The following is a 144,179-nucleotide window of genomic DNA, read 5'->3' on the forward strand; positions in this document are numbered from 1 at the left end:
CCTTCTAACTAACTCTAATGTCACAATAATTACATACATAGAGACTGGATTTTAGATTCTACAAGCATATTTATACTTTCCACTACATTACACTAAAGCATATAGAGACTATTATATCTATTCTAATAGTTCTTTATCCTAACATACATGGACATGTATTATAATACTTAGTATATTGAGATAAATCACCTTGACAATGACTTGGAAGATTGATAGCTATCTCTAAAATTCTACTGGTGATCCAACTCGCAGATAGTGCATCGAATAAGTATTAGCATATAATATTTTAACCTATTAAATTCTATAGCGATTTGGTAATGAAAACAAGATCATTTCGACATATAGTCTTTCTGAAATCCAACAACCAAGCCAACGTGACCATCCTAAATGTAACGTCTGTAGATCAGGGCTAGTCAATTTAGAGACGATAAGCGTCAAAAATGACTTTTTTTTATAGAAGATTATTTAGGATGAATAATCTTAACTAAGTTGTAGTATATGTTACAAGGATTACGTACATATAAAGAACGCCGAAATCTGAGTTATAACGAAGAAGTTATGACCTGTCGAAGTTTCGCGACAGAACCGGCACGACACAGCGCGACGTAAAAAGGTGAATTTACGTTAGAGCGATATTTAGCCTTAGCGATCTAAACGAAAGTCGTAGAGTTCGTTAAACCATGAGCGTGCATCAAAAGAACGTCCAAATCTGACTTCGTATGTGGAAGTTATGTTTTTTCTAAGTTTCGACTTAGCGATGTGTAGCCCGGATACTCGATTTGAGACCGAGTGGTTTTTAGCCGAAACAATCTAAATGAGAATCGAAGATCTCATTAATTGTAGTAAAACGATAAAAAGATAGGCAAAAACGGACGTCGGATGAAGAAGTTATGATTTCATAACAAAGTTTTCATGTACCGGCCTACTAAAAATAAATAATAAAAATAAATTCAAAATTATCCGACAGAGTTTAAACGAAAGTTGTAGAGTGTAGTCTCACCTACGCGAGGATATAAAGAACGTAAAAAACGGAGTTCGAATGAGGAAGATATGAATTTTTGAATTTTATTAAATATTTTCGATATTTAATTTAATTATAAAATAACCGATATTATCCATGGGGGGAGTCAGCGAGCTCATCCACATTACGCCCAGCGTAATGTAAATTTACGCCCAGCATAATTGGGTTTCCAGCCCCCTATAAAAGGGTGTCGAGGGCAACCAAGTTCTTTGCTCATTTCTTCCCTTTCTCTCGCGTTTTTGCATCGTTTTTCGTGCAAGAATTATCCCGAAGCCTCGGTATCATTCCCAAGCTCCGAAGCAAGTCCCGAGGCCCCGAAGATCCCGAGAAGTGCAATTCCCGATCCGAAGCTCTGCCCGCGAGGAATCCGGTTTTTGTGAAGATCTCCCAGATCTACCGAAGAATACTACTTCTACAAGCCGTAGTGCTGTCCGATCATCTTCTGGTCAACTGAGTGTGTAGTTACTTTCTTCTAACGTATAAATATTAAGTATTTACTATGAAATACGAGATATGTGTATAATATAAAGTTGTTTATATGTGTGGGTGTATAGTCCCTTTCATAAACACGTGTGTAATACAAGTATTGTTTGAATGTATTAAGTATATGTTTGGGTGAGTGTGTGGTTACTTTCTTCTAACACATAAATATGAAGTATTTGTTATAAAATACGTGTTATGTGTTTATATATTGTTGTTTATTTGAGATGAGTGTGGAATGGATGTTTTATATAGTTTTTAAATGAGTTTAACTGTATATGTATTTTATATCTACAAATATGTTGGGTAGAACATGGGTAAATGAGATAGATGGTATGTGATAATATGATGAGGTATGAAAGATGATTAAGAATGATATTGGAAGATGCACCAATTAGAGAATGTCATAATACTAGCAGATGCGCTTAAGAATAATATCGGTAGATGCACCAAGCAGTGAATGTCGTAATCCTGACAGATGCGCTTATAGGATAATCCTGGCAGATGCGCTTATAGGATAATGTCGGCAGATGCGCCTAAAAGAGAATGTCATAAACATGGCAGTCGCGCCTCATAGTGTATGGAGTAATCCTGGCAGAGACGCTTAAAGGATGATGTTGGTAGATGCGCCTTATGTAGCAATAGATTTTGTGCTAATTCCTTAGGTCAATCCTTAGGAATGAATGAATGGCGGGTAGTTGAATTCTTAGGGTAAAATCCTAAGAAATAAAGAAGATAATAGGGATGGGTAATTGGGTTGATTGTTTGATGGTTGAATATAATAATTATATTATTGTGGGTTGAAAACCCTATATGCTCACCAGGCTCCCAAACCTGACCCACTCAGTTTTCTTTGTATCACAGGTATCGATACGAAGATATATTTCATGGAGAGATTAAAGGAGATGTAAAATCTTTAGTGTAAATAAAGTAAGTTCTGTTTATGCTTATGTGTCTGTATCGGAACATGACATCCCAAGATTTTGTTATATAATGAAAATACATTTCTTTAAAGAAGTGCTTTGATAAATCTTTATCATATTTTGGGAACAAATTCCGCAACTGTTTTCTTTAAAAGATAACTCTGATTTTATAAAACAAAGCATAAACAAATCGGTCTTTTCTGGCCGTGAAATTGGGGATGTCACAGTTGATATCAGAGCATTAGTTTAAGCGAACTAGGAATTTTGTAGGAAATTTCTAGACTTAAATTTAGAATGCTAAGTAATGATCATGGGGAGTGTGTCAAAAATATGTTAGGTAGTAAACCTAAATTGACACAAGCACTAGTTTATTTTAGGAAATTTGCCTAAAATGCTTTTATGTGCTAAATGTTATTTGTTGTCATATATGATATTATTTGTTCGGATCTATGGTATGTTGCCGACCGGATCTAGAAACCTTATGTGTGTAGGATTCTAAGCGTACGTCTTTGAATTTAGAACTAGCATGTAAACGTTTCGGAGTGATAAGGATGACTTGAATATCTATCGTGAATAAGGATCTAATTTCACCTTATTCGGTATATAGATCAAAAATGGTGAGAACAAGAAGTGGAGTTAGAAATGCTGATGAAAACAGGAATCAACCACTAGTGATTGAGCAAATACCTGTCGTAGCAGCAGCATCTGAGCCGATAACAATGGCTGGTGTACAATTGATGATTCAGACGATGTTGGATCGTCAGATGGATGAAACGAGACGTCTGCTTCAATAGAATCGTGAAGAACTATCAATTCAAGTGGAAGAGCCTGAATTAAATGAAGGGCACTCGGAAGGAGGAAACTTCAGTGGATCTGTTGGTTAAGCCAACCCACCGATAATTAGGCAAAACAACCAGAATGGAAGGAATGATGGAATGGGATGCAAGTATAAGGATTTTCTGACTTGCAAACCATCGACCTTTACTGGAAAGGAGGATCTGATCGGAGTTATGGATTGGGTATCGGAAATGGAGCTAGCCTTCATGACGTGTGGTTGCAGAGACAAGTTGCAGACCACTTTCGCAGTACGTCAGTTCAGAGGTGGGGCTGTTCGTTGGTCGAACACTCTGGGGAAGATCCTAAGCCCTAATGAGCCACTGCAACTGACCTGGGCAGAGTTCTTGGTGCAATTCAAGAGCAAGTTCTGCTCGGCCCAAAACCTGCTAGAGTTGGAGAACAAATTTCTGATATTGAAGAAAGGCAGCATGTCAATGGATGAATACACTAATGCCTTCATAGACAAGATGGAGTTTTCTTTGCGCATCGTCCTAGACGAACTAACAAAAGTCGACCGGTACGCAAAGGGACTCCCTTGGGAGTATGCGGTGCCAGTGCGTCAGGCACCTACTCTAGAGGCAGCTATTTAGGTTGCCAAGTCTGTTGAGAATATGATCAAGGGGAGGAATGACAATATGGTTGAAGTTGGCAATAAGAGAAAGTTAGAAGGAACTTCAACTTCTAATGAGAAAAGAAAATTCTCGAAGTCTGGAGGAGGAGGAAGGGATGAGGCAAGGTGGTGCGATAAGTGCAAGAAGAAGCACTCAGGATAATGTGGCGCGGAGGTGACATGTTTCCAGTGTGGAAAGCATGGTCACTACGCCGATGAATGTATTTTCAACAAAAAGGTGTGTTACAAATGTAACGAAGAGGGGCACTTCAAGCAAGACTGCCCAAGGAAAAATCAAGCAGCAAGGCTAGAGGCGCCGCCAAAGCTAAAGGCAAGAGCATTTCAGATGATCCTTCATGAAGCAGATGGCAATTTTGTTGGATTAGTGTCTAAGTTCATAACTATTTTGGTATGTACTTGACCCGATGGTGCATGGTCCTTTTGGGTTGCCTTCACCAAAGCAACTTGATAGGATGAATTATGGAGAGAGAGGATTAAATATGATTTATTAATATATTATGAGAATAATATATTAAAGGAGAAATCATATTATTTAATTAATATTAGTCAAGAATTAATAAGAATTAAGTATGTGGCTAAAAGACATTAATTAAACTTAAGGGACTAGAACTATCACTTGTGTGATAGTTGAATATTGAGCTAATGGACTCCATATTAAAGGGGTGGACGAATTCTATGGGGAAACCCATTAGAAATCATCCAAAGGCCTTTAAGAAAGGGGTTCATGGGTTGCTTAGGGCCCAAGCATCCAAATTAGGGTTTCCTTGTTAGATAACCCTAATAGCCTCACTATTTAAGGAACCCTTAAGCCCTAAAACCGTGGTGAACTTGTTCTCTAGGGTTTTCACATATTTTGGGCAGCCTCCTTCTCTTCTCTTCTTCATCCTCTTGCTCTTGGTGTTTGTGAACCATTAGAGGAGTGACATTTGTGACTCTAAGCTTTCTAAAGTCAATACAAGAAGCATTTGAGATTGTTATTGCTACATAACAATCAAGGTACGATCTAAACCCTAATTCATATGTTATATTGATTATCATATATTAGATCTAGGGTTTGAAGTCTTGGATGAATTGCATGTACAATAGAGAAACCTAGATCCAAGCATTAGGGTTTGTATGAGCACATAGGATGTTCTTATGGCTAAAACCCATCAGTGGTATCAGAGCCTTGATTAGTTTCTATTGTATTGATGCCTTAGTTATTTGTTTAAGCTTCAAAAATTGATTTTTTGGCTCCTATCTGAAGAACTCACCGAGTTCCAATGTGGACTCGACGAGTAGCTCCAACTTGGCGAGTCCATAGAGGAACTCGGCGAGTTCGAGCGTCAGAAGGAGTCTGTTTCAGGATTTTTGCCTATTTTGACTTAGGATAATTACCATAAGTGTTTAAAATTAATAAAATTCGAATTTTATTGATTCCTTATGATTATCCTTGTCAAAATAAAAGATTTTGGTCATCTAATTAGATAATTGTTACCTTATTTGATAAATGTTAAGTTATGGAAGTTATTTGATCATTATCTTGCAAGAATTTGAACTAGATCTAATTAGATAAGCACCAATTATAGTTAATTGCCTTATTTGAATTATGTGATCTAGAATATTCTTGACAAAGTTTGGAAAAGTTTAAAATTTATCCCTTTAGGTTTTATAGTTTAATTTAGAACTCAAAAGTTTTGTTTTGAAATTTAAATAGTTGAAACCCTAATGTTTTGAAAAGGTTTCAAAACTTGCCCTCAAGTTTTGGAATTTAAATTTTGATTAAAAGTTTAATTTTGATGTATATTTAAATTCTAAACCCTAATGTTTTGAAATGTTTCAAAACTTGCCCTCAAGTTTTGGAATTTAAAAGTTGATTAAAAGTTTAATTTAGGAATGTTAAATTCTAAAACCCTAGTATTGTTTTTGAAAAGTTCATATCACACCCTTATGGTTTTATTAATTAATTAAAGTGTATAATTAAAAAAGGTTTAATAAATCCATAAAATTTTGGTTTACAATTTAATTGAATTAAAGGTATGATTATTAAATTTGACCACCTAGTATTTTAAAAGTATAAAATACACCCTATTCTATATATAACATTAAAAGTCTAACATTATATATATGTATACGTAAAAGTCAGTCTTACCGTTAGTAGGCATCATTCACGAAGCTGGTCAATAAGGGATGTTTAAGGAAATTGCCTATAAAATGGCTATTGAATGGGTATCCACTCTTACCCACCGCACTCTTGACTAGTGGAGGGTCGTTAGCTGAACGGGTTGGATAGGACAAAACCTTCCATTATCTGTATAATGAAGTATAAAAGTAACTAAATGTTTTCATAAAATTCCCAATCTTAGTTACTTTAGGCGAAAGTGAATTGATGCAATTCCATGAAATTACACTTTGTGCCCTTGCGAAGATGTTAGTAAAGCGCGTGTGTTTAACCGGAACACTAAATGGTTCTAAGCAAAGGTAGCAACGGGTGACTCAATGTTTGTCATAGTTCGGTGGAGCGTGTGTGGTTTACCGGCACATCGAATAGGTGACTGTAAAATGTGGGGGCACCATGTAATTTGCATGGTTATTCACACCCGCTTTGTGATCCTCGACATCCCAGTCACAAACTAAAGGGGCATATAGAGATTTAAACATGCCATTGAAATGTTCAATTAATCTCAAAGGATCTAGGAGTTTTCAATGCATTTAAGACTTAATCTGTTTTTCGTTTTTCATGGTAGAAAATTAGTGAATCGTCATTCACTTACCTTCAAATGTTCTGCAATTACGGTTACGGCATCCCTCTCCCGAGTTGTGGAATATTATGTTGGGTCCTAGCCTTAATATCTCATTTGGGTGATTTATTAAGGACTCAATCGATCAACTAACTTGAATTTGTTTTCTCCCGTTTTGTAGATGTCAAAGTACGACAACTATGGTCTTCCCAAATCCCGTGGAACAAGCATTCCACATGAAGTTGATATTCCATGGTTCGATAGAGGAACAAGAGATCATGCTTCACTTCCTCCTCCTCCTCCCGTTGTTCTCCCTAACCCACAAGATCGAAGAATTGAAAGGTTCAATGTCACTAAAGCCCTATTGGAAATGAAACATGAAGATGGTAAACCCGTGTGTGCCCACGTTCTAGGAATGAAATCACACATTGATAGGTTGATAATGTTGGGTGCGTCATTCCCGGATAAGTTGGCTGTGAACTGGGTTTTGCAGTCACTTCCCGAATAATATAATGAGTTCAAAAGAAAGTATTATATGATGGATCATGACGAAAACCTCATTGAACTAACTTAGATGCTCATTGCTGTTGAATCAGAAATGATTTGGCAAAGCAATGGAGCATATTTGTTAGGAAAGTCAACCAACCATGCTTTCGAGGATGTTCTAGGAGAACCGACCTGCGTTTGCTGCCAAGAGAAAGGGCGTTGGATACAAGTCTGCCCTAAGAGCCTGAAGAGTCCAGAAGATGGGAGAGTCAAAAAGTATGGCTGTGCTTCAGGTAAAATCTGTCACACCCCCAAACCAGAATGGCGGAAACATTCGGGGTGGATGACTTCACGTAGTATCACAACAATTGAATATTGTAAAGAAAGTAACACAACCATCATATATATTATGAAAACGTATATTGTTACGTTATACATATTAGCAAAAGAATATTACAATATGATGATAAATGTTCAATAATAAAACATCCTTAGTGTTCCTCCTCCAAAAGTTGGTAGTTACCTGTATTACTGATTCCCTGAGAAATACAAGTGGTTTTGAAAAAGTATCAACAATTAAGTTGGTGAGTTCATAAGTGTTTCGCATTGAAAAGTATGTCCTTTTTGGTAGTAAATCGATGAACGAGGTTTTTAGAAAATCCAATATTTTCTATAAATGGTTTGAAAAGTTTCCAGAGTTGGTGTGTGTGTTAGTGCGTTCCATACTTGAATAATAATGATAACTTTGTGCCAAAATGATGTAGAAAACTGAATACATATATGAATCTCGTAAATCAAACTTGTTTTTATACTTTTATGTGAGTTTTATAACCATACTATTGACACTGACGGCCTGTAACAACATTCTTCAGGTGTTGTAGTGTTATGACATTTGTCACCCCAGACCTGCCGGTCTAACTATAGCTAATAGTTTAGGTGCGGGGTTGTCAATCCCGTATAGATCTATACACAAGTATCACGCTCTCTCTCCAAGAGATTTTGGTATATAATACAGGACTTGAAATGCATACATACGAGTACGTTGAAGTTTGAATGTCTCACATTACTTGGTATAAACAGATTTACGATAATAAAGACTTTACTTCTTTTGAAAGTATTTCATTTGTCAAGATGTATATGTAAAATGTATGAATAACTTGATAACTATACTCATTATAGTTTCTCAAAAAGTATGTTTCCATTTAGTAAAAATAACTTGGTGATATAATAGCCCTTTAAACATAAAGATGTTTGTATCAATACCCTATAAAATAGATATTATAATTTATGTTTATAAAACGATACTTTGACTTGTAATGTACTTGTATTCCCCCCTAAAACGTGAAAAGAATTGAAAAGTAGGGGTATGAACTAACTCGTTAAGTTTGAAGAGAGAGGCTAGAGTCGAGCAGAGTTTCGACCGCGGAAAGTTGCGTCTTCGGGCTCTCGAGAATCTCTGCAGCGTAGATCTTTCGTCGGGGGCTCGGGTGCGGAAATCGAGGTCGTCGGGACAGCTTCTGGTGCTTGGAAGTGTGTGGGAGTAAATGGAGTTTTGAGAAAGTGTGCCTAAAACTCGCAGCTTATGCCATCTATTTATAGTGCTGGAGTGGTGAGTACGCGGGGCGTACTCACGTACGCAGCGCGTACCTCGTTACGCTGGGCATAAGAATGCGTCATGACTTACGACTCCGGGCTAGCTAAGCGTAGAGGGGAAAGCCGATGGGACTCGACTCTGGGTCTTGTACGCGGGGCGTACTCCCAGAGAACGCGGGGCGTAATCTGGTCTGTCCTCTTCTAAATTTCGTAACTTTAGCATACGAGCTCCGTTTTTCGTGTTCTTTATATCCACGCGAAGGTGAGATTATGCTCTACAATTTTCATTTAGACTCCGTCGGCTAGTTTTGACTTCATTTTAATGATATAATTTTAATAGGCCGGGCCTCCTAAAGTTCGTTAAAAATTCATAGTTTCTTTATTCGACGTCGGTTTTCATTTGTCTTGTTATCAATTTGCTCCTATTGTGGAGATCTTCAACTCTCATTTAGGTTGCGTTAGCTAATTAACACTCGATCTTCAATTCGAGTTTTTAGCCCTCTACTACTGTTACGAAACTTTGAAAATTCGTAACTTCTTCATACGAGGTCCAATTTGGGCGATCTTTTTATGCACGCTCACCTTTCAACGAGATCTACGACTTTTGTTTAGATACTTAAGGCTAAAATGCATTTTATTGAGATTTTACTTTTTACGTCAAATAATGTTTTAACGGCGTGTCGGAAATATACGAGTGGTTATAATTTCTTCAATATAACCCGGTTTTGAGCGTTCTTTAGGTTTTTGGAAACCTTGACACGTTATTTAATATTTGATGCATCCCAAATTAGATATTTGAACACTTTATTTTCAAGGTTAATTTAGTTGTATTTGACTTTTGAGCGTTACAATGCTTTTGGAAAATATAGGGTTGTCACAAAATCCACTATCTAACTTCATTAAGTTCCTATTCGTTGATTCTTAATACATGATGGGATAAGATTGCATTTGAATGTTTTGCAGGATCAGTGAAAAGAGAGGAAGCTTGATGAAAAGCAAGATGAGTCTAATCACAAAGAAATGGATCTCGATCGCATGGATTTGAAGATTAGAGCTTAGAAAGTTATGATAGAGTTGTTAGGAATATTTGATTACATAGTTTTTTAGTTGATTTTGCATTGTAAGGACAAATGTTTTCCGCTGCTTTTATGAATAAAATAAATTTTGTTTGACGTATTTATTTATTCATTTATTTATTTCCTTGCAATGAAATCATTATGAAAAATTGATGTTTGCATATTTCTACAACGAATGGATGTGATTCTTAATTATGATAATTACGGAAATGTCGAGAATTTACCAAATAGGGAGAGTTTCTCATCACCCAAGTTTCAATTAGACAGAAACTTGGAATCATGCAACTTGGTTGCACGATGAATGAGAAATTTCATATTTGGAAATTAGACTAATTCGTTGACAAGGGTCAAGTGAAGGACTAGGAGATCAAGTACACAAAGTTGTGTGTTGATCAAGTCTACCACAAGAGTAACAAAGATATTCGTCATGATTTACTAAAGGTTTAGTAAATATGATTATACTTATAAGATTAATTGTAATTCTAAATTGATTGAAAAGGTTTAAATCAATAACAGTACGAATAAGAAGAATCAAGTAGGCAGAAAGATAAAAGGTTCTCTATTCTTAGAAGAAGGGAGAGTACCTTTTATACTTTGTGATATGTCTTAATGATTAAGAACCATATTTCAATTGATTCTCTAAGTAAGTCTTAGTACAATTGTATGTATAAGAAAAGGAATCAAGAATTGAAGAAATGGTTAAATCAAGAAGTCAATCATACTTCATTCCAAAACAAGTCTTAGAGTTAACATTGTGATATTGAGTGACAAGTCTTAATAAGGTTTATAACATTCATCAAATGTAGAATTTGGAAAAGGATTTTCTTATTTTCGTACATTTGAAATTGGAAAGTTGTGATGTCTTGGATAAGACAAAGACCAACTAGGACCAATTTTATATGGTGTTTTGTCTTGATAAAAGCTACATTAACTCTTGAATATTTGTTTGTCAAGAGATGCTTATTGACAAGAGAACCTCATATGTCAAGGAGTTAGTGGGACTTGAAAGGTTTCAAGAATAAATCAAAATAAACCTTATCGATCATCACTAGCACATGAGTAGAACCTATCGTGTTGACATTATCTTGTTTATGTGTCGTTCCAATCGAGTTAATTATGCATATGAGTCCTATGAGTTCTCTTTGAATGCATAAAAGGCAAGGACCTTGATCAATGAAAAGTACATTGATAGGAAAGGGTGATCTGCTTAACTACTTGGAAGACATGGTGGGCAGCCGTGTTACCATAAGGCAAGAAATCAAGATTCAGAAAGTTCGGTCCATAAGAGTTTCGATTTTTTGCAAACTTTGGTTTTGGACAAATTCGCATGGATAGGAACACATACACCATTAAAATCTAAGTGACATACGTTTCCCTCCTTCATGAAAATGACTGTCAGGAAATGCTTTCACTAAGAAAGATTTTAAGAAGATAGTGATTGTGAAAATTGCATTCTCGAATTCGATTATGGTTACGGTATCCCTTTCCATCATTCGAATTGTGAGATCTGGCAATTAGTCTGAATTGTTTAAGACACACACATGAACTATCTAAGGCAAAGGTGTATAAGTTCATAAAGCCTTGATAAAAGATTATCAAAGCATTCGGTATTAGAAATATGAACTTAAAGAAATTCAATAGGCATTGTTTTTCTGAAAGGTAAGCTGTTTCTGAATACATGTCAAAGCCAGTGGGAGCATAAGTGTTATGTTTATAATAATCATCATGATAGTGGGAGCATAAATGTTATGATTGTATGATTATTAAGACACGTATTGCAAGTTATCAATATTAATTATAGAAAAACAAGAGCTATACCTTGCAAAGTCGTAAGCGTTGTAAAGTTGTTTTGCTATAATTAAGGGAGATAATATTGTACTTCATTTCAAAACTAAAGGCTTAGGTTATGGAATGTTAATAAACTTAGTCTAGGATACATAGTAAGTTCTTAAATTTCAATTATGATTATGACATTCCTCTTCATAATCGAATCATAGGAACGTAACACATAAGATATTATGGCAGAAGATTGATAAAGTATCAAATCTTTATGTAAGACATTATGCATCGTGTCCCATACGCTTCGGGTATAGGATTGATTGCAAATGCTATAATATTTGACCATTCTAAAATTTTCCAAATGTTTAGCGCATTTAGAGGGAAAAGGAGAAGAATAGGTTTTGACTAAGATAATTAAACAGCTATCAAAGGACAATCCAAAGTTCGCCGAGGATTGGTCACTTGTGAGTAGTTGGAAGTATAGTATCGGATGGACCATATCGACATTATTATGAATAGAAAATATTCTATTAAGAATGAGTTGTCATATGGAAAGTATGGAAAGGTTTCCATATTGGGAGTTAGATATTGAGAGTTTATGTCTAGATTAGAAACTTTTATGCAAAAGGATGTTCAAAGGAATGTACTTTGAGTGAGAGACATCACATCTATGGAATTGTCTTGTAACAATCTCCGATAGAGGACTTTGTAACTTCATTGGCAATAGTCCTTGTGACTTTAGTGTAGTGATATTACGAAAGGATCATTGCATAAAATGTTAGAATCTAGCATATTCTATAAGTGGCAAGAATTTGATATTCTTTCACTTGTAGAAAGGATTGGGAGTTGTGAAATGAGTATGATTGGTAATGTGTTCATTTGATATATTTCACAAAGTAAGAACCATAGGTTAAACATTGTGTGCATGCTAAGAGCATGGGACAAGTGTGGTAATAATTCAAATAAGAAGTTGATTACCCGAAACAACAAATAATGAGTAATCGATATGGTGATAAATAAAAGGTGTTTTATTTATACTCAAAGGTTTGAGGCCATATGGGATTAGTATTATGGTTGTGTTTCACTTTGCATGTTTTGACTTCCTGAATAATTTAATTAGTTAAGAACAGTCAAATTATTCGAACGGGCCACAATCGTTCATATGTTGGAAGTAGGTATGAATGAAGACTGTCGTGAATTGGTGTGTGGATTGTCTAAAGAGTATTAGACATAAGCAAATGTTTGCTGCAACGTTCATGAATGCTTATGAATATGATTTGAGCATTGGATTAAACCCACGCTCACATGGATCACTTCATGGATTTTATCACGAGTGATTAGTGAGACGATAACATCTTATATTCTTGAAACCGAGATGTGTGAGTTGTATCCTGCGATTCGGTTACACATTGATAATATGTAAACGCACCAGTAACTTGGTGTTATAAAATATATTGTTGTGTGTAATTTGGTGAGTGAGTGCAACCAAGCATTGAGTCAAAGTTTATCCGTTCCTTTTATCTAAAGTAGGATAAAAGCGATATCTGTGGGCCCCTCGATGATTTAGTGATGGCACCTAAGCGCTTGGCCAAGCCGGGACTAAATTGATGTGTTCACTTGTAGTCTGTTGTCAGTCGTCATAAATTTGAATTCGGGAAACAGCACATAGACAGAGAGAATGATTTAGATCCATGTCTCAGTCTATACGATATCTAGAATGGAGGAATATATGATCCATTATCTAAAGGACATGCGTATCTGATAAGATCAGAGTTGACAGCGGCTTTGGAAAGCTACAATTGCAGATCAGGATCTGAAGTCATACGCGGAATAGTTATTAGACTTATCCAAGTGGGAGACTGTTGGATTAGTGTCTAAGTTCATAACTATTTTGGTATGTACTTGACCCGATGGTGCATGGTCCTTTTGGGTTGCCTTCACCAAAGCAACTTGATAGGATGAATTATGGAGAGAGAGAGGATTCAATATGATTTATTAATATATTATGAGAATAATATATTAAAGGAGAAATCATATTGTTTAATTAATATTAGTCAAGAATTAATAAGAATTAAGTTTGTGGCTAAAATACATTAATGAAACTTAAGGGACTAGAACTGTCAATTGTGTGATAGTTGAATATTGAGCTTATGGACTCCATATTAAAGGGGTGGATGAATTCTATGGGGAAACCCATTAGAAATCGTCCAAAGGCATTTAAGAAAGGGGTTCATGGGTTGCTTAGGGACTAAGCATCCAAATTAGGGTTTCCTTGTTAGATAACCCTAATAGCCTCACTATTTAAGGAACCCTTAAGCCCCAAAAACGTGGTGAACTTGTTCTCTAGGGTTTTCACACGTTTTGGGCAGCCTCCTTCTCTTCTCTTCTTCATCCTCTTGCCCTTGGTGTTTGTGAACCATTAGAGGAGTGACATTTGTGACTCTAAGCTTTCTAAAGTCGATACAAGAAGGATTTGAGATTGTTATTGCTACATAACAATCAAGGTATGATCTAAACCCTAATTCATATGTTATATTGATTATCATATATTAGGTGTCGGGTTTGAAGTCTTGGATGAATTGCATGTACAATAGAGAAACCTAGATCCAAGCATTAGGGTTTGTATGAGCACATAGGATGTTCTTATGGCTAAAACCCATCAAATGCAAGGAATCAGGAATGAAGATTTTATATCCAAAGATCAAGTTATGAAGTAGCAATGTGAACAATAACTTATGGTGTAGCCTATTAGAGGCATAGTATAGGGTGAACTTGAACTTTTGTGTAATAGTTTCAAGAAAGTAATATAAACACTAGTTTTGTTATCTGGTGTGTTGAATGATTGTATGGTTTTCATTTATGGTGAGTTGGTCGACTACGAGATGATACTTGGGCCGAGTATGAGTAGGTGTGAAAGGTAGTAGATGCATATACTACCGGAAGCACAGGACTCGCAATTGGATCAGGGAAAGTCACAAGGTTACCAAGAAGCTAGTGATTGATTCCGTTTTATTCTGGTATGTCATTACCATTGTTTCGGTAATGACTAGTAAGATGGTTGTTGTTCCGACCCTAGTGGTCATATCGAATTGGAGTCCGACTACGGTGAGTATGTTACGTGGTTTAGAGAACCTAGTTCGAAGTAACATCGGACATAAGTCAGAAGATTGAAGTCAATGCGATCATTGGTATCACACTCGTTGTTCATAAAGTTTGTAGCTTGAAATGCTACATCCTGAAATATGATTATATCACATTAGAATATGAAGGAAGGTATATTCCATTTTGGAATTTAACTTTAAAAATACCGAGTCTAAGCGTCGCATCGTGCGATGAGAGGTCAGTAGAGCACGACCCATCGGTTTGTTACAATAGAAAAGGAAAATATTTATCCTAAAAAGAAGAAGGAGTCTACAATAAGGACTTATTTAGTAACTCGAAGGTTACGATTGAAAGTACAACATAGTACGATAAGCAGAGACAAAATTGAGCATCGTTTGCGATCAAGAAATCCATAGAGTTAAATACTCTTTTGAGGAAACATAGAAGTTACGGTTATTACCTAGGATGAAGAGATAGCGTACGGAATCATTATACAAGCTCTATTTTCGTTGATGATTCAGGGACGTAATCATCCTAAGTAGGAGATAATTGTAACGCCCGTAGATCAGGGCAAATCAATTTAGAGACGATAAGCGTCAATAATGACTTTTTTTTATAGAAGATAATTTAGGATAAATAATCTTAACTAAGTTTTAGTATATGTTACAAGGATTCCGTACATATAAAGAACGCCGAAATCCGAGTTATAACGAAGAAGTTATGACATGTCGAAGTTTCGCGACAGAATCGTCACGACATAGCGCGACGTAAAAAGGTGAATTTACGTTAGAACAATATTTAGCCTTAGTGATCTAAATGAAAGTCGTAGAATTCGTTAAACCATGAGCGTGCATAAAAAGAACGTCCAGATCTGACTTCGTATGTGGAAGTTATGATTTTTCTAAGTTTCGCTTTAGCGGTGTGCAGCCCGAATACTCGATTTGAGACCGAACGGTTTTTAGCCGAAACAATCTAAATGAGAATCGAAGATCTCATTAATTGTAGTAAAAAGATAAAAAGATAGGCGAAAACGGACGTCGGATGAAGAAGTTATGATTTTATAACGGAGTTTTCATGTACCGGCCTACTAAAAATAAATAATAAAAGTAAAGTCAAAGTTATTCGACAGAGTCTAAACGAAAGTTGTAGAGTGTAGTCTTACCTACGCGGGGATATAAAGAACGTCAAAAACGGAGTTCGTATGAGGAAGATATGAATTTTTGAAGTTTATTAAATATTTTCTATATTTAATTTAATTATAAAATAACCGATATTATCCATGGGGGGAGTCAGCGAGCTGATCCACATTACGCCCAACGTAATGTAAATTTACGCCCAGCGTAATTGGGTTTCCAGCCCCCTATAAAAGGGTGTCGAGGGCAGCCAAGTCTTTGCTCATTTCTTCCCTTTCTCTGGCGTTTTTGCATCATTTTTCATGCAAGAATTATCCCGAAGCCCCGGTATCATTTCCGAGCTCCGAAGCAAGTCCTGAGGCCCCGAAGATCCCGAGAAGTGCAATTCCCGAGCCGAAGGTTCGCCCGCGATGAATCCGGTTTTTGTGAAGATCTCCCAGATCTACCGAAGAATACTACTTCTACAAGCCGTAGTGTTGTCTGATCATCTTCTGATCAAGTGAATGTGTAGTCACTTTCTTCTAACGCATAAATATTAAGTATTTGCTATGAAATACGAGCTATGTGTATCATATAAAGTTGTTTATATGTGTGGGTGTATAGTCCCTTTCATAAACACGGATGTAATACAAGTATTGTTTGAATGTATTAAGTATATGTTTGGGTGAGTGTGTGGTTACTTTCTTCTAACACATAAATATGAAGTATTTGTTATAAAATACGTGTTATGTGTTTATATATTGTTGTTTATTTGAGATGAGTGTGGAATGGATGTTTTATATAGTTTTTAAATGAGTTAAACTGTATATGTATTTTAAATCTACAAATATGTTGGGTAGAACATGGGTAGATGAGATAGATGGTATGTGATAATATGATGAGGTATGAAAGATGATTAAGAATGATATTGGCAGATGCACCAATTAGAGAATGTCATAATACTAGCAGACGCCCTTAAGAATAATATCGGTAGATGCACCAAGCAGTGAATGTCGTAATCTTGGCAGATGCGCTTATAGGATAATCCTGGCAGATGCGCTTATAGGATAATGTCGGCAGATGCGTCTAAAAGAGAATGTCATAAAGTTGGCAGTCGCGCCTCATAGTGTATGACGTAATCCTGGCAGAGGCGCTTAAAGGATGATGTTGGTAGATGCGCCTTATGTAGCAATAGATTTTGTGCTAATTCCTTAGGTCAATTCTTAAGAATGAATGAATGGCGGGTAGTTGAATTCTTAGGGTAAAATCCTAAGAAATAAAGAAGATAATAGGGATGGGTAATTGGGTTGATTGTTTGATGGTTGAATATAATAATTATATTATTGTGGGTTGAAAACCCTATATGCTTACAAGGCTCCCAAGCCTGACCCACTCAGTTTTCTTTGTATCACAGGTATCAATACGAAGATATATTTCATGGAGAGATTAAAGGAGATGTAAAATCTTTAGTGTAAATAAAGTAAGTTCTGTTTATGTTTATGTGTCTGTATCGGAACATAACATCCCAAGATTTTGTTATATAATGAAAATACATTTCTTTAAAGAAGTGCTTTGATAAATCTTTATCATATTTTGGGAACAAATTCCGCAACTGTTTTCTTTAAAAGATTACTCTGATTTTATAAAACAAAGCATAAACAAATCGGTCTTTTCTGGCCGTGAAATTGGGGATGTCACACTAAATGCCTCTCACGTAAGTGGATCAATCAATATTTGTGACAACCTGATACTTTTTAGTTAACAAAAGTCAATTTCGTTAAATAAAATTTCGATTTTTATTAGTGGGCTAGAAAATAATCTAAATTCTATAATTAGAAGTTATATAAATTTTCAAAACCAAGAACACTAAAAAAATCAAGACTTCCCTCGAAAAATCAACGAAACTCATCCAGCCACGCCTTTACGGCCGTAAACCCTCGGGCCATAAGCCTTTGGGCCGTAAACCATTCACAGTCGCGAACCCATTTCCGACTGCAAACCCAATCGGTATAAAGGTTTTTCCCAGATAGATTCTTCATTGCTCACATTTTACACCCGAAAACCTTCTCAACTTGCTCCTAAGAATCCCCTAAGAACATTCACATCTTCAAGCACAAACCTTCAAATCTTCATATTTTCACCAAGAACACCAAGAACATCTTCAAATCTTCAAGCAACCGCAAACTCGTTTACATCCGCAAACTCGTTTACAGCTGCAAACCTAGTTTACAGCCGCAAACCTAGTACACGGCCGCAAACCTAGTTCATGTCCGCAAACAGCCTTGAGCCGAGAACCTTGGCTGAAAACCCTCTTTTTCCACTTCAAAAAAGTCTCGGTAACATTGCTAACCCAGAAGCAAGTGTTTTCTAACAATTTAATTAATGCTTTTGCTAATTAAAATACAATTATGTGTTTAATTATCATTAGGATACCGTTAATTCTGCGTACTCCAAGTCGAGGACCATCTTTCCGGTTTTGCTTTCGAGCACGTGCACATAACCAACGGTCAGTTCGTACCCCTACACTTTTACTATTTTTAATGTGTTCGTGGGGAATACAAGCAAAACACAAGGAAATTATGTGTTCTTATATAAAGGATTTCAACTGAATTAAAACTTATGCAATTGATACAACAAAGAGATCACTACATTTTATAAAATATATAGATATTTTATCTCTTTTGTAACATGTTGAGCATAAGGAAAGTTTTCAACATATGATCATAATTGCAAAGTTTTGAGTACAATACGTGAATCAAATACATAAAATACATGCAAACTATAATATGTATAGTTTGGGATTCAACACATGGTTTTATCAATTCCAATGCCTACACATTAACAAACATATAAACTATGATATATATAGTTTATGGCATACAATACTATATTCTGAACACAAGAGTACAATACTACATAATTATTTAAGTATAATTCTTTTACTCTACAAGTATACATACAGTTTCTAGTACAAGAGAACACTACTACACTACACATAAACTAGTTAATACATGGTTGTGAGGCACTACTTCAATTGTTCCCTTCGGGGGTATGAAACCAAATCCTACTACAGTATAACCAGAGTCTCCTAGAGGGAGAGCGTGAGATTTGTGTATAGATCTATAAGGGACTAACAATCCCACACATGCACTGCTAGCTACAGTTAGGCAGGCATCCCTAGGGTGACGAATGTCATAACATCCGATGCCTGAAGAACGTCGTAGAGGTCACTAGGTCACATCAAGCATGGTTATACCAAACTCACAACAATATAACTAACCATTTGTTTACAGGATTTCATTCTTCAAATAGTTTTCTTTTAATTAATATAACTATCATACACTACAACTAGAGCATTCCAGGGATTACAACTCGTGGTTTTATTTTATGTACTAAAACTACTATACATACTAGGGTTAGCTAGGGGTTTTCATACAGAACATACAATGTATATTGGAGGTAGTCATGGTTTTCATACAAAACAATTCAATACAATACAGTTGGTGGTAACCAGGCTTGCAAACTAATAATTTCATATACTACTACATGATACAATAATGAACATACATTTCGGGTCTTAGGGTTTAAGACTACTTTACACTACTAAAGAAAATATTGGATTTTCTTGAGAAAACATTAAAAAAAATTCACAGATTCAAAGACAGGTTTTCATTACAAAAACATTCTTATGAACTCACCAACTTAAATGTTGATACACTTTCAAAATTGTTTGTATTCTCAGGGAACTAGTAGACAGGTACACCCACAGGTGTTTGAGAAGACGGAGCATATATAGTCACATCTTTTATACTTTTGTTATACTTTTGCTGTATACAAATTATGTATCAAACAGATATAAATATATTATATATTCAGTGTAATGGTTGTGTTTGCTTTGATTACTATAATGCAATTGTTGTGATACTGTACATGACATCCTCCACCCCCGAACGTTTCCGCCGTCTCGGTTTGGGGGTGTGACAGATTGGTATCAGAGCTATTGTTTAAAGAGAACTAAGTATATAAAACCTTACATGGTATACAAATATAAACACTAAGGGGCTGAAGCGCTCTGAACTAAAAGTATACTTTTAAAAATATAAGTATTTTATAAGAAGTATACAAGTATACCTACATATCAGAAACAGTATCACAAGAGGAACAAAACAAAAGTATTTAGATGTTGGACACTGTTGTTAAACCTGGACAGTTATGTAATCATATCTGGAATAAATATAGCCTGATCAACTATATTTATTTGAGATACGACCAAGATGTGTTTGGGAGTGATAGTGGTGTGCAACAAGTCTAAAACTTACCAAACTCCATACAAAAAAGGGAACAACAGAACAGAACATAAGACCTAAAATACTATAGGAGTATTTTATCTAGAGCCAAACACATTGTAGATAATTCATCCCAAGTGTTGCTATTTATTTTTATAGCGATTGCTTACTTGTATTAGTAGACTTCCTCTATAAAATCGCTTAATAGAACACTTTATCTATCAAAGAAAGATGCCTTCGAAGAAGAAGTCCAACAGAAAAAACAACAATCCTCCAACAAATCCACTGCCACCACTTCCTCAGTACGATCTTGCTGTGTTCCAGGCAGCAGTAATAGCTGTTGTGGCTACTGCCATGTCGCAGATTAATGCGAGTGGCAATAGGGGGTTAGGTAATGGTGCCAACCCCTCTAAACTTGGTGACAGTCATGGACACACGAAGGAGTGTTCATACAAGGACTTCACGAACCCCAAACCTCGATCCTTCGACGGCACTGGAGGAGTCACCACACTAACTCGTTGGTTCAAGAAGACCGAATCAATCTTCGAGATCTGTGATTGCTCCGAGACAAGCAAAGTGAAGTTTGCAGCCTACACCTTCACCGACAGAGCGCTAACTTGGTGGAAAGGTCAAGTCAAATCCCTGACTCTTCCAGTGGCTAATTCCATGAGTTAGGACGATTTTAAGGAGTTGATGCTGGCTCAATACTGCCCGTGGGGCGAGATGTAAAAGTTGGAGCAAGAGCTGTGGAATCTGAAGATGAAAGGTTGTGACATAGTTGAATACACCGCTGGGTTCAGCGACCTGGCTCTTCTGTGTCCTGGGATGGTTATCTCGGAGAGAGAGAAAGTTGAGAGATACATATGGGGATTGACACCCCCAACACAAGGGAACGTTTTGGCTGCTAAAACCCTCACATTCGATAGCGCCATGCTTTTGGCGTAAACTTTGATAGATCATGGGGATAGCAATGGACCCATAGTAGCCGCTCTCGAACCACCTAAAGACAGTGGTGGAAAGAAAAAGTTTTGGAAAACAAGCGCAAGGGCCATCCTTTGCATTAACCCTCCAAGAAATAACGGATAGTGGCAGTTCACGCTGCTACCACTCATGCTATTGTTTCCACAACTCAAGAACCTGCCAGTAGATATGTTGGAACCCTCCCAGGGTGTGATAAGTGTAATTTCCATCATCACGGACCCTATCATGATATGCAATGCAACAATTGTGGCAAAAGGGGCATACAACCCGTTTTTGCAAAGCACAAGTCCAACCAACCAATCAGGCTCCTAGAGCTGGAGTAAGCCAAGCCTGCTATGGATGTGGTGAAACCGGGCACTTCAAGACGAATTTCCCTAAAGCAACGACAGCTGGCAACACATGGAGATTGCTAACCATAGGCCAGGAGGAGGCAGTCTCTGATCCCACCGTAATTACGGGTACGTTCCTCCTCGACAACTCTTATGCATGCATTCTTTTTGATAGTGGTGCTGAGAGGAGTTTTGTTAGTCATGTATTTAAACACCTTCTCAAACACAAATCCCAACCTCTAACTGAAGCGTTCACCATCGAGATGGCTAACGGAAAGAAAGAGAGCACTAGCGACGTATTCATAGACTATACTCTTACCCTAAACGATTATTCCTTTCCAATCGATCTTATGCTGGTCTCCATTAAGAGATTCGTTGTCATCATAGGCATGGACTGGTTAAGTCTTCATCATGCGGATATTCTTTGTTTTGAAAAAGCCATTTGCCTCAATCTACCAAATGGTGAAGCCCTCATCATCTATGGCGATAAACTCAGTACAAACCCTCATATCATATCATGCATCAAAGCCCAAAAATATATACGAAAGGAGTGCCATGCATTCCTAGACCATGTCGTAAATGAAAAGAAGGAAGTTAAAGACCTTGAGAGCATCGCCAAAGTTTGAAACTTCCCTGATGTCTTCCCCGAAGATCTTCCAGGAGTTCCACCTGAACGCCAAGTCGAGTTCCGAATCGACTTAATCCCTGGAGCTACCCCCGTAAACAAATCCCCCTACCGTCTAGTCCCGGTAGAAATGCAGGAATTATCCAACCAATTTAATGAGCTGCTCAACAAGGGATTCATCAGAGCAAGCTTCTCACCCTGGGGAGCCCCAGTTTTATTTGTGAAAAAGTAGGATGGGTCCTTCCGGATGTGCATAGATTATCACGAACTAAACAAAATCACAATTAAAAATCGCTATCCTCTACCCTAAATCGACGACTTCTTCGATCAACTCCAAGGAGCCAGCTACTTCTCAAAAACAGACCTGAGATCTGGGTACCATCAATTATGAGTCCATGAGGGTGATGTTCCTAAGATAACATTTAGGACTCGATATGGTCACTATGAGTTTTTACTGATGCCATTTGGTCTAACCAACGCACCCGTGATATTCATGGATCTGATGAACCGGGTGTGCTGCCCCTTCCTAGATAAGTTTGTGATAGTATTCATAGATGATATACTTGTCTATTCGCGTAGTGAGGAAGATCATAGACAATAGTTAAGGCAAGTGTTAGGAACTTTAAGGGCAGAGAAACTATACGCAAAATTTTCGAAGTGCGAATTTTGGATCAGAAAGGTAACCTTCCTCGGTCACGTGGTTAGCAAAGAAGGCATACATGTGGACCCTTCCAAAATTAAAGCACTCGAGAATTGGTCAGCACTGAAGACACCCACAGAAATCCGTCAATTCTTGGGTCTTGCTGGTTACTATGTGACAACCCGAAACTTCTAACCTATGTAATTGATCCGCATATCAGCACTAAAACTTGAGTTCATTATCTTTTATTAAATCTTGTGGTTCCATATGGGTGCTCTAGACGTAGTATAATCTAGATATGAGTCTTAGGAAGGGTTGGAGAGTGTTTAGCATCACAAAATCGGACGAAAGTCACCAAATAAGGTGTGCGCGGCCACACATCCATGTGTGCAGCCACACACCCAACCGCAAACACCCTCAACCTCACACCCAACTCAATATATGGATGGATATGTAAGGTCCAAAATCGGATCTCTCCAGTGATCAAAAGCACACAACAATCACAAAAAACGAAATAATAAGCAAAGATGTAACAAACCAAGCTTGCATACTTTTTATAACCTTAAACGTCTGATACAACTTGGTGGAACCGCAAAATACTTAAGGCATCAACAACCAATACGTCTGACACAACCCTATATATGTAGACACCCAAGACCATGAGGAGTTTATGGCCATAAGGTGTTTACGGCCGTAAACTCAGTTACAACCGTACACTAACAAAAAAGCTAATTACAAACGTACCCCTATCACTAACTGCAAAACCTAGACCAAACCATTATTCTAAGCCCTTCAATCTCCCCCTTGGTTTGGACTAGTCCAAGGTCATCCTTTGTTGACAATCATAACATCCATTTGCCCCATAGCTCCGTTCCACATGTGTTTGCTCAAAATTTTTTCAACCATTGTCGTATACACTTTTGCACGGTCTTCATAGATATCTTCAACAACCTTGATTTGAAAGTTGCTGAGATAATGAATATCCCACTTCCGAAACTGCAATAAGTCTCTTCGATCATAAAGTCTGATGCACCCATTTTTGAGCTTGAGGACTGCACCAAGTGATCTCATCAATGACCCAGCACTCCAATGAACCAAGAGACCTATCCTAATAAACTTGAAGCACCGGAAACTGTTTAACCTGTTGTGTCGCGGGCCACATTACCACTTGCAATGGTTTGTCGGTAGAGTGATCAATAACATCTGGATGTTCAAAAATCACAGATTCTGCAGTTGGCATGGAAGGAAACCCCTTTTTGACATGCTCATCAAGGAAATGCTTGAATTGAGTGACTTGTGGATTGTTCATTAGATTGATGAAGGGAGCTCGAGACAGCTCTGTAAAATCAATCCTCGTGAATGAGCTAAAATCATGGCTATTCTTGTACAACTCAGAATTACCACTTTTTCGTATCACAATCCACATCTTAAGGGGATCGTGGAACCCCCACGAAGCAACTCCCGATCGATCTCCAAAAGTATCTTGGAACCGAACCACTTCAAGATCTGTCATTGTGATTAATGGTTCGTCCCAAGAAGCATTTAGGTTAGAGTTCATCTTGAACAGTAATTGCCCTTTCTTTACTTCTTCATCTTGATCACGACGTATGGTTTCAGTTATATGTGGAGCTAGAGGAGGTGCATCATCACCACGTCTAGCAGTATCAGATGATTGAACGACAAGAAAATCAACTGGGAAAGCTTGCACATGAAGATTGATCCTTTGTTCTTCAACATATGTTTGATACTTGTCTCCAAAGTCTTCCTCGAGTTTCTTTTTCAGTTCAAAATAACTTGAAGTTAGCAGATTGAAGTGATCTTGTAAGTCAGAGATCTGCTTAGTCTTCAACTTTTTATCCTTTTTAAGCTCAGCCACTTGTACCCCAAGACAAGACTTATCAGATTGCAACTCGGAGACTTGAATACTAAGCTTAGCATTCTCAGCGCGAAGTTCCATCACTTGAATATCTAGCTCAATATTCTTTTGGCTTAGAACCAAAATTTCCTTTTGCAAACCAGAAAGGGTTAGATTATCACCCCTAGAACCACCTTCTTCAATAGAAACACCCTTTCCTCGAGGATTTGGCGTTAGAAGTTGTTCATCAGCCATGTGCAAAGCCAGCCTTTTGGATGCATCATCACGATTATATCTTGGAATTGAGAAACCAGGTGGTGCAGAAGAATCACCGACATTAAACACTGAGCTTGGACCTGCTGGAAACATCTTTATTGTTGTGAGTCTGGTGGTAGCAGTAGTAACAGGTGGTACTGGAAGGCGACTGACAAGTCTTGCAATTACTTAGTCCTGCCTCAAATCTCTTCTTTGCCTTTTTGACGGGGCTGGTCAGACTGTGGAGTAAGAACACTCGCAAACGGTTCAGTAGTAGGAGAAGCAGATACAGAAGGGGAACATCCTATAACTGTCTCCATAGGAATTGAAGCAGACACCATTTGCCCAGATGTTGGAGTTTCGGTTTCAAAAATCTCACTTGACTTCCTTGTCTCAGTTGTTGAAGGAACAACGTCATCGACATTGTTGAAAATGGAATCAACGTTCTCGTGGGACGCCACATTTGCACTGCTAGCTAAGGAAGCAGCAATTCATCATGATTGAACCCTGTGAGGTCAAGATCATCGAAAGAATCATTCCTATCTTACCCCGTATTTTCTCTCATCTCAACATTCATTTTCACATCATCTTGAATATGATCAAACTCCTTTTCATGTTCTGAAACTATTTGAGCGTCAGGAGTTAGTGTGTCTTCTTCCTCAGTACTCTCATCCTCAGAAACATCAATAACCAGATTGTTAGAAGTCGACCTTTCAGCAGAAGCTGCTTCAGAAGGGGTTTGCACAGAAGAACCATAGGACTCTGTGGGTTCATCTAGCTCCGTGAACTTTCCGAATTTGCCTAGTGGATATAACCCCTGAAACACAACTTTGCCTTTGCGATTTTGCTTAATAAGTCCCACGGTGTGAGGACCCAAAGACTTCATATCGAGAGTTTCTGCTTCCTTTCTCACATCTGGCAACTGAATATTGATAAACATCTGAATAAAACGAGGATATAAGAGAAAGGTGTCCCGGGTAAAGGCTCTAATGTTGATGACGAACTCATCCAAGATTAATTTGGAAAAATTGAACCTCACTCCAGCAGCGAGAGAGACGAGAGCACCAGTTGTGCGTTGAGAAATCTCATCTGCTCCCGACCTCCTACCCGAGACGCAACTAACAAATACGTGCGCCAGGAACCTCCAATACGGATGCAGTAACTTCTTCAGTGTTGGTGGAGATGTTCCTTCATAGCTCATTCTTCGAAGAATTTGTTGAGCATCTTCAATCCCAATTTCGGTCGGGAAATTTGGTTGATCATCAATAAGCAGAGCCTCCCGAATAAAACCTTCATTGATCACGATCTCATGTCCTTGGACCCTAGCTTTCACCGTGAAGTTACCATCATCATCCATGTTTGTGCTGGCGGTCGCCCAAAATTTTCTTATCAGGTTCTGATACACGACTGGGTTAACAGTGATGGCAGTCGCTAAATAGGAATCCTGCAATCGATGAATCATTGAGCGCATGTCTGAGTGAATCGCCGGAGGATCTGTAAGTATGATGGCGAGATTTTGCATGTCTGCAAACTTCAAATTTTTCATTGTCTGCACTCAACCACAAACTGTAAGAGAAATGATTTTAAAAATAAAATTTTATTTTGACCAAAAAAAACTTTAGTTAAAAAAATATGATCAAAACGAATTTTTCTTAAAAAATAATTTAAAAATGAGTTTACTGCCAAAAAGAAGCAACAATTTTTCGAATTAATTCAATTTTAATCAGCAGTAAATTATTTGTTCTTGGGCCGTAAACTCAAAGTTTACGGCCTAAGAATCACAAGGAACACATTTCACCGAAAATAACACATGTATTTAAAATAATTTTCGAAGGCAATAAACTCCCAGTTCTTGGGCCGTAAACTCCCAGTTCACGGCCTAAGAGGAGTTTACGGCCTATGAACTATTATTCGAAAAAATCACAAAAATCACACAATTACGTCGAATTGACAAACAATACCCCAAAAGATGCATAGGAATGAACTACTCGCAATAAAATAACAACGATTGAAGGCCAAAAAGGAGTTTACGGCCCAAGCTTACGGCCGTAAGCTCCGTCGGAGTTGTTTTCGCGATTTCTGACCAAATTACACGGTGAAAATCGTAATATAATACATATCTGTGATCTAGAAGTTATTACCTACGTGATGGTTGAAGCAGTTTTCCAAAAATCAAACAAATTTTTTTTGAAGGTTTGAAAGGATTTGGATAGGGTTTGTGGCCGGATTCTCGTGAATGAGGAGATTCCGGCAGTGAACTCCTTATTTACCATTTTACCATCAATTACCCTCTTACCTGATAACTACACAATATTTTTCAACTTCCAACACAATTAAAAAAAAACTTTGAGGATTATTTAGAAATAATTTCGAAAAATAAAATTAAAAATAAAATTAAAACTAATAAAAACTAAAAATTTAACTTTTGAAAACTAATAAAAACTAAAAATTTAACTTTTGAAAAATTAAAATGAAGTAAGAACTAAGACAGTCAAAATAGAAGCAAAAATAAAAAATAAAAAATAAAAATAAAAAATAAAAAATAAAGTTTAAAAAAAATAAAATTAAAATTAAAATTATAAAAGTAAAAATAAAATTTAAATTAAAATAATTTGACAAAACAAAACTTAACCTCTATAAATCCTTTTTTGATGCTGGGATCAAAGTTGTTGGACATCCTTATTCCACTTGTCGGTACTCTTATCTTCACATCTTCGTCTGACCGATTGCCAGTATTGTGGTCCACTTAAACACGAAAAATATGTGACAGTTTTGGACATTTTACCAATGACATGATTCAGGCATATATCTAATTGTAAATTTATTATCACGATTGGCCCTAATCCTTAAATAAATTTTTCTTAAGACCATTTAACTGACTACAACCAGGGATATTGTTGTCCACCTAAATCGAGTAGCGAGATCTACAGACAATCTATATGAGTTCAATTTTAAGTGTACTGGAACGTGTTTCCCGCTTCCTGATATGCCCCAACCATCAAGAACTTCCAGAGTACTCCTTACGCCGGGTGAGTAGACAACCATTCAGAGAGAGGATAGATTCAGAATTCTATTACTTACTACTTTAGAGGGGTTGAGAAGAAGAAGGTTGCATATGCTGTGTACCAGGTCGGATTAGAAGTCACGCAAAGGAGACAACATATGGCTAATAGATAAGAAGTATTTCACATATATAGCCTGCAGAGAAATAGAGTTGCATATGTTGTGTACCAGGTCGGATTGGAAGTCACGCAAAGGAGACAACATATGGCTAATAGACGGAAAGAAAGAAAATGATATTCTACAGACCTAATTTATCGGAATTTACCAGTCACCCCATCCAACCGGAATTAAAGACAGAATCCGCACATCGAGGAAAAGTTAAGCCACGGTTCCAAGTACGGGTTCAATTAATGTGACGGGTAGATTCCCATGTATATCTCCCTGCTCAACCTATCCAAGCATCATGACATCAGGTTAAACGGATCTAACTAGGTCAAGGTTTTTCATGTCCTTAAAATTAATTAGGTTCAACTTTTCCTAGTCAAGTCCATTTAAAATCTTTCGTGCCTACCAGCATATCGAACACAGAGCGTAGACGATTCAACTTAGGTACGTTACGCCGATTCAGATTGCCCGTTATCACTTGTTAATTTCATTTCCCATCATAATACCCACAAGCGAAATTGTTTTTGGATTTTCTGATTTTTGTTGTTTTTGGATTTTTGATTTTTGTTGTTTTTGGATTTTTATATGTCTCCCCCTAAATTTGTGCATAGATGAGAATAAAAGTAAAATGAAAAACGATGCGCAAATTTAATCTAACCTAAAAAAACAAAAAATTTATTTAGTCCTAAAAACAGGAAACCAAAAGAAAATAAAAAAAATTCTTAACGAAATTAAAAAAATTGAAAACAAATTTGAGAAAAGAAAAAAATAAAATAAATAAATAGTAATTAAAAAACTTAATCCTCAAAATGTATCATTTTTAGAAATCCGACAAGCACATCGAAGCGAGCTTTGTTAAATGGCTTTGTGAACAAGTCCGCCACATAATTATCAGTGTGGACTTGTTCTAGCCGAATTAATAATTGTTCAAAACAGTCTCTGATAAAGTGAATTTTAATGTCGATATGCTTGGTTTTAGAGTGTTTGATTGGGTTTTTAGCAATTGGAATTGCCGCTTCATTATCAAAATAGATGGGGCTTTCAAAATAATTCAAACTGTAGTCCAACAGCTGATTTTGGATCCAGATAACTTGAGAGAAGCAAGCTGAGGCAGCAACGTATTCCGCCTCTGCTGTGGAAGTCGAGACAGTGTGTTGCTTCTTGCATTGCCACGAAACTAGCCGGTCACCTAAGTACTGACATCCTCCTGAGGTTGATTTCCTATCAAGCTCACAACGTCCATAATTACTGTTAGTAAAAGCATAAAGATCAAATTCAGAATTTTTCGGATACCAAAGACCCATTTTAGGGCTTCCTTTGATATACCGAAAAATTCTTTTGACAGCAATAAGGTGAGAGCATTTAGGATTAGCCTGATAGCACGCGCATTGACAAACCGCAAATATAATGTCAAGTCGAATTGCAATAAAATACATTAGCGATGCGATCATTGATGGATAATGAGTTTGATCTACGAATTCGCCTTCAGGATCTGGAGTCAAAAGAGGTCGTTCAGCCATCGGTGTTGACGTAGGTTTAGCATCGTGAAACTCGAACTTCTCAAGAATATCTTCCACATACTTGGCTTGATGTAGCAAGATCCTGTTTGAATTCTGTTTAACTTGAAGACCCAAAAACATGGTCATTTCTCCCAACGAACTCATTTCGAATCGTTTCTTCATTACACCCTCGAACTCCTTGCAAAGTTGCTGACTGGTTGATCCAAATATAATATCATCGACATATATTTGTACGAGTATCTGGTCCTTGTCGACGAGCTTAATGAACAAGGTTTGATCGATAGTGCCGTGAGAGTAACCATGTTCGAGCAAATGCTTTGTTAGTGTCGCATACCACGCTCTAGGAGCTTGATGTAATCCATACAATGCCTTGTCCAATTTGTAGACATGATTAGGATAATTCAAGTCAACAAACCCAGGGGGTGATCAACGTGGATTTCTTCCTTCACCTTGCCATACAAAAAGGTGGTCTTGACGTCCATTTGATAAACAGTAAAGTTCATGTAACAGGCATACGCTAGGAAGATACGGATAGCCTCTAGGTGAGCTACTGGAGCATAAACTTCAGTGTAATCAAGACCGTCGACTTGTCGAAACCCACGAACTACCAATCGAGCTTTGTTTCGCACAATGACCGCTGAATCATCCTGTTTGTTGTGATAAACCCATCGGGTGTCAAGAGACTTCTTGCCCTTCGGTAATTCAACTAACTTCCAAACACCGAGTTTTTCAAATTGGTGAAATTCCTCATGCATTGCATCCACCCAGCTAGGTTCTTTTAGAGCTATTTCTACATTCTTGGGCTCGATTTGAGAAATAAAGCAGGAGTACAGACATGTATTCACGTCTCTACCCCGACTTCTGGTTTTAACGCCATCACCTAGCTGACCAATGACATTTTCGATCGGATGATCGCGTTGTACCCTTGAAGGTATTTCTTGGCTAATGTCATTTAGAGAGACAGGAATAGTGTGAATATTGATACCTCCTTCATTTGCTGGTTGAGCAGTGCCAGATGGTTCTGCAACAAACACATCTGCGATAGGATCAGGAAAGAGTACCTCCATAAAAGTTGTAGAGACAGCGGAAGCATCAGTAGGAATTGACTCTTTCTCCATTGACATATGAGGTGTAGTATCAGCATCAAGAGAATCACACTGGACTGAAGATTAAGGACTATCATATTGCATGGTCGACCTCTTTTTAGGTGAGGCAGAGGACTCTCCCGAAGATGTTGCAGAAGACTCCCCTTCTAGTGCAGCGGAGGACTCCCCCTCAGACATAGCATGGGATCCTTCCTTCTGTGAGCTAGAGGACTCCCCCTCAAGTGAAATTTTAGATTTCCCCTTCGATGAAGTAGAGGTTGTGGATAGAGGCTTGTACACAACTTCTTCGTCTTCATCTTCAGAAATACTCTTCCAAGACGAATCAGATCTAGATAGATCACTTGAAGACACATTTAAGGATTTGAAAAGCGACGTGTAATCAAACAACCAATCCGGACCCACTCTAGCGTCTGTCTCATTTTCTTCCAACCAACACACGTCATTGGATTCCACAATCTGTTTGGTTTTCTTATTATAGACTCTATAGGCAGTGCGAGCAGCATACCCTACAAAATAGCAGTCATCGGCCTTGGCATTAAGCTTCGGGTTGGCATCTAAGTGAAGGAGGGTGCAAGGACAGCCAAATACATGGATATGACTGACTGATGGATTGTGTCCTTAGTAGATTTCATACGGAGTATTCATCTGAGCTTTGTTGATAAGTACTTGATTCTGAACATAACATGCAGTGTTTATCGCCTCAGCCCAGAAGAAAACTGGCAGCTTTGAAAGACACAACGTTGTTCTTGCAGCGTCTTTTAGCGTTTTGTTCTGTCTTTCAGCAACACCATTTTGTTGAGGTGTATGAGCCGAACTAAATTGACGCAAAATACCCTTTTCCGCACAGAAATGATCGAGAATAGAATTCTGAAACTCTGTTCCGTTATCCGTACGAAGCTCCTTCAACCGATTGTTGGTCTGGTTCTCAACTAATACTATGAACTTCTTCATCAATTCAGAAACGCCAGCTCTGTTGGATAGAAAGAAGACCCACGTAAATCGAGAGAAATCATCAATCACAACCAGACAGTAAGAGCTTCTGCTTATGCTGAGAACATTTACTGGACCAAACAAATCCATATGAAGTAATTGAAGAACCTGGCTAATTGAATTGACCTGTTTTGGCAAGTGCGGCTTTCTATGATGCTTTCCTTGAGCACACGACACACATTTCTCAAACGTAATGAAGTCCTTGACAGGCAGCCCACGGACCATCTCATTCTTCACAAGACGATTTAGATTCTTGGCGTTAGCATGACCTAATCTTCGGTGCCCCAGCATGACAGTTTGCTCGGAGATCTTGGAGAAAAGACACGTAACTTGTTCTGGAAGATTGTTATTCATATCAATGATATAGGATTTCCCATCCCTTTTTGATTTTACGAGAATCCATTCTTCTAGGATGACAAATCCTGGCTTTAGAATCATGCATTCCTTGTCAGTGAAATGCATAGAATAGCCCTTGTCACAGATCTGAGAAACGCTTAACAGACTATGTTTCAACTCGGGAGCAAAATTCACATTTTCGAAACTTAAAACTCCATTTGAGACGGTTCCTCTTTGAGTGATCTTGCCACCATCTCCACCCACAAAAGAGACATATCCCCCATTAAATGATTGAATGTTGTGCAGTTGGGCGATATCTCCCGTCATATGTCGGGAACAGCCGCTATCGACGAACCAGGGTCTGACGAGATTTCCCCACAAATGTCCCTGCAAAATTTGTGGGATTAATTAGATTTGGGCACCCAGGTCATGACCTTCCTGGGTGATCCCAATGCCTTTTCAGATTTGTCACATTCAGATTCTTCTGAGGACACGAATGATGTATTGAGAGCAGTTTTGGGCAGCCATTTATAATTAGGTTGTCTAAATGTTTCAGTTGATTTAGTCATGGTGTGTTTGTCAGTCTCCTTAAAGCATGTGTGACTTCTACTAGAGTTGGTTGAAGATCCACTATTGCTTCGTGAGGAGCTTGACCTTGGCTTGGTTGTGCTCGTTTTTGACAGACTGCCTGGGACATGGTGATTAAAAACCCTTTTATGTCTTTGAAAAACAACTCGTTTTCTATTTCGTTCATCTGCCCAATCATCATTTCGAGAATGACTTCTAGAGGAGTTTCTATTTAAAGACGTTCCTCTGAACTCGTTCTCTCCTCTTGGAAGATTATAACTCACAAACATACGATTTTGACAATTTCTAGCAATATGACCACTAGTACCGCAATTAAAACCAATCTGCTTATTATTGTTATAGCTTGTACTACATTGATTAGATTTGTTTTCCCTACCTGCACCCTTGCTTTTCTCACAAGAACAAGCAACATTATTAGATTGTGAGGAAAGTGAGGGTTCGTTGGATGGGGAGGGTTGTGAGACTAGTGGTGTTTCAACATCTTTATCACAAACATTAAAATTGTCAACCACAATGTTCAAACCATACTTTTTCAAAACATTCAAACTAGTATCAGAAGTCATAAAAACACCATCACAAAAAACGTTGTCTTTAGAAATATCAGAAAACATATTGTCTTTATTAAAAAGTAAAGCTTCAGGTTTAGACCCGATTTTATTTTCATAAACACATCCTTCAACTTCATGTTTTGACTGATTCAAGGATTGATCTGCAGGAGAAGTAGAAATGTTAGTACTTTCAACATTAATAAATCCTCCCGAAATAAAACCAGAGGGCTTGCCATAAACCATAAATGATTCATTGGCAATCTCTTCTTTTGACAAACGCTTGGGCACATATGGATGATTGAAGGGAGGGGGTACATGATTATACCCTAGACCTTTTGATTGATTCCTTTTAAACTTCATGCTTTGGTATATCATATTTGCAACCACCTCACTTGAGAAGTCATATTTTCTAATATCAAGTTTGGCGGTTTCAAATTTTCCTTTCAAAGATTCAACTTCGGCCACTAGCTCAACATTTTGTATGACTACATAATCATAGTTTTCACATTTGTTACTGTAGTCTTCCTAGAGTCTCCTAAAGTCCTTAATTTTCGATTTCAATTGAGCTTTGAGTGGTTTTTGTCCTTTTCGAAGTTGGTACCCTTCATATCTAAGGTCTTCTACGTCTCTTATCAATTTTTCATTAAGTTCACGAAGAATCCTAAGATTTTCTACTTCAATGCCTAATGTCTCAATTTTGTCATGTAAAGTTTTGACATAATCAATACAAGCCTGAGAGAATGATGGGAGACTTACCTTGGATGAATTAGGTTCATGAGAAGAGGATACCATCAAAGCAAACTGTAGCTCCATCATAATGTCTTTAGCTGCTACAATCCCTGCTGGTGCATCATCCCTTACCTGTGCCAAATGAGCATTTTCTGGTGCAGATAAGTTGAGAGCTTGTATCTTATCATTCCAATTGAAAGATTGCGCAACCATAGCCTTCTCATTGTTTGCTTGACCACTGCTTCGGCTGTTCCCAACTGCAACCATTGTCCTGTCATTATTAACTCTTCTATCAGGATGTGGGCAATCACGAGCAAAATGCGCTGGTTCGTGGCAATTGAAACACCAAAGCTTTCCCTTGTTAAATCCAACTTTCTTATCAGCACTCATTCCCCAGTTATTCTTCCCTGTCTTTTTGGCAAATTGCTTTTCCCTAAAGACTGCCTTGGCAATTTGCCACGTGATATCTATCTCCTCAACGTCCTCAGGATGAATTTGATCAAGATCTGCAAATGATAATTGAGGTGGAAGCTCCCCGGCTACAAGTGCATTGTAGCAATTAACTAGCCCTGCTGCAAAAACAAGGTTTTCATCACCGTATTTTCCTTTTGAAGAAGAAGCCATATTTGAAGATGAAGCAGTTTGAGTAGACACGAATGATTGATTTTGTGGGTAGGGCATGACTGATGCAGAGGAAGCCGATGGATGGGAGAGTGTCTAAGCTTGAGGAGAAGCATTGAGAGATAAACCTGCAGAAGAATAAGAGAAGAAGGAAAGAGCATTGTTAGTTGAAATGCCAAGATTGGAAGCTGAGTAAGAGTTCACATGATTGATCTCTCACTGCTTGTCATCAATATCACATGCTTTGATGACAGCCATCACTTCATCTAGAGAAAGGCGATTGAGATCCTTAGTCTTCTTAATGACCGCTACATTCATGTCCCAAGATTTTGGGAGGGCATTTAGCAGCTTCTTATTTATTTCCGACTTTGTATAGAAGATCCCTGCCACAGTCATTTCCGTATTAAGAGTTATGAACCGCTGTAGTTGAGCCTCAAGAGTCTCTCCAGGCACATAGTTAAACATGTTGAATCATTGCCTCAGCATAACTTGACGACTTTCTCACATGTCTTCATTTCCCTCATACACCTTAATAAGGGCTTCCCACAGTGCTTTGGCAGAAGTATACTCATGTCCCAAGATTTTGGGAGGGCATTTAGCAGCTTCTTATTTATTTCCGACTTTGTATAGAAGATCCCTGCCACAGTCTTCTTAATGACAGCTACATTCATGTCCAAAGATTTTGGGAGGGCATTTAGCAGCTTCTTATTTATTTCCGACTTTGTATAGAAGATCCCTGCCATATCATATCTTGACGATTAAGATCCTTAGTCTTCTTAATGATCGCTACATTCATGTCCCAAGATTTTGGGAGGGCATTTAGCAGCTTCTTATTTATTTCCGACTTTGTATAAAAGATCCCTGCCACAGTCATTTCCGTATTAAGAGTTGTGAACCGCTGCAGTTGAGCCTCAAGAGTCTCTCCAGGCACATAGTTAAACATGTTGAATCGTTGCTTCAGGATATCTTGACGACTTTCTCGCTTGTCTTCATTTCCCTCATATACCTAATAAGGGCTTCCCACAGTGCATTGGCAGAAGTATACTCTCTGAACCCTTGAGCAATGTCTGATGATAGGGCCATAGTCAAAATGGCCAATGCCTTTTCCTGTTCTTCTACACTCTCAAAATCTTCATCAATGTAGTTTTCAATTTTCTTGTCAACCACCTGCCCCCCAAATTTAGTGGTGATTCTGACTGGATCCTTTATGACACATTTCCAAATCTTGAAGTCCTTCATCCTTATGTATTTTTCAATTCTATATTTCCACTCAGGGAACACATCAGCAGACATAGCCTTGGAATTCGCGTGGTGGTGCCCATGACAGCATCGAGCTCTTGAAAATGGTTTTGATTTTTTGATTCCATTTTTTTATTTAAGTTAAAATTAAATAAGATTTAAAGGTGAATTAAAATTAACTGTTAAAGTAAATTAATTTACTACCGAAAAATGGTTTACTGCCGGAAATCGTTTGTGGCCGTGAACTCAGTGTTTACGGCCATAAGCTTCATGATTTTTCGTTTCAAAAACTTTAACAGTAATTCAAGAAATTAATTTATTTTACTTTCACTTAATTTATTTTACTTTCAGTAATTCAATGTGGTTAAAATACGGTCTTCAAGATTAAACGACTTGCACCAAAATAAGGTTTACGTCCCAATAATCTAGTCTTCACGGTTGATGAATTTGACTGGTTTGCGGCCGTGAACTCAGTGTTTACGGCCGTAAGCTTGGACCGAGAACACAGAATCTTTGATTTTTAGATGAAACAATAAATCCCCTTTTCTGAAACACGTGAACTAGCACCAAATAAATGACTGTAGAATGCCTTTGATGCCGGTCTTGGTCTGATACCAATTGTAACGTCCAAAATCGGATCTTTCTAGTGATCAAAAGCACACAACAATCACAAAAAACGGAATAATAAGCAAAGATGTAACAAACCAAGCTTGCATACGTTTTATAACCTTAAACGTCTGATACAACTTGGTGGAACCGCAAAATACTTTAGGCATCAACAACTAATACGTCTGACACAACCCTATATATATAGACACCCAAGACCGTGAGGAGTTTGCGGTCGTAAGGTGTTTATGGCTGTAAATTCAGTTACAACTGTAAACTGACAAAAAAGCTAATTACAAATGTACTCCTATCACTAACTGCAACACCTAGACCAAACCATTATTCTAAGCCCTTCAGGATACCCCTTCATTCATTCATTTAGATGTTCTTTTTCCCTCTCTCTACTTTCACTCTCTAAATCATCAACCAAGAACACTTTAAGGCTTCATATTCGTGATCTACTCCATCTTCAAGCTGATTATAGTGGTAAACACTTGAATCCCAAGCTTTAAACTCATCATGTTCATCATATGCATCGTCCCTTGAAGGTGTACGGCCGCACACCTTCATATGGGGGCAGGATACATTCAAAACTCCCAAGTATGAAGATCATACACTTCAAAAATCATCATATGGAATCAAAAGAGGAGTGTACGACCGCACACACCCTCTGTATGGCCGCAAACTCTTGTGTGCAGCCTCACACACACTCCTGGCCGCACTCCCCAACCACACACTCATTTTCAAGACCATACACCCACTCTAATGCCCATATTTGGCCCTAAACTTGCATAAATCATTAAGTTTGGATCATAAGACACTTATTCTTAGTAATTTGAATCCCTAAGGATGTTTTCCCATCATGTTTAGTCATGAAACACCTTAGTTCTAACTCATTTATGTGTCATCACATGAATAATAGGGGCCATTGGCGTTTAGGGCATCCGTTGACACTCGAACCCTACGTTAAACTGTGAGTTCATAACTCTTTTTCAATGTCTTTCACTGTTTTCAGGGGGGAATACAAGCAAAGTACAAGGAATACTTGTACTCAAAACTTGTTTTACATGTGTTGCGTTCCATATTACATATGCTTTTAACACTGATAATCTTAAAAGATAACAGTTAGAACTTGCAGAACACACTATCGTATTATTTGTGAAAAACGTTATAAAATGTTGTACTTTATATTTTCACAAATGGTTTTCCACATTATAACAGTTAAAAGCATAACCTTTGAACTTTGAACATGAAAACTAGTACATTGTTTTCTCCTCGGTAACACTCCACAGAGATACGCGAGTGGAGGATCATTGTTTGTGACAGTATCTTTCTGTATTATTACTAGTAAATTTGTTATTCCTATAAATTGGAGACACCTCCTCAGAAACACTCCACAGAGATACGCGAGTGGAGTCTCATGGAGGTAGAACGTGACTTGAGTGTATAGATCTATACGGGGATGACTACCCCACACGTGGCTGCTAGCTACAGCCGAACCGAAAGGTTCAAGGGTGACGAAAGTCATAAGGTGATGTGGACTACTTATTTCCATATCAAGTCTATCATATGGTTATAGAAATCACAATTTGGATAACAGATATTTACTTGTTAGTAATAATGGGTTAGTAACTAGTTTACTTTACACTTATTAGTTTTATGTACATGATAAAACTAATACATTCCACGAGGATAACCAGGTTTTCAGTATACATCTTTTACATTACATCTCAGCTCGGTAACCAACTTTTAGGAAAATATGAGATTTTCCTGGGACATCAGTTGTACATAACCAGAATCGTGTAACAAACCAGATGACTAAACTTTACAATTAAGAAAATATGGGATTTTCTTGGGTGTGTAACATTTTCAGAAAACAAAAGGAAACTTGTATATTTTCAGAAAACAAAACCACTTATGAACTCACCAGCTTTATGCTGATTTTCAAACTGCTTGTATTCTCAGGTCCACATTAGAAAGGTACCCAGTGATCCTTTTTGGTGAAGACGGAGTGTGTAGAAGATGCGTCTTTACTTTTGTTCTTATATACATATGTATAACAACTGTAACACTTGGTTTTCAAACAAATGTAAATTCTAATATGTGATGTAATGTTTGTTTACTTCGCTTACTTTGTACATTGGTTGTGATACTCAACATGAAGTCACCTCCACCCCGGAACGTTTCCGCCCTGGGTTTCGGGGTGTGACAGATTGGTATCAGAGCCCATGTTTATAGTGAACTAAGTATACCAAACCTTACATGGTATAAGACTATAAACACTCAGGGGCCTAAGTGCTCTGAAGTAAAAGTATACTTTAAAATTTAAGTATTTTCAAAAAGTATATAAGTATACCTAACCGTCGAGATCCGTAATTACAAGTAGAACAAAACATAAGTAAATGGGTGTTGTATGCTACGGTTAAACCTGGGCAGTTATGTACTCGTGTCTAGGATCAATATAGCCTGGGCAACTATATACATTCGAGACATGGCCAACATGTGCTTGGGAGTGACTGTAGTATGCGGCATACCTAAAACTTACCCAATACGCAAACAATGAGCTGTCATCGTAGCGAATCATGAAATACTATGGGAGTATTTCTCGAGTCAATCCTTTGTAGAAATATTCATTCAAACGTTGCTCCTCGATCATTCTTTTAGAGATAATTTATCTACTTTGATAATTCATTCCTGCTTTATCGCTTATTCGGAATATATATCTGTCATATCTCTTGATTAAATTCAGAGGAGTTACCATCCTCTCTTTCCTGATCTTTATAGATCAAGATGCCTCCAAGAAACAGACCCAGCTCAAAGAACAACAATCCTCCTCCGCCACCACCTCCTCCTCAATTTGACCCTGTGATGTTCCAAGCAGCCGTTACTGTCGTAGTGGCAGCTACCATGTCTCAAATGAACCCCGGTGGTTCAGGAGGAGGTCCCTAGCCCCAAAGCCAAGAAGATAGCCAGGGACACCGAAAAGAGGGATCCTATAAAGATTTCATGAACGCGAAACCCACGTCCTTTGAAGGCACTGGAGGTGTCATTTCCCTCACCCGATGGTTCGAGAAAATCAACTCTATCTTTGAGATCTGTGCCTGTTCAGAATCTGATAAAGTGAAGTTCGCATCCTATACCTTTATCGATAAAGCCCTGATTTGGTGGAATGGCCGAGTCATATCCCTAACTCTACCTGTAGCCAATGCTATGGGTTGGGAGGCCATGAAAGAACTTCTTCTACAGAAGTTAGAGCACGAGCTCTGGAACCTAAAGATGAAGGGTTTCGATATTGCCGCATACACTTCAAGATTTGATGACCTGGCGCTACTCTGTCCGGGATTGGTTACCCTGGAGAGTAAGAAGATAGAGAGATTTATTTGGGGGCTGACTCAACCGACAAAAGGAAATGTCTTAGCTGCAAGGACGGATACATATGACAGCGCCAAAAACCTAGCCTAAACCCTGATTGACCACGGTGATGATGTTGAGGAAACAACCGCCACCTCTGAACCGACCAAGAGTAGTGGTGAGAAGAGGAAGTTTTGGAAAAAGAAGAAAGGTCAACCTTCTCAAGGATCTTTAAAGAAACAGCAGACAGTAGCAGTCCATGCTGCTACTACCCCTGTTGCTGCTGCTTCTGTTGTGGGATCCACAACTCAAACATCTACTAGTAGGTATGCTGATAGTCTTCCCCAATGTGAAAAATGTAAATATCACCATAACCCCGGCCCCTGCCGTGAACCTACATGTACAAACTGTGGTAAAAAGGGGCACACGATCTGATCATGCAAAGCACCAGCCCAATTAGCCAATCAATCTTCTGGAATAGGTGTTGGTCAAGCCTGCTACAATTGTGGAGAAGTCGTCCATTTCAAGAGAAACTATCCCAAGAAGGCGACAGCTGATAACACTGGGGGAGTCCTAGCCATGGGACGAGAGGAGGCAGTTGCCGATCCCACCGTTGTCTCGGGTACGTTCCTTCTTGATAAATCTTATGCTAGTTTTCTTTTCGATTCGGGTGCCGAAAGAAGCTTTGTTAGTCATTCATTCAAGCATAACCTTAAACATAATCCCCAATCATTAACCAAAACATTTATCGTCGAGATGGCTAATGGTGAGAAAGAAAACGCTAGCGATATCTTCATAGGTTGTACCCTTACCGTGAATGACCATTCTTTTCCCATCGATCTTATGCCAGTTTCCATAAACAGCTTTGATGTCATCATTGGCATGGCTTGGTTGAGTCCCAATCATGCTGATATCCTTTGTTACGAAAAAGCCATCCGTCTCAACCTTCCTTCTGGTCAGACTCTCATGATCTATGGAGATAAGCTTAGCTCCAATCTTCGTATCATTTCCTTCATCAAAGCTTAAAAGCTTCTGCGGAAGGAGTGCCAAGCATTCCTAGCCCATGTCATTAACGAGAAACAGGAAGTTAAAGACCTCGCGAGCATCCCCGAAGTCTGTAACTTTCCTGATGTCTTTCCCGCAGAGCTTCCAGGAATTCCTCCCGAACGTCAAGTTGAGTTTCACATTGACCTAATTCCTGGAGCTACCCCCGTAGCCAAGTCTCCATATCGCTTAGCCCCAGTGGAAATGCAGGATTTATACAACCAACTCAACGAGTTACTCAGCAAAGGATTCATCAGACCGAGTTCCTCACCCTGGGGAGCTCCGGTTTTGTTTGTTAAGAAGAAAGATGGATCCTTCCGAATGTGCATCGACTACCGCACACTTAATAAGTTGACCGTTAAGAACTGATATCCTCTTCCTCGAATCGATGACCTCTTCGATCAACTTCAGGGAGCTAGCTAATTCTCAAAGATAGACCTTAGGTCAGGGTACCATCATCTACGAGTTCATGAAAGTGATGTTTCCAAAATAGCTTCCAGGACTCGTTATGGACACTACGAGTTCGTAGTGATGCCCTTTGGTCTAACCAATGCACCGGCTGTGTTCATGGACCTGATGAACTGGGTGTGTCATCCCTTCTTAGACAAGTTCGTCATCGTGTTCATTGACAACATACTCGTCTACTCCAGAAGTGAAGAAGATCACAAGCAACACTTGAATTCCGTATTGGAAACCCTTAGATCCGAAAAGCTGTGCGCGAAATTTTGCAATTGTGAATTCTGGATTCGGAAGGCAACTTCCTCGGTCACGTGGTAAGCGAAGAGGGTATTCACGTGGATCCATCCAAGATCAAAGCGATAGAGAATTGGTCGGCACCGAAGACACCCACATAAATTCGTCAATTCTTGGGTCTCGCCGGCTATTATCGGAGATTTATCCAAAAAATTTCGAGAATCGCCAAACCTCTAACCACTCTGACACAGAAAGGTGTACCCTTTTGTTGGAGTGAAAAGCAAGAAAACGCATTCCAAACGTTAAAGCGAGCCTTGTGTAGCGCACCGGTCATGTCCCTGCCCGAAGGAAAAGACAACTTCATTGTTTATTGTGATGCGTCTAACCAGGGCTTGGGCTGTATGCTTATGCAAAGGGGAAAAGTGATTGCATATGCCTCGAGACAGCTGAAGGCACACGAGGTCAACTATACCACTCATGACCTGGAGTTAGGAGCCGTAGTCTTTGCACTGAAAATTTAAAGACATTATCTTTATGGAACCAAGTGTACGATCTTCACTGACCATAAGAGCTTGCAGCACATCTTCGATCAGAAAGATTTAAACATGAGGCAATGGCGATGGGTAGAGCTACTCAGTGACTATGAGTGCGAGATTCACTACCATCTCGGCAAGGCCAATGTGGTGGAAGATGCCCTTAGCCGAAAGCAAAATTCGAGTCGCAAGGCGAAGACACTGACGATGACTATCCATTCCCAATTATCCATGCAAATTCGAGAAGCCCAGTTAGAAGCCCTTAAACCTGAGAACGTGTCAAGCGAAGACTTGAGGGGAATGGATAAGAAACTTGAGATCAGAGGTGACAGAGTCTACTGTTTCATGGACCGAATCTGGACTCCAAAATTCGGAGGATTCAGGGATGTTTTCATGGAGGAAGCACACAAGACCAGATACTCTGTTCACCCGAGTTCGGATAAGATGTACCTGGATCTCAAGACACAATATTGGTGGCCAAACATGAAAGCTGATATTTCTACATTTGTGGGCAAGTGCTTGACTTGCACCAAGGTAAAAGTTGAGTACCAAACACCCTCGGGTTTGCTCCAGCAGCCCGAAATATCCGAGTGGAAATGGAAGATGATTACCATGGATTTCATCACCAAGTTACCCAAATCTCCGAGTGGGCACGCTACCATTTGGGTAATTGTTGATCATTTGACAAAATCCCGTCACTTCATTCCGATCAAAGAATCATTCAAGATGGAAAGACTTACGCGAATCTACATCCAGGAGGTAATTCGATTGCACGGTGTACCTGCGTCCATTATCTCCGATCGAGATAGCAGGTTTACATCGAGATTTTGGCAATCTCTCCAGAAGGCTCTTGGAACTAAAGTAGACATGATCACGACTTACCATCCTCAGACAGATGGACAGAGTGAGAGAATTATCCAAACTCTGGAAGACATGCTGAGAGCATGTGTCATTGATTTCGGAAAGTCGTGGGATACTCATCTACTCTTGATCGAGTTCTCGTATAATAATAGTTACCACACCAGCATCAAGGCTACCCCATTCGAAGCCCTCTACGGTCGCAAGTGCAGATCCCCTCTGTGCTGGGCTGAGGTAGGGGACACGCAACTAGCCAAGAGTCGATTCCCCGACAGTGCTCTCACTGGTCCTAAAATCATTCGCGAAACCACCGAAAAGATCATCCAAATCCGGGAACGATTGAAAGGTTCATGAGATCGCCAAAAGAGTTACGTTGATAACCGACGGAAACCTCTGGAGTTCCAGGTTGGAGACCGTGTGCTGTTGAAGGTCTCGCCCTGGAAAGGCATGGTACGCTTTGGAAAGCGTGGGAAACTTAATCCGAGGTACATTGGACCCTTTGAGATCCACGCCAGGATTGGTCCGGTAGCCTATAAACTCCGATTACCCCATGAGCTTAGTAACATCCATCATGTTTTCCACGTCTCTAATCTTAAGAAGTGTTTATTGTTGGATAAGGTGTCTAAGTCCATAACTATTTCGGGTCAGTACTTGACCCGACCCGGCATGGTCCATTTGGGTTGCATGGCACCATGCAATTGGATACACTAAATGAGAGGAATAACACTTGGAGATTATTAATATATTATAAGTTCTAATATATTAATAATATTATTTGATTAGTTTGATCAAAGAATTAATTTGGAATTAATTAAGTGATCAAAAGTTAACTAATTAAATATATGGGTTGATTATGTAAATCATTCATATCTTGTATAGTGGGCTAAGAGGCTCCATGGATTATCAAGTTGGGTTCTACCCATTGGATGCTCCATGGATGCTCCATAGGAGTTACAAACCCATGGGTCATGGAAATGAAGAGTCATGACACATTAGGGTTTACATCGTGTAACCCTAGATGTGTAAACACTATATAAGAATCCCATTCTCCACAAAATCGGCTACACATAAGAAACTAGAGGGCTAGGCCGATTTCAAGAAGTGTGTATTCTCTCAAAGTCTTTCCAGGAGCATTTGGTGTTGTGTGAAGCATTTGAGGCATCACACTTGGGGTGCTAGGCTCACAAGGCTTCAAGGAACATAAGCAACAACAAGGTAAGTTATTCTATCTTTCATTCAAGTTAGAAATTGTTCCCCATGTATGCTAGATAAGAATATAACATTGGAATTCAACTTTACATGATAATTAGACAAACATAGATCCAAGGTTATTAGGGTTGCATGTACACTTAGGAAGTGTTAGAATGCTCAAAACCCATCAGTGGTATCAGAGCCTAGGCTTGTTTGTTTGTTATTTGTGCTTAAATGTTGAAAAAAGTCGAAAAACTTGTTGTCTGCCTGATGAACTCGCGGAGTCCATGGGGAGACTCGCCGAGTTCACTTGTATCTTCAACCTACTCGCCAAGTAGGTTCATGCACTCGGCGAGTAGGAGCCACAAAGTGCAGATTTTCAACTTTAGTTGCTGGAAATGGACTAGAAACATTACCCTAAACTGTTTTGGTGTAATGTGTTTGCTAATCCATTTACAACAACTAGTTATCAAAATTACAAAGTTTTAAGTGTAGTTTTGATTCATGAAAGTGTTCATATTCATGTTCTTGATCTTATGATGTTCAGATGATCATAGGAATTATTTGTAACCTATGTGGTAGTTTAATTCTTGATCATAATGTGTTTTAATGGAGTCCATAACTTGTCCTCAAGTTATGGAAAACCAAAAGTCACTTGAATTAAAACCATTAAAAGAACACAAGAGTTAGAAAAAATGAAGAGTCTTCATTTTATTACTCTAATAAACTCATAAGTTACAAGAAATGAAAAGTTTTGAAAGTTTACAAAACTTGCCCTCAAGTTTTGGAACAAGTAAAGTCATGTTAAAAACTTTAGTTCCAACCCTTAGAATTTTAAAAGTTAAAATTCAACCCTTATACTTATATTATTATGATTTAATAATTATATATATGTATAAGAACAAAGTCGTCTTACTGCTAGTACGCCTCATTCACGAAGCCGGTCTATAAGGTGGGTATAAGGTTGTTGCCTATAAAATGACAACTTAATGAGTGTCCACTCTCACCCACCGCTTGCTTGACCGGTGGAGGGTCGTTAGCCGAACGGGTAAGACAAGGACTTATAAATTCTCATTAAAAGTATGATGAATATTATAAAGTAACTAAATGTTTTATTAAATTACCAATCTTAGTTACTTTAGGAAAAATGTGAATAAGATGCTAATCCATGAAATTACACTTTACACTTTGTTTAAGTCGTTGGTGGAGTGTGTGTGGTTAACCGGCACATTAACTTGGACTTAACAAGGTAGGTAAAGGGTGACTTAAGGTTTATTATAGTATCGGTGGAGCGTGTGTGGTTTACCGGCACATCTATTGAGTGATAAAATTTAAGGGTACCAAGTGATTTGCATGGTTACTTCACACCTCGTTTTGTGATCCTCGGTATCCCAGTCACAAAACTTGGAGGGCACACTCGAGACTGAAACATGCCTTTGAAAAAGTTCATTGAATGTCAAAGAATCTAGGAATTTCTAAGAGCCAATCAAAAACCTAATATTTAGTATTTCGGTTTTCGTGGTGGAAATTGGTGAATCGTCATTCACCTACCTTTCAAATATGTTATAGCTTGGATTACGGCATACCGCTTCTAAGTTATAATATATTGTGATTGGGTCCTAGCCTTAATATTAAATTTGGGTGTTTTATTAAGTACTCTCTTAATATCTAAACTAATCTTGTCCTCGTCCTTCAGATGTCTTCAAACAATGCTGGTTCTGGCTCTAATCCTAATGGCTCCTTTACCCTTATGAACTTGTGTGGGAAAGTCACTTTTGATGGATCCAACCTCAATGAATGGATCAGAAACATCAGGATGATTACCCGCTGCGAGGACATATTACATGTCCTTGACAAGGAGCTTAAGGAGATTGATGAGACCACTACAACTCCCCAGGAGATCGCTGACTTTCAGGCACATGAAAGGGATGCTACGAAAGTGGCATGCATCATGATGGCCACGATGACAGCGGAACTCCAAAAGTCTTATGAGGATTTCTACCCTTATGAAATGCACAAAGATCTGATGGAAAGATACCATCAAAGTGCACGACAAGAGAGGTATGAAATCATCTGCTCCATGATAACAACCATGATGAAGGACGGGGAATCCGTCACGAGCCACATGCAGAAAATGCAAAGGTATGTGGATCGATTGCTGAAGCTTAATGTGAACTTCCCTGAGGAGCTTGCAATAGGTATCATTTTGCACTCCTTACCATCGTGCTATGATCAATTCCGCATGACATATCACATGAATAAGGAAGAGGTCACACTCAGCAAACTTCAGGGACTTCTCAAGACCGCAGAAACAGGTCTTAAGGGGAAGTTGGTTGTTAACACTCCTACTCCAAACTCTACTCCGGTTTTGGTAATCAGGAAAAGTCGAGGGAAGAAGAGAAAGAGCTCTTCTAAGGGTACCAAGGCTCGGACCCTTGATGGCTCTTCTTCAAGTGGAACCAAGAAAGGTTCGTCACTCCTTCTTCTGACCCAAAAGAGGTTGAATGCTTCTATTGCCATGAAAAATCACATTGGAAGCGGAACTGCCCAAAATACCAGCAAGATGTGAAGGATGGGAAAGTTAAACCCAACCATGCAGGTATTTACACTATCATTTCTAATAACTCACCCCATTCTAAATCTTGGGTCCTTGATACCGGTTGTGGTATTCATATTTGTTGTGACTTGCAGGGACTAAGAAGAAGTGAGAATGTGGAGCAAGGAAGAATAAACTTAATCATGGGGAATAGGAAAGCTTTACCTATTACCAAGATTGGAGTTTATACTTTATCGCTAAGTAGTGGGTTTAGTTTAGATTTGAATAAGTGTTGTTATTTTCCAGAAATGGCAAGAAATATTATTTCCTTTCATGCATTGTATAAACAAGGTTTCACCTTTTCATTTGATAATGAAGTTGGTTCGATTAATGCTTTCTTTAATAATGTTCTTTATTTTAAAGCATTACCTTGTGATGGCGTGTATGAAACAGTATCTGTGGTTGATAACTTAGGAAATAATGTATTGTGTATTGATTTTGTTAATAATAATAACTTGGATAAAGCATCATTATGGCATTGTCGTCTTGGACATATAAGCAAGAAACGCATAGGCCAACTCCAAAAGGATGGAGTCTTGGAGTCATTTGACCTAAAGTCAGATGATAGTTGCGAATCATGCCTACTTGGAAAAATGACAAAGTCGCCCTTCACAGGCTCGTGTGAGAGGGGTGAAGGTTTGTTGGACCTTGTACACACGGATGTGTGTGGACCATTCAAACATGCCACAGGGGATGCTAATCGTTATTATTTGACTTTTACTGATGATTACAGTAGATATGGATATGTCTACTTCATCAAGCATAAGTCAGAGACTTTCGAAAGGTTTAAGGAATTTAAACAAGAAGTCGAGAACAATTAGGCAGGAACATTAAGATGCTTCGATCCGATCGTGGTGGTGAGTATCTTAGTTCAGAGTTCCTTGATTATCTAAGGGAATGTGGGATAGTCTCACAATTGACACCTCCCAGGACACCACAGTTGAATGGTGTGGCTGAGAGGCGAAATCGAACCTTGTTGGATATGGTTCGTTCCATGATGAGTCGAGCTTCGCTACCAATCTCATTCTGGGGGTATGTCTTAGAGACTGCCGCCCATATCCTTAATCTAGTCCCTACAAAGAAAGTTGCCAAAACTCCTCAGGAGATGTGGACTGGTAAAGTACCCAAACTAGACTACATCAAGATTTGGGGTTGCGAGGCTTTCGTGAGATGCGAGACTCATGATAAGCTCGAACCCCGAAGCGAGAGGTGTATTTTCATCGGCTACCCACAACAATCCTTTGGTTACCTCTTCTACATACCTAGTGAAAATGTGGTCTTTGTAGCTAGGAGGGTTTTCTTTAGAGAGAGAGAGAGAGAGAGAGAGAGTTCATAAGCCAAGGAAACAGTGGGGGGCAAGTTGATCTTGAAGAAATTCAAGAGTCAAACGGTGAAGGAACTTCAAACTCTAGCACTCAACTTGAGGAGGAAACTCCTGTTGAGCCAATTAACAAGTCTGTACCTCTGAGGCGATCCACAAGGATTAGGAATGATCCTGAGCATTACTATGGATTCCACATTACTTCAGAAGGTGATACACTTATCAGTGATGAGACACTGATAGGTCTGGATGAACCTAACAGTTACACAGAAGCCATGGCAGGCCCTGAGTCAGCCAAGTGGAAAGAGGCAATGGACAGCAAAATACAGTCCATGTATGACAATCAAGTTTGGAACTTGGGTGAGCATGTACCAGGTCGTAAGACAGTAGGGTGCAAATGGGTCTTCAAGAAGAAGACCGACATGGATGGTAAAGTACACACTTATAAGGCTAGACTGGTTGCAAAGGGCTTCTCTCAAATTCCTGGAGTGGACTATGATGAGACTTTTTCTCCAGTAGCCAAGATTAAGTCTATTAGGGTTCTGTTAGCCATAGTTGCATTTCATGACTATGGAATATGGCAAATGGATGTCAAAACCGCTTTCCATAATGGAAAGTTGGCTGAAGATGTTTACATGAGTCAGCCAGAGGGTTTTGTCAGCAACGAGTAGCCTAATAGAGTGTGTCAGCTTGAGAAATCCATTTATGGATTGAAGCGAGCACCTCACAGATGGAATCTTTGCTTTGATGAAAAGGTCAAGGAATTTGGCTTTTCTAGGAGTGAAGATGAGTCTTGCGTGTATGTCAAGGCTAGTGGGAGTATAGTTAGCTTTTTGGTGTTGTATGTGGATGACATACTACTCACAAGAAATGACATCCCAACCCTGCAGGAAGTTAAGTCCTGGCTTGGGAGGTGTTTCTCTATGAAGGACCTAGGAGAAGCTACCTATATTCTATCGATAAGGATCTTGAGAGATCGGAGTAAAAGACTAATTGGACTTAGTCAGAGTACCTACTTGGATAAGGTGCTGAAGAGATTCAGCATGCAGGACTCCAAGAAAGGAGAGTTACCCATCCAGAGTAACACCAGATTGAGTAAGACACAAAGCCCTAGCACTGAGGCTGAGATAGCATAAATGAGTCGAATACCTTATGCTTCGGCTGTAGGATCAATCATGTATGCTATGACGTGTACTTGACCTGATGTAGTCTTTACCCTGAGCATGGTTAGCAGGTATCAGGCGAACCCTGGCAAGGCACACTGGACTGCGGTAAAGAATATCCTCAAGTACCTACGGAGGACTAAGGACTAGGTCCTTACCCTCGGTGGGAGTGATGACTTGAGAGTTGTAGGGTATAGTGATGCTAGCTTCCAGACTGATAGGGATAATTTCCGCTCTCAGTCGGGATGGGTCTTTACCCTAAATGGAGGAGCAATTTCTTGGAAGAGTTCGAAGCAAGAGACAGTGGCTGATTCAACTTGTTAATCAGAGTATATTGCAGCTAGCGAGGCGGCAAAGGAGGCGATATGGCTGAAGAACTTCATTGGAGATCTTGGAGTTGTACCAGCTATTAAAGAGCCAATGGAAATTTTCTGTGATAGTGAAAGTGTTGTTGCCTTAGCCAAGGAACCAAGGAATCACGGGAGATCCAGACACATCGACAGAAAATACCATTTTATCAGACATCGAATAGAAAAAGGACTCCTCATGGCAAAGAGGGTATCATCAGATGAGAACCCAGCAGAACCCCTCACGAAGGGACTGAATCGGGTTAAGCATATACAGCATGCTCAGAGCATAGGGCTGAAGGATGATATTAGATTTAGTAGTTAGATAACCTAAAAATTTGTAAAGTTTAATTGACGTTAGATGATGAATAAAAGGTGTTTTATTTATGAGTAAAGTGTTGCTATCTCTTGTCGATCGTTTACTATATTTCTTTTGCATGTTTTGACTTCCAGAATAATTTTGTTTGGTATAACATATTACTCAAACCTCCACAGTCGGTCATATGTCAGAAGTAGGTATGAATCAAGACTGTCATGATTGGTTGCAGAGGTCTAAGGTGTTGGACAAGGCTACAACAATCATGAGTGCTTATAAGTTCTGAGCATTGGACTCAACCCACGCTCACTGAAATCACTTCATGGAATTCTATCTCGAGTGATCGTGAGACGGTAATATCATATAAGTCTTCAAACCTAGAGATATGATTTGTTACTTACAAGTTGGTTATGCATTGATTGTACGAAAACGCATTGGTAACTCGATGTTATAAAACGTGCTTTTGTGTATAATTCAATGAGTGGTAGAACAAACATATGAGTCGAAGTTTATCTGTTCCTTCTTGGATTAGAAGCTGATATCTGGGCCCCTCGATGATTTTGTTTTGACCTATGTACCGGGCCTGATCAGAACTAAGTTGATGTGTTCAATTAAGTTCTTTGTCAAACAAATCCGAAATCGGGAAACAAACTGCTGGACAATAAGTAAGACATTGTTCCATGTATTTGTTCGGCTGATATCTAGAACAGAGGATTATATGATCACTTATCTTAAATGGCGTATCAACATCTTCTCAGTTCCGAGAGACATTGAAAGAGCTACGATTGCCGGTCAGTTCCTGAAGTACTGGAGTTATAGTTATTAGACTTATCCAAGTGGGAGACTGTTGGATAAGGTGTCTAAGTCCATAACTATTTCGGGTCAGTACTTGACCCGACCCGGCATGGTCCATTTGGGTTGCATGGCACCATGCAATTGGATAGACTATATGAGAGGAATAACACTTGGAGATTATTAATATATTATAAGTTCTAATATATTAATAATATTATTTGATTAGTTTGATCAAAGAATTAATTTGGAATTAATTAAGTGATCAAAAGTTAACTAATTAAATATATGGGTTGATTATGTAAATCATTCATATCTTGTATAGTGGGCTAAGAGGCTCCATGGATTATCAAGTTGGGTTCTACCCATAGGATGCTCCATGGATGCTCCATGGGAGTTACAAACCCATGGGTCATGGAAATGAAGAGTCATGACACATTAGGGTTTACATCGTGTAACCCTAGATGTGTAAACCCTATATAAGAATCCCATTCTCCACAAAATCGGCTACACATAAGAAACTAGAGGGCTAGGCCGATTTCAAGAAGTGTGTATTCTCTCAAAGTCTTTCCAGGAGCATTTGGTGTTGTGTGAAGCATTTGAGGCATCACACTTGGGGTGCTAGGCTCACAAGGTTTCAAGGAACATAAGCAACAACAAGGTAAGTTATTCTATCTTTCATTCAAGTTAGAAATTGTTCCCCATGTATGCTAGATAAGAATATAACCTTGGAATTCAACTTTGCATGATAATTAGACAAACATAGATCCAAGTTTATTAGGGTTGCATGTACACTTAGGAAGTGTTAGAATGCTCAAAACCCATCATTTATCCGATGAAACCCTTGGGATCCCTCTTGATGAAATCGAGATCAACGAGAACCTAAGCTTCGTGGAAGAACCAATCGAAATCTTGGATCGAGAGATCAAACGTATGAAACAAAGTCGCATCTGAATAGTGAAGGTTCGCTGGAATGCCAAGCGGGGACTTGGGAGCGCGAAGACTCGATGAGACAGAAGTATCCGCATCTCTTTCCAAATCCATGATTTGTATGTTAATTCTAAATTTCGGAACGAAATTCCCTCTAACGGGGGGATAATGTGACAACCCGAAACTTCTAACCTATGTAATTGATCCGCATATCAGCACTAAAACTTGACTTCATTATCTTTTATTAATTCTTGTGGTTCCATATGGGTGCTCTAGACTTAGTATAATCTAGATATGAGTCTTAGGAAGGGTTGGAGAGTGTTTAGCATCACAAAATCGGGCCAAACTCACCAAATAAGGTGTGTGCAGCCACACACCTGTGTGTACTGCCACACATATATGGACGGATACCCCTTCATTCATTCATTTAGATGTTCCTTTTCCCTCTCTCTACTTTCTCTCTCTATATCATAAACCAAGAACACTTTGAAGGCTTCATATTCGTGATCTACTCCATCTTCAAGCTGATTATAGTAGTAAAAACTTGAATCCCAACCGCAAACACCCTCAACCTCACACCCAACTCAATATATGGATGGATACACCTTTATTCATTCATTTAGATGTTCCTTTTCCCTCTCTCTACTTTCTCTCTCTAAGTCATCAACCAAGAACACTTTGAAGGCTTCATATTCGTGATCTACTCCATCTTCAAGCTGATTATAGTGGTAAAAACTTGAATCCCAAGCTTAAAACTCATCATGCCCATCATATGCATCGTTCCTTGAAGGTGTACGGCCGCACACTGTCACACCCCCGAACCAGACGGCGGAAACGTCCGGGGGCTGTCGTGACTCAATTGAATACCATAACATTGAATATATATGAAACATAACAACATTCGTCACCATTCATCAACATAGTACAACCAGTAGTGTTTACATATCATACATTGTTTAAACATTACATTTCCCAAAAATTAATTTGTTCAATTCGTACGAAAATAAACTGCAACCGTCACTGAATATGATTTCCCTTGATTCACTGGTTCCCTGAGAATACAAGTATTTTGAAAAACGTCAACATATGAAATGTTGGTGAGTTCATAAGTAGTGTTTGAAATCGAATGTTTGTATTGTTTGAGAAACCACCAGAAAATCCGATATTTTCTGAAAAGATAAGCTTTTGAAAACATTTGTGAAGATCCATAGGTATGCTTGTTTGTTTCTATACTTGTAAAAAAAATGTTCATTGAAAATGTATGCATTTCAAATTTGTTCGTATTGAAAACCCTAGGAAAACCCGATGTTCTCCTAGTTCCTTGAATTACGTGATGTTACATTGAAACCATTGCATAGCGTATAGTGTCAGTCCCAGGCGACGTTGGAAGGTTCTCGAGCAGGATTATTTACTACAAACCCGCGTTACACAAACGCCCAGTTTATAGTTATACTAACGACTCCGAAGGCTTCGTCAGTACTAATCGCGTTATCCAATCGCCCTGACTAGGTGTAGTCCCACATCCGAAGAGAAAGAGGTCACGAAGACCCCGGTAACTCCATTAGCCGGTTGGGGATAAAATGTACGAGGGGTCCCCGACCCGCCTCGCATGAAATGTAGACTTTACTAGCAATACCAAAGGACCCTTGGGGACCGGTGGTATACAAGCCATTGAAAGTCCATTTACGTTGTGTCGGATCGGTAAAACCCAACACTCCGTAAAAAAAATGTCTTCGGGCCTTAAGATCAGGTCATTGGGCTAGCTAGGCTCAACGAACAAGATTTTACACTTGTGGGGCCCAAAGATGGTGCGTAGACGTCTGTGCACACTCGCATGTATATGTATTACCAAACGTTACTTGTATGAATCGTAGTGTCGTAGTGTTAGTAGTTGTAGATTTCTATTGGCTCGAGACCGAGCCAATTCGTTTAACAACGACTTTTGGTATTGTAATGTATTGTAATTCGTCGATAGTCGCGGTGCCATTATTTAATCAAATTGTGTATATTGAACTAGCCTTGAAATATTCCTGTTTTCAGCCCCTCATTATTTGTAAAATTTACATTTTCAACCCTTTTTATTAAATACTTCCCGGTTTGGTCCTTAAACTATTTTTCTTGACATTTTAACACCAAAAATTATTGAAATTAATATTTTTCAGCACATTTTTCATAGAAAACAGTTTAAGTCCCTAAAAATGCAATTTTCTCGGTTTTACTCCCTTCTTTTCGCAACTTTGACAATTTTGGCCCAAATTGGAAAAATTTTGCAACTTTGGTCCTTTTTAAATTTAAAAAGCATTTTAAACCTTTGAAAAGGATTTGGAACACTTATAGTCCACTGTTTTACAGAAAGTTACAGTTTTGGCCCTCCAAAACAGAAAAATTCGCATAATGGGCCTTATTGGGCCGAAATTTTCATTTTTAGCCCATTTAGCTTGGAATTTATGTTTTTAATCCCCTAAATGAGTATATTTCCAGAAATTTATTTATGGAAACTGATTTGGCACACTTCATCCATCAGAATCTGTGAAATGTCAATTTGGGCCCTTATTTTTGCATTTTTCACATTTTAGGCCCAAAATTTGTGTTTTTAACCCAAAGGAAATTATTACTAAACCACTTAGCCATTTTTCTTGAAGCACTTTGTGTTTAGAAATATATTTGAAGCTAAAATCATTTAACACAAGATATATCTCGGTTTTGATGAGTTTTAAGGCTAGATCCAACATAAAAACACATAAAAGCATACATATAAGCATGGAAATCATACAAGGCATACAAAACACATATAGATCTACACTTTCACTTGTATTCCCCCCCCCCCCCACAAAACTCATAAAAACAGAAAATAGGGGGTATGAAGCTCACCTTGGGGTGTTGACTCGGTTTTTGGAAGAAAAGATGGAAGAAAAATGAAGTGTTTTTGGCCTTGGCTCCCTTTGATGAAGATCTTGAGTTTTGAGATGATTCTAGGGTGTAAGATCACGATTTTTGTATAGATTAGGGAAGGATTTTGATAACAAAAGAATTTAAACCATAGATCTATGCATAATCTTACCTTAGATGAAGAATATTGTAGAGATTTCCTCTTGAAAGCTTCCTAGAACTCGAGATTTTGGAGAGGGAAGAGGAAGAAGTCTTGAGTGAATTTTAGAGAGAGTTTGTGAGTGTTTTGTGTGTGTGTGGTGATGCTCTCGGCCAAAACAAGAATGGGGAGGGAGAGGGAAGAATGGAAGTGATCTTTGAAGTGAAATGCATGGAGAAATGAGAAAAATGCATGGATATCCTATGGGTAAAGATGAGGTGTCACTTGAAAGTCAACTCCTTCTTGGGTTTGGGCCTTGGGCCGAGAATGGGAAGGAAAAAAAAGATTTTTGGGCTTTTTGCTCCTAAGCCCAATATTAGTGTTAATTAGGGTGTGTTTTAAGCTTAAGAGAATGTAGTAGGATTTTTATGTTTTTCTTGAACTAGTTTTAGGTTTCTCATGTACCAAAGCTCTTAATCCATTTCATTCTAGGCCCAACATGACCTAAAATGTTAAAATAAATAAGTGTGGGTCCAATTAGAGTCCAATTAGGGCTCTAAGCCCATGATAGTCTAATTGGAAGCTTATTGGCCCATTTGGATCCAATAAGGAAGTTCTAGCCTAAATTAGACTTAATAAGAACTTCTAGGGTCTCCAATTGTTTGATGACTATTTGTAGTTCTAGCATGTTGTATTTGATTGAAGTTTTTGGATTCACATTAACTTGAATGTATAGATTACATGGCTCAAAATTTACAGTTGTGACATCATCCCCCCGTTAGAGGGAATTTCGTCCCGAAATTCTGTTTGAAAGCTAGATTTGAGAATTATTAGAATAGGTGCGGGTACTTCTGCTTCATTTGATCCTCGCGTTCCCACGTGAATTCTGGCCCACGCTTTGCGTTCCACCGTACCTTCACGATCGGGATGCGTCTTTGTTTAGTACGCTTCACCTCCCTGTCCATGATTTCGATTGGCTCTTCGACGAACAGGAGATTCTCATTGATTTCGATTTCGTCAAGAGGGATGACAAGAGTTTCATCTGATAGGCACTTTTTCAGATTAGAAACATGAAACACGGGGTGTACACCGTTTAGCTCCGTGGGTAGTTGTAGTCTGTAGGCTACCGGACCTATTCGAGCGACGATTTCGAAAGGTCCAATGTACCGTGGGTTTAGCTTTCCTCGTTTTCCGAAACGTATAACCCCTTTCCAGGGTGAGACCTTCAACAATACTCGATCACCGACCTGGAACTCTAAGGGCTTTCGCCGTTTATCAGCGTAGCTCTTTTGTCGGTCACGCGATGCCTGTAATCGAGCTTTGATCTGGACAATCTTTTCTGTGGTCTCGCGAATGATTTCCGGTCCTGTCAATGCCCTGCTTGACGTATGTGTTCTTGCTAGCTGGGTGTCACCTACTTCAGCCCAACATAACGGTGATCTACATTTACGCCCGTACAGTGCTTCGAAAGGGGCCACCTTAATGCTCGAATGATAACTATTGTTATATGAAAACTCGATCAACGGTAGGTGGGTATCCCAAGACTTTCCGAAGTCTATCACACATGCACGAAGCATGTCTTCAAGCGTCTGAATGGTTCGTTCGCTTTGACCGTCCGTTTGTGGGTGATACGCGGTGCTCATATCAAGATGAGTTCCCATTGCCTTGTGGAGCGACTGCCAAAAGCGTGACGTGAACCTACTGTCCCTATCCGAGATGATAGATTTTGGCACTCCATGAAGTCTTACAATCTCTCGTAGGTACAATCGCGTCAGCCTCTCCATCTTGTAGGACTCTTTGATGGGCAGGAAATGGGCAGATTTCGTCAGTCGGTCGATTATTACCCATATGGTGTCCAATCCGTCCGACGTCTTGGGCAGCTTGGTCACGAAGTCCATAGAAATCCCCTCCCATTTCCACTTAGGGATTGCCGGTTGCTGTAACAATCCGGAAGGTTTCTGGTATTCCACTTTCACTTTGGCACACGTAAGGCACTTACTAACATAAGTTGCGATTTCCGCCTTCATGTTAGGCCACCAATAGTGCTGCTTAATGTCCAAATACATCTTGTCCGAACCAGGATGAATGGAGTATCGTGTCTTGTGGGCTTCCTTCATAACGATCTCCCTGAATCCTCCGATTTTTGGAACCCAAATACGGTTCATGAAGTAGTATACCCCATTCTCTTTGACTTCCAGGTTCTTCTCCATTCCGCGTAATGCCTCGCTAGTTCTATTTTCCGCTTTCATAGCCTCTGCCTGGACTGATGCAATTTGAACGGTCAGATGAGACTGAATGGTTATCGAGTGCGTTTTCGTACGGCGATTTGTGTATTCCTTCCGACTTAATGCGTCAGCTACCACGTTGGCCTTGCCTGGATGGTACTTGATCTCGCATTCGTAGTCGTTTAACAACTCCACCCATCTTCGTTTTCTCATGTTCAGCTCCTTCTGATTCAAGATGTGCTGGAGGCTCTTGTGGTCTGTGAAGATGGTGCACTTAGTACCGTACAGGTAGTGCCTCCAAATTTTTAGGGCGTAGACCACGGCTCCCAGTTCTAGGTCATGGGTTGTGTAATTTACTTCGTGCGTCTTTAGTTGACGGGACGCATATGCTATCACTCTTCCACGTTGCATGAGAACGCAACCTAAGCCTTGATTTGACGCGTCACAGTAAACTACAAAATCTTCCGTTCCTTCGGGTAGAGATAGTACAGGAGCGCTACCAAGAGCTTGCTTCAAGGCTCGAAACGCAATCTCTTGTCGGTCTGTCCACTTGAATGGCACACTCTTTTGCGTAAGTAAGGTAAGTGGCTTGGCGATTTTAGAGAAGTTTTGGATGAATCTCCTATAGTAGCCTGCTAGGCCTAAGAACTGACGAATTTCTGTGGGCGTAGTCGGAGTTGCCCATCCTTCCACAGCTTTGACCTTAGAAGGATCCACATGAATTCCATCTTGGCTAACTACGTGGCCTAAGAAATTCACACTCCGAAGCCAGAACTCGCACTTGGAGAGTTTGGCGTAAAGCTTTTCCGTGCGCAGAGTCTCTAAAATTTGTCGGAGATGACGGCCATGCTCCTCCTTGCTTCGAGAATAGACGAGGATGTCATCGATAAACACAATGACGAAGTTGTCCAAGAACGGTCGACAGATTCGGTTCATTAGGTCCATAAATGCAGCGGGTGCATTTGTTAGACCGAAGGGCATTACGACGAATTCATAATGTCCATAGCGGGTTCGGAAAGCGGTTTTTGGAATATCCTCTTCTCGGACTTTGAGTTGGTGGTATCCGGACCGTAAGTCTATTTTAGAGAAATAGCTAGCTCCTTGGAGCTGGTCGAATAGATCATCGATTCGTGGGAGTGGGTAGCGGTTTTTGACAGTGAGTTTGTTTAACTCTCTGTAATCGATGCACATCCTGAAAGATCCATCCTTCTTTTTGACAAAGAGCACCGGAGCTCCCCATGGCGAGTAGCTAGGTCGGATAAACCCCTTGTCCAGAAGCTCACTGAGTTGGCTGGATAATTCCTGCATTTCAGCAGGTGCCAACCGATATGGTGATTTAGCGAGGGGAGTTGCTCCTGGAACGAGGTCGATTCGGAACTCAACCTGTCTCTCTGGGGGTACTCCTGGAAGATCTTCGGGAAACACGTCCGGAAATTCACACGCAACCGGAATGTCTTGGATGTTAGTTTCTTCTTTGGTCTTGTCCACTATGTGAGCCAAGAATGCCAAATTGTTCTTTCGCAAGTGTTTTTGCGCTTTAATGCACGAGATGAGGCGGAGATTCGTACTGGGTTTGTCTCCGTAAATTACTAGGGTTTCGTGATTTGGGAGATGAAGGCGAACGGCCTTCTCGTGGCACATAATCTCAGCATGGTGGGGGCTTAACCAATCCATGCCGATAATCACATCGAAACTCCTAATTGATACTGGCATTAGGTCTATTCGAAAGGCGTGCTGGTTAAGGGTTAGGGTACATCCGATGTAGATCTCCCTAATGGATTCGGTTTTCCCATTGGCCATTTCCACCGTATAGGTTTCATTTAGCTTCTGGGGTTGTTGTTTTAGTAAATGTTTAAACTTCTCGCTTACGAAACTTCGCTCCGCTCCGGTATCAAATAAGATGCATGCATAAGTGTGGTTTAGGAGAAACGTACCGGTCACAACTGCGGGATCTTGAACTGCATCACTCTGACCCATAGTCAACATTCTTCCTGCTCCTCTGTTTCCTGATTTGTTGTTGTTAGGGCAATCTCGGCGGAAATGCCCCGTCCTTCCACACCCGAAACAGGTGTGGCTAGGCCCTGCGTTGTTGCCGCCGGCATTGGTGTTGTTGATGTTGTGGTGGTTGTTGTTGTTGTTGTTCTGGTTGTTCCCCTGACTCTGGTTCTGAGAAGGATAAGTCCTGCAGAACCTCGCAGTGTGTCCCCTTCGGTTGCAACTGGTGCAATGGAGTTCCCGGCATTCTCCTTGGTGATGGAAACTGCACTTGTTGCATTTGGGAAGACTACCGGAATAGGGTCTTGAAGCATTTGAAGCAGCTGAGGCTGGAGCATGTGGGGTGACTGGAACCGGCGCAGTGACAGCGTGAACTGCCACCGTTTGCTGCCTTTTAGAGGTCTCGGGGCCCTGACGCCCCTTCCTCTTGTTGTTCCATCCTTTCCTACCATCACTCTCCTTCTTCTTCTCCGTCTCTACCGGTTTCTCGCCCTTTTTGTGGTTATGATCATATAGCCTCTTCGCCAATCTCTTTGCACTGTCAAACGTTTCAGGGTTCGCAGCTATCACATTCCCTTGAATGGGGGATGTTAGTCCCCAGATGAATCGTTCGATCTTCTTTCCCTCTGATGTGATCATTCCCGGGCACAATAGAGATAGTTCACTGAATCTCGATATGTAAGCATCGATGTTCCCGTTCTGCACCGTGAGATTCCACAGTTCCTGCTCCATCTTCTGTATTTCACCTCGGGGGCAGTACTCAGCCGTCAACATCTCTTTCATTTCCGTCCAGGGTATAGAGTTGGCAACAGGGAGTGTCATAGCTTCTATGTGACCATTCCACCAAGTGAGTGCTTGGTCCACAAAAGTGCAGGCCGCGAACTTCACCTTCATCTGCTCGGGGCACTCGCATATCTCGAACACCGACTCTACCTTCTCGATCCATCGCTTTAGGGCGATCACTCCCCCAGTGCCGTTGAAAGTTCGGGGTTTAGCGTTCGCAAAATCCTTGTAGGTGCACGTTTTAGTGAGCCCTTGGTTCGTCCCGTTGTTCGAACTTCCGGAGCCTTGACCATTGCCTCCTCCATTGTTTCCTCGGTGAAGTTGTGCCATAGCTGCCGTGACCGCAGCAGACACGGCTGCCTGGAAAGCAGTAGAGTCAACTTCCGGCGGGGTTGGTTCGGGATTTCCGCGAGTAGCTGGGCGAGGCATCTTTCTGTCATGAAACGGAAAGATGTTGAGTGTACGTGGTTTCCGTGAGGTGGCGACTCTACTAACTAGGTGTATGGTGCGAACCTAAACATTACTAACATCAAGCATGCAATCATAATGTCTCAACACATAGCAACTGAGAATAATTTAGCAAAACACACAAAAGTTTATTAATATTATCCGCATTTAGTACAAGAAAATTTGCTCGTAGGAGCATACATAAGTAACACTATTCCGACAGCATAACGGCTCCATGAGTAGTGTAGTCACTTAAACATAGAGCCGGAGTACATAACATAGTTCCTAGTAACCTACTATGATAAGTCTATCCCTAACCGCGATGAGCTGCGTCAGGAGGTGGTGCCGAAGATGTGGATGCTCCCTGAAGACGAGCCACTAGGCGTTCTGCATCCTGGAGTCGAGATTCCCACCTTACCTGCCTCATGTGAAACTCCCGGAGGACGTCACGCGTCTCCTGTTCCGCACGCTCGACCCTAGTCCACAGCTGCCGTACTTGATCAGCAGTGTCCTGAGCAAGGTCGCCGGTGTCCCGTAACCGTCTCACCATGACCGGTAGGGCTCGGTCGGCCGGTCCTCCGTCCCTCAAGTCAAAGAACTCGCGTGACATGCCAAACGGGGGTCGCTGTCCCTGATGTCTGCTCCATCTCCAAAGATCAATGCCCCAAGGAGGGGTAGGTCCAGTGGGTCCCACACGATAAGCAGGCACCCTGATCGGGTAAGGGGGATCGATGACCTCGGACTCTGCGTCCGAATCACCCCCTTCGCTGTCATCAAGCTCCTCTCCGAAAGGTTCTTCGTCTTCCTCGGGTTCGGCAGGCTCGCCCTCGACTTCTGCCTCCGGTTCCCCATCTGATTCCTCTTCGGGGTCCTCCTCAGGTTCTTCTTCAGGCTCTTCCTCAGGCTCCTCCTCCTCTAGCCACCCGTTGTTTCCCTGATTAGGGAAGTAGGGGTCTCCCGGGTGATGAAAGCCAGCCATGTTGTCTGCGCGAGTACGTAATTATGCTACATTATTCCTAGGGTACTATGACTATTACACAGACTAAGCAAATATTCTCTTTTTGAGTGATAGAGGGTAAAATTTTTTTTTTTTTTTTTTTTTTTTTTAGGTTCCCTGGCTATTCCGATCTCATCAAGACATGTGTTAGTTTTACCTTGGAGAGAATGTAGTTGATCAGGCTACATTCACTCCTTGGTATCACTAAGAACAGTCCCGAGTTAACCGAGATACCAGCATTATGGTGTTTGATTCAGCGTTGGATCCTTATTCCTAATACAAGCAAGTGTATTTTATTTATTTGTTTTGTTCAGAGTTATGTTAGTCCCTCTTTTTGGTTTATAGTTGCATATCAATGTATGGCTCGACATGCTAGTTCACTATAAACAAAGCTCTGATACCAACCTGTCACACCCCCGAACCAGACGGCGGAAACGTCCGGGGGCTGTCGTGACTCAATTGAATACCATAACATTGAATATATATGAAACATAACAACATTCGTCACCATTCATCAACATAGTACAACCAGTAGTGTTTACATATCATACATTGTTTAAACATTACATTTCCCAAAAATTAATTTGTTCAATTCGTACGAAAATAAACTGCAACCGTCACTGAATATGATTTCCCTTGATTCACTGGTTCCCTGAGAATACAAGTATTTTGAAAAACGTCAACATATGAAATGTTGGTGAGTTCATAAGTAGTGTTTGAAATCGAATGTTTGTATTGTTTGAGAAACCACCAGAAAATCCGATATTTTCTGAAAAGATAAGCTTTTGAAAACATTTGTGAAGATCCATAGGTATGCTTGTTTGTTTCTATACTTGTAAAAAAAATGTTCATTGAAAATGTATGCATTTCAAATTTGTTCGTATTGAAAACCCTAGGAAAACCCGATGTTCTCCTAGTTCCTTGAATTACGTGATGTTACATTGAAACCATTGCATAGCGTATAGTGTCAGTCCCAGGCGACGTTGGAAGGTTCTCGAGCAGGATTATTTACTACAAACCCGCGTTACACAAACGCCCAGTTTATAGTTATACTAACGACTCCGAAGGCTTCGTCAGTACTAATCGCGTTATCCAATCGCCCTGACTAGGTGTAGTCCCACATCCGAAGAGAAAGAGGTCACGAAGACCCCGGTAACTCCATTAGCCGGTTGGGGATAAAATGTACGAGGGGTCCCCGACCCGCCTCGCATGAAATGTAGACTTTACTAGCAATACCAAAGGACCCTTGGGGACCGGTGGTATACAAGCCATTGAAAGTCCATTTACGTTGTGTCGGATCGGTAAAACCCAACACTCCGTAAAAAAAAATGTCTTCGGGCCTTAAGATCAGGTCATTGGGCTAGCTAGGCTCAACGAACAAGATTTTACACTTGTGGGGCCCAAAGATGGTGCGTAGACGTCTGTGCACACTCGCATGTATATGTATTACCAAACGTTACTTGTATGAATCGTAGTGTCGTAGTGTTAGTAGTTGTAGATTTCTATTGGCTCGAGACCGAGCCAATTCGTTTAACAACGACTTTTGGTATTGTAATGTATTGTAATTCGTCGATAGTCGCGGTGCCATTATTTAATCAAATTGTGTATATTGAACTAGCCTTGAAATATTCCTGTTTTCAGCCCCTCATTATTTGTAAAATTTACATTTTCAACCCTTTTTATTAAATACTTCCCGGTTTGGTCCTTAAACTATTTTTCTTGACATTTTAACACCAAAAATTATTGAAATTAATATTTTTCAGCACATTTTTCATAGAAAACAGTTTAAGTCCCTAAAAATGCAATTTTCTCGGTTTTAATCCCTTCTTTTCGCAACTTTGACAATTTTGGCCCAAATTGGAAAAATTTTGCAACTTTGGTCCTTTTTAAATTTAAAAAGCATTTTAAACCTTTGAAAAGGATTTGGAACACTTATAGTCCACTGTTTTACAGAAAGTTACAGTTTTGGCCCTCCAAAACAGAAAAATTCGCATAATGGGCCTTATTGGGCCGAAATTTTCATTTTTAGCCCATTACACTTGGAATTTATGTTTTTTATCCCCTAATTGAGTATATTTCCAGAAATTTATTTATGGAAACTGATTTGGCACACTTCATCCATCAGAATCTGTGAAATGTCAATTTGGGCCCTTATTTTTGCATTTTTCACATTTTAGGCCCAAAATTTGTGTTTTTAACCCAAAGGAAATTATTACTAAACCACTTAGCCATTTTTCTTGAAGCACTTTGTGTTTAGAAATATATTTGAAGCTAAAATCATTTAACACAAGATATATCTCGGTTTTGATGAGTTTTAAGGCTAGATCCAACATAAAAACACATAAAAGCATACATATAAGCATGGAAATCATACAAGGCATACAAAACACATATAGATCTACACTTTCACTTGTATTCCCCCCCCCCACAAAACTCATAAAAACAGAAAATAGGGGGTATGAAGCTCACCTTGGGGTGTTGACTCGGTTTTTGGAAGAAAAGATGGAAGAAAAATGAAGTGTTTTTGGCCTTGGCTCCCTTTGATGAAGATCTTGAGTTTTGAGATGATTCTAGGGTGTAAGATCACGATTTTTGTATAGATTAGGGAAGGATTTTGATAACAAAAGAATTTAAACCATAGATCTATGCATAATCTTACCTTAGATGAAGAATATTGTAGAGATTTCCTCTTGAAAGCTTCCTAGAACTCGAGATTTTGGAGAGGGAAGAGGAAGAAGTCTTGAGTGAATTTTAGAGAGAGTTTGTGAGTGTTTTGTGTGTGTGTGGTGATGCTCTCGGCCAAAACAAGAATGGGGAGGGAGAGGGAAGAATGGAAGTGATCTTTGAAGTGAAATGCATGGAGAAATGAGAAAAATGCATGGATATCCTATGGGTAAAGATGAGGTGTCACTTGAAAGTCAACTCCTTCTTGGGTTTGGGCCTTGGGCCGAGAATGGGAAGGAAAAAAAAGATTTTTGGGCTTTTTGCTCCTAAGCCCAATATTAGTGTTAATTAGGGTGTGTTTTAAGCTTAAGAGAATGTAGTAGGATTTTTATGTTTTTCTTGAACTAGTTTTAGGTTTCTCATGTACCAAAGCTCTTAATCCATTTCATTCTAGGCCCAACATGACCTAAAATGTTAAAATAAATAAGTGTGGGTCCAATTAGAGTCCAATTAGGGCTCTAAGCCCATGATAGTCTAATTGGAAGCTTATTGGCCCATTTGGATCCAATAAGGAAGTTCTAGCCTAAATTAGACTTAATAAGAACTTCTAGGGTCTCCAATTGTTTGATGACTATTTGTAGTTCTAGCATGTTGTATTTGATTGAAGTTTTTGGATTCACATTAACTTGAATGTATAGATTACATGGCTCAAAATTTACAGTTGTGACATCATCCCCCCGTTAGAGGGAATTTCGTCCCGAAATTCTGTTTGAAAGCTAGATTTGAGAATTATTAGAATAGGTGCGGGTACTTCTGCTTCATTTGATCCTCGCGTTCCCACGTGAATTCTGGCCCACGCTTTGCGTTCCACCGTACCTTCACGATCGGGATGCGACTTTGTTTAGTACGCTTCACCTCCCTGTCCATGATTTCGATTGGCTCTTCGACGAACAGGAGATTCTCATTGATTTCGATTTCGTCAAGAGGGATGACAAGAGTTTCATCTGATAGGCACTTTTTCAGATTAGAAACATGAAACACGGGGTGTACACCGTTTAGCTCCGTGGGTAGTTGTAGTCTGTAGGCTACCGGACCTATTCGAGCGACGATTTCGAAAGGTCCAATGTACCGTGGGTTTAGCTTTCCTCGTTTTCCGAAACGTATAACCCCTTTCCAGGGTGAGACCTTCAACAATACTCGATCACCGACCTGGAACTCTAAGGGCTTTCGCCGTTTATCAGCGTAGCTCTTTTGTCGGTCACGCGATGCCTGTAATCGAGCTTTGATCTGGACAATCTTTTCTGTGGTCTCGCGAATGATTTCCGGTCCTGTCAATGCCCTGCTTGACGTATGTGTTCTTGCTAGCTGGGTGTCACCTACTTCAGCCCAACATAACGGTGATCTACATTTACGCCCGTACAGTGCTTCGAAAGGGGCCACCTTAATGCTCGAATGATAACTATTGTTATATGAAAACTCGATCAACGGTAGGTGGGTATCCCAAGACTTTCCGAAGTCTATCACACATGCACGAAGCATGTCTTCAAGCGTCTGAATGGTTCGTTCGCTTTAACCGTCCGTTTGTGGGTGATACGCGGTGCTCATATCAAGATGAGTTCCCATTGCCTTGTGGAGCGACTGCCAAAAGCGTGACGTGAACCTACTGTCCCTATCCGAGATGATAGATTTTGGCACTCCATGAAGTCTTACAATCTCTCGTAGGTACAATCGCGTCAGCCTCTCCATCTTGTAGGACTCTTTGATGGGCAGGAAATGGGCAGATTTCGTCAGTCGGTCGATTATTACCCATATGGTGTCCAATCCGTCCGACGTCTTGGGCAGCTTGGTCACGAAGTCCATAGAAATCCCCTCCCATTTCCACTTAGGGATTGCCGGTTGCTGTAACAATCCGGAAGGTTTCTGGTATTCCACTTTCACTTTGGCACACGTAAGGCACTTACTAACATAAGTTGCGATTTCCGCCTTCATGTTAGGCCACCAATAGTGCTGCTTAATGTCCAAATACATCTTGTCCGAACCAGGATGAATGGAGTATCGTGTCTTGTGGGCTTCCTTCATAACGATCTCCCTGAATCCTCCGATTTTTGGAACCCAAATACGGTTCATGAAGTAGTATACCCCATTCTCTTTGACTTCCAGGTTCTTCTCCATTCCGCGTAATGCCTCGCTAGTTCTATTTTCCGCTTTCATAGCCTCTGCCTGGACTGATGCAATTTGAACGGTCAGATGAGACTGAATGGTTATCGAGTGCGTTTTCGTACGGCGATTTGTGTATTCCTTCCGACTTAATGCGTCAGCTACCACGTTGGCCTTGCCTGGATGGTACTTGATCTCGCATTCGTAGTCGTTTAACAACTCCACCCATCTTCGTTTTCTCATGTTCAGCTCCTTCTGATTCAAGATGTGCTGGAGGCTCTTGTGGTCTGTGAAGATGGTGCACTTAGTACCGTACAGGTAGTGCCTCCAAATTTTTAGGGCGTAGACCACGGCTCCCAGTTCTAGGTCATGGGTTGTGTAATTTACTTCGTGCGTCTTTAGTTGACGGGACGCATATGCTATCACTCTTCCACGTTGCATGAGAACGCAACCTAAGCCTTGATTTGACGCGTCACAGTAAACTACAAAATCTTCCGTTCCTTCGGGTAGAGATAGTACAGGAGCGCTACCAAGAGCTTGCTTCAAGGCTCGAAACGCAATCTCTTGTCGGTCTGTCCACTTGAATGGCACACTCTTTTGCGTAAGTAAGGTAAGTGGCTTGGCGATTTTAGAGAAGTTTTGGATGAATCTCCTATAGTAGCCTGCTAGGCCTAAGAACTGACGAATTTCTGTGGGCGTAGTCGGAGTTGCCCATCCTTCCACAGCTTTGACCTTAGAAGGATCCACATGAATTCCATCTTGGCTAACTACGTGGCCTAAGAAATTCACACTCCGAAGCCAGAACTCGCACTTGGAGAGTTTGGCGTAAAGCTTTTCCGTGCGCAGAGTCTCTAAAATTTGTCGGAGATGACGGCCATGCTCCTCCTTGCTTCGAGAATAGACGAGGATGTCATCGATAAACACAATGACGAAGTTGTCCAAGAACGGTCGACAGATTCGGTTCATTAGGTCCATAAATGCAGCGGGTGCATTTGTTAGACCGAAGGGCATTACGACGAATTCATAATGTCCATAGCGGGTTCGGAAAGCGGTTTTTGGAATATCCTCTTCTCGGACTTTGAGTTGGTGGTATCCGGACCGTAAGTCTATTTTAGAGAAATAGCTAGCTCCTTGGAGCTGGTCGAATAGATCATCGATTCGTGGGAGTGGGTAGCGGTTTTTGACAGTGAGTTTGTTTAACTCTCTGTAATCGATGCACATCCTGAAAGATCCATCCTTCTTTTTGACAAAGAGCACCGGAGCTCCCCATGGCGAGTAGCTAGGTCGGATAAACCCCTTGTCCAGAAGCTCACTGAGTTGGCTGGATAATTCCTGCATTTCAGCAGGTGCCAACCGATATGGTGATTTAGCGAGGGGAGTTGCTCCTGGAACGAGGTCGATTCGGAACTTAACCTGTCTCTCTTGGGGTACTCCTGGAAGATCTTCGGGAAACACGTCCGGAAATTCACACGCAACCGGAATGTCTTGGATGTTAGTTTCTTCTTTGGTCTTGTCCACTATGTGAGCCAAGAATGCCAAATTGTTCTTTCGCAAGTGTTTTTGCGCTTTAATGCACGAGATGAGGCGGAGATTCGTACTGGGTTTGTCTCCGTAAATTACTAGGGTTTCGTGATTTGGGAGATGAAGGCGAACGGCCTTCTCGTGGCACATAATCTCAGCATGGTGGGGGCTTAACCAATCCATGCCGATAATCACATCGAAACTCCTAATTGATACTGGCATTAGGTCTATTCGAAAGACGTGCTGGTTAAGGGTTAGGGTACATCCGATGTAGATCTCCCTAATGGATTCGGTTTTCCCATTGGCCATTTCCACCGTATAGGTTTCATTTAGCTTCTGGGGTTGTTGTTTTAGTAAATGTTTAAACTTCTCGCTTACGAAACTTCGCTCCGCTCCGGTATCAAATAAGATGCATGCATAAGTGTGGTTTAGGAGAAACGTACCGGTCACAACTGCGGGATCTTGAACTGCATCACTCTGACCCATAGTCAACATTCTTCCTGCTCCTCTGTTTCCTGAGTTGTTGTTGTTAGGGCAATCTCGGCGGAAATGCCCCGTCCTTCCACACCCGAAACAGGTGTGGCTAGGCCCTGCGTTGTTGCCGCCGGCATTGGTGTTGTTGATGTTGTGGTGGTTGTTGTTGTTGTTGTTCTGGTTGTTCCCCTGACTCTGGTTCTGAGAAGGATAAGTCCTGCAGAACCTCGCAGTGTGTCCCCTTCGGTTGCAACTGGTGCAATGGAGTTCCCGGCATTCTCCTTGGTGATGGAAACTGCACTTGTTGCATTTGGGAAGACTACCGGAATAGGGTCTTGAAGCATTTGAAGCAGCTGAGGCTGGAGCATGTGGGGTGACTGGAACCGGCGCAGTGACAGCGTGAACTGCCACCGTTTGCTGCCTTTTAGAGGTCTCGGGGCCCTGACGCCCCTTCCTCTTGTTGTTCCATCCTTTCCTACCATCACTCTCCTTCTTCTTCTCCGTCTCTACCGGTTTCTCGCCCTTTTTGTGGTTATGATCATATAGCCTCTTCGCCAATCTCTTTGCACTGTCAAACGTTTCAGGGTTCGCAGCTATCACATTCCCTTGAATGGGGGATGTTAGTCCCCAGATGAATCGTTCGATCTTCTTTCCCTCTGATGTGATCATTCCCGGGCACAATAGAGATAGTTCACTGAATCTCGATATGTAAGCATCGATGTTCCCGTTCTGCACCGTGAGATTCCACAGTTCCTGCTCCATCTTCTGTATTTCACCTCGGGGGCAGTACTCAGCCGTCAACATCTCTTTCATTTCCGTCCAGGGTATAGAGTTGGCAACAGGGAGTGTCATAGCTTCTATGTGACCATTCCACCAAGTGAGTGCTTGGTCCACAAAAGTGCAGGCCGCGAACTTCACCTTCATCTGCTCGGGGCACTCGCATATCTCGAACACCGACTCTACCTTCTCGATCCATCGCTTTAGGGCGATCACTCCCCCAGTGCCGTTGAAAGTTCGGGGTTTAGCGTTCGCAAAATCCTTGTAGGTGCACGTTTTAGTGAGCCCTTGGTTCGTCCCGTTGTTCGAACTTCCGGAGCCTTGACCATTGCCTCCTCCATTGTTTCCTCGGTGAAGTTGTGCCATAGCTGCCGTGACCGCAGCAGACACGACTGCCTGGAAAGCAGTAGAGTCAACTTCCGGCGGGGTTGGTTCGGGATTTCCGCGAGTAGCTGGGCGAGGCATCTTTCTGTCATGAAACGGAAAGATGTTGAGTGTACGTGGTTTCCGTGAGGTGGCGACTCTACTAACTAGGTGTATGGTGCGAACCTAAACATTACTATCATCAAGCATGCAATCATAATGTCTCAACACATAGCAACTGAGAATAATTTAGCAAAACACACAAAAGTTTATTAATATTATCCGCATTTAGTACAAGAAAATTTGCTCGTAGGAGCATACATAAGTAACACTATTCCGACAGCATAACGGCTCCATGAGTAGTGTAGTCACTTAAACATAGAGCCGGAGTACATAACATAGTTCCTAGTAACCTACTATGATAAGTCTATCCCTAACCGCGATGAGCTGCGTCAGGAGGTGGTGCCGAAGATGTGGATGCTCCCTGAAGACGAGCCACTAGGCGTTCTGCATCCTGGAGTCGAGATTCCCACCTTACCTGCCTCATGTGAAACTCCCGGAGGACGTCACGCGTCTCCTGTTCCGCACGCTCGACCCTAGTCCACAGCTGCCGTACTTGATCAGCAGTGTCCTGAGCAAGGTCGCCGGTGTCCCGTAACCGTCTCACCATGACCGGTAGGGCTCGGTCGGCCGGTCCTCCGTCCCTCAAGTCAAAGAACTCGCGTGACATGCCAAACGGGGGTCGCTGTCCCTGATGTCTGCTCCATCTCCAAAGATCAATGCCCCAAGGAGGGGTAGGTCCAGTGGGTCCCACACGATAAGCAGGCACCCTGATCGGGTAAGGGGGATCGATGACCTCGGACTCTGCGTCCGAATCACCCCCTTCGCTGTCATCAAGCTCCTCTCCGAAAGGTTCTTCGTCTTCCTCGGGTTCGGCAGGCTCGCCCTCGACTTCTGCCTCCGGTTCCCCATCTGATTCCTCTTCGGGGTCCTCCTCAGGTTCTTCTTCAGGCTCTTCCTCAGGCTCCTCCTCCTCTAGCCACCCGTTGTTTCCCTGATTAGGGAAGTAGGGGTCTCCCGGGTGATGAAAGCCAGCCATGTTGTCTGCGCGAGTACGTAATTATGCTACATTATTCCTAGGGTACTATGACTATTACACAGACTAAGCAAATATTCTCTTTTTGAGTGATAGAGGGTAAAATTTTTTTTTTTTTTTTTTTTTTTAGGTTCCCTGGCTATTCCGATCTCATCAAGACATGTGTTAGTTTTACCTTGGAGAGAATGTAGTTGATCAGGCTACATTCACTCCTTGGTATCACTAAGAACAGTCCCGAGTTAACCGAGATACCAGCATTATGGTGTTTGATTCAGCGTTGGATCCTTATTCCTAATACAAGCAAGTGTATTTTATTTATTTGTTTTGTTCAGAGTTATGTTAGTCCCTCTTTTTGGTTTATAGTTGCATATCAATGTATGGCTCGACATGCTAGTTCACTATAAACAAAGCTCTGATACCAACCTGTCACACCCCCGAACCAGACGGCGGAAACGTCCGGGGGCTGTCGTGACTCAATTGAATACCATAACATTGAATATATATGAAACATAACAACATTCGTCACCATTCATCAACATAGTACAACCAGTAGTGTTTACATATCATACATTGTTTAAACATTACATTTCCCAAAAATTAATTTGTTCAATTCGTACGAAAATAAACTGCAACCGTCACTGAATATGATTTCCCTTGATTCACTGGTTCCCTGAGAATACAAGTATTTTGAAAAACGTCAACATATGAAATGTTGGTGAGTTCATAAGTAGTGTTTGAAATCGAATGTTTGTATTGTTTGAGAAACCACCAGAAAATCCGATATTTTCTGAAAAGATAAGCTTTTGAAAACATTTGTGAAGATCCATAGGTATGCTTGTTTGTTTCTATACTTGTAAAAAAAATGTTCATTGAAAATGTATGCATTTCAAATTTGTTCGTATTGAAAACCCTAGGAAAACCCGATGTTCTCCTAGTTCCTTGAATTACGTGATGTTACATTGAAACCATTGCATAGCGTATAGTGTCAGTCCCAGGCGACGTTGGAAGGTTCTCGAGCAGGATTATTTACTACAAACCCGCGTTACACAAACGCCCAGTTTATAGTTATACTAACGACTCCGAAGGCTTCGTCAGTACTAATCGCGTTATCCAATCGCCCTGACTAGGTGTAGTCCCACATCCGAAGAGAAAGAGGTCACGAAGACCCCGGTAACTCCATTAGCCGGTTGGGGATAAAATGTACGAGGGGTCCCCGACCCGCCTCGCATGAAATGTAGACTTTACTAGCAATACCAAAGGACCCTTGGGGACCGGTGGTATACAAGCCATTGAAAGTCCATTTACGTTGTGTCGGATCGGTAAAACCCAACACTCCGTAAAAAAAATGTCTTCGGGCCTTAAGATCAGGTCATTGGGCTAGCTAGGCTCAACGAACAAGATTTTACACTTGTGGGGCCCAAAGATGGTGCGTAGACGTCTGTGCACACTCGCATGTATATGTATTACCAAACGTTACTTGTATGAATCGTAGTGTCGTAGTGTTAGTAGTTGTAGATTTCTATTGGCTCGAGACCGAGCCAATTCGTTTAACAACGACTTTTGGTATTGTAATGTATTGTAATTCGTCGATAGTCGCGGTGCCATTATTTAATCAAATTGTGTATATTGAACTAGCCTTGAAATATTCCTGTTTTCAGCCCCTCATTATTTGTAAAATTTACATTTTCAACCCTTTTTATTAAATACTTCCCGGTTTGGTCCTTAAACTATTTTTCTTGACATTTTAACACCAAAAATTATTGAAATTAATATTTTTCAGCACATTTTTCATAGAAAACAGTTTAAGTCCCTAAAAATGCAATTTTCTCGGTTTTAATCCCTTCTTTTCGCAACTTTGACAATTTTGGCCCAAATTGGAAAATTTTTGCAACTTTGGTCCTTTTTAAATTTAAAAAGCATTTTAAACCTTTGAAAAGGATTTGGAACACTTATAGTCCACTGTTTTACAGAAAGTTACAGTTTTGGCCCTCCAAAACAGAAAAATTCGCATAATGGGCCTTATTGGGCCGAAATTTTCATTTTTAGCCCATTAAGCTTGGAATTTATGTTTTTAATCCCCTAATTGAGTATATTTCCAGAAATTTATTTATGGAAACTGATTTGGCACACTTCATCCATCAGAATCTGTGAAATGTCAATTTGGGCCCTTATTTTTGCATTTTTCACATTTTAGGCCCAAAATTTGTGTTTTTAACCCAAAGGAAATTATTACTAAACCACTTAGCCATTTTTCTTGAAGCACTTTGTGTTTAGAAATATATTTGAAGCTAAAATCATTTAACACAAGATATATCTCGGTTTTGATGAGTTTTAAGGCTAGATCCAACATAAAAACACATAAAAGCATACATATAAGCATGGAAATCATACAAGGCATACAAAACACATATAGATCTACACTTTCACTTGTATTCCCCCCCCCCCCCACAAAACTCATAAAAACAGAAAATAGGGGGTATGAAGCTCACCTTGGGGTGTTGACTCGGTTTTTGGAAGAAAAGATGGAAGAAAAATGAAGTGTTTTTGGCCTTGGCTCCCTTTGATGAAGATCTTGAGTTTTGAGATGATTCTAGGGTGTAAGATCACGATTTTTGTATAGATTAGGGAAGGATTTTGATAACAAAAGAATTTAAACCATAGATCTATGCATAATCTTACCTTAGATGAAGAATATTGTAGAGATTTCCTCTTGAAAGCTTCCTAGAACTCGAGATTTTGGAGAGGGAAGAGGAAGAAGTCTTGAGTGAATTTTAGAGAGAGTTTGTGAGTGTTTTGTGTGTGTGTGGTGATGCTCTCGGCCAAAACAAGAATGGGGAGGGAGAGGGAAGAATGGAAGTGATCTTTGAAGTGAAATGCATGGAGAAATGAGAAAAATGCATGGATATCCTATGGGTAAAGATGAGGTGTCACTTGAAAGTCAACTCCTTCTTGGGTTTGGGCCTTGGGCCGAGAATGGGAAGGAAAAAAAAGATTTTTGGGCTTTTTGCTCCTAAGCCCAATATTAGTGTTAATTAGGGTGTGTTTTAAGCTTAAGAGAATGTAGTAGGATTTTTATGTTTTTCTTGAACTAGTTTTAGGTTTCTCATGTACCAAAGCTCTTAATCCATTTCATTCTAGGCCCAACATGACCTAAAATGTTAAAATAAATAAGTGTGGGTCCAATTAGAGTCCAATTAGGGCTCTAAGCCCATGATAGTCTAATTGGAAGCTTATTGGCCCATTTGGATCCAATAAGGAAGTTCTAGCCTAAATTAGACTTAATAAGAACTTCTAGGGTCTCCAATTGTTTGATGACTATTTGTAGTTCTAGCATGTTGTATTTGATTGAAGTTTTTGGATTCACATTAACTTGAATGTATAGATTACATGGCTCAAAATTTACAGTTGTGACACACACCTTCATATGGGGGCAGCACACATTCAAAACACCAAAGTATGAAGATGATACACTTCAAAAATCATCATATGGACTCGAAAGACGAGTGTACGGTCGCACACTCTTGTGTGCAACCTCACACACACTCCTGGCCACACTCCCCAACCGCACACTCATTTTCAAGACTATACACCCACTCTTATTTGGCCCTAAACTTGCATAAATCATTAAGTTTGGATCATAAGACACTTATTCTTAGTAATTCCAAGCCCTAAGGATGTTTTCCCACCATGTTTTGTCATGAAACACCTTAGTTCTAACTCATTTATGTGTCATCACATGAATAATAGGGGCCATTGGGGTTCAGGGCATCCGTTGACACTCGAACCCTACGTTAAACTGTGAGTTCATACCCCTACTCTTTTTCAATGTTTTTCACTGTTTCAGGGGGGAATACAAGAAAAGTACAAGGAATACTTGTACTCAAAACTTGTTTTACATGTGTTGCGTTCCATATTACATATGCTTTTAACACTGATAATCTTAAAAGATAACAGTTAGAACTTGCAGAACACACTATCGTATTATTTGTGAAAAACGTTATAAAATGTTGTACTTTATATTTTCACAAATGGTTTTCCACATTATAATAGTTAAAAGCATAACGTTTGAACTTTGAACATGAAAACTAGTACATTGTTTTATCCTCGGTAACACTCCATAGAGATACCCGAGTGGAGGATCATCATTTGTGACAGCATCTTTCAGTATTATTACTAGTAAATTTGTTATTCCTACAAATTGGAGACACCTCCTCGGAAACACTCCACATAGATACGCAAGTGGAGGACCGCCCCCGTAACCAGAATATCCTGGAGGGAGAACGTGACTTGAGTGTATAGATCTATACGTGGCTGACTACCCCACACCTGGCTGCTAGCTACAAATGAACCGAAAGGTTCAAGGGTGACGAAAGTCATAAGGTGATGTGGACTACTTATTTCCATATCTAGTCGATCGTATGGTTAAGTAACTCGCAATTTGGATAACAGAGATTTACTTGTTAGTAATAATGGGTTAGTAACCAGTTAACTTTACACTTATTAGTTTTATGTACATGATAAAACTAATACATTCCACGAGGATAACCAGGTTTTCAGTATACATCTTTTACATTACATCTCAACTCGGTAACCAGCTTTTGGGAAAATATGAGATTTTCCTGGGATATCAGTTGTACATAACCAGAATCGTGTAACAAACCAGATGACTAAACTTTACAATTAAGAAAATATGGGATTTTCTTGGGTGTGTAACATTTTCAGAAAACGAAAGGAAACTTGTACATTTTCAGAAAACAAAATCACTTATGAACTCACCAGCTTTATGCTGATTCTCAAACTGCTTGTATTCTCAGGTCCATATTAGACAGGTACCCAGTGATCCTTTTTGGTGAAGACGGAGTGCGTAGAAGATGCGTCTTTACTTTTGTTCTTATATACATATGTATAACAACTGTAACACTTGGTTTTCAAACAAATGTAAATTCTAATATGTAATGTAATGTTTGTTTACTTCGCTTACTATGTACATTGGTTGTGATACTCAACATGAAGTCACCTCCACCCCGGAACGTTTCCGTCCTGGGTTTCAGGGTGTGACATACTATCGCAGGTTCATCCAAAACATCTCCAGGATTGCTAAGCCTCTTACCGCCCTGAATATGAAAGGTGTTACCTTTAGTTGGGGAGAGAAGCAAGACACTGCATTCCAAACATTGAATCATGACCTATGCAGCACACTTATCTTGTCTCTTCTAAATGGGACGGAGGACTTCGTTGTCTATTGCGATGCATCCAATCAAGGGATGGGTTGTGTGTTCATGCAGCGAGGAAAAGTTATTGCTTATGCCTCGAGACAGTTGAAGGCACACGAAGTCATTTATACAATTCATGATCTAGAGTTGCGAGCAGTGGTGTTCGCATTAAAGATTTGGAGGCATTACCTCTATAGAACCAAGTGCATTGTCTTCACCGAACATAAAAGCCTCCAACATATTTTTGATCAATGGGAGCTTAACATGAGGCAACAGTGATGGGTAGAGCTACTCAATGATTATGAGTGTGAAATACGCTATCATCCTGGCAAGGCCAATGTGGTAGTGGATGCCCTCAACCGGAAAGAGTACTCTGGTCACAAAGTGGAGGCACTAACAATGACAATCCATTCTCATCTGTCCACCCAAATTAGAGAGGCTCAGCTGGAAGCTTTGAAACCAGAGAACATGACGGATGAAGCCTTGAGGGGAATGAAGAATAACTTAGAGATCAAGGGAGACAGAGTTTACTATTTCATGAACCGGATCTAGACCCCAAATTTTGGTGGTTTTAGGGAGGTTGGCATGGTCACCGAACTTGATACTCCGTTCACCCAGGTTCAGATAAGATGTACCTGGATCTCAAAAAGCTCTATTGCTGGCCAAACATGAAAGCAAAAATTGCTACCTTCGTGGGCAAGTGCCTAACTTATGCCAAGGTGAAGGTGGAATATCAAAAGCCCTCAGGTTTACTTGAACTATCTGAAATACCTGAGTGGAAGTAGGAAAGAATTACGATGGACTTCATCACCAAATTGCCCGAAACTCTGAGTGGCCATGACACTATTTGGGTAATCATCGAAAAACTAACGAAGTCCGCCTAGTTCCTGCCAATCAAAGAAACATACAAGATGGAGATGTTGACCCGAACCTACATCCAAGAGATAGTACGACTGTGCGGTGTGCCCGTATCCATTATCTCTGATCAGGATAGCAAATTCACCTCAAGATTTTGGCAGTCACTACAGAAGGCTCTTGGAACTAAGCTGGATATGAGCACGGTTTACCATCCACAGACCGACGGTCAGAGTGAGAGAACCATCCAAAGACTAGAAGACATGCTGAGAGCCTATGTTATCGACTTTAGCAAGTCGTGGGACACCTATTTTCCCCTGGTCGAGTTTTCCTACAACAACAGCTATTACACTAGTATTAAGGCTGCTCCATTCAAAGCCCTCTATGGCTGTAAGTGCAGATCCCCTCTATGATGGGTTGAGGTGGGTGGAACGCAGCTAACTGGAGGTCAAGTCACTGATAGCACTCTCATTGGCACTAAAATCATTCGATAAACCACCAAAAAGATCATAAAAATCCAAGACACATCGGGCCATTCGAGATCCTCGCTAGGATCGGCCCCGTAGCTTACAAACTCTGATTACCCCAAGAGCTTAGCAACATTCATCCTGTCTTCCACGTATCAAATCTTAAAAAGTGTCTATCTAACGAGACTCTTGTGATTCCACTCGATGAAATGAAGATCAACGAGAGTCTTAACTTCGTGGAAGAGCCAATCGAAATCATGGATAGGGAAGTCAAACGAACGAAGCAAAGTCGCATCCCGATAGTGAAGGTTCATTGGAATGCCTAGCGGGGACCTGAATTCACTTGGGAGCGTGAAGACCAGATGTAACAGAAGCATCTGCATCTCTTTCCCTAGTCCATGATTGTATTCTATAAGTAGAATTTCGGGATGAAATTACCTCTATCGAGGGGGTGATGCGACAACCCAATAGTTTTTAGTCAAAAAAAGTCAATTTCATTAAATAAAATTTCAAATTTTATTTGTTCCGTTAATTTCATGTGGGTTAGAAAATAATCTAAATTATATAATTAGAAGTTATATAAATTTTCTGAACCAAAAACATTCGAAAAATCAAGATTTCCCGTGAAAAATTAGCGAAACTCGTCCAGCCATGCATCTACGGCCGTAAACCCCTGGGCCGTAAACTGGTCACAGCGGTGAACCCATTTCCGGCTGCAAACCCAACCGGTATAAAGGTTTTTCCCAGAGAGATTCTTCATTTCTCATCTTTTTCACCCAAAAAACTCTCTCAAGTTGCTCCCATGAACCTCCCAAGAAAATTCAAATCTTCAAGAACAAACATTCAAATCTTCATATTTTTACCAAGAACACCAAGAACATCTTCAAATCTTCAACCAACCGCAAACTCATTTATAGCTGCAAATCCGTTTACTGGAGCAAACCTAGTTCACGGCCGCAAACCCTCTTTTTCCACTTCAAACAAGTCTCGGTAACATTCCTAACCCAAAAGCAAGTGTTTTCTAACACTTTAATTAATGGTTTCGCTAATTAAAATACAATTATGTGTTTAATTATCATTAGGATACCGTTAATTCCGTGTACTCCAACTCGACGATCATCTTTCCGGTTTTGATGTCGAGCATGTGCACATAACCAACTGTGAGTTCATACCCCTACACTTTTACTGTTTTTAAAGTTTTCAGGGGGAATACAAGCAAAACACAAGGTAATTTTGTGTTCTTATATAAAGGATTTCAACTGAATTAAAACTTATGCAATTGATACAACCAATAGATCACTACATTTTATAAAATATTTTGATATATTATCCCTTTTGTAACATGTTGAGTATAAGGGAAGTTTTCAACATATGATCATGATTGCAAAGTATTGAGTATAATACGTGAATCAAATACATAACATACATGCAAACTATAATAAGTATAGTTTGGGATTCAACACATGGTTTTATCAATTCCAGAGCCTACACATTAACAAACATATAAACTATGATATATATATATATATATATATATATATATATATATATATATATATATATATATATATATATATATAGTTTATGGCATACAATACTATATTCTGAACACAATAGTACAATACTAAATAATTATTTAAGTATAATTATTTTACTTTACATGTATACATACAATTTCTAGTGCAAGAGAACACTACTACACTACACGTAAACTAGTTAATACAAGGTTGTGAGGCACTACTTCAATTGTTCCCTTCGGGGGTACGTAACTAAATGCTACTACAGTATAACTAGAGTCTCCTGGAGGGAGAGCGTGAGATTTGTGTATAAATCTATATGGGACTGACAATCCCACACCTGCACTGCTGGCTACAGTTAGGCAGGCATGCCTAGGGTGACAAATGTTATAACATCCGACGCCTAAAGAACAACCTATAGGTCACTAGGTCACATCAAGCATGGTTATACCAAACTCACAACATTATAACTAACCATTTATTTACAGGATTTAATTCTTCAAATAATTTTATCTTAACCAATATAACTATCATACACTACAACTAGAGGATTCCAGGGATTACAACTCATGGTTTTATTTTATGTAGTAAAACTACTATACATACTAGGGTTAGCCAGGGGTTTTCATACAGAACATACAATGTATATTGTTGGTAGTCATGGTTTTCATACAAGAGTTTTCATACAAAACAATACAATACAATACAATACAGCTGGTAGTAAACAGGAATGCAAACTAATAATTTCATATACCACTACATGATACAGTAACGAACATACATTTCGGGTCTTAGGGTTTAAGACTACTTTACACTACTAAAGAAAATATTGGATTTTCTTCAGAAAACATAAAAACATTTTCACAGATTCAAAGACAGGTTTTCATTACAAAAAAATTCTTATGAACTCACCAACTTAAATGTTGATATACTTTCAATATCAATTGTATTCTCAGAGAACCAATAGACAGGTACACCCGCAGGCTTTTGAGAATACGGACCATATAGAGTCACGTCTTTTATACTTTTGTTGTACTTTTGCTGTATACAAATTATGTATCAAGCAGATGTAAATATCTTATTGTTGGATTAGCGCCTATATCCATAACTATTTTGGTATGTACTTGACCCGATGGTGCATGGTCCTTTTGGGTTGCCTTCACCAAAGCAACTTGATAGGATGAATTATAGAGAAAGATGATTAATTATGATTTATTAATATATTATGAGAATAATATATTAAAAGAGAAATCATATTGTTTAATTAATATTACTCAAGAGTTAATAAGAATTAATTTTGTGGCTAAAAGATATTAATTAAATAAAGGGGACTAGAACTGTCAATTGTGTGATAGTTGGATATTGGGATAATGGACTCCATAGAGGATGGAGTGGATGAATTCTATGGGTAAACCCATTAGAAATCACACAAGGCCTCTAAGGAGGGAGTCCATGGGTTGCTTAGGGCCTAAGCAGTCAAATTAGGGTTTCCTTGTTAGATAACCCTAATAGCCTCATTATTTAAGGACCCCTAGGCCACCAAAAACGTGGCCAACTGATTCCTTAGGGTTTCTACACGTTTTTGGGTGTCTCCTCTCTTCTCATTCTTCATCCTCTTGCTCTTGGTGTTTGTGAGCCATTAGAGGAGTGACAGTACTTGTGACTCTCAGCTTTCTAAAGCCAATTACAAGGAGGATTTGAGATTGTTATTGCTACATAAAAATCAAGGTAAGATCTAAACCCCATTCATATGTTAATATTGATTATCACATGCTAGATCTAGGGTTTAAAGTCTTGGATGCATGCATGTACAATAGAGAAACCTAGATCCAAGAATTAGGGTTTGCATGAGCACATAGGATGTTCTTATGGCTAAAACCCATCAGTGGCATCAGAGCCTTGATTGGTTTCTATGGTATTGATGCCTAGTATATTCATTCTTGCTGTAAAATCGAGTTTTTGGCCATCTGCCTGACAAACTCGTCGAGTCCCAATGTTGACTCGTCGAGTAGGATGAACTCGGCGTGTCCATATGGGGACTCGGCGAGTTTAGCTGTCAGACATGCGGATTTTCGGGATTTTTGCCTATTTTGACTTAGGATAATTGCCATAATTGTTTAAAATTAATAAAATACGAATTTTATTGATTCCTTATGATTATCTTTGTCAAAATAAAAGATTTTGGTCATCTAATTAGATAATTGTTACCTTATTTGATAAATGTTAAATTATTTGAATTATTTGATCATTATCTTGCATGAAATTGAATTAGGTCATAATTAGATAATCACCAATTAATTGTTTAATTGCCTTATTTGTATATTGATCTAATAGTTTTGAAATGTTTCAAAACTTGCCCTCAAGTTTTGGAATTTAAATTTTTGATTAAAAAGTTTAATTTTGAAATATTTAAATTCTAAACCTTAATGATTTGAAATGTTTCAAAACATGCCCTCAATTTTTGGAATTTAAATTTTAATTAAAAGCTTAATTTTAAAATGTTGAATTCTAAGACCCTAAGTTTTGAAAAAGTTCAAATTGCACCCTATGGTTTTATTAAATTAATTAAGTGTATAATTAAAACAGAGTTAATAAAGCCATAATGATATGGTTTACATTTAATTGAATTAAAAGTATAATTTATTAAATTAGACCACCTAGTATTTTAAAAGTGTAAAATACACCCTTATACTACATGTATCATTAAACGGCTAATATTATATATGTATAAGTTAAACTGCTAGTCTTACCGTTAGTAGGCCTCATTCACGAAGCCAATCTATAAGGTGGGTACAAGGTTATGGCCGTTTAATGGGTGTCCATTCTCACCCACCGCTTCCATGATTGGTGGAGGGTCGTTAGCCGAACGGGTAGGATAGGAAAAACCCTTTCCATTAAGAGTATAGTGAAGTATAAAGTAACCAAATGTTTTATACAAAATTCCTAATCTTAGTTACTTTAGGCAAAACGTGAATTTGATGCAATTCCATGAAATTACACTTTATACCCTTGCGAAGACGTTAGTGAGCATGTGTGGTTAACCGGCACACTAAATGGTTCGAAGCAAAGGTTGCAAAGGGCGACTCAATGTTTGTCATAGTTTGGTGGAGCGTGTGTGGTTAACCGGTGCATCAAATAGGTGACTGTAACATTGGGGGTACCATGTAAGTTTGCATGGTTATTCACACCCTGTTTTGGGATCCTCGGCATCCCAGTTACAAATCGAGGGGCATATCGAGATTTAAACATGCCATTGAAAAGTTCAACGAATCTAAAACGATCTAGGAGTTTTCAATACATTTAAAACCTAATTTCTTTATCGTTTTTCATGGTGGAAAATTAGTGAATCGTTATTCACTTACCTTCAAATATTCTGCAATTTGGGTTACGACATCCCTCTCCCAAATTTTGGAATATTGTGTTGGGTCCTAGCCTTAATATCTCTTTTGGGTAATTTATTAAGGACTCAATCAATCAACTAACTTGAATCTTCTCCCGTTTTGTAGATGTATGACAACTGTGGTCTTCCCAAATCCCGTGGAACAAGCTTTCCACATGAAGATGATGTTCCACGATTTGATCGAGGAACACGAGATCATGCTTCACTTCCTCCACCTCCTCTTATTGTTCTCCTAACCCACAAGTTCAAAGGCTTGAAAAGTTCAAACTCACTCAAGCCCTTTTGGCAAGTAAACATGAAGAAGGAAAGTCAGTGTGTGAACACGTCCTAGAGATGAAGTCATACATTGATAAGTTAAGAACGTTGGGATCCATTGTCTGTGAGGAGTTGGTTGTTGACTGGGTTCTTCAGTCGCTTCCTGACTCATATAGTGAGTTCGTAAGAGAGTACTATATGATGAACCACGACGTGACCCTCATCAATCTCACCTATATGCTTATTGCTGCTGAATCAGCAATGAGTTGGCGCACTGGAAAAGCAAAGTTGATTGGTGGATCTACCTTCCAGACCTCTATGGATATAGGCAATGGCAACAAAAGGGATGCCATGGTCGAAAAGTTTGATCATAAGAGAAAAGAAAATTCTGAAGTAGTTCCGTGTGCTGTTCCAAAAGAGTCAATTTGGTTTTATTGCCAAGAGAAGGGGAATTGGAGTCAAAGCTGCCCAGTCTACCTGAGAGTTCTAAGAGATGGGAGAGTCAAGACGTATGGCTCTACTTCAGGTGAAATCCACTATCTGAATCCATTAAGTTCCTATTCATTGATTCTTAATACATAATGTGATAAGATTGCATTTGAACGTTTTGCAGGATCAATGAAAACACAGGAAGCTTGATGGAAGAGCAAGATGAGTCAGATCACGAAGAAATGGATCCCGATCGCATGGATTTGAAGATCAGATTTTGAGCTTAGAAAGTTATGATAGAGTTGTTAGGAATATTTGATTACATAGTTTTTAGTTGATTTTGCATTGTAAGAACATGTTTTCCGCTGCTTTTATCAACAAAATAAATTTTGATTTATCTTATTTGTGTATATCCTTGCAATGAAATCGCTGTGAAAAATTGTTGTTTGTGTATTTCTATAAATGGATATGATTCTTAGTTATGTTATTTATGGTAGTGTCAAAATTTTCTAAGTAAGGAAAGATTCCCATCACCCAAGTTTCAATTGGACAAAAACTTGGAATCATACAACTTGTATTGCGTGATGTATGGAAATCTTGGCACTTAGGAAATTAGGACTAATTCCTTAATCACACAAGTATGTGAGTTAAGTGAAGGACTAAAGGACTAGAACACAATGTTGTGCACTAGTCAAGTTCACCACAAATAATGATAAGACTATTCGTCATAATTTACTAAAACTCTAGTAAATGTGGTTATGCTTACAAGATTAAGTGTAATTCTGAATCATTGAAAAGTTTCAATGAATGACAGAACGAATAAGAAGAATCATTTAGGCAGAAAGATAAAAGTTTCTCCAATATAAGAAGAAGGGAGACTAATTTTATATCAGATTTTATGATCGTCTTAATGATTAAGAACCATATCACAATTTCATCCTCTAAGGACATCTTAGTGCACTAGTCTGGCTAAGAAGATGAATCGGAAATTGTTGAAATGGTTGAATCAAAAGGACGAGTCCACTTCGTTCCAAAATCAAGTCTTAGAATCGTATTCCAAGATTGTGAATTGAGTGACACACACTCATCAAATGAGAAGTAGAAAATTGTTTTTCTTTATCTTACATATTTGAAATTGGTAAGTTGCGATGTCTTGTAGAAGACAAGGACCAACTAAGACCAAATATGTGCAATGTTTTGTCTTGATATAGACACACACTAACTCTTGGATATTTGTTTATCAAGAAATGTTTCTTGATAAGAGAATCCAATATGTCAAGAGGTCAGTGGGAGTTTGAATATCTTGAAAAGATACAAGAACTAATCAAGAGTGAACCTATTAAACACTAGCACACGACTTGAGGTTTGTAACCCATCGTGTTGACAAAATTCTATTTTCTATGCCAATCCTGTTGAGTGATTTTGCATATGAGTTCTACGAGTTCTCATTAGAATGCATACGGCAAACACCTTGTTCAATGAAAGTACATTGACTGACATAGGTGAGCTGCTAGATAACTTGGAAGCAATGGTGGGACCCTTGATGGTAGAAAATTAAGAATGAACAAAGTTATGTCCATAAGAGTTTGAATTGTAATGGCAAATTCACATGGATAGAAACACATACACCATAAAATCTAAGTGTCATAAGGTTTCTCTCCTTCATGAAAATGATTGTGAGGAAACGCTTTCACTAAGAGAGATTTTAAGGAAATAGCAACTATGTAAATTGCATTCTCAAATTCGATTATGATTATGGCATCCCTTTTCATAGTTCGAATTGTGAGATTTGACAATTATTCTGAACATTTGGGACATAGTAAAATAAGTTCTGAATTAGTTTGGACACACATGTGAGTTGTCTAAGGAAAGGTGTGTGATTTTGAGAAGCTTGGATAAAGGCTTATCGAAGCATAAACAATGAACTTTGGAAATCAATAAGTATTGTTTTCTAGAAGTTTAGCTGGCATCTAAATAAGTGTCAAAGCTAGCGAGAGCATAAATGTTATGCTGGAATGGATATAATCATCATGTTAATGGGAGCATGATTATTATTTAGTATTGCAAGTTGGCAATATTAATTATAGAAAAAACAAAAGTTTCCCCTTGCAAAGTTGCAGGGGTTAAAAAGTTGTTTTTGCTATAATTAAGGGAGAGATTGTTATACATTGTTTCTAATCTAAAAGCTTAGATCAAAAAATTTAATTGAATTTAGTCAAGGGTATATTTATTATTTTCATTCTCAAAATTCGATTAGGATTACGACATCCCTCTTCGTAGTTTGAATTTTGAGAGCACGACAAATAGAAATATAATGACGATATTATAGTAAGAAACTGGTAAAGTATCACGTTTTTCATTATGAATTGTATCCCATACGCTTCGGGTATAGGATCAATTGGATATGCTATAATATTCTACCGTTCTAAAATTTTCCAAATGCCTAGGGAATTTAGAGGGAAAAAGGAAATAGAACCGGTTTTTGACTAAGATAATTAAACAACTGCCAAGGACAATCTAAGGTTCGCTAAGGATTGGTCGCTTGTAGACAGTTGAAAGTATAGTAATGAATGGACCATATTGACATTATTATGAATAGATAAGATTCTATTTAGAATGAGTTGTCATATGGAAAATATGGAAATGTTTCCATATTGGGAATTGGATATCAAGAATCAATGTCTAGATTAGAAACTTTTATGCAAGAAGGATGTTCAAACGAATGCGCTTTGAATACGAGACTTCATGACTATGGAATTGTCTTGTAACAATCTCCAATAGAGTATTTTGTAATTTCATTGGCCAAGTCTTGGTGACTTTTGTGCCGTGACATTACGAAAGGACTGTTGCATAAAATGTTAGAATCTAACATATTCTAGTAGTGGCGAGAATTTTGTATTCTTACACTAATGGATTAGGAATTATGAAATGAGTGTGATTGAAAATGTTATTCAATTATACTAATTCACAAAGAAAGGACCATAGGTAAAGATAGTGTGCATGCTAAGAGCATGGGACAATTGTTGTTATAATTCAAGTAAGAAGTTGATTTCCCGGAACAACAAATAATGAGTAATCAATATGGTGATTAAATAAAATGTTTTATTTATACCCAAAGTTTGGGACCATATGGGATTAATATTATTCTTGTGTTTCAGTTTGCATGTTTTGACTTCCTGAATAATTAAATTATTTCAGAATAATCAAATTATTCAAACCCTCCACAGTCACTCATTCTTTGGAAGTAGGAATGAAAGAAGACTGTCATGAATCTGACTGTAGATTGTCTAAAGTGTTTTAGACATAGCAAAAGTTTGTTGCAGGATTCATTAGTGTTGCTATAAGAATAGAGTATTGGAATAAACCCACACTTACTTGGATCACTTCATGGATTTTATCACGAGTGATTGGTTTGACGATAACATCTTATATTATTGAAACCGAGATGTGTGAGTTGTATCTTGTGAGTCGGTTACACATTGATAATATGTAAACGCTGCAGTAACTTAGTGTTATAAAACATATTGTTGTGTGTGATTCGGTGAGTGAGTGCAAGCAAGGATTGAATCAAAGTTTATCCGTTCCTTTTATCCAAAGTGGGATGAAAGAGATATATGTGGTCCCCTCGATGATTTAGTGATGACACCTAAGCGCTTGGCCAAGCCGGGACTAATTTGATGTGTTCAATTGTAGTCTGTTGTCAGGCGTCATAAATCGGAAATCGGGAAACAACACATAGACAGAGAGAATGATTTAAATCCATGTCTCAGTCTATACAATATCTAGAATAAAGGAATATATGATCCCTTATCTAAAGGATGCGTATCTGATAAGATCAGAGTTGAAAGCGGCTTTTGAAAGCTATGATTGCGGATTAGGATTGGAAGTCATACGCAGAATAGTTATTAGACTTATCCAAGTGGGAGACTGTTGGATAAGTGTCTATGTCCATAACTATTTTGGTATGTACTTGACCTGATTGTGCATGGTCCTTTTCGGTTGCATTCACCAAATCAACTTGATAGGATGAATTATGGAGAAAGAGGATTAATTATGATTTATTAATATATTATGAGAATAATATATTAAAGGAGAAATCATATTGTTTAATTAATATTAGTCAAGAGTTAATAAGAATTAATTTTGTGGCTAAAACATATTAATTAAATAAAGGGGACTAGAACTGTCAATTGTGTGATAGTTGGATATTGGGCTAATGGACTCCATAGAGGATGGAGTGGAGGAATTCTATGGGGAAACCCATTAGAAATCGTCCAAGGCCTCTAAGGAGGGAGTTCATGGGTTGCTTAGGGCCTAAGCAGTCAAATTAGGGTTTCCTTGTTAGATAACCCTAATAGCCTCACTATTTAAGGACCCCTAGGGCACCAAAAACGTGGCCAACTGATTCCTTAGGGTTTCTATACGTTTTTGGGTGTCTCTTCTCTTATCATTCTTCATCCTCTGGCTCTTGGTGTTTCTGAGCCATTAGAGGAGTAACACTTGTGACTCTAAGCTTTCTAAAGCCAATTACAAGGAGGATTTGAGATTGTTATTGCTACATAACAATCAAGGTAAGATCTAAACCCCATTCATATGTTAATATTGATTATCACATGCAAGATCTAGGGTTTAAAGTCTTGGATGAATGCATGTACAATAGAGAAACCTAGATCCAAGCATTAGGGTTTGCATTAGCACATAGGATGTTCTTATGGCTAAAACCCATCACTTATATATTCAATGTAGTGGTTGTGTTCACTTTGATTACAATGACGCAATTAGTGTGATACTGTACATGATGTCCTATACCTCTGAATGTGTCCGCCGTCTTGGTTTGGGGTGTGAAAACATTATAAATTTAATTACTGTTAACTTTTATTTAAATATTCATAACAACGACTATGAATAATAATATAAGTGACATTTAAATTAGAGTAAGTGTAGCGTAACATATTGAGAGTTTTCCACAAAAAACCTAAAAATTTGAGGGCAGGAACCCGATATCGAGCACTTCTATCACCTCGGTTCACTACTTTAGAGTTGCGCTAATGTAGTTGGGAATATTAGAGAAAAAAAAGAGAAACCAAGGAGTTCAATAGAGGTTTTGGGAGAAAAGGAATGAAGGAAATGAATGAAAATCGTCGCCTATTTGTACCTAATTTTGGGGTGTGCACCGTGCACAAGGTCGGGTGCACTTTGAGCAATTGGTCGAAAGTGATTACATGGCGTCGTCTAGGTGGTGACATGTGGAAGATATTTGGTGGAGTGTCAGTGCATGTCGTGAAAGCAGTCGGTGTGCATAGCTCTGCGCGACAATTTTCAATTTCTCTAAAAATTCATATCTTCTCCGTAAGAGCTCCATTCTCGATGGGTTTTATATGCACGTGTAGCTATCGACAAGATCTACAACATTCATTTAGACTATGTCAAATAATTTAAACTTTATTTTTAAAGTTATATTTTTAACAGGCTTAGATTGTTAACACCCTAATAAAAATCATAACTCTTTCATATGAATTTCGTTCTCGACTGTCCTTATATCGACGGAATCATATAGATAAGTTCTTCAACTTTCTTTTAGACTGTTTTTCCTAACAATTAACCGATCTCTTCTACATCATATACCGCTACGCTAAAAATTCTAAAATTCATAACTTCCTCTTATGAAGTCAGATTTGGACCTTCTCTATATGCATGCTCTCTGTTTTGCCATTACAACGACTTTCGTCAATACTATTTATCATAAATAGTCTTTTATCAAAGACGTCTAATTACGTGGCTGGTTGTTTATACTATGATGTGAAAATTGGGTGTTACATATTACCTCTACCTTCATCAAAAAAATCATAAACCACCACAACCATCGTGATGTCAAAATAGATATTGTGAAGTCATTCGGATGACACTATAAATCTCGTCAGCTTCTTTAAAAACACCATGATGTCTTCCCAACACCGAACCTTTTAATCGTGTTTCCCTTTTCTATTCAGTGATATAGAACCACACCCCTAGGTTGAATTGTATTAAGTTGTAGCCAATATATGATTTACCAAGGGGAATTTTTAAGATCGGGGTTCTATAAGTGATATTTCGGTAGGCGTTAGAGAGAGATGATGGAGGATAGAGAGAAGATTTTGATTGCTATTCAGTTGTCGTAATTTGTGATTTTTCCCATGAATGTGAAAGTAGTAGAAATCCAATTCCCAAAGGAGAAAGATCAAAGAGATTAAGAGATAGGAGGGGCAGGGGGAGATTTATAGATCAAGAGTCCATGTGTTAGTGCTTGAAAAATAACACTACTAGTGTTGGTAGTGAAACAATATTGAGTTTTGATTTTTCCTATAAGTTTTTCAGGATTGAAGAAACATATATTGTATTAACGGGGTTGTAGGTGCAACTGGGCTTATAGTCAAATAAGTGTCCCTTACAAGTTAGCCAACTACATAAGCCCGGTAACAGGAGATTTTTTAAACAATAATGAAAGTGACTTAACTGAAAAATAACTTGTAAATTTTATGACCTAATGCACAAAACCTAGTTTTGCAACCAAATTGGGTAAATTGTAATAGTTGATTGTTTTATAGAAACATTATAAAAAAGGTAGATAGTCAATGATGTGGCCCACTGCCACATAATTCATCCCAAATTGATTATGACAATCATGAAGCACTCAAAGGTAGTATGGAGGTTGGGGAAACCCACAACTCACCTTTTTATTCAATATCAGGGATTCAATTTAAGCAATTGAACGCAAGAAAATTAATTAGCCCTAAGAATAAGGAATTCCCGATTCCTGGATGATGCCAATGCTTACACATCCATAAGGGAGTCATGATCTAAAAGACAGATATGGCTTCTACCATCATAAAGCCCTTATTCTAAGCAAATTCAATGATTCAATGCTAAATTAAGGAAATAAACCAACAATTTCTCATTCAAATACCAAGCTCATGATCAAAGTATTAAATAAGCATAAGAATTATGAACCAAGGATCAATAAAATAAGCTAAATGACAATCAAACATGAATCCTTCAAAACACATAAATATCCAAGGGTTTTAGCCCAAGTCAACCATAGTAAAGAGATTAGTCGCTCACGACAACAAGACAACAATGAGAAAAGTATTCTAACATCAAGAGATTAACCATTATTAGAAGAATGAGAAGAATGTACATCTAAATCTCCAAAACCGCCTCCATGGTCCTCAAAAGGGTCGAAAAGTTAAAGTATGGATGTCAAACCTTAACCCCCAAGGTAAATGATGAGCAAAATGACCAAAATGTCCCAAAGTGTGTAGTTGTGTTGTACCCATGTGAGTTTATGCGACCAAGACCCCACCCTCGCAAATGGTGCTGAAGCAGTATTGGCTAATTTTTCCACTACTTCACCCTGCTACCTAAGATTCCCGTGGTCCCCTTCACACCTCACATGATTCAAATTTGGCCAATCGTCATCATGCTTCAATATGGATGGTCCACGCCCAATAACAAGAATCCAAGACTCATCTTCATAAGCCCACTTCTTCCAAAACTTCAACATTTTAAGCCTAATTCTTCTTTGATGGATTCAGAAAGCACAAAAATGCCTTGAAAACCAACAAGCCCATCTCCAAGCACAACCACAACAACATCAAGACTCCAAAAGACTGCAAAACACCTCATACAAAATAGAAAGTACCCGATACGATCCAATATAGAGAATGAGATAGAATATAAAACTCGATGATAATAAAAAAATGATAAAAATGCTAAAAAAAAACTATAAAAAGGAAGTAAAAAAATAAACTATCAAACCATCCCAAGCTTAAACCTTACATGTCCTCAAGTAAGAACAACAGTAATATGAGCTCGGGATGAGCTAAGCTAAAAAGGAAAAGGAAAGATACCATAGAACTTGGTCACATCAATCAACATGGTAAAAATTTGTCTTGTATTGACCCTACTCATCTTCCAAATGCTCCCCACTTTAGAACCATAAACCACATTCTCGAACAACTTGAAGGGAAAATAAACCTTGTTTGAAGGTGGCGGCTAGCAGAGTATACACGAGAAAGGAAACTTAAGGGATGCGCCTAGTTGGGGCAACATATAACAATACAGACCATAATGCATGAAGGAAAGACACTTCTTCACACATGATTGTTCCTATATTTCTCAAGCGAAGTGTATCATATCTAGAGAGGGTTTTACAACACGACCTTTGGGAAAACATCCGGTTTATGGAGTTTCTCCCTTGTACTATCTTTTACATTCTACCGTCTCACCTTCATTGTCTTATCTAACCAAAATAAAATAAAAAAACACAAGGAAATTTTGTGTTCTTATATAAAGGATTTCAACTGAATTAAAACTTATGCAAGTGATACAACTAAGAGATCACTACATTTTATAAAATATTTTGATATTTTATCCCTTTTGTAACATGTTGAGCATAAGGGAAGTTTTCTACATATGATCATAATTGCAAAGTTTTGAGTACAATACGTGAATCAAATACATCACATACATGGAAACTATAATAATTATAGTTTGGGATTCGACACATGGTTTTATCAATTCCAGAGCCTACACATTAACAAACATATAAACTATGATAGATATAGTTTATGACATACTATACTATATTCTGAACACAAGAGTGCAATACTAAATAATTATTTAAGTACAATTATTAAACTCTACAAGTATACATATACTTTCTACTACAAGAGAACACTACTACACTACACGTAAACTAGTTAATACAAAGTTGTGAGGCACTACTTCAATTGTACCCTTCGAGGGTACGGAACTAAATCCTACTACAGTATAACCAGAGTCTCCTGGAGGGAGAGCGTGAGATTTGTGTATAGATCTATACGGGACCGACAATCCCACACCTGAACTCCTAGCTACAGTTAGGCAGGCATGTCTGGGGTGAAAAATGTCCTAAGATCCGACGCCTGAAGAACGTCGTAGAGGTCACTAGGTCACATCAACATTGGTTATACCAAACTCACAACAATATAACTAACCATTTGTTTACAGGATTTCATTCGTCAAATAGTTTTATCTTAATTAATATAAATATCATACACTACAACTGGAGGATTCCAAGGATTACAACTCATGGTTTTATTTTATGTAATAAAACTACTATATATACTGGGGTTAGATAGGGTTTTTCATACAGAACATACAATGCATACCGATGGTAGCTAGGGTTTTCATACAAGAGTTTTCATACAAAACAATACACTACAATACAGCTGGTGGTAACCAGCATACAAACTAATAATTTCATATACTACTACAGGATGCAGTAACGAACATACATATCTGGTCTTAGGGTTTAAGACTACTTTACACTACTAAATAAAAGATTAGATTTTCTTGAGAAAACATACAAACATTTTCACAGATTCAAAGACAGGTTTTCATTACAAAAACATTCTTATGAACTCACCAACTTAAATGTTGATATACTTTCAATATCGATTGTATTCTCAGAGAACCAATAGACAGGTACACCTGCAGGCTTTTGAGAAGACGGAGCATATAAAGTCACGTCTTTTATACTTTTGTTGTACTTTTGCTGTATACAAATTATGTATCAAGCAGATGTAAATATCTTATATATTCAATGTAATGGTTGCGTTTACTTTGATTACTATGATGCAATTGGAGTGATATTGTACATGACGTCCTCTACCCCCGAATGTTTCCGCCGTCTCGGTTTGGGGTGTGAAAACATTATAACTTTAATTACTGATAAATTTTATTTAAATATTCATAACAACGACTAAGAATAATAATATAAGTGACATTTAAAGCAGAGTAAGTGTAGCGTAACTTATAGAGAGTTTCCAACAAAAAACCTAAAAAATCGAGGGCAGGAACCTGATATCGAGCACTTCTATCACCTCGGCTCACTACTTGAGAGCTTCGCTAATGTAGTTGGGAATATTAGAGAGAAAAAGAGAAACCAAGGAGTTCCAGAGAGGTTTTGGAGGAAAAGGAATGAAGGAAATGAATGAAAACCATCGCCTATTTGTAGTTAATTTTGGGGTGTGCACCGTGCACAAGGTCTGGTGCGCTCTGTGCAATTGGTCGAAAAAACTTACGTGGCGTCGTCTAGGTGGTGACATGTGGATGAAATATGGTGGAGTGTCAGTGCATGTCGTGTTTGCAGTCGGTGTGCATAGCTCTTTGCGACAATTTTCAATTTCTTAAAAACTTCATATCTTCTCTGTAAGAGCTCCATTTTCAATGGGTCTTATATGCACGAGTAGCTATCGACAAGATCTAAAACATTCATTTAGACTCTGTCAGATAATTTAAACTTTATTTTTAAATTTATATTTTTAACAGGCTTAGACTGTTAAAGCCCTAATAAAAATCATAACTCTCTCATATGAATTTCGTTCTCGATTGTCCTTGTATCGACATAATCATATAGATAAATTCTTCAACTCTCTTTTAGACTGTTTTTCCTAACAATTGACCGATCTCTTCTACGTCATATACCACTACGCTAAAAATTCTAAAATTCATAACTTCCTCTTATGAAGTCAGATTTGGACCTTCTCTATATGCACACTCTTTGTTTTGCAATTACTACGACTTTCGTCAATACTATTTATCATAAATAGTCTTTTATCAAAGACGTCTAATTACGTGGCTGGTTGTTTATACTATGATGTGAAAATTAGGTGTTATATATTACCTCTACCTTAATCAAAAAAATCATAAACCACCACAACCATCGTGAAATCAAAATAGATATTGTGAAGTCATTCGGAGGACACTATAAATCTCGTCAGCTTCATCAAAAACACCATGATGTCTTCCCAACACCCAACCTTTTAATCGTGTTTCCCTTTTCTATTCAGTGATATAGAACCACACCCCTAGGTTGAATTGTATTAAGTTGTAGCCAATAACACTACTAGTGTTGGTAGTGAAACAATATTGAGTTTTGATTTTTCCTATAAGTTTTTCAGGATTGAAGAAACATATATTGTATTAACGGGGTTGTAGGTGCAGCTGGGCTTATAGTCAAATAAGTGTCCCTTACAAGTTAGCCAACTACATAAGCCCGCTAACACGAGATTTTTTAAACAATAATAAAAGTGACTTAACTAAAAAATAACTTGTAAATTTTATGACCTAATGCACAAAACCTAGTTTTGCAACCAAATTGGGTAAATTGTAATAGTTGATTGTTTTATAGAAACATTATGAAAAAGGTAGATAGTCAATGATGTGGCCCACTGCCACATAAGTTTCATCAACACGTCACATTTTTCATATAAGCTCGTTAACTGGGTAATCGTTTCAAATTAACGAAAATGACTTAATTAGCAAGTAAGTTGTAAATTTAGTGAGATATTACCCAAAAAAAATAGTTTAGTGACCAAATTTGACATGTAACAATAGTTGATTGTGTTATAGTGATATGTTAATGATAATTATTATAAATCGATTTAATTGTAAAGCAAATGTGAAATAAATAAATAAATCATTTTTTATTTTTTTAGGTAAAAAATAACCTTTTATGAACAATTGAAAAAATCTCTATGGAGCGCTATTGTTGAAGTTTTGGGTTTTATTCCATATAAATGAATGTTCTTTCGAATGGATATTTTTAACATTTTAGAATTTTCATTTTAATATTATTATTAAACTAAGAGATAGGCTGGTGTAATATCGTATCGAAAATAATGATCTATTTTTAATTGAATCTTAGAAAATAAGTTATTCAAAATTGAGATACAATTAAAATTAAAATATAAATTTTTTATTTATTTTTAATGAAACGGAAATATTAAAGACACATTAAAAATAATTTTAAAAAAATAAACAAAAAACTAAATATCTTTTTTCCTATTTCCTAAAGTCTGGCATAACCTCCTATACGGAATCAATATGAACATTACCATACAATTTTATTTAAAATAATCTGTCATAGCTAAATTTGTAATTTCGTAGGGTTTCGACAATAGAGTGAAGTTCAATGTGTCAACGCTTTAAAATTTTATGAAAATATAAAGTTATGACGATCTCATAAAATTTCAATGTACATTTTCACTTGTTTTCTTCTAACTCATATATAATTGTATTTTTCCGTATTTTTCATATTGGTGGGACGTGAAGTCCACCAAACAAATTACATCATCTGCTTGCAAATAAAGCATAATATAATTGTAAAAAATGGTATCGATCCTCGTAAAAATGATTATATTCAATCATCAATGCAATCCAATTGAACTAGTGTAATAAAACTAACTAACTACAATTAAATTAAAAGGAGGGCAGGGTGTGGTTGTTTAAATACTAAAAGACTTGAAGAACTAAAATACTTGCAATTAAGCAAGATGATGAGATGATCAAATATTGAAGACATTTGGTCAACCAAGGTAATTCAACACAATGAACATTTGTATGTTTATCATTAGGATTCAATATGTAAGCTCATTATTCATCCCAAATTAATTATGACAATCATGAAGCACTCAAAGGTAGTATGGAGGTTGGGGAAGCCCACAACACACATTTTTAATCAAAATCAAGGATTCAATTGAAGCAATTGAACCCAAGAAAATTAATTAGCCCTAAGAATGAAGGAATTCCCAATTCCTGGATGATGCCAATGCTTACACATCCATAAAGGAGTCATGATCCAAAAGAAAGATATGATTTCTACCATCATAAATCCCTTATTCTAAGCAAATTCAATGATTCAATGCTAAATTAAGGAAATAAACCAACAATTTCTCATTCAAATACCAAGCTCATGATCAAAGTATTAAATAAGCATAAGAACTATGAACTAAGGATCAATAAAATAAGCTAAATGACAATCAAACATGAAGCCTTCAAAACACACAAATATCCAAGCGTTTTAGCCCAAGTCAACCATAATAAAGAGATTAGTCACTCACGACAACAAGACAACAATGAGAAAAGTATTCTAACATCAAGAGATTAACCATTATTAGAAGAATGAGAAGAATGTACATCTAAATCTCCAAAACCGCCTCCGAGGTCCTCAAATGGTTCGAAAAATCAAAGTATGGATGTCAAACCTTAAACCCCAAGGTAAATGATGAGCAAAATGACCAAAATATCCCAAAGTGTGTAGTTGTGATGTACCCGTGTGATTTTGCGCGACCAAGACCCCCACCCTCGCAAATGGTGCTGAAACACTATTGGCTATTTTTTCCACTATTTCACCCTGCTACTCAAGATTCCCTTGGTCCCCTGCACACATCATATGATTCAAATTTGGCCAATCATCTTCATGCTTCAATACGGATGGTCCATGCCCAATAACAAGAATCCAAGACTCGTCTTCATAAGCCCACTTCATCCAAAACTTCAACATTTTAAGCCTAATTCTTCTTTGATGGATTCAGAAAGCACAAAAATTCCTTGAAAACCAACAAGCCCATCTCCAAGCCCAACCACAACAACATCAAGACTCCAAAAGACTATAAAACACCTCATCCAAAATAGAAAGTACCTGATACGATCTAATATAGAGAATGAGATACAATATAAAACTCAATGATAATAAAAAAATGATAAAAATGCTGAAAAAAGTTTTAAAATGAAGTAAAAAATAAACTATCAAATCATCCCAAGCTTAAACCTTACTTGTCCTCAAGTAAGAACAACAGTAATATGAGCTCGGGATGAGCTAAGCTAAAAAGGAAAAGGAAAAATAACATAGAACTTGGTCAACATCAATCAACATGGTAAAAATTTGTCTTGTATGGACCCTACTCATCTTCCAAATGCTCCCCAATTTAGAACAATAAACCACCTTCTTGAAGAACTTGAAGGGAAAATAAACCATGTCTGAAGGTGGCAGCCAGCAGAGTATACATGACAAAGGAAACTTTAGGGATGTGCCTAGTGGGGGCAATATATAACTATACAGATCATAATGCATGAAGGAAAGGCACCTCTTCACACACAATTCTTCCTATATTTCTCAAGCTATGTGTATCATAACTAAATAGGGTTTTACAACACGACCTTCGGGTAGACATCCAGTTTATGGAGTTTCTCCCTTGTACTATCTTTTACATTCTACCATCTCACCTTCATTGTCTTTTCTAACCAAAATAAAAAAAAACAACTCAAGCTAAGACATAGACACAAGACATCCTAAATCTTTGTCCTTGAATTTCTGTTAATTGGTCTTCAATTTCTTTACTTCTCAATCTTTTATCTTATTATTTCTCTCTATTTTTGTTTTTCTTAGGAGAGAATGCTTGAACTTAGACTTTTCTTTTTGTGTTGCTCTTTTTCTTCATTTTTCTTTTTTGTTTTTTGTTTCTTTTTTCTTTCACTTTTTATTTGTTGTATTGCCTGAATCTTGCTTTATTGTTTCTTTTATTTTCTTTTCCAATTTTTCTTCATTGTTTGTTTGTTTGTTTTTTTGTCTTTTCTTTCTTCTTGGAAGGTATAAGGAATTTCACCATAAAACATAGGACTCTAATAATATGAAAAGGAGTAATAGATAAAGGCTAACATGAATACCTAATGATCACTGGCAATGTGTCAAGATCTACTAAAAAGGGTGGGATATGACTGAAATATTTGTTGTTAACGAAAAACTTTGGTCCAAAAATTTTGAATTGGGGGACCTTCCACAAAGTTAAGATTTTCGTTTAACTCGATTTCATCGAGTGGAATTACAAGTGTTTCGTCGGACAAACACTTTTTCAGGTTCGATACGTGGAATACTGGATGCACTTTGTTAAGCTCGATTGGAAGTCGGAGTTTGTAGGCCACTGGACCAACTCTCGAAATGATTTCGAAGGGTCCAATGTACCTGGGATTTAGCTTTCCACGCTTCCCAAAGCGTACCACGCCCTTCCAGGGTGAGACCTTCAGTAGTACACGGTCGCCAATCTGGAATTCCAAGGGTTTACGTCTCGTGTCGGCACAGCTCTTTTGCCTATCCCTTGAGGACTTCAGTCGTTATCGTATTTGCATGATCTTTTCGGTAGTTTCTCTGATGATCTCCGGACCAGTGAGGGTGCTATTAGGGACTAGACCTTTTTTGAATTCTGTGTCGCCCACTTCCGTCCAGCACAGGGGTGATCTGCACTTACGGCCGTAAAGGGCTTCGAATGGAGCGGTCTTAATACTAGTATGGTAACTATTGTTATAAGAGAACTCGACCAAAGGCAAGTGAATATCCCATACCTTACCAAATTCGATTACACATGCTCGCAACATGTCTTCCAAGGTTAGGATCGTCCTCTCACTCTGTCCGTCAATTTGAGGGTGGTATGCTGTACTCATGTCCAACCTTGTTCCCATGGATTTTTGCAATGATTGCCAAAATCTGGAAGTGAACCTGCTGTCTCTATCTGAGATGATGGACATCGGTACTCCATGAAGTCGTACGATCTCCCGGATGTAGGTTCTTGATAGTTTTTCCATCCTATCGGTTTCCTTGATCGGTAAGAAATGGGCTGACTTGGTTAATCTGTCAACGATTACCTAAATAGTATCTTGGCCACTCTGAGTTTTGGGCAGTTTGGTTATGAAGTCCATGGAAATCTGCTCCCATTTTCACTCAGGTATTTTAGGTTGTTGGAGTAGACCTGAGGGTTTATGGTGTTCTATTTTTATTTTGGCGCAAGTTAAACACTTGCTCACATAAGTAGCGATCTCCGCTTTCATGTTTGGCCACCAGTAGAGTTGCTTGAGATCTAGATACATCTTGTCTGACCCTGGGTGTACGGAGTATGGGGTCCTGTGTGCCTCGCTCATAACTACCTCTCTGAATCCACCAAACTTGGGTGTCCAGATCCGGTTCATGAGGTAGCGTGCTCCGTCACTCTTGATTTCTAAGTTCTTGTCCATTCCCCTAAGGGCCTCACCTGCCACGTTTTCGGGTTTCAAGGCCTCTATTTGAGCTTCCTTGACTTGCGTTGACAGGTGCGAATGGATCGACATAGCTAATGACTTCACTCTTCGGCCAGAGTACTCCTTTCGACTAAGGGCATCGGCTACGACGTTTGCCTTTCCCGGATGATAGCGAATCTCACATTCGTAGTCGTTGAGCAATTCGACCCAACGTCGTTGTCTCATGTTTAATTCTTTCTGGTCGAAGATGTGTTGGAGGCTCTTGTGGTCTGTAAAGACAGTGCACTTGGTACCATAAAGATAGTGCCTCCAGATTTTAAGAGCGAAGACCACTGCTCCAAGTTCTAAGTAATGAGTGGTGTAATTAACCTCATGCATTTTCAGTTGTCGTGAGGCATATGCAATAACCTTTCCCCTCTGCATTAGCACACAACCCAGCCCTTGCTTCGAAGCGTCGCAATACACCACAAAATCTTCGGTCCCTTCCGGAAGAGAAAGGATAGGTGCACTGCAAAGGGCTTGTTTCAAGGTTTGAAATGCAACATCTTGCTTTTCTCCCCAGTTGTAGGTTACACCTTTCTAGGTTAAAGCGGTAAGAGGCTTTGCGATGCTGGAGAAATTTTGGATGAACCTTCGATACTAACCAGCAAGACCTAGAAATTGGCGAATTTCTGTTGGTGTAGTTGGTGCAGACCAGTTTTCGATAGCCTTGATTTTCGAGGGGTCCACGTGGATTCCTTCCTTGCTGACCACGTGACCGAGGAAGTCCACCTTTCTAATCCAAAACTCACATTTTGAGAATTTTTCATAAAGTCTCTCAGTCCATAACGTCTTTAAGACTTGTCTCAGGTGCTGACTATGTTCTTCTTTATTCTTTGAATAAATGAGTATGTCGTCTATGAATACTATCACAAATTTATCCAAGAATGGACGACATACCCGATTCATTAGATCCATGAATACGGCCGGGGCGTTGGTTAGTCCGAACGGCATCACTACGAACTCGTAATGTCCGTATCTCGTCCGGAAGGCCGTCTTGGGAACATCACTCTCTAGGACTCGCAGCTGGTGATATCCCGACCTCAGATCGATTTTGGAAAAGTAGTTGGCTCCTTGGAGTTGATCGAATAAGTCGTCGATTCGGGGTAGGGGGTATCGGTTCTTGATGGTAAGTTTGTTGAGTTCTCGGTAGTCGATGCACATCCTGAACGATCCATCTTTCTTTTTCACGAACAACACGGGTGCTCCCCAAGGTGAGAAGCTCGGCCTGATGAATCCTTTTCCAAGTAGTTCATTCAGTTGGCTAGATAGCTCCTGCATCTCTGCCGGGGATAATCGATAGGGTGCTTTGGCTACTGGGGTAGCTCCGGGAATCAGATCGATTCTGAATTCGACTTGTCTTGCGGGTGGTATCCCTGGAAGGTCTTCGGGAAACACGTCGGGAAAATCGCATACGTCGGGCACATCCTTGATGTCCCGGACCTCGCGTTTCACGTCTACAACATGCACTAAAAATGCGTGACACTCCTTGCGTAGGTACTTCTGAGCTTGGATACTTGAGATGATACTAAGAGTGGTACTAGGTTTGTCGCCCAAGACAAGGAAGGTTTCGCCGGTTGGCAGATTAAGGGGAACGACCTTATCGTAACATAGAATGTTCGCACGATGTGAACTCAACCAATCCATGCGAATGATGACATCGAAACTCTTAATCGAGACTGGCATGAGGTTGATTTGAAAGAGATTATCGTTTAGAGTTAGGGTGCAGTTTAAATATATCTCCTTAGTGCCTTCGGTTTTCCCGTTGGCCATTTCTACTATGAACGGTTCACTTAATGATTGTGGTATTGGTTTTAGCATGCTTTTAAAGTCATGACTCACAAAACTCCTTTCCGCCCCACTATCAAACAAAATGCATGCATACGAGTTATCGAGAAGAAACGTACCCGTAACAACAGTAGGGTCCGCAAAGGCTTCACCTTGTCCCATTGCGAAAGCTCGGCCCCTTCCGCCGGTATTCCTGTTGTTTGCCTTCGGGCAGTCCCTGCGGTAGTGCCCTGTGTCTCCGCATTCAAAGCAGGCGCGGCTTATTCCGGTATTAGCAGTGGGGGCGGATTGTTGGGTTTGCTCCTTGAAATAGCGGGTTGTATGACCCTTCTTATTGCACCTGGTGCATTGAAGGTCACGGCAGAGACCGTGGTGGTGGAAGTTGCACTGGTTACATTTCGGTAGTTTTCCATTGTATGAGCTTGTGGGGGCAGAATTGGTAGGTACAGTAATAGCGTGGGTCGTTATCACTTGTTGTTTCTTGGGGTTCTCCTGGAGGGTTTGTCCCCTCCTCTTGTTCCAAGGCTTACTCTGGCCCTAAGCCTCGCTAGGTGGATTTGCGGCTGCTGTGATGGTACTCTGTTTTGCTCCGTGGTCGATGAGTCGTTGCGCCAGGCGTTTAGCGTTGTTGTAGGTGATAGGGTTGGAAGCTAGGACATGCCCTTGAATCTGGGATGACAACCCCCAAATTTACCTTTCAACCTTCTTTGATTCTGGGTTGACCATGGTAGGGCACAAAGCAGCGAGATCGTTAAACCTAGCTGTGTAGGCGACTAGATCAGACCCAACCATTTTCAAATTCCAGAGCTCCTGCTCAAGCTTTTGCACTTCACCCCTCGGGCAGTATTCTTCTAGTAGTAGTACCTTCAGTTCTTCCCAACTCATGGCGTTAGCGACAGTGAGCGTCACTGAGTTCACATGGCTTTTCCACCAAGTGAGGGCTCGGTCTATGAAGGTGCAAGCAGCGAACTTAACCTTGCTTGTTTCTTGGCACGAGCAGATCTCGAAGACCGTTTCGGTCTTTTCGAACCATTGCATTAGTGCAATGACTCCTCCACTGCCATTAAAAGTCTTTGGCTTCGAGTTGGAGAACTCCTTGTAAGTACACTCCATTACATGGCCCTGGCTGGTGCCACGATTGGGATGATTCGTGCTGCTTCCTGTACCTCCATTTGCATTGGAGTTTATTTGAGAGAGGGCTGCTGCTACTGCTGCTGTGATAGCAGCCTAGACCATTGCCAGATCATAAGTTAGTGGTGGAGGTGGTGGTGGGGTTGCGTTGGTACGTGCTGATTTACGAGGAGGCATTGCGCTGCCAAAAGAAAAATGAGGTATTATAAGTTTTGGTGGTTGCGAGTTGAATGATATTGAGTTAACTACCTTAAATAGATTAAGAATTTGGTTTGACCAACACTGGGTTTTGAGCTTGATTCATTAATAACGTTTGAATGGATGCACTTATGAATTGAACGGACTACACATAATTAAAACAAGAAAGAGATATGCCCTATATATATTAAACATATAGTTGTGTTACATCCGAGTTTAGACAAAACTTTTTGACCTTTCTAAAGGTCTCCGATTACAGAAAGTTTTTAAAGAAAAGAATATTCTTATCCGAAGTCCTAATCTATAACAAAATTTGAAATCCTGGCAGGCACTATTTGCGACGTAGGTTGCGCTTGGAGCTTGACTCCGCATCTGATTGCTTCGATTCCATTAGGCGCCGATCAAAAGCGGCTTGTTGCTCCCTTAATTCGGCTAGGGCTGCAATCATCTGTGCCTGAAATGCCTCAGACTGGAGTTGAGCATTATCTTGTATCTTGTCCAGCCTACGGATGTCAGAAGTGTGAACCTGCACTTTCACATTGACATCCCGGAGTCGGCTTGCTTGAACTCCGGACTGATAGGACTGATTGGCTAACTTACCCACCATTACTGGGAGTGCTCGATCAGCAGAACTTCCACCACGGACATCATAGAAGTCCCGACACATGCCGTAGGGAGGGCGTATGCCTTGTTGTTGGCTCCAATGATGGAGGTGACTTCCCCAGATGGGAGTGGGTCCTTGGAAGTTCCTCACATTGACAGGAGGTTGAATGGGTGGTGGATCGATCACTTCCGGCTCTGAGTCAGTACCGGAGTCATCACCCAATTCTATGGGTTCCTCATCCTCTTCGGGGTCATCTTCGATCCATCCTCCGTTGCCTTGGTTGGGAAAGTAGGGGTCATTGGGGTGGTGAAATCCAGCCATTTGACTGTACAAGAAATAGGGTTATAAGAATTGAATAAAGTCGAAACATGCAAAACATGTAAGTTAAATTAGTTTAGATAGCAAATACTCCTATAGTATTTAAATTCTTGTGTTTGATTCTAGTAACGGTTTGGTAAGTTTTAAAATTTGTTGTCCACTGCAGACACCCCTCGGCACACGTTAGTCGGCCCTCGGAAAAATATAGTTGATCAGGCTATATCCTTCCCAGTTCCGATTACGTGTCCCAAGGCGTACCTGTACTGCACAACTTATTTATAATACTTCTAAAATGGTACGATGTGAAACTGTTATTAGTACGAAATGAATGCATGCTTACTTTACAAAAACTAAATAAATTTAATTTCAAAAGTATGACTCTTCTCAGAGTGTTTTTGCCCAGATGAGTTTATAGGTGTATACCAAAAATGGTTTTGATATACTTAATTCACTATAAACGGTGCTCTGATACCAATCTGTCACACCCCCAAACCAGAACGGCGGAAACGTTCGGGGGCGGAGGACGTCATATTCAATATCATAACAGTTTATAGAAAGGAAAGTACACACCACCATATATAAAGGTTTTAAAAATGTTTACATCGTTGTATTCATTACACGTTCAAAAGATAAATGCATAAACATCTTTCAAAAGAAGTAAATAATGCCAGCGCGTTATTCACCAAAAGTTGCTTTACAAACCTGCTTAACGATTCCCTGAGAATACAAGTTATTTCAAAGAAAAAGTGTCAATAATTAAGTTGGTGAGTTCATAAGTGATTTAGAAACATTGAATGCCATTCCAAAAGCGAGTGTATATCTTCCAAGAAAATCCCATATTTCCTTATAAAAGTGTGAAATGCATGAGAATATTGGTATTGAAAAAAAAACGTAGATAGTTGAAACAAGAAAATCCCTTATTTTCTTATTGTTGTTTGTTTAATGTTCAAGGCTAACATTTTGTAGCAATCCACATGCTTTAGAAAAGTTTTAAACATAGATTTATATAATAAACCTATTAGAAGTTTTCAGCTTGTTAGATAACGAATAACCGTTTTGAAAGTACTATAGTAGTTGTATATCCGATGAGTTTTATAACCATACTGAACATAATATGCCTGTAGCGACGTTCTTCAGGCGTCGTAGCGTTATGACAAACTGTCACCCCAAAAGACGGACTGTAGCTAACAGCCAGGGTGCGGGATCATGACTTCCCGTATAGATCTATACACATTTGACAAGTTTTCCGAACGGGAGACTCTGGTTATAGACAGGACTTGTAGCGATACCTTTTATCTAAAAGGCAGTGTTTGAAGATATACACGTCTCATGGATTCTCAACTAAGTCTGTATTAAAGTGATAGTTTTGTATGCAAAGTTTATCCTTTTTCACAATGTTTGACCAACATAAATCACAAGTTTTTAGAATATATGAAACGGTTTAACAACGAAAGATATTTTGGTGTTACTAAATACTTTGTATAAATCTATTGCATGCAAAGTATAGCAAGAGTTTTCGCATAATAGAACTAAATCACAAGTGATTCATTTGATAGAAACGAGCAAATGAGATTTTTACGAAATACATGATAATAACGGTATGTTTACTTGTATTCCTCCCCTTAAAAGAGTATAAAAGCATTTAAAATGTATTTAAAGAGTGTTCGAAGGGGATATGAACTCACCTGATAGTTTGAAGATAGCGAGATGGAAAACCGGACAGAGTTTCGTCTCAGGAAACGGATTTTTCCTCGGGATTCTCGGGAATCTTGGGAGTAAAATCGACCCTCGGGACTTGAGCAAAAAGACCAGAGCTTCGGGTTTGAACGGGCACGGAAAACGAGGCAAGATTGTGAGAGAGAGGAGAGAAATGAGCATTTTTCTCGGAAGCCCTCGCATTCTATTTATAGGAAGGCTGAACCGCCTCGGTACGTGGGGCGTACGCTCGTACGCAGCGCGTACGCGTACGTCATGCATGACCGAAGCCTTGACTGCCTCGGCTTCGGATGGGACGGGTCAGTGGGGAGGCGGGTCGGATGGGACGGCGGGTCGGATGGGACAACGAGTTGGACAGGTCGGTCGGACGGGCGGGTCGGACGGGTCGGAAGCCTCGGATAGGGCGACGTGGACGTTCTAAGGCCAAGTCTCTCGGGTACGCAAGGCGTACAGGGGTACGCAGCGCGTACCTCGGATGAGGACGTTGACTCCTCTTCGGATAAGGTCCGAATTTTGATTTAAATAAATATATAATTTATTTAATAAACTTCAAAAATTCATATCTTCTTCATACAAACTCCATTTTCGATGGTCTTTATATCCACGCGTAGGTGAGACTACGCTCTACAACTTTCGTTTAGACTCCGTCGGCAGATTCCGAAATTATTTTTTTATTATTTATATTAAACTCATCGTGTTTAAGGAATTTCTTTGAAAATTCAGAACTTCTTTATCTGATGTCGGTTTTTGGCAGACTTTTTACCGCTGAAATACCATTTTCGAGACCTTCGATTCTCGTTTAGGTCATTCCAGCCAAAAGTCGCTCGATCTCCGATTCGAGTTTTTAGCTGTCTACTGCTATATTCAGATCTTGGAAAAATCATAACTTCCTCAAACGAAGTCAGATTTGGACGTTCTTTTTGTGTACGCTCACGGTTTAATGTTATCTATAACTTTCATTTAGATACCTAAGGCTAAATGCTATCGTATTGAAACTTTGCGTTTTCCGTTTAATCGGTGTTGTCGGTTTTGTCGGAAATCTTAGAATGGTCATAACTTCTTCGTCATAACTCGGATTTTAGTGTTCTTTATATATTTGGAAACCTTAAGACGATATCTACTACATAGTGTACTCCAATCAGAGCTTTTGAATAATTCATTTATCGATGATATTCCTATTACATTCCAAAGAGGTTACAAGACTCGATTTATAATGCCCGGAAATAACGGGTTGTTACATATTTATATACATATACAATTTTATATATAAGTAAAATTTAAACGACATTCAGTTAAATAACCGGTACTATAAGTCCACATCCAAACAAGGAGAAGGACCTAGAATGAGTTATTAGTCCTAAGCCTTTTAAATCTTATTGATATTAATATACATATATATATATATATATATATATATATATATATATATATATATATATATATATATATATACACACACACACACAAATAAGACTTTTTTGGGAAAAATATAAGTTTATAAAAGAGTTCCATATTTGGAGTATTTTTTATGCTTTAAAATGGTTTTATCGTGATATCAAATCATTTATTTGTAACATAAAGATATTGTGTTATACTTGTATTTTCCCCCCTTAAAATAGTAGAAATTATGAAAATATGGGGGTATGAACTCACTTGTTAGATGGGGATTTAGGCAGCGTTTCGTTTCCCGGAAAGGAGTTTATTTGACGAGAAACCGGCTCAAATTAGGCAGAGTTTCGACTGGAGAGAGGTTAACTTCTCAGGAATCTTGGGGCTTTGTGGCTTGCTTAGAGTTGGAAATAAGATATCGGTGCATTAGGGGTTGTATAAAAGTTTGTGGAAGTGAGAGAAGTGAAAAGATATGAAAAATGGGGTTAAAAAGAATAAAAATCCGAGAAGTCTCGCACCCTGCGAGGGTTCGGTCCGAAGGGGAGTCACTAGACATGCATCGGTCATTCGAAGGGTACACAGGGTGAGACATCGGACGTGTTGGCTTTCGAGTGGACCGGACTTCGGTCTAATGGGGAGGTGCCACGAGGGTCCGAGGAGTGTCTCCTGCGAGGGTGTCCGAACGTAAGTGGACCGCGGCTTTGGTCGAATCAGAAGGCGCCACGCGAGACTGCGGTTCAATCAGAAGGTGGCACCTGGAGGCTCACATGCGAGGGTGACGTGGCAGAAGAATCCATGCGAAATTTCCCAGTTTTCTAGATTTTCTCGGTTTTTGAGCCAAAAACTTGTAAAATTCATGACATTTCCATACGAACTTCGTTTTTGACGTTATTTATATGCATGCGTAGGTAAAATTATACTCTACGACTTTCATTAAGACTTCGTCGACTAACTTTGAATTTATTTTTATTATTATAATTTTTATCAGACCGGGACAGGAAAATCCGTTAAAAATTCATAACTTCTTCATTCGACATTCGTTTTTGTCTGGCTTTTTACCGTTGTACTACTAATGATGAGACCTTCAATTCTCGTTTAGGTTGTGTCGGCTAAAAATCACTCGATCTTTATTTCGAGTTTTTAGCTGTACACTGCTATACTGAAACTTAGAAAAATCATAACTTAGTCATAAGAAGTCAGATTTTGGCGTTCTTTTTATGAAAGTTCTCAGTTTAACATAAACTGCAACTTTCATTTAGATTGTTAAGGCTAAAAAGCCTTTTATTGAAAAGTCATTTTTTATACTGAATAGTGTTTTGCCGGTTTTGTCGTGGATCTTCAATTGGTCATAACTTCTTCGTTATAACTCGGATTTTAATGTTCTTATGTTTTTAGAAACCTTGTTACAATATCTACCACTTGATTCATCCCAATATAGATTGTTTGATAATTTATTTTTGAGGGTCAATTCTGTAAATATACATAATATGCTAAAATTTCTCTTTATTACTTTAAAAAGAAGTACAAATTGACCTAAACTATTACATAGGTTTGAAATAACGGTTTGTTACATTATCCCCCTGTTAGAGAGAATTTTGTCCCAAAATTTACATTACAGATAGACTAGGGAAAATGATGTGGATATTTCCATTGCATTTGATCCTCCCGTTCCCAAGTGAATTCAGGTCCCCGTTTTGCATTCCAGGGAACCTTCACTATCGGGATACGGCTTTGTTTGGTTTTCTTAACTTCCCTGTCTAGTATCTCTACGGGTTCTTCCACAAAATTGAGGCTCTCGTTTAACTCGATTTCCACGAGGGGGTATCACAAGAGTCTCGTTGAATAGACACTTTTTCAAGTTCAAAACGTGGAAGGTAGGATGAATGTTACTTAGTTCTTGGGGTAATCGAAGTTTGTAAGCTACAAGACCGATTCAGGCAAGAATCTTGAATGGTCCTATGTATCTTGGATTTAATTTGTCATGCTTTCCAAAGCATATCATGCCTTTCCAGGGTGAGACCTTTAACAAGACGCAGTCACCAACCTGGAATTCCAAGGGTTTTCTTCTTTTGTCAGCATAGCTTTTCTGTCTATCTCTGGAACCTTTAACTCGCTCCCAATTTTATACGATCTTCTCGGTAGTTTCTCGAATAATTTCTGGACCAGTGAGAGCACTGTCAGTAGTTTGATCTCTAGCTAGCTGCGTGTGACCCACTTCAGCCCAACAAAGACGGGATCTGCACTTGCAACCATAGAGGGCTTCGAATGGAGCAGTCTTTATGCTAGTGTGATAACTGTTGTTATAAGAGAACTCAACAAGGGGTAAATAAATACCTCATGCCTTTCCAAAGTCTATCACGCAAGCTCGTAACATATCTTCTAATGTTTGAATCATCCTCTCACTTTTTCCGTTGGTTTGTGGATGGTAGTCTGTACTCATGTCCAGTCTAGTTCCCAGAGAGTCTTGTAAAGACTGCCAAAAACCAGAATTGAATCTACTATCTCGGTCTGAAATAATAGATATTGGCACACCTTGCAGTCTAACAATCTCCTTGAGGTATGTTCTTGTTAGCTTCTCCATCTCGTCGGCCTCCTTGATTGTTGAGAAGTGTGCAGATTTGGTTAATCTATCGACGATTACCCAAATAGTATCATAACCACTCAATGTCTTGGGTAACATGGTTATGAAATCCATTGTAATCCGCTCCCACTTCCATTCAAGTATTTCAGGCTGTTGTAATAAACCTGAAGGTTTCTGGTACTCTACCTTAACTTTGGCGCAAGTAAGGAGCTTGCCTATAAAGTTAGTGATTTCGGAATTCATGTTAGGCCACCAGTATAGTTTCTTAAGGTCCAGATACATCATGTCCAAACATGGGTGGATGCAGTATCGGGTTTTGTGTGCTTCATTCATAACCACGTCTCTCTAACCACTGAACTTTGGAGTCCAGATCTGGTTCATGAAATAATAGACTCCATCATCCCTAACTTCGAAGTTCTTATCCATTCCTCTCAGGGTTTCACCTGCCACGTTTTTGGGTTTCAAGGCTTCAGGTTAAGCTTCCTTGATCTGCGTGGACAGGTGAGAATGGATTGTGATGGTCAACGAGTTTACCCGGCGTCCCGAGTATTCTTTTCTACTAAGGGCGTCAGCTACTACGTTTGATTTACCAGGGTGATAACGAATTTCACACTTATAACCGTTCAGTAGCTCCAACCATCGTCGTTTTCTCATGTTCAGCTCTTTCTGATCGAAGATGTGCTGGAGACTTTTATGGTCCATGAATATTGTGCATTTCATGCCATATAAGTAATGTCTCCAGATCTTTAGTACAAACACCACTGCTCCTAGTTCAAGGTCATGTGTTGTATAGTTGAATTCATGTGTCTTTAGTTGTCTTGAGGCATAGGATATAACCTTTCCTCTTTGCATAAGAGCACATCCAAGCCGTTGATTAGAAGTATAATAGTAGACTACGAAATCCTCTATCCATTCAGTGAGAGACAAGATCGGTGCACCACACAAAGCTCGCTTCAGCGTTTGGAATGTTGTTTCTTGCTTTTCTCCCCAGCTAAAGGTTACACCCTTTTGGGTCAGGGTAGTAAGAGGCTTAGCCATTCGAGAGAAATTTTGAATGAATCTACGATAATAGCCAGCAAGACCTAATAATTGACAGATTTATGTAGGTGTTTTGGGTGCTGACAAGTTTTCAATTGCCTTTATTTTGGAAGGGTCGATGTGTATTCCTTCTGAACTGACCAGGTGACCTAGGAAATCTACCTTCTTGATCCATAATTCACACTTTGAAAACTTCGCATAGAGCTTCTCTGATCTAAGAGTTTGTAATATTTGATGAAGATGTTGGCCATGTTCCCCTTTGCTTTTTTAGTAGATATGGATGTCGTCAATGAAGGCTATAACAAATTTGTCTAGGAATGGATCACACACTCTGTTCATTAGGTCCATGAACACTGCAGGTGCATTCATCAATCCGAATGGCATCACTATAGACTCGTAATGACCATAACGAGTTCTGAATGTGGTTTTGGGAACATCTTCCTCCAAAATTCATAACTTGTGATACCCGGATCTTAAGTCTATCTTTCAGAAGTAGTTCACACCTTGAAGTTGGTCGAACGGATCGTCAATGCGAGACAAAGGATATCGATTCTTTATGGTAAGTTTATTCAGCTCGCGGTAGTCTATGCACATGCGGAATGATCCATCATTCTTCTTTATGAACAAAACCGGTGCTCCCCAGGGTGAGAAGCTTGGTCTTATGAAACCTTTTCTTAGGAGTTCGTTAAGTTGGCTAGATAATTCCTGCATCTCAGAAGGTGCAAGACGATAGGGGGATTTGGCTACGGGGGTAGCTCCACGGATTAAGTCAATTCGGAATTCAACTTGTCGTTCGGGAGGCACCCCTGGAAGATCATCGGGAAATACATCGGGAAAGTTGCAGACCTCAAGAATGCTCGCAATGTCTTTCACTTCTTGATTTTTGTCAACCACGTGAGCTAAGAATGGTATTTCTGTGCCTTGATGCAAGAAATGATCTGAAGGTTCGTTTCCGGTTTGTCGCCGTAAATAACAAGAGTTTCGTTAGTTGGCAAGTTAAAGCGAAAAGCTCATTCATAGCATAGGATGTCGGCATGGTTGGGGCACAACCAATCCATACTTATTATGACGTCAAAAGTTTTGATAGAGACCGACATAAGGTCTATTGGGAAAGACAAGTCATTTAAGGTTAGGGTACATCCTATGTATATATCGTTGGTGGATTTGGATTTCCCGTTAGCCATTTCTACTGTAAAAGTTTCATTTAGTGGTTGGGAGATTTGATTTAGTAGATGTTTAAAATTATGGCTCACGAAGCTCATCTCAGCACCACAATAAAAAAAGAAAGCATGCATAAGTATTGTTGAGAAGGAACATACATGTGACCACTATAGGGTCTGCCACTGCTTCATCGTGTCCTAGTGCTAAAATTCTCCCAACCCCACTGGCATTTCCAACTTTTTGACAATCTCTCTTGAAATGCCCCACATCACCGCATTGGTATCATGCTTGACCTACACCAGTGGCAAATACTTGGTTAAGTGGTTGAGGTGGTGTTCTATAGAATCGGGCAGTATGCCCTTTCCTATTGCAGTTACAACACTGCATTTCTTGGCAATTTCGGTGTGGTGAAAATTTCACTTGTTACTTTTAGGGAGGCTGCCAGCTAGGGTTTAGTTGGTGCTAGGTTGTTAGGGGCAACAGCAGGCACATCGGCAGGTTTGGTAGCACGTATAGTAGTGGCCCGGACTGCCACTATTTGTTGCTTCTTTAAAGGTTCCAGAGGAGATTTGCCCTTCCTTTTGTTCCAACCCTTCTTCTTGCTATTGTTGTTGTTCTCCCTAGGCTGTTCTAGGGTAGTAACCACAGAGTTTTGATGATTTTCGTGGTCAATAAGTGACTGTGCCAGTTCCTTGGCACTGTCAAAGGTAACAGGCCTAGATGCAATGACACTTGCCTATATCTGGGGCGACAGTCCCCAAATATACCTTTCAATATTTTGCTCTCTAGAGCAACCATTTCTGGTGTCACAACCCGAAATTTATTCCGTCATTTTTAACCTCATATTCCGTTAATAAAACCCGCTTTATTAATTGTTCGTTAACCTTTTGGACTAGGTTAATTAAATTAGGACTTATTATGACTTCGTAAGGGTTGAAACAAGTTAGAAACACCCTCAATAATTCCTTGAAAAGTTTTAGTTACAACCAAGTCAAAATACGACCATTTAATCGGGTGCGACCAAAAGCCCCGTTTAAAGTCAGTATCAGGTAGATTTCCACCGAGCCACAAACTCAAACCCCTATATAAGGGTGAGTGGACTCCATTTCAGACTTTTCACTCTTTCTCTACACTCTCTCTCTCTCTACAAGTTGCTTTCGATCCAAAAACCGCCTATTTCGAGCCGCAAACTAGTAAGTGATCTACCATAACTTGTTGTTTAGCTCATTTATGTCACACCCCCGAACCAGACGGCGGAAACGTCTGGGGGCTGTTGTGACTCAATTGAATACCATCACAATGAATATACATGAAACATAACATCATTCATTACCAAGCATTTGATTGTTACAACTGATAGTGTTTACATCCATTACATTGTTCCAAAATATTACATGCCCAAAAATAAATTGTTCGTTGTTAATTAAACAACCGCAAAACATCATAGAGTACAATTCTTCCTTCACTTTACCTGTTACCTGAGAATACAAGTATTTTGAAAAACGTCAACATATGAAATGTTGGTGAGTTCATAAGTAATGTTTGAAATCCAACGTGTTGTAATGTTTTGAAAACCACCAGAAAATCCGATATTTTCTGAAAATAGTATAGTGTAAAAAAAGTGTGAAGATCCGTAAGTATGCTTGTTTGTTTTCTATAGGTGTAAGCGTACGATTTGTAAAACTCGGTATGTAGTTCGTAGGTGTATTAATTGAAAACCCTAGGAAAACCCGACGTCTTCCTATCACTTTGCTTTAATTAGTTTATGTATTGTTATTTCGTTACGATAGACGTATTAGTTGAGCTCCGGAGGCGTTGGATTATAGTAGTTGGTGAATTGTTGTAACGTACATTAATGAAAACGACCCGTTGACAACCGTACAAACAATCCCTTAGGCGTCGCTTGCACTTATTCACGTAACCTAACCCCCCGGACTCGTGTAGCCCCACGACCGAGGGGAAAGAGAAGGTGCGAAGCCCCCGATATTTCCCTACGTCGTTCAAGGCCATTGAGAATGCGAAGGGCCCTTAGCCCAACTCGCAATAGTGAGTTCTCGACTTTGCTAGCAGTACCGAAGGACCATTGGGGACTAGCATCACGTTTGCCATTGAAAGTCCTTTTACACGAAGTTAAGTCGTATTAGACTCAACTACATGTAAGTAAATTTCCTTTGGGCCTAAAGATCATGTCATTGGGCTAGCTAAGCCCAACAAGCATGATTTGAAACTTTTGGGCCCAAGGACGGAGCATCGACGTATAGCGTATTTCCACGAGTGTATAGAGTTTCCGAGAGTTCCATGTGTGTATTGAGTGTCGTAGTGTTAGTAGTTTCAGATTTGTCATTGATTCGAGACCGAATCAATTCGTTTGATAACGATTGTTGGTATTATTGTGTATTGTAATTCGTCGGTAGTCGCAGTGTCAGTATTTGATCACAACGAATATATTGAATTAACATTGAAATTTTTCTGTTTACAACCCCTCTTTATTTTGTAAATTTACTTTTTCACCCCTTTAAGTAAATTAATTTCCGGTTTAGTCCTGAAACCATTTTTCTTGGCATTTTAACATCAAACCTTATTAAAATTGATATTTTTCAGCACATTTTTAATTGAAAACAGTTTTAGTCCCTCAAAATGCACTTTTCTCGGCTGCAACCTCTCTTTTTTGCAATTTTTACACTTTTGGCCCAAATTGGAAAATTTTTGCAACTTTGGTCCTTTTTAATTATGAAAAGCATTTTTGACCTTTGAAAAGGACTTAGAACACTAATAGTCCACTGTTTTACAGAAAAACACAATTTCAGCCCTCAATTTGGAAAATTTCGCATATTGGGCCCTATTGGGCCGAAAATGTCATTTTTAGCCCATTAAGCTTGAAATTTATGTTTTTAATCCTTCAAAAGAGTATATTTTCAGAAAATACATTATTGAAACTGTTTTGACTCATCTCACCCATCATAATTCGTAATATGTCATTTTGGGCCCTTTAATTTTATATTTTTAACATTTTATGTCCAAAAATGAGTTTTTAGCCCAAAGAAGATGTTATTAAACCACTTAGCTATTTTTCGTGGAATACTTTGTATGTAGAAATATAATTTATGCTAGTATCATTTAACATAAGGTATATCTCGATTTTTAGGGGTTTATAACTAGATCCAACATCATAATCACACAAAAACACACATATAAGCATAGAAATCATACAAGGCATACACATATTGATAGATCTACACAGTTGCTTGTATTCTCCCCCCACAAAACTTATAAAAACCGAAAATAAGGGGGTATGAAGCTCACCTTAGGGTGTGGTTTCGGTTTTTGTAGAAAAGATGGAAGAAGGTTTGGTGATTTTCGGCCCTAGCACCCCTTGATGAAGATCTCGGCCTTGAGGTGTTTCTAAGATACAAGATCATGATTTCTCATGAGTTAAGAAGAGATCTTTGAATATAATAAGAAGTCCAAAGTATGGATCCAAGCGTTAACTTACCTAGATAATGATTTTAGTGAAGGATTCTCCTTGTGAAGCTCTTGATTCTCAAAATTTTTGAAGGAGGATGGAGGAATGCTCTTCAAGACTTAGAGAGATTGGAATTGATTTTTGTGATGTGTATGTGTGTATTTTCGGCCGAGAGTGAGAGGGGAGGGAAGAAGAGTGACCTTGAGGTGACATATGCATGGAGAAATGAGATTGTATGGATGTTTGGAGTGTAAAACATGGATATCCCCCATGTAAAGGTGAGGTGTCCTGGTATTAGTAAACTCCTTCCTCTTGGGCTTGTCTTTGGCTGAATTTTGGAAAGAAAAGAGAGTATTGGGCTTTAATACCCCTAAGCCCAATATTAGAGTTAAGTTGGATGATTCTAAGATACAAGTGTGATTTTTATACTTTGTTGTGCTAGTTTAGGTTAATTATGGTTCACAATATTTAATTTATTTCATTCTAGGCTCAATATGGCCCGAAATGTTGAAATAAATGAATGTGGGTCCAATTAGAGCCCATTAAAGGTTCTAATCCCATGATAGTCAAATTGGAAGCTTATTGGTCCATTAAGTCCAATAAGGAAGTCCTAGTCCAAAATGGACCTAAACAAGAACTTCTAGGGTTTCCAATTGCTTGTTGACCATTTGCAGTACTTGTATGGTGTATTGGATTGAAATTTTTGATGTCATATGATAAGCATCATACATGCTCTTAAGTTTTTGATTCAACATCTTACTTGAGTATAGTGATTACAAGACACCAAATTTCTAGTTGTGACAATTTAACATGCAAATTCGTGTTTAAGACATCCAATAGGGCCCAAATAATGTGTTTACGGCCCAAGAACACTCTTGGACCGTAAACACCCATAAGTGGGATTTTGAAGCCCCAAAACCCCTCTAAATTACTCCTAGGGCTTAGATATGACTTGTGGACTTACACTTTCGAGCTTAGAACACTAAAATGTTGCATTTTGGAGAGTAAACTCGAGTTTACAGCCCAAGAACACTCTTGGACCATAAACCCCCTTCAAGGGCCGTGAACACCTTTTAAGGTGTTAGAATTGCCCTCAAACACCTCCTATGGCTTGCGTAAATTCGTAGAAGCAACCACCATTGAAGTTAGGGCATTTAACATTAAAGAAACTATGGACATAGGTGTTTACGGCTATAAACCCCCCAAGGATTGGTCCATGGGCCGTAAACTCCCTTAAAGAGGCCAAATGATGCCCTAACTCCCTATATGACTTGGAAAAATGCATAGAACTTTATACCCTTCCATTTAAGACCTTAATACACATAAGGAAAGGGCATGTAAGAGTTTACGGTCGTAAACTCCTCAAATGGTCCTTATGTTGTTCAAATTCCATTCCAATGCCTTAAAAACTAAGTCTAGCATCACCCCTCAAGAGTTTAAGACCATTAAGCATCCTAAAACACCCCCACCATGAGTTTATGGCCGTAAACTCATGGGGAGTTGGTCCGTTGGGCCGAAAACTCCATAAGGAGTTTACTCTTGAAGAGCAAACTCCGTATACAAGTCATACACACCCTTACATGCTACCCGGGGCACTCCTAGCACTTGACCAAAGTGTTTTCCGCACATTAGGATGCGTTTATGCGTTTAATTAGTATTATAATTACTAATTGTATGTAAAAACATGTCACCATATGTTAATAGGTCACTAAGTGTGTTCAAGTCTTCACTTGACACCGAGCACCCAGCCGACACCTCCATCCGATCCACTTACAACAGGTGAGTTCATACCCCTGAATTAACCTTTTAAATGTTTTTACATGCTTTTATGTGGGGGGGGGGGGGGAATACACGTTAAAACATGCTAGTTATCATATCAATCATATGTGATTAATAACCCACATGCACAAGGATTTATCATAATTTCAGCTGTTTTACCAGGTATAATACTATAGATGGTTTTCCAAAACGTCTTTACTTGTTTAAATCTTTTCTCAAATTATCTCTCGTGTTGTATGTTTTACTTCTAAACCAGTTACAACAGTGTTTTAAACAAAGGTTTTCTTTACTTATATTGTGCTATCAAATTATATTCATAATGTTTTTATGAACGGTTTTCAAAGCTTGTTTTACATAACGATATCAAGTCGTAAATTCTTACTTTTAAAGGTTTTCCAAAGGTTTTACCAAAGTTTTCTTCTATACTTCTAGGCTTCTACTTCGTTAAATGCATGACTGTACTTGTATAGTTATATAAATAATGTTTAACAGACTTAGGTAGGCTAGTTCGCCCTATTTCCTTTTCCTCGTTGGGATGTGGTCTGGTGGGTATAGGATATCCATCCGAAGGTCGTTTAAATATTAATTATATATCATGTATAGACGTATAGACATAAAGGTTTGCATCAACCAGTTCATTTCCCTTGGGTACCAAGGGCATCCTTCCATTCATCATTCATAGATCAGATACACTAGTAACTATTATAGGAATAGTTATGAGGTTCTATTTACTCTTTCTAGTACGAGAATTCCAAAGGAGTCAGTTCATTCACGAGTCTATATCATTTCTCCAGGGCCTCTTATAGAATTCTGAATACAAGATGCATCTTCAGGACACAGATTTCGCCGTTGTCAAGTTGGTAACCAGAGTCTCCTGGAGGGAGAGAAGGCATTCTGTGTATAGATCTATACGGGACTGACACTCCCGCACCTTGACTGCTAGCTAAACTCCACGGCCCACCAAGACAAGGGGTGACAAATGTCACATTTATTCCGATGCTTGCAGGGCGTCAAGTACTCTAGTGTCAATCAGTATGGTTATGAGTATCTCCATGTTTACCTTATAATTCATGGCCTTAAGGTAACGAGAATTAACATTGTATTCTTGAAACAAAACTCTTAGGATTACCCTTTATTTTAGACCTTGCTAGCTGTATCGTTCATTTGATATTGTCTGGGGTCTGTGTTTCTTTGTTTTAGACCTTGCTAGCTGTATCGTTCATTTGATACTGTCTGGGGTCTGTGTTTCTTTGTTTTAGACCTTGCTAGTTGTATCGTTCATTTGATACTGTCTGGGGTCTGTGTTTCTTTGTTTTAGACCTTGCTAGCAATATCATACATTTGATACTGTCTGGGGTCTGTGTTTCCTTTAGTTAGACTGAGCCAGGTGTATCATTCATTTGATACTCTCCTGGAGTCTATGATTTCTTTTTCCTTAGTCAGCAGTATTTTCTGCTGAGGCATATGCTATTTTCCCCTAGTAGTTTTACTAGTGATATTCTCCTAATTTCTTTAAAGTCAAATACCGTATTTTGGTAATGATAGTATTTCAGGGAAAATTTCTCTTTAAAACGTAACACTGTCGAGTCTTGGTAGAAGACTGCTTTTAATTAGGAAATATAGGATTTTCTGGAAAGGACGCTAATACACCGTAGATTCTAAACTACTACTTTTTAGAAAGTTATTTTGAATAAAATGCTTACTTACACAAATGACACTAAATACTTATGAAATCACCAGCATTTGTAAAAATGCTAATACTCGCTTTCAAAATAACTTGTATTCTCAGGTCAGCAATAGACAGGTACACCCGGGAGCTTTTGTGAAGCCAGCCTAGAACCGAGCTGTATCTATACAAGTTTCTGTATTACTTTGATGTCTCTATAAAAATGTAACTTATGTAAGACTATTACTATTAATGCAATGGTTGTTGTACTTTGATTACTATACTGCATATGTTGTGATACTTGACATGACGTCATCCACCCCAGAACATTTTCGTCGTTCCGGTTTTGGGGTGTGACATCTGGACATAGAATTGCCAAGTCACAGAACCGATTCGTGTATGTCGTTATGTCTGCACCGGCCATGGTATGACCCCAGAATTCTTGCTCCAGTTTTTCAATTTCCCCTCGCGGATTGTATTCCTGCATCAACATGGTTTTTAGTTTCGCCCAACTTATAGTATTAGCCACTATCAAAGTCAGTGACTTAACATGGCTATTCCACCATGTTAGGGCCCTATCTGAAAAAGTACAGGCAACAAATTTAACTTTGCTACCCTCTGGACAGGAGCAAATTTCAAAGATTGCTTCTGTCTTCTCAATCCACTGCCTTAAAACCATCACTCCTCCAGTTCCATTAAAGGTACTGGGTTTGGCATTCGAGAAGACTTTATAAGCGCACTCTCGCGAGTGCTCATGACCCTCGACATGGTTATAAGGATGTGCACCAGCTCCCAACCCACTAGCACCAGGAGTATATATATGAGACATGGCAGCTGCTACGGCTGCTATGACTGCTACCATGGCTGCTGCTCGAAACATAGCATCATTGAATTAAGGGGATGGTGGTGGAGGTGGCGTTGGTGCTTCATTTTCATTGTTACGTCTTGGATTTTTACGAGGAGGCATCTTTTTCTATAAAAGTCAACAGATAAAAAAGATAGTAAGATATCAAGAATGAATATGAATTTGATATCTCTTAACTTAAACACTTAATTCAACAAGAAACTTGTAAAGAATTTGAAGTAGATGTCCACTGCAAGTACAACTTGCAACAGGATAATATAAAATGGAGTGGTTATTTTTCAAAGAGTATGAAAATACATGTCGATTGTATTGGTGTATTAAGTATATGTAATCTGGATACTTGACCCTAAAGCAGGTCTATAATATACCACAATATTGTGAAAGCATCGACATCAAACCGACCTACCAAAAATTAATTTTTCGCGGTCGTATTGAAAAAGCATGAAAAATAACACTGGAACATATCCGTAATCCAAAACATTGGATTGGGATGTTTATGAAAATTTTAATAACTCTTGTTGAAGTAAAGTTCTTATTATTTTACTGATACTTGGTTTTGTACATATCATGAAAGTAGTCTATACATTAAGTATATTAAACTAGAAGTAGAAGTAGTGTAAACACTACTTGCGGTGGTTGCTACGACGTTTGTTGGGTTCTGCCTCATCCTGCGTCTTCCAGCGTCTTTCTTGTGCAACCTGATGCTCTCTCAACTCCCTTATCTCAGATTGAGCAACATTAAGCTGCCTTTGAAGGGCTTCAATATGATGCTGGGTGTCATCATGCATTTCATCAAGACGAAGGATATCTGCAGTGTTAGCGTACGCAATCATATTCACTTGTAGGATTCGATTGATCGAAATCCTTGATTGATCGAATTGTCGGGCTATTCGGTTTACTATAACTGGAAGAGCTCTATCGGTTGTTCCTCCTCTAGAAACGTTATAGAAACCTCTTGCCATTCCGTAAGGATAACGTTGGCCATCTTGCCGACTCCAATGGTTTATATATTGGCCCTACTCGGGTATAGGTTCTGCTTCGTCTTGTCTCAGGGGACGTAACCTAGGGTTGCAGACTTGTAGCTTTGTATCTGTACCACATGATTCGATGTTCTCAAATGGTTCTTCATTTGAGTCTTCCTCCGGATCCTCTGCTACCCATCCGTTATTGCCATGATTTGGAAAATAAGGGTCCCCTGGTGGTTGATATCTTGCCATTGTGTCTGTAAGAGAATAAGGTCATGAGAAATGCCTGAAACACTAAAGCATATCGATGTTTAAAATATTCTTATAGTATTTTATGTTATATTCTAGAGTTTCTTCTGTAGTTGTTAAGTTTTAGACATGTCACAACACTACTATCACTCCCAAACACATGTTGGTCATATCTGAAATCAATACAATTGATTAGGCTATATTAATTCTAGATATGATTACATAATTACCTAGGTTTGACTATAATGTTCAACATCCAAATACTTTTAAGTTGCTATGACTATGTACTTGTAGGTATAAGTGTTAGTATACTTCTTGTAAAAATAAATAAAGTTTTAAAAAGTATACTTGTAGTTAGAGCTCCTAGCCCCAATGTATTTATAGTATGTATATCTTTTATGGATTGATATATTGAGTTCACTATAAACAATGCCCTAATACCAATCTGTCACACCCCCAAACCAGACGGCGGAATCGTCCGGGGGTGGAGGACTTCATTTGTAATATCACAACACATGCATCATTGTAATCAAAGTACAAACAACCATTGTATTTAAAAGTATAAGTATTTACATGTGCTCAATCATTGTATATTGACCAAAATTGTTATACAAAAGAAGAAGATATGAATCAAAATAACTCCATCTTCTCAATAAGCTCGGGGAGTACCTGTTTGTTATTTCCCTGAGAATACAAGTAATTTGAAAAGAGAGTATCAACAGTAAGTTGAGTGAGTACATAAGTCTTTATCTTTGAAAGGGGTGTCTTTGTATCTTGAATATGAAAAATGTTCCAGAAAATCCCATATTTTTTTTTGTATATGAAAAGTAGTTTTATTCCCATAAAACCGTTCTATTTGTAAATCAATGTTTTGTATTTGTAAAACTTGTAACTCAGAGTGTGCCTGGCTTCACCAGCTGTTATTGAAAACTTTAATATACCATTGTACTTTGTATTTTGTAAACTGGTACTTTAAAGATGTACTTACGTTTAGTTGTTTATACACTAACGTGTTGTTAATATCTTTTTAATGAGTTATTATAACGATACTAAGACATGATCGCCTGACACAAACGCTTTGTGGGCGTTTAAATTGTTGATAACAATTGCCACTCATTGGCGTATATGCCTGAATGTAGCTAGCAGCCTGAGTGCGGGGTTATCAATCCCGATATAGATCTACACACAACTTGTTTCAATCCCCTGGCTGGAGATTTTGGTTATAATGTTAGGGCTTTACCTTGGTTGTCTAGAATGAATTAAACAGCCTGAATTGAATGTCTCATAAAAAGCATATAAACGTTACATGTATATTATTAATGAAAACCCAATCATTCTAAAATAAATGATTGACAATATGTTCTTGAATTAGTTTTCCGAACATGTATTTGACAAGTGTAAACGCTTGATTTGTTCTTAATCAAAACCCTTGTTTCTTGTTAAACAGTGTATTCTAGTATACTTGAATCATGAATTCTTGTTCTATGTATCATAAATTATACCTATTATAATTTATATGTACTTTCTGAATCGGTATTTAACTATGTATGCATGTAATCCCTTGTTCAACATGTTACAAAGGTATTTGAATTGATGAAATAACTTTTATATTTATATACATATACAATTTCTTATACAAGTAAAATTTAAATGACAATCGGACAAATAACAGGTACTATAAGTCCTCATCCAAACAAGGAAAAGGACCTAGAATGAGTTATTAGTCCTAAGCCTTTTAAATCTTATATATATATATATATATATATATATATATATATATATATATATATATATATATATATATATACTAATAGGAATTTTTTTGGGAAAAATATAAGTTTATAAAAGATTTCCATATTTGGAGTATTTTTTATGCTTTAAAATCGTTTTATCATGATTTGAAATCATTTAATTGTAACAATATGTTCTTGTGTTATACTTTACTTCCCCCTTAAAACAGTGGAAATTATATAAATACGGGGGTGTTAACTCACTTGTTAGATGGGGATTTGGGCAGCGTTTTGTTTCCCAGAAAAGAGTTTATTTGACGAGAAACCGACTCAAATTGGGTAGAGTTTCGACTGGAGAGTGGTTAACTTCTCAAGAATCTCGGGGCTTCGAGGCTTTCTTAGATTTTAAATAAGATATCGGGGCTTTAGGGGTTGTATAAAAGTTTGTGGAAGTGAGAGAAGTGAAAAGATATGAAAAATGGGGTGAAAAAGTGTAAAGGGTTCGGTCCGAGGCTTTCTTAGATTTTAAAGAAGTCTCGCACCATTTATATCGGGGTGCAAGGGTTCGGTCCGAAGGGGAGTCACGAGACACGCGTCGGTCATGCAAAGGGTACACGGGGCAAGGCTTCGGACATGTTGGCTTCTGAGTGGACCGGACATCGGTCCAATGGGGAGGTGTCACGAGGGGTCGAGGGGTGTCTCCTGCGAGGGTGTGCGAATGGTAAGTGGACCACGGCTTTGGTTGAATCAAAAGGCGCCACGCGAGACTGCGGTCCAATCAGAAGGTGGCACGTGGAGGCTCGCATGCGAGGGTAACGTGGCAGAAGAATCCCTGCGAAATTTCCTAGTTTTCTAGATTTTCTCGGATTTTTAGCCAAAAATTTGTAAAATTCATAAATTTTCCGTACAAACTCCGTTTTTGACATTCTTTATATGCACGCGTAGGTAAAATTATTCTCTATGACTTTCGTTTAGACTTCGACGGCTAATTTTGACTTTTTTTTAATATTATCCGACATCCGTTTTTGTCTGTCTTTTTACTGTTGTACTACTAATGACGGGACCTTCAATTCTTGTTTAGATTTTGTCGGCTAAAAATCACTCGATCTTTATTTCGAGTTTTTAGCTGTACACTACTATACTGAAACTTAGAAAAATCATAACTTCATCATACGAAGTCAGATTTTGGCGTTCTTTTTATGAAAGTTCTTGGTTTAAAATAAACTACAACTTTCATTAGCTTGTTAAGGCTAAAAAGCCTTTTATTGAAAATCCAGTTTTTATACTGAATAGTGTTTTGCCGGTGTAACACCCCGGATTCCCAGGTATTATTTATTCTTGTATTTTTGGTGTTTTGTGAGGAGACTCGGCGAGTTGGAGCCCAAACTCGCCGAGTAGGATCATGGTTTTGGGCACGGGTTCGCGTCTGGACTCGGCGAGTCCACGTTGTTTAATGAAACCCTAATTCCCTGGGTTTGGAGCCTATTTAAGGGCACTTATAGCCTCCCATTGCGGCTACCAGTCCCTTGAGAGAACCCTAAGAGAGCTAAATCGATTTTAGAGAGAAGAAGTCACTTTTGGATCTTTATATCCTTTGTTTATCAAGAAGAAGGTGACAAGAGCAAGGAGGAGGTGAGATTCAAGCTGATCCAGAGTGTAGAGACTTCATTTTGAGGTAATAATTCGAACCTCCTTCAGTTTTAGGGTTGATCTTTAGAGTTAGGGTTTTCTAACCCCTTTGGAGAGTGATTATGTGGATCAAATGGTCCCTTTTCGATTTTGTGCCTTGGATCTGGACTCAAAGAGGTCCAAAGACGTTAACCCCTGGAGCTTTTTGGGTTAGTATGGAGTTATTGGACTTAGGTTGTCATTTTTGGGACCAAATCTCCTTTTGATGCCTTGTTGTGGTTATACAAGCATTAAGTTTCGAACTTTACGTAACATTCGTGCTTGGGATGGTTAGATCTATGGTTTGGGGAAACAGATCTGACCTCAGGAGGTCAATAGAGTTTGTGCATGGCATGAACTCGCCGAGTTGTTCTTGAGACTCGGCGAGTAGGGTTTGGGTTTCACGTATATTGTTCAGCGAGTAGACTCGCCGGGTTGGGGGATGACCCAGTGAGTCAGGGAGAGTCAAGGGGGGGGGGGGGCTGAGTCAAGCCTGAACTCGCCGAGTTGTTCTTGAGACTCGGTGAGTTGAGTCGTGGCGGCCCCGCGATTCATTTCAGGTGGAACTCGTCGAGTTCGGAAAGTACTCGACGTGTCAAGAAGAGGATCCAAAGGAGTCAGGGGACACGTATAGACTCGCCGAGTCGCTCTAGTGCACTCGCCGAGTCCGGTCAAAGTTGACCGTTGACCATTGACCAGAGTTGACCAGTGTTGAGTTGATAGTGTAGTCAACCTTAGTTGGGAAAGTGTTAATTACAGATGTATTATGTTATAGGAGGACTATAGCTCGGGAGATCGAGCACTAGTGATTTTAGGGATTTGCGAGTTATCGAGATACGCGAGGTGAGTCTTCTCACTATACTTTACCTTGAATAGGTAATCAGATTTATGTGACAAAGTATTGTATGCTATATGTATGTTATATGTTGTACTGCATTATTTCTATGTGATTTATGCTGTGCATGTTTATAGAGTTGGAACCGGAAGGTTCACAGAGTTAGAACCAGAGGGTTCACAGAGTAGGGTCCACGGACCTATAGAGTTATAGCCTTGAGTGGCTAATATGTGCTATGTGTGGTATTTTGGGGAACTCACTAAGCTTTGTGCTTACAGTGTTTGGTGTTAATTGTTTCAGGTACTAGTGATGACCGTGGGAAGGCGCCGGCTTGATCAGTACACACAGGATTTTTATGTTATGAGATCTTGGGATTTTTATATGTCATGGATTTGAGTTTCAAACATTGATGTTTTTATGAATATTAAATGAATTATGCTTTTATAAAATGCGAAAAATTGTTTTGAAAATTATGGTGTTACAAGTTGGTATCAGAGCCATGGTTTGAGGGATTCGAGTACACCTTCGGGCGTATTTGAACTCAAACTGAGGATTTGAGAAATATTTTCAAAAAGAGTAAAAGATTTTTTTTGAAAAACGCAGAGCAGAGTTGTGTGTACGATCAGTCCGTGCCCGAACGGTGATTTCCCAAGATACCCTCATGATATGTGTTATGATATTGATATGATGTATTCTCATGCTAGAGTAGGCTAGGTACTCCTATTAGGACTAGAGTGGCCTAATTTGTGATGCCTTAGCCTAGGGAGAGGTGAGCTGCTATGAGATGCTTGAGAGTGAGTAGGTAGCAGCGAGGAGCTTATGAGAGATTTGTTAGAGAGTAGATTATGCATAGTATAGTACTTGGAACATGGGATCCGAAGAGGAGGACTTAGGGTGTATTCTGATACGGTGCGGACAGTAGTATTGGGCTCGTACTACTGAAAGCATCGGGGCGGTGTGCAGCCCAAGTAAGAATCTTTGGAATGCCAAGGATCAAGGAGGGATGAGTTGTCAAGTGTGTGTATGCTCGAATGGATTCTAATTTATCGTATGTTGTATTTCAGAGGTAGATCATGGTGAGGACACGTCTTATGCCTGAGAGTAGTGGGGCCAGTGATGAGGAGATCCGCCGGATCATCCATGAGGAGGTGGCTGCGGCCATCAGGGCAGAGATACCAGAGATGTTCGGGTCTATTAAGACCACGTTGATTGAGACTTTCGACAAGCGTTATGCTGCTCTTTCTGAGGCTGCTGTTGCAGCGGCCACCGCAGCTATTGCTGCCGCGAGGCCGTAGGGTGGTGATGCGTTGCTGTTCCGAGAGTTCAGCAACACAAAACCGCTGGAGTTTGATGGGACCCAGGACCCGGTGGCAGCTATGAGATGGATTTCAGACATAGAGGGGTGTTTCTTCACTTGCTCATCTCCTGAGCATTTGAGAGTTCGGTTCGCGCTGAACCAGCTTCGCTTGGGAGTGAAGGACTGGTGGAAGTTTGTGACAGCGCACTTTACGCCTACTAAGCTTGCGGCAGTGACCTGGGAGAGGTTCACTGCCATGTTCCGAGATGAGTACGTTCCCCAGGTGGAGAGGGAGTGTTTGGCCCAGGAGTTTCTGACCCTCAAGCAGGGTACTGAGTCTGTTACGGTGATTACCAGGATGTTCCATGAGAGGGCGATGTTCTGCCCTGAGCACATGTCTACTGAGCAGGCACGCATGAGCCGATATTTGAGTATCTTGAGGTGAGACATTCGGGAGTTCATGGCGAACTCCTCGTACTGGACATTTGCCGAGCTTCAGGAAAATGCCCGGAAGAGGGAGATTGAGCTAGAGACTCGGGCTAGGGAGGAGGCGGAGTCTCAGGGGAGGGATCGGCGACCGGCACAGTCCCAGCCGGTAGCCAAGTGGGCCAAGCCCGCTGATCCCAAATTAGGGAGCCAGAAGGGCTGCACTTGTGGGAAGTGCGGTAAGGGTCATGATGGAGTTTGTAGAGCTGGATCTTGCTACAAGTGTGGCAAGGAGGGGCATATGGCCAAGGACTGCCCCAAGGGGTTTGCAGTGTGTTTTCACTGCAACCAGACCGGACACCGGAAGGCGGAGTGTCCGCAGTTGCGGGGATCAACTCAATGATCTGCCCCTGCCGCCATCAGAGCTACCGAGAGTCGGCCAGTGAAGGCCGAGGCGCCGAGGGCACAAGGGAGAGCTTTTCAGTTGACCGCGGAGGCGGTCCGCGCAGCGCCGGATGTCATGGCTGGTACGTATTCTTTCGTGTATTTATTTTGATGTTGAGATATTATGCTTATATTATGTTATATGTAGGTACTTTTCCTGTGAATTATATACCTGCCTTGGTGTGATTTGACTTGGGTGCGACTCGCTCTTTTGTATCTTTGGCTTTTAGTCAGCATATCGATGTTAGTCGTGAGGCGCTGAGTCGGCCTCTGAGAGTTTCCATAGCTGACGAGAGGGTGATACATGCCACGAAGGTGATCCGCGGGTTCATATTCGATATTTTCGATGTTGAGTTCCTGATTGATTTTGTTCCTATTGCGATGTGTGATGTCTGTGTCATTGTGGGCATGGACTGGTTGAGCAGATTTGGTGCGGTTATCGACTGCGAGCGACAACTGGTGACCATACAAGACCCTAGTCGGGGAGTTCTTACGGTGTACGGCGAGGGTACACGTTCTGGGTCAGCATTTTGTTCGGCCGCTAGGGTGAGGCAGTGTCTACAGCATGGCTGTAAGGGCTTTGTGGTGTGTGTGATGGATATGCGGGGTGATTCAGAGAGACCAAGGTCAGTTGAGGAGGTTCTGATAGTGCGTGAGTTCCCAGATGTATTTCTAGAGGAGTTGCCGGGTGTGCCTCCCGTGAGGCAAGTGGAGTTCAGTATCGATTTGGTTCCGGAGGCCGTGCCTATTGCCATGGTGCCCTATCGCCTTGCACCTCTAGAGATGCAAGAGTTATCCTCGCAACTTCAGGAACTATTGGGGAAGGGGTTTATTCGGCCGAGCAGCTCGTCGTGGGGAGCGCCTATCCTTTTTGTCAAGAAGAAGGATGGTTCACACCGGATGTGCATTGATTACCGGGAGTTGAACAAGCTGAAGGTCAAGAACCGTTACCCATTACCGAGGATCGACGATTTGTTCGATTTGTTGCAAGGAGCATCTTGGTTCTCCAAGATCGATCTGAGGTCTGGATATCATCAGGTGCGGGTGCGAGATGAGGACATCCAGAAGACAGCGTTCAGGACGCGTTAAGGGCATTACGAGTTTGTGGTAATGCCTTTCGGGCTCACCAATGCCCTAGCAGTGTTCATGGACCTCATGAACCGACTGTGCAGGCCGATGTTGGATCGGTCGGTGATTGTATTCATCGACGACATTTTGGTATATTCGAGATCTAGAGAGCAGCATGAGGAGCATTTGAGGGAGATCCTCGGAGTTCTAAGATCGGAGACGCTTTATGCCAAATTCTCCAAATGTGATTTCTGGTTGCGAGAGGTCCAGTTCCTAGGTCATCTCGTTAACCAGAAAGGGATATTGGTCGACCCGGCCAAAGTTGAGGCGGTGATGAGTTGGGAGGTGCCGAGGTCACCCTACGAGATCAGGAGTTTCTTAGGGTTGGCAGGGTATTATCGGAGATTTATCAGGGATTTCTCTAAGATCGCAGTGCCACTCACCAAGTTGACCCGGAATGGTGTCGCTTTTTCATGGGGCCCCAAGCAGCACGCCTCCTTTGAGACGCTTCCCCAAAGGTTATGCGAAGCCCCGGTGTTAGCCCTCTCAGAGGGGATGGAGGACTTTGTGGTATACTGTGATGCGTCGATCTTGGGGTTGGGAGCGGTGCTGATGCAGAAAGGGCATGTGATAGCATACGCATCGAGGCAGCTGAAGCCTCATGAGTCGAGATATCCCACCCATGATCTAGAGTTGGGGGCGGTGGTGTTCACCCTCAAAATTTGGCGTCACTATCTGTATGGGGTTCGGTGTACGATATACACGGATCATAAGAGCCTGAAGTATTTGATGGATCAGCCTAACCTAAATATGCGGCAGAGGAGGTGGTTGGATGTGGTCAAGGATTATGATTGTGAGATCCTGTACCTTCCGGGCAAGGCTAATGTCGTAGCCGATGCACTGAGTCGCAGGGCGGAGAGCGCCCCATTGCGAGATATATGTTTGCGATTGACCATGACGGCTCCGGTGTTGGACGTCATTCGTGGAGCACAGGCTGAGGCCGTGAGATCGGAGAACCAGAAGAGAGAGCGAGTTGTTGGATTGGTATCGGAGTTCGTTACCGATGGTCGGGGGCTTATGACATTTCAGGGGCGTATATGGTTACCGTTAGTGGGTGGGACGCATACCATTTTGATGGAAGAGGCCCATCGGTTGAAATTCTCGATCCATCCTGGGGCCACTAAGATGTATTTAGACCTGAGGAGAGAGTATTGGTAGCCCTGTATGAAGAGGGATGTTGCGTGGTTTGTTGAGAGGTGCTTAACCTGCCGTAGGATTAAGGCCGAGCACTAGAGACTGCATGGTAAGTTGCAGCCATTGGAGGTTCCCGAATGGAAGCGGGAACAGATTACTATGGATTTATCACCAACTTGCCAAGGACTGCTAGGGGAGTCGATGTAATTTGGCTGATTGTGGACAGGTTGACAAAGAGAGCCCACTTCCTTGCTATCAGTGAGAGTTCTTCCGCTGAGAAGTTAGCAGAGATATATGTGAGGGAAGTGGTATCTCGGCATGGGGTGCCAATCTCGATTGTCTCAGATCGGGATGTACGTTTCACTTCCAGATTCTGGAAGAAGTTTCACGAGGAGTTGGGTACTAGGCTGCATTTTATTACCGCACATCACCCCCAGACTGACGGACAGAGTGACCGGACAATTCAGACGCTCGAGGACATGCTCCGGGCATGTGTGTTGGATTTCGAGGGGAGTTGGGATACATATTTGCCCTTGGCATAGTTTTCCTACAACAACAGCCATCATTCGAGCATTGGTATGCCACCCTTTGAGCTGTTGTATGGGAGGAGGTGTTGGACCCCCATTTGCTGGGGAGAGGTCGGACAGCATGCTATGGGCAGTACAGAGATCGTGTTTCAGACGACAGAGCAGATCCAGCAGGTCAGACAGAGGTTGTTGACCGCTCAGAGCCGTCAGAAGAGTTATGCGGATAGACGCCGGTCCGAGCTTGAGTTTCAGGTCGGCGACTTTGTGCTCCTGAAAGTCTCTCCTTGGAATGGAGTGATCCGATTCAGGAAGAGGGGCAAGTTGGGGCCCCGATATATTGGTCCATTCCGGGTGGTCGCGAGGGTAGGCAGGGTAGCCTATCGTTTGGAGTTGCCAGCAGAGTTAGGGCAGATTCACGACACTTTCCACGTGTCGCAATTGAGGAAGTGTATAGTCGATGAGTCGGCAGTGGTACCATCAGAGGATATTCAGGTGGATGCGAGCCTGAATTATGCTGAGAGACCGGTGGCAATCAGAGATCGAAAAATCAAGGTTTTGAGGAACAAGGAGGTACCCTTGGTTTTGGTTCAGTGGCAACATCGGAAGGGGGTCCGAGATGACTTGGGATCCGGAGCGTGAGATGCGTGATTAGCAAGAAGAAGGTGACAAGAGCAAGGAGAGGTGAGATTCAAGCTGATCCAGAGTCCAGAGACTGCATTTTGAGCTAATAATTCGAACCTCCTTCAGTTTTAGGGTTGATCTTTAGATTTAGGGTTTTCTAACCCCTTTGGAGAGTGATTATGTGGAGCAAATGGTCCCTCTTCGAGTTTGTGCCTTGGATCTGGACTCAAAGAGGTCCAGAGACCTTAACCCTTGGAGCTTTTTGGGTTAGTATGGAGTTATTGGACTTAGGTTGTCATTTTTGGGATCAAATCTCCTTTTGATGCCTTGTTGTGGTTATACAAGCATCAAGTTTCGAACTTTACGTAACATTTGTGCTTGGGAAGGTCAGATCAATGGTTTAGGGAAACAGATCAGACCTTAGGAGGTCAATAGAGTTTGTGCATGGCATGAACTCGCCGAGTTGTTCTTGAGACTCGGCGAGTAGGGTTTGGGTTTCATGTATGTTGTTCAGCGAGTAGACTCGACGGGTTGGGGGATGACCCAGTGAGTCAGGGAGAGTCAAGGGGGGGCTGAGTCAAGCCTGAACTCGCCGAGTTGTTCTTGAGACTCGGCGAGTTGAGTCATGGTGGCCCCGCGATTCATTCCAGGTGGAACTCGTCGAGTTAGGGAAGTACTCAACGTGTCAAGAAGAGGATCCAAGGGAGTTAGGGGACACGTATAGACTCGCCGAGTCGCTCTAGTGCACTCGCCGAGTCCGGTCAAAGTTGATCGTTGACCACTGGCTAGAGTTGACCAGTGTTGACTTGATAGGGTAGTCAACCTTAGTTGGGAAAGTGTTAATTAGAGATGTATTGTTTTATAGGAGGACTATAGCTCGAGAGATCGAGCACTAGTGATTTCAGGGATTTGCGAGTTATCGAGATACGCGAGGTGAGTCTTCTCACTATACTTTACCTTGAATAGGTAATCAGAGGTATGTGACAGAGTATTGTATGCTATATGTATGTTATATGTTGTACTGCATTATTTCTATGTGATTTATGTTGTGCATGTTTATAGAGTTGGAACCGGAAGGTTCACAGAGTTAGAACCAGAGGGTTCACAGAGTAGGGTCCATGGACCCATAGAGTTATAGCCTCGAGTGGCTAATATGTGCTATGTGTGGTATTTTGGGAACTCACTAAGCTTTGTGCTTACAGTGTTTGGTGTTAATTGTTTCAGGTACTAGTGATGACCGTGGGAAGGCGTCGGCTTGATCAGTACACACACGAGACTTTTATGTTATGAGATCTTGGGATTTTTATATGTCATGGATTTGAGTTTCAAATATTGATGTTTTTATGAATATTAAATGAATTATGCTTTTATAAAATGCGAAAAATTGTTTTGAAAATTATGGTGTTACAGCCGGTTTTGTCGCGGATCTTCGATTAGTCATAATTTCTTCGTTATAACTCGGATTTTAATGTTCTTTATGTTTTTGGAAACCTGGTTACAATCTCTACCACTTGATTCATCCCAATCGAGATTGTTTAATCATTTATTTTTTAGGGTCAATTATGTAAATATAAACAGTATGCTAAAATTTCTCTTTATTATTTTAAAAAGAAATACAAATTGACCTACACTATTACATAGGTTTGAAATAACGGTTTGTTACAAATGGACTTAGTGAAAACCCTAATGGGACTAATGAAACCCTAATTTGGGGAATTAATCGGGACGCACGAGAATTATTTGATAACTGGAGATATTTAATAATAATCATTGGCAAAAATTAATCTAAGCTATATTGGACTTAATGGATTAAGTCGTTAGTAGATTAAGTCCCCAATGGGTTAAGTAGGAAAACATAACCCTAATCGTCATTTTATGTGAAACCCTATTTTCCCTTGGGCTTTATGTTGGGCCTTCCTTTTTAGGCTTGGTAATTGGATTATAAATAGGCCATCCAAGAATAATCATACAGACCAGAATATGTTGTTGGGCTTTAGGGTAAGGCCTATATTATGGGTTGGGCCCAATTTGGAAAATTGGGCCATAGTTGGGCCTAGATGATTATGAGACATTAGGCCATTGAAATACCACTTGTTTGGACTGGAATTAATTGTTGGCCCTTAGGTTAACACCTTTTAAAGGTTTGGCCCAATTTGGAAAACTAGGCCATATGTTGGGCCTTGATTCCTAGTTTGACTTTGGGTCTATGAATTGGGGCTTGGGCATGAATAAATCCAAGCAAGGGTAATATAGTAAATACCTAAAGTATGTACTTATGGTTATGTAGTGGAACCCAATTATTAATTGGGTGATGTTTGATGTTGACAGTTCGGGAGCCTGTCAATCCGCACTGGAGGTTTATATGCGAGACTTCAGCAGTGCCAGGTGAGTTCTCTCACCATACCCATGGGTCTAAGGCACTAAGCCCGACCCATTATCTGATTATGATATATGTGTTATCCATTATGGGTTTTGATATGATATGTGATTGCGTGTTTTGCATGAAGACCCCGGGGGAAGCCCGTGACATTGGATGTAAGACCATGCGGGGTAGCCCATTGCAGTCCTAGTTAAGAACCATGTGGGGTAGCCCGTGGCATTGGATGTAAGACCGTGCGGGGTAGCCAATGAGAGCCCTAGGTAAAGACCAAGTGGGGTAGCCCTTGGTATTGGATGTAAGACCATGTGGGGGAGCCCATGGCAGTCCTAGGTAAGACCATGTGGGGTAGCCCATGGCACTATTACAGGTTTTATGTATGCATGGATTATGTGATATGTGTGTAGCTTTTATAGCTAACAGGATATGTGATATGTGTGTACCTTTTATAGCTAACAGGATATGTGATATGTGTGTAGCTTTTATAGCTAACAAGATATATGATATGTGTGTAGCTTTTATAGCTAACAGGATATGTGATATGTGTGTGGCTTTTATAGCTAACATGATATATGATATGTGTGTAGCTTTTATAGCTAACAGGATATGTGATATGTGTGTAGCTTTTATAGCTAACAGGATATATGATATGTGTGTAGCTTTTGTAGCTAACAGGATATGTGATATGTAGATTGTGTGTGTGGTATGCTCTGGGAAACTCACTAAGCTTCGTGCTTACAGTTTTCAGTTTTGGTTTCAGGTACTTCATTTTCAAAGCAATGGAGCCAGCTCGATCGCAATGCATCACACTATGTTTTACGCAGATGAGATCTTTAGGATTACACTCTGATATTATTTTATGATGACATGCTTGATCATTGACACACTGGTTTGACATGAGATATTATTATGACTGTTTTATACTAATGGTTTTTGTAATAACTTAAATAAAAAGAAACTTTTGGTCTTAACTTTTAGGTCGTTACACAAGATCTTGAAACTAGTGCATTATAGGATGTAGATTGTAGTGTTGTTTTCATTATATGTGCCCATGATAGTGTTGAGGGTGTCATATATGAGTCGGTGATGCCGACCATAGAGTCAAAAGGTGAGCACTTCCGTTGTGTCATCTTGTGCATAAGTGGAGAGGAACTCAAGCATGGGTTGCTTGTATGTACACGTAAAAATATCTAGGTAATAACTCCAGTATATGTTTGAGGACATCTGCTGCAAGAAATAGTCAATTACAAGGTTTACTATTGACTCCAGGTGGTAGAATTCCATGGCCTTGACTGTACATTTTTGTAGTTTAGCCCTAAATTGCTTGATTTGTGCACTAGTAAAGGCAAGGTCATCATCACAATCGACATGCTCAGTTGAGGCTTTTTTGGTTGATGTTGATTATTGAGATTCGCAGGAACAACCATGAGAAACATAAATGGTTTGTTCTTCCCCATGATATTTGTTAATGAGACCTAGCAAAGACCAAAAACAAATTCGAGTGTCAAAACCCAAAAAACGCACCCCAAGCTTGAATTTGACCCAAAAGGTTAAGTATTTTGAATCTCTTGTGAGTAAAAAAAATTCTAAATTTTTTCATCAAACAAAGTGGTAGTAGTCGGAGGCGGAGCAAGCTTTTCCGATGAGCTTGTTTTGCCTCGAAAATTAAAGATCGATGTGCACGAAGATGTTTTGTGAAGATTTCCCCAAGAAATCTTCAAAATTTATGGAATGTGATGGCGTAATGAAGTGTTCTTGAATTTATAGTGAGGTTGAAGAAAGTGGCAGCGCCAACAATTGAAATTCGGTGAGGAGGTCTTGTCCGTAGGAATTAGTTCTTAAAGGGGAGTGGTTCCGGTGGTGCTGAACGGAAGGAAGAAGATGTGGTGGCTATTGCTTGTCATCGTCGAAGGAAGAGGTGGATGGCAGTATGAGGTAGGAGGGTGGGTAGTGACTGCAGAGGGGTTGAGTGTAGTAGTGACTGACAACAACTGTGGTGGGTTCTACCAACAACAGACGTGAAGGAAGTGGGAGGCGATATTGTATTCAGTTAGTAAGGGGAATATGGGGGGAGTAACGGTGAATCCTATAGGGAGATAAGGTAGTTTAGATCTATAGGCGGGTTACCTGGTTTGGTTCGTGTTTAATTGGACACATGTTAGACTTCACATTGTTTGCGTCAGATGGACGCTTGATTGGAGTTATCAGGTTGGTCGCATAAAGGAAAGGGTATTTGGTCTTGGCCGCGTCCGAGTCTACGAGGGTGGAGCTAAGGTCTTGCAATCATCTGCGTGGATGGGAGTTCAGTCTCGCACAAAAATCATAGTAAACCTCGTTTTGGAGCAATTTGGAGCTGTGAATTGCACATACGAGCCTTGGGTTGCGCAACTTTGTGTGGGTAAGCATCATGGTCGTGCACACTGCTGATTTGTTTTATATTGTTCACCCTGTTTCACTTCAAAAACCCTATTTTTCTTTCAAGCTTCACAAAAATCATTTCTCAACCTCAAGATGCTTATTTTTAACCAACTTCAAGCCTAGAAACATCCAAACTTCAAGCGAAGATTATTTATTCACAATGCATCTATTTAACGTCTTTGCCAATATATGGTCCTGCTTCCTTTAATCAATATAAACGGGGGTTTTGAATGTTAATTTGTCAAATTCCCCCGTGTCAAATCCTTCATAAATCTTATCAAATGGTGTCTATTCACCTTGAAGATTCGATTCGTTTCTAAACTCTTGATTTCAACCGTACCGTGATCAAACACTTTTATAACAATAAAAGTTTTGTGCCATCGAGATTGCAATTTTCTTGAGAATAGGTTTAAATACAAATGTACTTGACGTGAAACACTTTTTTCTTTTCTTTTTAAATGCATGCGTTTTTATAAGATTCGTTTCTCAATAATTCGATTTCTTGAAGTTGCATCTTTTAGTGCTTCCTGGCTTTTTGATGATTGAAATTACACTTTTTAACTGCTTAATATACTTTATGTTCCAAATCCACCAATGAGTGATAAGACTTTCCATAGGCAAAGCGGTATGGAGACATGCCAATACGAGATTTGCAAGCTGTTTGGTATGCCCATAATACATCTTCTAACTTTAAGCTCCAATCTTTTTGTGTGGTGTTGAACGTCTTCTCGAGAAATTTTTTAACTTCTTTATTAGACACTTTGGCTTAGCCATTTGTTTGTGGATGGTAGGCGGTTGATTCTGGTGTGTGACACCATACTCTTCATCATGGCTTCCATCATTTTTGTTGTAAAAATGAGTACCTCTATCACTCACCAAGGCCCTTGGTAAGCCATATCTTGCAAAAATATTTTAATTTAAGAAGTCAATGACAGTTTTAGCATTTTCATTTATTGTATTCTTTGGTTCCACCCACATTGAGACATAGTCAACCGCTAAGTGTATGTAGGTATAACCTTCGTGGGTTGCACCGGATACCACATAGGCTTGGAAGGAGAACAAAGCATTTGCTTATAAGGGGTGTTGATACCTTCCTTGTCTCAATGCGGTTTAAGGCTGTGAGGGCAAGAAATCACATAAGAAATCTGCAGTTAAGTATGTCTGGGCGAGAGCAATCCAGGGATGGGTGACCCCCTGGGAAGATTTCATGCTAGGAACCCATAGCGGACAATATTGTGATACGTGCCAGAGAGGGATGTTACAAAATATTTCACAAATAAGGATAGGGCTTTGCATCATTTCATTCTTCAAGGATATGGTTCCCATTTCGTGACATCTATTACAACTCTTGTAAAATATATAGGTATATCTTGACATTGTCGGCCAATATAGTCTACATTCTAGCACTTTCCGCATGGTTTTCTTTTGACTAAAATGACATCCACATGCAGACTCATGGCACAACTTTAAGATTGATTCGACCTCATTTTGGTGAACACACCGCCGTATTAGTTGATCTAGGAAATTTTTCCAAAGATAAGTTTCATCTCACACATAGTATCTGTAGCCACTCTTCAACTTGGCCTTTTGATACTTGGTGAATGTGTATGGGATTTTTATAGTAACCAAGAAATTGACAATATCCACAAACCATGGAATGGTTTTTGAAATGTGGGATAGGTGTTCATCCGGGAAATCATTAAGGATGTGAGAAGAGGATCCGCCAACATTCAAATGACTTAAATGATCCACAACTAGGTTTAACGCACCACTTTTATCCTTTACCTCGAGATCGAACTCTTGTAAAAGAAGAATCCACCGAATCAACTGTGGCTTAGCATCTTTCTTAGTTATTAGATACTTCAATGCTGCATGATCGAAGTACACAATCACTTTTGTCCCGGGAAGGTCAAAAATTTTCCAACGCTAAAACAATGGCTAGAAGTTTCTTATTTGTGGTAAAGTAATTGTCTTGAGCATTATCCAAGGGTTTTAACCTAATTCATCCAAAATAAAGAGATTAGCCACTCATCTCAACAAGACAACAATTACAAAATTATTCTAACATCAAGAGAAAACCATTACTAGAAGAATGAGAAGAATGCAAATCTAGCTATCCAAAATTGCCTCCAAGGTTCCCAATGGTCGAAAAAATCAGAGTATGGCTGCCAAACCATAACCTATAATGTAAATGATGAGCAAAATGTCCAAAATTCCCCAAAGTGTGTAGTTGCACGGGTACCCTCGCAAGTTTGTATGACCGAGACCCTCACCATCGCAAATGGTGTTGAAACACTATTGGATCCTTTTCTCCAATACTCAAGATTTCCTTGGTCCCATTCACACCTCACATGATTCAAATTTGGCCAATCATATTCAAGCTTCAATATGGATAGTCCAAGCCCAATAACAAGATTCCAAGACCCATCTTCAGAAGACCACTTCATCAAAGTCTTCAACATTTTAAGCCTGATTCTTTTTTGATGGATCCAAAAAGCCCAATAATGCCTCAAAATACCACCAAGACCATCTCTAATTCAAACCACAACTGCATCAAGACTCCAAAAGCCTGCAAAACACCTACTGCAAAATCGAGAGTCCCCAATACGATCCAGTATAGGGAATGAGATAGAATATGCAATGCAATAATAATAAAAAGGATAACCATTAATATTAACTCACATATATTTCTAAAAAAACCCATTAAGGATAAGAATTAAATTAAGAAAGAACATTATGTCGGAAAAAGAATTGGTTAGTTGAAACTAACCACCAAATTTGAGGGGTTGAATAATGCATAATCGAAAAATAATGTTGATTTTTTGGTTAAAATTTGTAAGTAAGAACAATATTAAATATAATTTCATTTACCAATTATGTTTTCATGTCAAGTTAATTGTTTTGTTGGTTATAGGTTGTAGTATAAATACAACCATGTGACAACCCAATGTTATTCCGTTACATCACCCCGTTAACGTTAACGGAATATTCCATTTTATAAAAGTTTCGTTAATTAGAGGTCGCAAAATAAATAAATGTTTTATTTATTTATATTATATGTCGTTAACGTCGTGATAAAAGAAATAAAGACACTTACCTTACATTTCCATATTAATTTGGAAAAAAGTTAAATTTTATTACGACCACTAAATCGGGTGTGACCAAAAGCCCCGTTTAACGGCAGTATCGGGTAGAATTTCACTGAGCTTCAACGCAAGCCCCTATATAAGGGGGAGTAAACTCCATTTCAACCTTTTTCAATCTCTCTCTCTACTCTCTCTAATAAACCCGATTTCGTCCAAAAAACCGCAAGTTTCCGCCTCCAAATCGTAAGTTCGTGTACCCTAGCTTGTCTTACAACCTATTGCGTGTCATTATAGCACAAAAATCAACCATTTAAGCTATTGAAAAGTAGTTTACGGCCCAAGAGCCTCCTTAGGCCGTAAACCCCTAAAAAGAGGCCAAAATGACCCAAATTTGTCCCTAAAAGCTTGGAAACTAATTGGGGATTTAGCCTATGAGTGTTTGCACCTTAAAACAATCAATTTTGGGGCATAAAAGAGGGTTTACGGCCCAAGGACATGCTTAGGCCGTAAACACCCTCTAAACTTGTAAAATCAAGTTCCAAACACTCCCAAACCACCCTTAGGCTTAATACATAAATTAGGGGCTTGCTATTTCGGGTTTAGAACATTTAAACACAAAGAATTGAGGGGTAAATTGGAGTTTATGGCCCAAGCAAGTGCCTAGGCCGTAAACACCCCCAAACCTCACCGAATGAGAGTTTAAACCCCTAATTGGCCTTATACCTTCACTAGAAAATGCTAGGATTAATCAAGGGCTTAAACTTCAAATAAAACAAAGGGTATAGGACTTCACGGTCGTGAACTCCCATAGGGGTGGTTCATGGGCCGTAAAACCCCATATGGTCCCTTTAAAGGCCCTAAACCCACTCATACAATTTAGATTTGGACCTAGCAAAATTCCACGATGAAGATAAAGCCTTTAAACATCCTAGAAACTCCTCACCATGAGTTTACGGCCGTAAACTCATGGGGAGTTGTCCCAGGGCCGTAAACACTAAGTATAGAGTTTACTCTTGAAGAGTAAACTCCATTCCTAAGTCATTCAAGCCCTTAAATGTTACCCGGGACACCCCAAACACTTAACCAAAGTGTTTTCCGCTCCTTAGAGTGCGTATACTTGTTTAATTGGTATTAAATATACTAATTGTATGTGAACATATGCTATCATATGTTAAATAGGTCACTAAGTGTGTCCAAGTCCTTACTTGACACCGAGTACCCAACCCGCACCTTCGTCGGATCCACTTACACCAGGTGAGTTCATACCCCTGAATGAACCTTTTAAATGTTTTTACATGTTTTATAGGGGGGAATACAAGTTAAACATGCCAGTTATCATATCAATCACATGTGATTGATAACCCGCATGCACAAGGATTTACCACACTGTTAAACTATTTTACCGAGTTTGATACTGTAAATGGTTTTCTAAAATGTTTTCACTTGTTCAAATCTTTTACATATATTGTTTTATCAAAAGTTTCATTTAAAACTGATTTATGAAAGGTTTCCAAAGGAATTCTAAAGGTTTTCAAACTTATTGTACAAAGGAATACCCAGCCGTGATTTTCTTAAGTATAAAGTTTTCTTCCATGTTTTGATGCTCCCTCTTAGTTTAAATTCCTACTTGATAACGCTTTCACTTCGTGAGGCGTTTATACTTGTTATTGCCTCTATTTCGCTTATACTTGTAGTCGCTTATGCCTATTAGATGCTCTTACTTCACTTGTTTTCGCTTCTACTTCGTGATACACTTATATTTGTTAACGCTTATACTTCACGATTCGATTATTCCACACTCTACGCTTATACATCACGATTCGGTTATTCCACACGATTCGGTTATACATCATGATTTGGTTATACTTCACGATATGTTTCCACTTGTTACACACTCAAACGTAGTTAGATGTATGTATGTCTGTGCTTGTATAGACGCATATAAAATATGATTGAAGGACTTAGGAAGGCTTGTCCGCCCTATTTCCTTTTCTTCGTTGAGATGTGGTTTGGTGGGATCGGATGTCCATCCGAAGGTTGCTCGATTCATTAGTTATATATTATGTATACGAGTATAGACATATAGGTTTACTCTAGTCAATTCAGTTATCAATCTCTACCTCTAGTTCAACACTTGTATTGGAAACACACTACCCACTATTTGGGATGCATCTTCGGGACACGGCCTTCTCCGTCGTCTAGTTGGTAACCAAAGTCTCCTGTAGGGAGAGCGGACATTGTGTGTATAGATCTATACGGGATTGACACCCCCGCACCCTGACTGCTAGCTACGGTCCACGACCTACCAAACCAAGGGGTGAAAAATGTCACAATTTATAGATGCTTGTAGGGCGTCAGGTACTCTAGTGTCGGTTAGTATGGTTACGAGTATCCCAGGTTACCTTATAATTCATGGCCTTAAGGTAACGGTATTTTACCAGCAATTTACACTGTATGCTGGGAACCCACTCTCAGAGTCACACTGTTTTTAGACCTTACTAGCTGTATCTTTCATTTGATACTATCTGGGGTCTGTATTCACTGTTTTTACACCTTACTAGTCGTACCTTTCATTTGGTACCATTTGGGGTCTGTGTCTCTCTTTGTTAGACTGAGCCAGGCGTGTCGTTTGTTCGATACTCTCCTGGAGTCTATGATTTCCTTTTGCCTTAGTCAGCAGTCCTCAGTGCTGAGGCATATGTTATTTTCCCTGATTCCTCTTGCTTTCTTTAATAATCAAATTCTGTATTTTGATAATGATAGCGATTAAGGGAAAAACTACTTTTTACCACATAACTCCGTCCAGTCTTGGTAGAAGACTGCTTTTATTAAAGAAAATATAGGATTTTCTGGAAAAGACACTAATGTAATGGATACTCTAAAACTACCACTTTTATTAAAGCTATTTGATTAAAATGACACTAAATACTTATGAACTCACCAGCATTTGTAAAAATATTGATACTCGCTTTTCAAATAACTTGTATTCTCAGGTCAGCATTAGACAGGTACATCCCCGGAGTTGTTGATGAAGATAGCTTAGTACCAAACTGTATTTATTCTATTACTTGTATTACTTTGATGTACTATAATGTAAACCATGTAAAACTATTACTGTTAATGCAATGGTTGTTGTACTTTGATCACTATAATGCATTTGTTGTGATACTTGACATGACGTCATCCACCCCAGAACGTTTCCGCCGTTCCGGTTTTGAGGTGTGACAGATTGGTATCAGAGCATTGTTTATAGTGAGCTAAGTATATCAATTCTTAAAAGATATACAACCTATAAATACAAAGGCATAGAACACTCTGACCAAGAATTATACTTTAAAATATAACCATATTTTGCCAAAGTATAAGAACATCCTGAACCTAAACACTCGAACAAAAGTATCACAAGAAGAACAATAATAAAAGTCTTCGGATGTTGAGCACTACAGTCAAACCTGGGCAGTTATGTAATCGTAAGCTGGAATAAATGTAACCTGATCAACTACATTTATTCGAGATGCGATGAACGTGTGCTTGGGAGTGATAGTAGTGTTGCAACAGGTCTGAAACTTACCAATTAGGACTGATAGAGCCAAACATAAAGTTTAAAATACTATAGGATTATTCTGGAATACTAAAAGACTCACACTAATCCCATAATCATATTCAGAAGATAAGAACACAAACAAGAAATTAAAATACCATAGGGGTATTTTAGGATACATAGATAACCTTGTGTGAAGAACTAAAAAGATCCTTATTGATATACCTACAACTACAGAGGTTATACTCCCAAGGTTATATATAATAAGGATCCCATAGGCTAAGAATGTGTGGTTTCGCTCTACTTCCTTTTCCTCGTTGGGATGTGGATATAGAGTAGTATCACATATTCGAAGGCCTATCGGATCTAAGCTGTATATGATTTGTATACCCTGTGTAATCGTAGCAGGACTCGATATGGATCACCCAATGAAATGTTAATAATCTCTTAGGATTCTTTAGACATTTCCATTCTCGCACGAACCCTGTAGAGAACCCTATCCACTTCAGTTCTTGACAGAAGAGTTGATGCAGACCCAGAAGAGGTCCATTGAGAAGATTTCCTGTTCGAAAATAAATGAACTGGGTCAAGACTATTGAATTCACCAAGTGCCTATATCTTTTAGGGACAATGGTGAGAGATTCGCCTAAACTTCCGGGTTTACCAGTCATCCATCATGAAGTGATGACACCCAGAGTCGGAATCAGAAGGAAGGCGCAGTAGAAATTCAATATGTCCGTACAAGGAGAGAACCCTAGGTAACTACCCGAAGGAAACCAACGCCGACTTCAGTCAAAGATACGAGGCAGACAGAGAGGGAGCCAGTACATGGAGCCCCAGAAGTGTCTTTCCTTGTGTTCTTCACGCTAATACACCCATAAAATAATACAATTTAGTGAGTTAGTGGTCACACTACTCACACTATGTGTTAGGTAAATCGCCTTTTTCCCGTTGCCAGTAACACGTTTAGAGCGGATCCCCACACCTCTATTGAGGTTGTTTGGCCATAAGTCTTCATGAGCCTTTCTTTCCGCGGTCTTCGTTCCGAACTGTTCTCAAATCTCTCCAGGCCGGAGAGTTAAACCTTTCCCAGTATAAAGGTAACTTAGTAGGAACGACTCGCATCTTATGGCCTTTTCCGACACTCACACTCCTACCTTGTACACCAGGACTACATCATAGGGATGTAGGTCGACACTCAGACAACCAGCATCCGAGGCACGGGAAAGTTTATCCCTAATACAGTCAGGACAGATATGTCCAGGGCTAGCCATCGTCTCTCATCCTCTTGTATTCATTTCCGTGTAGGAAAAAAACATGCCACCGAAGAAGCGTAACCAGTCCGCAAGCAAGTAACCTACTCTCCTATTCGATGAAGCTACGTTCCAAGCTGCAGTCTCGGCAGCTGTAGCAGCTGTCATGGCTCAACTGAATGCTAACAACGCCAATGTTAGCAAGGGCCCTATCGGGAATTCCGATCCTAGTAGTGGATAGCAGCAACCAACCTCTACATACCCAGCCGCCCAAGAACCTCACTCAAATCCACTGAAGAGAAAGATCAAGATCGAGGAGGGAAGTACCTCGGCTCAAGGACCTTCCGAAGAGGAATGAGCTGAGGCAGTCAATACCCCTACCAACCCTCCCATCCCTACACCTAGGAGACCATACTTAGGAAACCTTCCCTCTTTGCAGCAAGTGCAGTTACCATCATCATGGTGTCTTCCGGGAGCTCTATTGTGCTAGGTGCAACATGAAGGGGCATACTGCTCGTGTCTGCAGAACTCTGGTGGAGCATATTGCATCAATCACCAATGTGACGACCAATCCAGATTGCCGACTATGTGGTGAGATTGGACACTTCAAAAGAGATTGCCCAACTGAAGGAAACAACAAGGACATAGGAGGAGCCTAACTCTACTGCTTAGGGAGAAGCATCAAGGAACCCGGAAGATTTTGGTATGTCTCTCGATCTCAGATAACTAAACTGAAAACATTAAACGACAAATTCAAATGTAAATACTTCCCCATTAAGGCGAAAGTTGCAGCACTGTTATAAAATTTAAAATTCATTAGGTAAATCTATAATGGCTAAACATATACGTTACGGCCATGTATAGTTAAGATGGATAGACCTAGAGTGAGTGAATGCCGCCTCATTTCCTGTACCTCGTTTGGTTGTGGATTTAGGGCGGAGTCACTAAGTCAACAGTCCTCCCCACCTTAACTATACATCACTAGTATATGTCAGGCGATTATAGAAATGCCTCGTGAGAATCCATTCATGAAAAAGGTACTCTATTCAGGAACACTTAGGACTCTCTATAGTTCTGCGTCGACTCTATCGGTCCAAGTATCTGCGGTAGTGATACACGAGACTAAACCCGAGACGCCTAGAACTTGAGTGCCTGTTCGGCACAAGACTCTATTGACCCTCATTTTATATCATGTCGAAGTGTGCCAACTTCGACGACTCTATCGATCATGGTTTGACTTCGTTCATCCATGTGTAAATCCTTAGTGTTGTGTAAAAAGAACTTTCTCCATAGCTCTTTCGGCAAATAAAGGTTCTTCCGAACCTAAACAAAAATAAAAATAATAAAGACTAATACGATCCGTCAGTCATCCCTCTTATCTCAAAACTTCCGAAGTACCCGAGAGAAGGGTACCCCGTGCTGTTGACCAACCCCTCTTAGTCAGATGGAAACCGAAGCGAAAGGCACTACATGCATTCCAGAAGATGATAACCACCCGAAGCATATCTAGTAGATTCCCTAGAAAGACCCTTCATCCTATCCCATGGAACGGGAGCTAGAGTCAAGAGAACCCCTACAGATTGAGCTACTATAATGACCACAAATCCGATGTTGTTGTCATTCCGCTTGAGCCAACCTAGTAGCTAACACCCTCGGTTGATAAAGAAACCTGAGTCGTAAGAGTCAAGGACATTGACTACGACCATCCATTCACGCTTAATTACCCAAATTAAGCATCGCAACGAATATCCTGGAAATCCGAGAGCTGCGATAAAGCAAACTCTAAGAAGAGTGGATGAAAAGATTAAAGTTCCGAGTGATGGAACCCTATACTCACTAGATTTAACCTAGACTAAGAAAACTCAGAACCTTCGGAAGAGTAGCTTCTGAAGACGTTCGCACTACTCAGGCACTTCGACCACCCCGTTACAGACAAGTAGTGCCTAGGATCCTCCGCCCCCTCGCATGGAGGAAGTCACCGTCGCCCTGTAGACGATAGAGTGCATTCTCCGAAGCGAACACTAGAATACCAAGAACCACAAGATAACTGTCACAGCCAAGAATACTTGATCAAAGTGCGATAGTAGTGGCGTTAAGTCTCATAACCCAGATCCCGACGAGAATATAGACCCGACACCAATCCACGTGTTAGTCGATGGGTTATACAAGAGCAACCGCTTTTCGTACTGAAATAAACCAACGTCTTAAAGATTCAATGGACTACTAGGTGTTCCATGAATACTATCTCGCCCAGAAATAGTAGAACCACCTCCTGAGGTAGTCCAACACTTGTCCGGTGAAACCCTATCTCCCCGACCCTAAGGGTTTCCGTCAGAAATATCTCAAAAACCAGAAATGCAAGTTCATTTTGCACGAGATTGAGATGGACACCCTGTTGGATTAATGTCTAAGTCCATAACTATAATTGGTAAGACTTGACCCGACCCGACATGGTCCATTTGGGTTGCATGGCATCATGCACTTGGATAGACTATAATGAGAGAAATAAGACACTTATGGTTATTAATATATTATAAGTTCTGGTATATTAATAATAAGAATAATAATATTACTTAATTAGTATTGATAAAGAATTAATCTAGGATTAATTAAGTGATCAAAAGAAGACTAATTAAATATATGGGTTGATTGTGTAAATCATCCATACTTGTATAGTGGGCTAATGCTCCATGGATAATCAAGTTGGGCTAAAACCCATAGGATGGTCCATGGATGCTCCATGGTGTATTTGAACCCATGGATCCAAGGAAATGGAAAGTCATGACAATTAGGGTTTACCCTAATTGTAACACTATATAAAGATCTTACTCTTGACAAAATCGGCCACTAGTATCATTCTAGAGAGGGCTAGCCGATTTTCATGAAGTGTAGAA

Source organism: Lactuca sativa, chromosome 5, assembly GCF_002870075.4.
Source record: "Lactuca sativa cultivar Salinas chromosome 5, Lsat_Salinas_v11, whole genome shotgun sequence".
Lineage (NCBI taxonomy): Eukaryota > Viridiplantae > Streptophyta > Magnoliopsida > Asterales > Asteraceae > Lactuca > Lactuca sativa.